General features: G+C 40.7%; 1 protein-coding gene across 1 annotated transcript; it reads left to right on the forward strand.

Annotated features, from left to right (window-relative positions):
• The first annotated feature begins 27092 nt into the window (after positions 1-27092).
• Positions 27093-101083, forward strand: SNX18 (sorting nexin 18). The gene is made up of 2 exons (XM_053701275.1): positions 27093-28801; positions 97083-101083. Exons 1-2 carry the CDS (start codon positions 27232-27234, stop codon positions 97334-97336), a joined length of 1824 nt encoding a protein of 607 aa, XP_053557250.1. The 5' UTR covers positions 27093-27231; the 3' UTR covers positions 97337-101083.
• Positions 101084-144179: the final 43096 nt, after the last annotated feature.

The following is a 144179-nucleotide window of genomic DNA, read 5'->3' on the forward strand; positions in this document are numbered from 1 at the left end:
ACCTGGTTAAAATAAATACAAAGTTACCTGTAAAATAAATATAAATCCTAAAATAGCTATAATATAATTATAATTTATATTGTAGCTATATTAGGGTTTATTTTACAGGTAAGTATTTAGCTTTAAATAGGAATAATTTATTTAATAAGAGTTAATTTATTTCGTTAGATTTAAATTATATTTAACTTAGGGGGGTGTTAGGGTTAGGGTTAGACTTAGCTTTAGGGGTTAATCCATTTATTACAGTAGCGGCGAGATTCGGTCGGCAGATTAGGGGTTAATAATTGAAGTTAGGTGTCGGCGATGTTAGGGAGGGAAGATTAGGGGTTAATACTATTTATTATAGGGTTATTGAGGCGGGAGTGAGGCGGATTAGGGGTTAATAACTTTATTATAGTAGCGGTGCGGTCCGCTCGGCAGATTAGGGGTTAATAAGTGTAGGCAGGAGGAGGCGACGTTGAGGGGGGCAGATTAGGGGTTAATAAATATAATATAGGGGTCGGGGTGTTAGGGGCAGAAGATTAGGGGTACATAAGGATAACGTAGGTAGCGGCAAGATTCGGTCGGCAGATTAGGGGTTAATAATTGAAGTTAGGTGTCGGCGATGTTAGGGAGGGAAGATTAGGGGTTAATACTATTTATTATAGGGTTATTGAGGCGGGAGTGAGGCGGATTAGGAGTTAATAACTTTATTATAGTAGCGGTGCGGTCCGCTCGGCAGATTAGGGGTTAATTATTGTAGGTAGCTGGCGGCGACGTTGTGGGGGGCAGGTTAGGGGTTAATAAATATAATATAGGGGTCGGCGGTGTTAGGGGCAGCAGATTAGGGGTACATAAGTATAACGTAGGTGGCTGTCGGCAGATTAGGGGTTAAAAAATGTAATCGAGTGGTGGCGATGTGGGGGGACCTCGGTTTAGGGGTACATAGGTAGTTTATGGGTGTTAGTGTACTTTAGAGCACAGTAGTTAAGAGCTTTATAAACCGGCGTTAGCCCAGAAAGCTCTTAACTACTGACTTTTTTCTGCGGCTGGAGTTTTGTCGTTAGATTTCTAACTTCACTTCAGCCACGACTCTAAATACCGGAGTTAGAAAGATCCCATTGAAAAGATAGGATACGCAATTGACGTAAGGGGATCTGCGGTATGGAAAAGTCGCAGCTGAAAAGTGAGCGTTGCTGCGTTAGACCCTTTCCTGACTGACTCCAAATACCAGAGGGCGGTAAAAACCAGCGTTAGGAGCCTCTAACGCTCGTTTTGACGGCTACCGCCCAACTCTAAATCTAGGCCTAAGTGATTTTGCGTTGTCTTTGTATTGTACATTTATTGATTATGCTATTCTAATGGGGGAAAAATAGCAATATAGATCCATTATTTAGTTTGCCTCTGAAATGTGCACTCTCTCCAAAGAGACTGGAGTCTCTCCATCTTACTTAAAGGGACACTGAACCCAATTTTTTTCTTTTGTGATTTAGACAGAGCATGACATTTTAAGCAACTTTCTAATTTACTCCTATTATTAAATTTTCTTCATTCTCTTGGTATCTTTATTTGAAATGCAAGAATGTAAGTTTAGATGCCGGCCCATTTTTGGTGAACAACCTGGGTTGTCCTTGCTGATTGGTGGATAAATTCATCCACCAATAAAAAAGTGCTATCCAGAGTGCTGAACCAAAAAAAGCTTAGATGTCTTCTTTTTCAAATAAAGATAGCAAGAGAACAAAGAAAAATTGATAATCAGAGTAAATTAGAAAATTGCTTAAAATTGCATGCTCTGTCTGAATCACGAAAGAAAAAATTTAGGTTCAGTGTCCCTTTAAAGGGACTTGAAACCTAAACATTTTCTTTCATAATTCAGAAAAAACAAAGGTTTTAAACAACTTACCAATTTGCTTCTATTATTTTGATTCATTCATTCATTCATTCATTCATTCATTCATTCATTTGTTATCCTTATTTGAAAAGCATATCTAGGTAGGCTCAAGAGCAGCAATGCATTACTGGGAGCTAGCTGCTGATTAGTTGCTGCAGAAAGTGCCTCTTTTCATTGGTTCATCAGATGTTTTCGGATAGCTCCCAGTAGTAATAGAAGTAGTAATAGCTGATCCTTCAAAAAAGGATAACAAGAAAATGAAGCAAATTGGATAAAAGAAGTAAATTGGAAAGTTGTTTAAAATCACATGTAGTATTTGAATCATGAAAAATAAGAAAAACAAAAAGGTTGGATTTCATGTCCCTTTAAGTATGGTAAAATTGACCTACCATGACGTAAAGTGAATGTAAACGTTCATGAATAAGTGCCCGGTTTTTAAAATATTATTAAAAACAGGGGCACTTTCATTCATGAAAATTTACATTGCAGCGGTTTTTTTTTTAAATACTTACCTTTTTCTTCAGCAAAGCCGGATCAGCAATAACCTGCCCGCGACTCCTCTGTACTTAGCACTTCAATGAAGAAGCCGGTTTCGTCTTTGCTGACGTAAGTACAGAGGAGCCGCGGGCGGGTGATCACCGGTCCGGCTTTGCTGAAGAAAAGGATATATTTTTTAAAATGCTGCAATGTAAACTTTCATGAATGAAAGTGCCCCTGTTTTTAATAGTATTTTTAAAAAACGTGCACTTATTAATGAAAGTTTACATTCACTTTAATGTAATGCACAATTCTGGCCTTGATTATTATCTTTTATTAATTGATAAATGTGGCTAAATGTTCCCTGAAATACTTATATTCTAGTATATGTAATACTTATATTCTAGTATATATAATACTTATATTCTAGTATATGTAATACTTATATTCTAGTATATGTAATACTTATATTCTAGTATATATAATACTTATATTCTAGTATATGTAATACTTATATTCTAGTATATATAATACTTATATTCTAGTATATATAATACTTATATTCTAGTATATGTAATACTTATATTCTAGTATATGTAATACTTATATTCTAGTATATGTAATACTTATATTCTAGTATATGTAATACTTATATTCTAGTATATGTAATACTTATATTCTAGTATATGTAATACTTATATTCTAGTATATGTAATACTTATATTCTAGTATATGTAATACTTATATTCTAGTATATGTAATACTTATATTCTAGTATATATAATACTTATATTCTAGTATATGTAATACTTATATTCTAGTATATATAATACTTATATTCTAGTATATATAATACTTATATTCTAGTATATATAATACTTATATTCTAGTATATGTAATACTTATATTCTAGTATATATAATACTTATATTCTAGTATATATAATACTTATATTCTAGTATATATAATACTTATATGCTAGTATATATAATACTTATATTCTAGTATATGTAATACTTATATTCTAGTATATATAATACTTATATTCTAGTATATGTAATACTTATATTCTAGTATATATAATACTTATATTCTAGTATATGTAATACTTATATTCTAGTATATATAATACTTATATTCTAGTATATATAATACTTATATTCTAGTATATGTAATACTTATATTCTAGTATATATAATACTTATATTCTAGTATATATAATACTTATATTCTAGTATATATAATACTTATATTCTAGTATATATAATACTTATATTCTAGTATATGTAATACTTATATTCTAGTATATGTAATACTTATATTCTAGTATATGTAATACTTATATTCTAGTATATATAATACTTATATTCTAGTATATATAATACTTATATTCTAGTATATGTAATACTTATATTCTAGTATATGTAATACTTATATTCTAGTATATGTAATACTTATATTCTAGTATATATAATACTTATATTCTAGTATATATAATACTTATATTCTAGTATATATAATACTTATATTCAAGTATATATAATACTTATATTCTAGTATATGTAATACTTATATTCTAGTATATATAATACTTATATTCTAGTATATGTAATACTTATATTCTAGTATATATAATACTTATATTCTAGTATATGTAATACTTATATTCTAGTATATGTAATACTTATATTCTAGTATATGTAATACTTATATTCTAGTATATGTAATACTTATATTCTAGTATACATAATACTTATATTCTAGTATACGTAATACTTATATTCTAGTATATGTAATACTTATATTCTAGTATATGTAATACTTATATTCTAGTATATGTAATACTTATATTCTAGTATATGTAATACTTATATTCTAGTATATGTAATACTTATATTCTAGTATATGTAATACTTATATTCTAGTATATGTAATACTTATATTCTAGTATATATAATACTTATATTCTAGTATATATAATACTTATATTCTAGTATGTGTAATACTTATATTCTAGTATATGTAATACTTATATTCTAGTATATGTAATACTTATATTCTAGTATATGTAATACTTATATTCTAGTATATATAATACTTATATTCTAGTATATGTAATACTTATATTCTAGTATATGTAATACTTATATTCTAGTATATGTAATACTTATATTCTAGTATATGTAATACTTATATTCTAGTATATGTAATACTTATATTCTAGTATATGTAATACTTATATTCTAGTATATGTAATACTTATATTCTAGTATATGTAATACTTATATTCTAGTATATGTAATACTTATATTCTAGTATATGTAATACTTATATTCTAGTATATATAATACTTTGAGATTGTAAAGTACTATAAAATGTTTAACTATACCTAGTGAAAACAACTTTGCAATGTATTCTGAAAGTTTTTCAATTCTGATAATTGAAAGTGCATATTGCAGATTAAAAACAACAACATATCTGCCCTTAAAGGGACACTAAACCCAATTTTTTTTCTTTCGTCATTCAGATAGAGCATGCTATTTTAATCAACTTTCTAATTTACTCCTATTATCAAATTTTCTTCATTCTCTTGGTATCTTTATTTGAAATGCAAGAATGTAAGTTTCGATGCCGGCCCATTTTTGGTGAAGAACCTGGGTTGTTCTTGCTGATTGGTGGATACATTCACCCACCAATAAACAAGTGCTGTCCAGTGTTCTGAGCAAAAAAAAATAGCTTAGATGCCTTCTTTTTCAAATAAAGATATCAAGAGAACAAAGAAAAATTGCTAAAAGGAGTAAATTGAAAAGTTGCTTAAAATTGCATGCTCTATCTGAATCACACAAGAAAAAATATGGGTTCAGTGTCCCTTTAATTGTCATCAGGGGCAAGATTAGGGGCGACTCCGGTTTATACGCGGTTTTGGTTACACATATAAATGCGGCACATATATTTCACCCGTCGCTGTCAGGGTGTCAGGAATCAGACTGAGACGAGAAGTGCAAAAATAACCACACCTTTATTAATAGCAAAAAATAAAAAAAAGTCCACAAAACAAATAACAAGCCAGGAATCAAAACCAGAGCTGGTAGTCAGACGAGCCGAGTAAGGAGCCAAAGCAAATAGTCAGACGAGCCGAGTCAGGAGCCAAAGCGAGTAGTCAGACGTGCCGGAATCAGGAACAAGGAGAACAACAGAGTCAGGAACAAGCCAGGGATCAGGAACCAGGAGGGACGTCAGACAGCCAGGTAATACACAGGAGCTCTCAAAAACAGGTCTGAGACAACGCAAGGGCAAAGCATACTGAACAGAGGCCCTTTAAATAATAAGTGATGACATCACAATTCTGAGACTGCATCCTGTCTCACACGGATGATGAACACCAGTCTGGCCATAAAAGGAAGTGCAGGAAATGAGCAGCATCACACAGTATGCAACAGAGTCAGCAAGAGAGGTGAGTAAAATGGCTGCCAGCACATGGCAAATAAAGGAGGGAAAAAACCCTGACAGTACCCTCCCCTCAACGACCCCTCCCCCGCGGGAGGACAAAAGGCTTATTGGGGAAATGGGCATGGAAGGCACAGAGGAGGGTGGGAGCATGAAGATTAGAGGAGGGAACCCATGAACGCTCCTCCGGACCATAGCCCCTCCAGTGAACCAAATACTGTACGCGGCCCCTGGACATACGAGAGTCAATCATGCTGCTGACCTCATACTCCTCATGGTTATCAACAAAGATAGGACGGGGATGAAGCAACACAGTGGTAAACCGATTACAAACCAATGGTTTCAAGAGGGAGACATGAAAAACATTGGAGATGCGCATTGCAGGAGGAAGGTCAAGAGCGTAGGCCACGGGATTGACCCGTCGGAGTATTCAAAAAGGACCAACATAATGGGGAGCCAATTTATTGGAAGGCACACAAAGCTTCAAGTTGCAGGAGGACAGCCAAACTCTCTCACCAACCTGGTAGGAAGGTGCGGGCAGACGCCTACGATCGGCCTGGAACTTTTGGCGCTGCATAGAACGATGAAGGCAATCCTGAATCTGCACCCACGTGGAACGGAGTTGCCGGAGATGCTCCTCCAAAGCCAGAATACCCTGAGACATGAATGAATCGGGCAACAAGGATGGTTGAAACCCATAATTCGCCATGAACGGGGATAACTTGGAGGAATCATTAATAGCACTATTATGAGCAAACTCTGCCCAAGGTAACAGTTCAGACAAATTATTGCGGTGATCTGAGACATAGCAACGGAGGAACTGTTCCAGAGCTTGATTAGACCGTTCCGCAGCCCCATTGGATTGAGGGTGATATGCCGAGGAGAAGGAAAGCTGGATCCCCATTTGAGCACAAAAGGAACACCAAAATCTGGAGACAAACTGGCTACCCCGGTCCGACACTATCTCCTTGGGTAACCCATATAAACGGAAGACCTCCCGGGCAAAAATTTAAGCAAGCTCCTGAGCGGTAGGCAACTTCTTCAAGGGAATGCAATGTGACATTTTAGAAAAAACGGTCAACCACCATAAGGATAACAGTATTGCCATTGGAAACAGGGAGCTCGACAATGAAGTCCATGGAAAGATGTGTCCAAGGACGCTCACCATTAGCAATAGGTTGAAGAAGACCCACAGGAAGACGTCGAGGAGTCTTATTCTGTGCACAAATCATTTGGTTCTTGCCTGGGTGACCTGCGGCTTTAGGATAGTGGTAAGTGTACAAAAGTTTAGTTCAAAGATTCTCATGAACAAAACACTTACCACTAGGTTTCTCAGGAGGTGCATTGGTTTGTGCAGCCAGGATCTCCTCCCCCAAGGGAGAAGTCAAATTAGTATGTATGGTAGCCAAAATATGGTCAGGAGGTATAACTGGAGTAGGTACAGACTCCTCCTTGGACAGAGGCGAAAATTGTCGAGAGAGGGCATCAGCCCTAACATTCTTACTACCAGGCAGGTAGGAGACCACATAATTAAACCGAGACAAAAATAGCGCCCATCTGGCCTGTCAGGGTGACAAGCGTTTTGCTTCAGATAGATAAGTTAAATTCTTGTGGTCAGTAAGAATGAGCACTGGCATGCTAGTACCCTCGAGAAGATGCCAATTTTATAATTGCACTCCGCTGGAGACAATTTCTTAGAGAAGAAACCAGACGGATGCAAGGAACCGTCAGGCGTAGGACGTTGAGACAAGAGGGCACCTACTCCAGTCTCAGGCGCATCGACCTCAAGAACGAAAGGCAGGACAGCGTTAGGATGAGCCAGAACTGGAGCAGCAGCAAAGGCAGTTTTAAGACTATCAAAGGCCTTAATGGCAGTAGGTGACCAATGGAGTGGATCATTCTCTTTACGGGTCATGTCTGTGATAGGTTTGACCAAGGAAGAAAAGTTTTTAATAAACTTTCTATAGTAATTGGTGAACCCCAAAAAACATTGAATAGACCGAAGACAAACTGGGCGAGGCCACTGCAGAATTGCAGATAACTTGTCAGTATCCAGGAGAACCCTGCAACAGAGATAACATAACCTAGGAAGGTTACTTGAGTCTGATGGAACTCACATTTCTCGAGTTTACAAAACAGGCCATTCTCACGTAGTCTCTGAAGAACCCGTGTAACATCAGAACGATGAGCCTCAAGTGTGGGTGAATGTATGAGGATGTCGTCTCAGTACACCACAACACACTGTTGCAACATATTTTGTAGGACATCATTAATAAATTCCTGGAAAACAGCAGGAGCATTACATAGGCCAAAGGGCATTACAAGATACTCATAATCCCCGCTCCTGGTGTTAAATGATGTTTTCCATTTGTGGCCCTCCTTGATCCTAACGAGATTGTACGCTCCTCTCAAATCAAGTTTAGTAAAGACCGTAGCTCCCTTGAGGCGGTCAAAGAGTTCCGTAATGAGCGGAATAGGGTAAGCATTCTTAATGGTAAGATGATTAAGACCCCTATAATCGATGCATGGTCTTAACTTGCCACCCTTTTTCTTCACAAAGAAGAAGCCAGCCCCTGCAGGAGAGCAGGATTTGCAGATGATCCCCCGCGACATCAGCAACATACTCCTCCATAGCACAATTCTCTGCAACAGACAGAGGGTAAACCCGGCCCCGAGGAGGAATGGCTCCGGGTTGCAGGTCTATGGCACAATTGTAAGACCGGTGAGGAGGCAACGTACCGGCACGCACCTTATTAAAAACGTCTAGGAACTCTCGGTACTCCTCTGGCAATTGAGATACCAAAGAAGTGCACAAGACTTTAACTGGTTTCCGAACACAAGTGGAAATACATTGCAGAGACCACAACAAAATTTCGGACCTGCGCCAGTCGAGACTGGGATTGTGTTTTTGGAGCCAGGGATAACCCAGAACAACCAGAAAATGCAGAGAGTTTATCACCTGGAACTGGAGGGTTTAAAAATGGAGAGCCCCAACAGCCATGGATAACGGAGCAGTTTCGTGAGTAACGAGTGCAGGCTGAAGGGGCCTGCCATCAATGGCCTCAATAGCAAGCGGAATGGACCGAGGCAAAACAGGAATGGAGTGCTTTGATACAAAAGCACTGTCAATGAAATAGCCCGCAGCACCGGAGTCAACAAGAGCCAGGCTGACTATGGAGGAGACCACCCAGAAAAGGACAACCATGACCAAAGGTTTCTCCTTTAGCGGTTCCGGGGACGAGGATAAACCACCCAAGGTCTGCCCCCGACAGGACCTTAGGTGTGAGCGTTTCCTGGCCGTGTAGGACAAGACTTCAAAAGGTGGTCCTGTAACCCACAATATAGGCAGAGCCCCTCCCTCCTCCAAAAGACCCTCTCCGCCGCGGAAAGACGTGTGAATCCCAACTGCATCGGCTCAGCAGTACCTGGTGACTCAGGACCAGGAGGCATGGGAGGAGAGGGAGGCATGGCATCGCTCCTTGAAAGAGGGCCTCTCTCTGAGTCTGATGTTAATTAGGATAAAAAAAGACAAAAATGCCTCGAGATCCTCTGGTAAATCTCTGGCAACAACTTCGTCTTTAATCACATCAGAGAGCCCATGAAAGAAGGCAGCAACAAGGGCATCATTGTTCCAACCTACCTCTGCGGCAAGCGTACAGAACTCAATGGCATACTGAGCAACAGATCAGCAATGGACATGAGTCGTTTAGCAGCAGAGGAGGAGCGAGCCGGAACATCAAATACCCTTCGAAAGGAGGCCACAAATTCAGGGTAATTTGAAATCACAGGTTTATTAGTCTCCCACAAGGGATTAGCCCAGGCAAGAGCTGTGTCAGAGAGTAACAAGATGAGAAATCCCACCTTAGCACTGTCAGAGGGAAACGCCTGAGGTAACATCTCAAAGTAAATGCCCACTTGGTTCAAAAACCCTCTGCACTGATTAGGATCGCCTCCATATCGCTGAGGTAGAGGTGCAGAACTGGACATGCTCCTGGTAGGACTAGGTGCAGCAGCGGAAACAGGAGCAGCCATAACTTGCGGGACACTTTGGTCCAAATGTGCAGTGCGAGTCAGCAGGGTTTGCAGGGCTAGTGCAAATTGATCCAAGCGGTGATCCTGTTCATCCATCCTGGAAATTATGGCAGGTAAAGGTGGATTATTAGCACCATCAGGATTCATGGCCCTTGCGTAATGTCAGGGTGCCAGGAATCATAATCACACCTTTATTAATAGCAAAAAATAATAAAAAGTCCACAAAACAAATAACAAGCCAGGAATCAAAACCAGAGCTGGTAGTCAGACGAGCCGAGTCAGGAGCCAAAGCGAATAGTCAGACGAGCCGAGTCAGGAGTCAAAGCGAGTAGTCAGACGAGCCGGAATCAGGAACAAGGAGAACAGCAGTCCGGAATTTTTACTCCCATATGCTAATTTAGAACGGCGTCGCAAATCAGTATCACATATTCAGCGCAAGGATTTACGCAGCGAAAATGGAGAAATTTTACTCCATTTTCACCTCGCCACACATAGGCAGGCGCAGCAAGACTTGTGCTGAGTACCTGAGCACCGTAACTCCCTGAAAATAGTAACTAACACCTAATGCATGAGCAATATCTATCTACCTGTCAACCGCCAACCCCCACCGCAATAGCTAATAAACTATATTAACCCCTAATCCGCCAACCCCCATATCACAAAACATCTAATTAAACTATTAACCCCTAATCCGCCAACCCCACACAATGCTATATACCTAATAAAGTGATTAACCCCTAAACCGCCATCACCCCACAACACAATATACCTTAATAAACTATTAACCCCTAATCCGCCATTCACCCATATCGCAAAGTACCTATTAAAACTATTAACCCCTAAACCACTATCCCCCACCAACGCAATAAACTTAACCTATTAACCTTTAATCCGCCATTAACCCACATTAGTAGGGTAGTTTAGGATTTTTTAGTGTTAGGTTTTTTATTTTGGGGGGTTTGGTGGATTTTACTCTTAGAGGGGGGACTTAGTATTTTTTTAAGGAAAAGAGCCGTTTAACTTAGGGCAATGCCCTACAAAAGGTCCTTTTAAGGGTTATTGGCAGTTTAGCATTAGATTAGGGGGTGTTTTTATTTTGGGGGGGCTTTTTTATTTTCATAGGGATTAGGTTTATTTTTTTTAATTTAGGTAATTGGGGTTAATTTAGGGAGTATTAGGTTAGGGGTCTTAGTAATTTAATTAGTTATTTGCATTGTGTGGGTTTGGTGGATTAAGGGTTAATGGTTTTATTAGGATTATTGCGTTGTGTGGGTTTATCGGATTAGGGGTTAAAAGATTTATAAGGTTTGTTGCGATGTGGGTTAATGGCGGATTAGGGGTTAATAGTTTTAACAGGGACTTTGCGATGTGGGTGAATGGTGGATTAGGGGTTAATACATTTATTAGCTAGTTTGTGATGTTGGCATATTGAGTTGTGGGGGGTTGTCAGTTTAGGGGTTAATACTTTTATTATTAGTTCCGATGTGGGTTTGATGGCGGATATAGGGGTTTTATGTGTCGGGTTTATTTTTGGGAGGCGTGTTAGACTTTTACGGGAGATTTTACTTTTTTTTTTATTTTCTTAGGTGCCAGCAGTTTCTAAATTGCCGTAAGTCACTGGCGACTCCAGAAATTTTTATTTACAATCATTTCTGGACATCGCTAGTTTATACGACTTACGGCACTTTATGAACTGCCGGCGCGGTATATGTGATACCCTGATGTGCGAGGTGAAATTAGGGGCGGCGCGGGTTTCAGCAGTAGCGCTGAAGCTTGCGCCGCATATGTAATCTCACCCCAGGTGTTGTCAGATAAGAAACTGCAAAAAAAAAATCGAAGCTTTTAACAAAACCCCAGTGCCAGTAACAAGTTCAGATTGGCTACTTATTATAAAGCAAATGCGGGCTCTTGAAAACAACTGCATCAAACAAGGTGTTAATGCAATGAAAAAATTTATATTTATCTTGCAAGACTGTGAATAATATTATTACCAGGTGTTATGTTCCTTATGTCTGTTACCACTTAAATAATATCCTGTGCCACAGTGTCTTAAAGGGAAATAGAAGTGTTCGTTACAGCTAATATTAAATCTACATTATAACAAACATATTTGTTTTTTGTGTATATATATATATATATATATATATATATTATATTATAGCAATATGTAATTAGATCAACAACAGCTTGCTAGTTCTCTCGAACCTCTCCTCTCATCCATCTCCTCCTTTTCCTACCCTGACCAATCTATCTGACACTATAATTCCACCCTTACATCGGTCTTTGACAATCTGGGCCCTCCTACCATAGCTCGGAAATCACATACTCACCCTCAGCCCTGGCATACTCCTCTGGCACGGTACCTACGCAGATGTTCCCATACTGCTGAGCGGCACTGGAGAAAATCTCAGTGTTCAGCTGACTTTATTCACTACAAGTTCATCTTGAACTCCTAATACTCTGCCCCAATGTTCCCTCTAATGAGAGCGGCAGCGCATTGATTTCTATTGTCCCGCGCACTTCTAACTTACTGACGCACATCAAAAGGGCCGTTCATCATCTTGGAGCCCTCAGCGTGCCAAAAATCTCAGTGGGCATTTGAGTAAGCACCGGCAGCAATCTGTGTGGAGTCCTAAACCGAGGTGGAAGGAGCTTCTGCATAGTAAGTTTGCCTGGCACATTGCATTACAGTACTGACTACTGAAGAGTAATTACTCATCATTAGGCTCAATATTCTATAAGTTCTCTGCTCTGGCGATACTATCAAACATGTCTCATGATGAGAAATGTTTGATAGTATCGCCAGAGCAGAGAACTTATAGAATATTGAGCCCACTGACGAGTAATCGGTAACAGACCGCAGCAGGCTAAAGGTTTTCTGATAAACTGTAAAACTGCCTTTTCCTCCAGCCTCCCGCAGCTCCCTGTGCTAAACCCACCTCTCCCTGTCACTAAGGTTTACGTGAGATCCCGGGATGTGTTTGTGTATGCCCAGTCTGCCCCCTCCCTATCCTCCGGAGCTTGGCCTCAGGTGCATCGAAGAACTAATGTGTTGCTGTCAGATGCCATCAGTCGGGCTTTTCCTTTCATGGCTGTCCAGCACCCCTGGGGAGTAGCGCCCTGTGAGGCTTCCGCCCAGCCCAACGGCATTTGACAGTGACACAGAGTGCGCCTGAGGATGTCTTGTGAACCTGTCCTGCTCCCCTGGTGTCACTCACTGGCCAAGCTCTGGAGGATAGGGAGGGGGCGGACCCGGCATACACAAACACAATCCCCGGGATCTCACTCACTAAGTAAACCTAACTGACAGGGAGAGGCGGGTTTAGTACAGGGAGCTGCAAGATGGTTTTGGAGACTGGCGCTGGAAAGTGACAGGACTGGAGATTAGAAAATGTGTGAAGAAGACACTCAGAGTAGTAAAAATAATGGTTATGATGGGAGACTTTTGTCAGTAATAAAATATGTTTTTTACGTGGCTGTGTGTGTGTGTGTGGCTGTGTGTGTGTGTGTGTGGCTGTATGTGTGTGTGTCTGTGTGTGTGTGTGGCTGTGTGTGTGTGTGAATGTCTGTGTGTGTGGGGGGGCTGTGTGTTTGTGTGAGTGGCTATGTGTGTGAGTGGCTTGCTGTGTGTGTGAGTGGCAGTGGCTGTGTGTGGGGGGGGTGGGGGTGGCTGTGTGTATGTGTGTGTGTGTGTGAGTGGCTGTTTGTGTGAGTGGCTGTGTGTGTGAGTGGCTGTGTGTGTGTGAATGTCTGTGTGTGTGGGGGGGCTGTGTGTTTGTGTGAGTGGCTGTGTGTGGGAGTGGCTGGCTGTGTGTGTGAGTGGCAGTGTCTGTGTGTGGGGGGGGTGGGGGTGGCTGTGTGTGTGTGTGAGTGAGTGAGTGAGTGAGTGAGTGAGTGGCTGTGTGTGTGTGTGTGAGTGGCTGTGTGTGTGTGAGTGGCAGTGTGTATGTGGCTGGCTGTGTGTGTGTGGGGGGGGCTGTGTGTGTGTGTGGCTGGCTGTGTGTGTGGGGGGGCTGTGTGTTTGTGTGAGTGGCTGTGTGTGTGAGTTACTGGCTGTGTGTGTGAGTGGCAGTGTCTGTGTGTGGGGGGGTGGGGGTGGCTGTGTGTGTGTGTGTGTGTGTGTGTGTGAGTGGCTGTGTGTGTGTGTGTGTGAGTGGCTGTGTGTGTGTGTGTGTGAGTGGCAGTGTGTATGTGGCTGGCTGTGTGTGTGTGTGGGGGGCTGTGTGTGTGGGGGGGCTGTGTGTGTGTGTGGCTGGCTGTGTGTGTGTGTGTGGGGGGGGGCTGTGTGTGTGTGTGGGGGGGCTGTGTTTTTGTGTGAGTGGCTGTGTGTGTGAGTGGCTGGCTGTGTGTGTGAGTGGCAGTGGCTGTGTGTGGGGGGGTGGCTGTGTGTGAGGGAGAGTGTGTGAGGCAGAGCTTGTGTGTGTGTGCGGCAGAGTGTGTGAGTGTGTGTTTGAGAATGTGAGGGATAGTGTGTGTGTTTGAGAATGTGAGGGAGAGTGTGTGTGTTTGAGAATGTGAGGGAGAGTGTGTATGTGTGTGTGAATATGTGCGAGTGTGTGTAATTATGTTTTCAAGTGCAGTAGTGCAAACACATTTGTTTTGGTCACACTCACTTGACACTAGCCCAAAATTTGCACAGGTAAATTTTTTTGCGCCCAGTGCTCAAAAAAATTAGAGGGAACATTGCTCTGCCCTTAATCTTTATAAGCAACACTACTTCTCTACTCTTATCTCCACTCTTCCTTCAAACCCAAAACGTCTGTTCTCCACTTTCAACACTCTTCTTCCGCCCACCCCACCTCCTAACGCAACTTCTCTGTCAGCTCAAGATTTTGCCAGCCACTGCATAACAAAATCGATTCTATCAGAAACTAAATCAGCTCTCAGCATGCTTCCCAGCCTCTCATCCCTTCAAAAGCTTGCAATTAACCAAAACCCGCATAGCCATATATTTAGCTCTTTCGCACGTTACTGAGGAAGAAGTTTCTGCACTTATACTGCGCTCTCACCTCACTACCTGTCCCCTTGACCCCATCCCCTCCCTCTCTTCTACCCTTATCCCTATACTCACACACATTTTCAACCTCTCCCTCAGCACTGGTATATTTCCCTCATCTCTAAAACATGCACTGGTCACACCTATCCTCAAAAAACCTTCTCTCGATTCACCCTCCCAGTACAACTACCGCCCTGTTTCCCTACATCCTCTTGCCTCAAAGCTTCTTGAAAAGCTAGTACATGCACGCCTATCCCATTTCCTTACATTACACTCCCTCCTTGACCCACTGCAATCTGGATTTTGTCCCCATCACTCCACAGAGACAGCAATCGTTAAGGTTACCAACGACCTACTCACAGCAAAATCAAAAGGTCACTTCTCTCTGCTTATCCTCCTTGATCTGTCTGCAGCCTTTGATACTGTTGACCACCCTTTTTTGCTCCAAACCCTCCAATCCTTCTGCATTTATGACACAGCCCTCTCGTGGTTCTCTTCCTAACTGTACCTTTAGTGTAGCCTTCCCTGGGGCTTCATCTGCCCCATTACCACTTTCTGTTGGGGTACCGCAAGGCTCTGTTCTTGGTCCTCTTCTCAATCTACATGTCATCATTAGGTTCCCTAATAAAATCCTGTGGGTTTCAATATCATTTGTATGCCAATGACACTCAAATCTACATCTATGCTCCAGTCCAGACCTATCTCCTTCCTTGCTAACCCGTGTCACTAACTATCTTTCTCACATCTCTTCCTGGATGTTCTCTCACTACCTTAAAGGGACACTGAACCCAATTTTTTTCTTTCATGATTCAGATAGAGCATGCAATTTTAAGCAACTTTCTAATTTACTCCTATTATCAATTTTTCTTCATTCTCTTGCTAACTTTATTTGAAAAGAAGACCTCTAAGCTTTTTTTTTTTGGTTCAGACCTCTGGAAAGCTTTATTGGTGGATGAATTTATCCACTAATCAGCATGGACAACCCAGGTTGTTCACCAAAAATGGGCCGGCATCTAAACTTATATTCTTGCATTTCAAATAAAGATATCAAGAGAATGAAGACAATTTGATAATAGGAGTAAATTAGAAAGTTGCTTAAAATGTCATGCTCTATCTGAATCACAAAAGAAAACATTTAGGTTCAGTGTCCCTTTAAGCTAAATCTCTCCAAAACTGAACTCCATATTTTCCCCCTTCTTCTAAAATCTCCACCCCTATCTCTCTATAACTGTCGACAACATTGACTTTGCACATATTAAAATGTATCACGTTGATTATTTATTTTGTAGCACTATACACTACTGAATGAAAACTATGTTTATTTTGTTTGCCTGTCACTATAGCAACCATTTTTTTGAGTTTTGAAATATTTGTGGATGGGACTACTGGCTAGTTAAGCTTCAGTGTTTTTCACTGTATTTGCTTATTCTGAGGAAGGTGTTTGTAGACCCTGAAGCATCACCATATGTAAATAAACTTTTTTCGTTTTGATAAATCCAGTGACTGGAATTCTGTTTTGATAGATATATATATATATATATATATATATATATATATATATATATATATATATATATATATATATATATATATATGTATATACAAACACACACATATACACACACTGTAAAAACAAACCTACCAAGTTATATATAACTAGTCCTAAAGCCCGTGTACACGGGCCATTTTTGTAGTACAGCGGTCCCACCCCTTGCTCTCTCTCCTCCCCTCTCTTATGCACTCAGTCTCCCCCCTCTCTTATGCACTTTGTCTCCCCCCTCTCTTATGCGCTCTCTCTCCCCCCCTCTCTTATGCGCTCTCTCTCCCCCCTCTCATATGCGCTCTCTCTCCCCCCTCTCTTATGTGCTCTCTATCCCCCTCTCTTATGCGCTCTCTATCCCCCTCTCTTATGCGCTCTCTATCCCCCTCTCTTATGCGCTCTCTTTCCCCCCACTCTTTTGCGCTCTCTCTCCCCCTCTCTTTTGCTCTCTCTCACCCCCTCTCTTTTGCGCTCTCTCCCCCTCTCTTTTGCTCTCTCTCTCCCCCTCTCTCTTTCTCTCTCCCTTTCTTTTAAGCTCTCTCTCTCCCCCTCTCTTTTGCTCTCTCTCTCCCCCTCTCTTTTGCTCTCTCTCTCCCCTTCTATTTTGCTCTCTCTCCCCCTCTTTTGCTCTCTCTGCCCCCTCTCTTTGCTCTCTCTCTCCCCCCTCTTTTGCTCTCTCTGCCCCCTCTCTTTTGCTCTCTCTCTCTCCCCCCTTTTGCTCTCTCTCTCTCTCCCCCCTCTTTTGGTCTATCTCTCCCCCCTCTTTTGCTCTCTCTCCCCTCTCTTTTGCTCTCTCCCCCCTCTCTTTTGCTCTCTCCCCCCTCTCTTTTGCTCTCTCTCCCCCTCTCTTTTGCTCTCTCCCCCCTCTCTTTTGCTCTCTCCCCCCTCTCTTTTGCTCTCTCCCCCCCCTTTTGCTCTCTCTCTCCCCCCTCTTTTGCTCTCTTTCTCTCCCCCTCTCTTTTGCTCTCTTTCTCTCCCCCTCTCTTTTGCTCTCTTTCTTTCCTGCTCTCATTCTTTCCCCACTCTCTCTCCCTCTCCCCCTGTATTTTGATCTCTCTCTTTCCCCCACTCTTTTGCTCTCTTTCTCTCTCCCCTTCTCCCCCTTTCTCTCCCTCCCCCCTCTCTTTCGTATTCTCTCTCCCCCTCTCTCTCCCTCTCTTTGCTCTCTCTCCCCCCTCTCCTTTGCTCTCTCTCTCCCCCCTCTCTTTTGCTCTCTCTCTATCTCTCTCTCCCCCCTCTCTTTTGCTCTCTCTCCCCTCTCTTTTGCTCTCTCCCCCCTCTCTTTTGCTCTCTCGCCCCTCTCTTTTGCTCTCTCTCTCCCCCCTCTCTTTTGCTCTCTCTCTCCCCCTCTCTTTTGCTCTCTCTTCCCCCCTCTCTTTTGTGCTCTCTCTCTCCCCCCTCTCTTTTGCTCTCTCCCCCCTCTATCTTTTGCTCTCTCTCTCCCCCTCTCTTTTGCTCTCTCTCTCCCCTCTCTTTTGCTCTCTCTCCCCTCTCTTTTGCTCTCTCTCCCCTCTCTTTTGCTCTCTCTCTCTCCCCTCTCTTTTGCTCTCTCTCTCTCCCCTCTCTTTTGCTCTCTCTCCCCCCTCTCTTTTGCTCTCTCTCCCCCTCTCTTTTACTCTCTCTCCCCCTCTCTTTTGCTCTCTTTCTCTCCCCCTCTCTTTTGCTCTCTTTCTCTCCCCCCTCTTTTGCTCTCTCTCTCCCCCTCTCTTTTGCTCTCTCTCCCCCCCTCTATTTTGCTCTCTCTCCCCCCTCTCTTTTGCTCTCTTTCTCTCCCCCTCTCTTTTGCTTTCTTTCTCTCTCCCCTCTCATTCTTCCCCCCTCTCTTTTAATCTCTTTCCCCCCACTCTTTTGCTCTCTTTCTCTCTCCCCTTCTCTTTTGCATTCCCTCTCTCCCCCTCTCTTTTGCTCTCTCTCCCTCCCCCTCTCTTTTGCTCTGTCTCTCCCCCTCTCTTTGCTCTCTCCCCCCCTCAATTTTGCTCTCTCTCTCCCCCCTCTCTTTTGCTCTCTCCCCATCTCTTTTGCTCGCGCTCTCTCTCTCCCCCCCTCTTTTGCTCTCTCTCTCCCCTTCTCTTTTGCTCTCTCTCCCCCTCTCTTTTGCTCTCTCTCTCCCCCCCTCTCTTTTGCTCTCCCCCCCTTTCTTTTGCTCTCTCTCTCCCCCCTCTCTTTTGCTCTCTCTCTCTCTCTCCTCCCTCTCTTTTGCTCTCTCTCGCTCCCCCCTCTCTTTTGCTCTCTCTCTCCCCCCTCTCTTTTGCTCTCTCTCTCCCCCCCTCTTTTGCTCTTTCTCGTCTCTCTCTTTTGCTCTCTCTCTCGCCCCCCTCTTTTGCTCTCTCTCTCCCCTCTCTTTTGCTCTCTCTCTCCCCTCTCTTTTGCTCTCTCTCTCCCCCTCTCTTTTGCTCTCTCTCGCCCACCTCTTTTGCTCTCTCTCCCCCCTCTCTTTTGCTCTCCTTCTCTCCCCTCTCTTTTGTTCTCTTTCTCTCCCCCTCTCTTTCTCACTTATACTGCGCTCTCACTTCATTAACTGTCCCCTTGACCCCATCCCCTCCCTCTCTTCTACCCTTATCCCTATACTCACACACATTTTCAAACTCTCCCTCAGCACTGGTATATTTCCCTCTCCCCTCTCTCTTTTGCTCTCTCTCCCCTCTCTTTTGCTCTCTTTCTCTCCCCTCTCTTTTGCTCTCTTTCTCTCCCCTCTCTTTTGCTCTCTCTCTCTCCCCTCTCTTTTGCTCTCCCCCCCCTCTCTTTTGCTCTCTTTCTCTCCCCCCTCTCTTTTGCTCTCTCTCTCCCCCTCTCTTTTGCTCTCTTTCTCTCCCCCCTCTCTTTTGCTTTCTTTCTCTCCCCCCTTCTCTTTTGCTTTCTTTCTCTCCCCCCTCTCTTTTGCTTTCTTTCTCCCCCCCCTCTCTTTTGCTCTATCTCCCCCCTCTCTTTTGCTCCCTTTCTCTCCCCCTCTTTTGCTCTCTCTCTCCCCCCTCTCTTTTGCTCTCTCTCCCCCCTCTCTTTTGCTCTCTTTCTCTCCCCCCTCTTTTGCTCTCTCTCTCCCCCCTCTCTTTTGCTCTCTCTCCCCCCTCTCTTTTGCTCTCTTTCTCTCCTGCTCTCATTCTTTCCCCCCCTCTCTCCCTCTCCCCCTCTCTTTTGATCTCTTCCCCCCCCCACTCTTTTGCTCTCTTTCTCTCTCCCCTTCTCCCCCCCACTCTTTTGCTCTCTTTCTCTCTCCCCTTCTCCCCCTCTCTTTTGCATTCCCTCTCTCCCGCTCTCTCTCCCCCCTCTCTTTTGCTCTCTCTCCCCATCTCTTTTGCTCTCGCTCTCTCCCCCTCTCTTTTGCTCTCTCTCTCCCTCTCTTTTGCTCTCTCTCCCCCCTCTCTTTTGCTCTCTCTCTCTCCCCCCTCTCTTTTGCTCTCACTTTCTCCCCCCTTTCTTTTGCTCTCTCTCTCTCCCCCCTCTCTTTTGCTCTCTCCTCCCCCTCTCTTTTGCTCTCTCTCTCCTCCCTCTCTTTTGCTCTCTCTCTCCCCCCTCTCTTTTGCTCTCTCTCCCCCCCTCTCTTTTGCTCTCTCTCTCCCCCTCTCTTTTGCTCTCTCTCTCCCTCTCTCTTTTTTGCTCTCTCTCTCCCCTCTCTTTTGCTCTCTCTCTCCCCCTCTCTTTTGCTCTCTCTCTCGCCCCTCTCTTTTGCTCTCTCTCTCGCCCCTCTCTTTTGCTCTCTCTCTCGCCCCTCTCTTTTGCTCTCTCTCTCGCCCCTCTCTTTTGCTCTCTCTCTCGCCCCTCTTTTGCTCTCTCTCTTGCCCCTCTCTTTTGCTCTCTCCCCCTCTCTTTTGCTCTCTCTCTCCCCCCTCTCTTTTGCTCTCTCTCGCCCCCCTCTTTTGCTCTCTCTCTCCCTCCTCTCTTTTGCTCTCTCTCTCGCCCCCTCTTTTGCTCTCTCTCTCCCCCCTCTCTTTTGCACTCTCTATCCCCCTCTCTTTTGCTCTCTCTCTCCCCCCTCTCTTTTGCTCTCTCTCCCCCCTCTTTTGCTCTCTCTCTCTCCCCCCTCTTTTGCTCTCTCTCTCTCCCCCTCTCTTTCTCTCCCCTCTCTATTGCTCTCTTTCTCTCCCCTCTCTATTGCTCTCTTTCTCTCCCCTCTCTATTGCTCTTTCTCTCCCCTCTCTATTGCTCTCTACCACTCCCCTCTCTTTTGCTCTCTCTCTCGCCCCTCTCTTTTGCTCTCTCTCTCGCCCCTCTCTTTTGCTCTCTCTCTCGCCCCTCTTTTGCTCTCTCTCTTGCCCCTCTCTTTTGCTCTCTCCCCCTCTCTTTTGCTCTCTCTCTCCCCCCTCTCTTTTGCTCTCTCTCGCCCCCCTCTTTTGCTCTCTCTCTCCCTCCTCTCTTTTGCTCTCTCTCTCGCCCCCTCTTTTGCTCTCTCTCTCCCCCCTCTCTTTTGCACTCTCTCTCCCCCTCTCTTTTGCTCTCTCTCTCCCCCCTCTCTTTTGCTCTCTCTCTCCCCCCTCTTTTGCTCTCTCTCTCTCCCCCCTCTTTTGCTCTCTCTCTCTCCCCCTCTCTTTTGCTCTCTTTCTCTCCCCTCTCTATTGCTCTCTTTCTCTCCCCTCTCTATTGCTCTTTCTCTCCCCTCTCTATTGCTCTCTACCACTCCCCCTGTCTTTCCCTTTCCCCCCTCTCTTTTGCTCTCTCTCTCCCCCTCTTTTTTGCTCTCTCTCCCCTGTCTCTTTCTCTTCCCCCTCTTTTGCGTGCTCTCCCCTCTCTTTTGCTCTCTCTCTCCCCCCTCTTTTGCTCTCTCTCCCCCCTCTTTTTTGCTCTCTCTCCCCTGTCTCTTTCTCTTCCCCCTCTTTTGCGTGCTCTCCCCTCTTTTGCTCTCTCTCTCTCCCCCCTCTTTTTTGCTCTCTCCCCTCTCTTTTGCTCTCTCCCCTCTCTTTTGCTCGCTCGCACCCCCCTTTTGCTAGCTCCCTCCCCCTTCTATTGTGCTCTCTCCCCTCTTTTGCTCTCTCTCTCCCCCCTCTTGTGTGCTCTCTACCCTCTCTTTTACTCTCTGTCTCCCCCCCTCTTTTGTGCTCTCTAACCTCTCTTTTGCTCTCTGTCTCCCCCCTCTTTTGTGCTCTCTCCCCTCTCTTTTGCCCTTTCTCTCTCCCCCTCTCTGTTGCTCTCTGTCTCCCCCTCTTTTGCTTGCTCTCTCTCCCCCCTCTCTTTTGTTTGCTCTCTCTCCCCCTCTCTTTTGTTCTCTCTCCCTCTCCCCCCTCTCTTTTGCTCTCTTTCTCTCCCCCTGTCTCTCCCTCTCCCCCCTCTCTTTCTCTACCCGTCTCTCTCTCTCTCTCCCCCCTCTCTTTCTCTCCCTCTCCCCCGTCTCTCCCTCTCCCCTCTCTTTTGCCCTTTCTCTCTCCCCCTCTCTGTTGCTCTCTGTCTCCCCCCTCTTTTGCTTGCTCTCTCTCCCCCCTCTCTTTTGTTTGCTCTTTCTCCCCCTCTCTTTTGTTCTCTCTCCCTCTCCCCCCTCTCTTTTGCTTTCTTTCTCTCCCCCTGTCTCTCCCTCTCCCCCCTCTCTTTCTCTCCCCGTCTCTCTCTCTCTCCCCCCTCTCTTTCTCTCCCCTGTCTCTCCCTCTCCCCCCTCTTTCTCTCCCCCATCTCTCCCTCTCCCCCTCTCTTTCTCTCCCCCATCTCTCCCTCTCCCTTTCTCTCCCCCATCTCTCCCTCTCCCCCCTCTCTTTCTCTCTCCCATCTCTCCCTCTCCCTTTCTCTCCCCCATCTCTCCCTCTCCCCCCTCTCTTTCTCTCTCCCATCTCTCCCTCTCCCCCCTCTCTTTCCCTCTCCCCCCTCTCTTTCCCTCTCCCTCTCTCTTTTGCTCTCTTTCTCTCCCCCCTCTCTTTTGCTCACTCTCTCCCCCTCTCTTTCTCTCTCCCCCTCTCTTTTGCTCCCTTTCTCTCCCTCTCTTTTTCTCTCCCCCGTCTCTCCCTCTCCCCCTCTCTTTTGCTCTCTCTCCCCCTCTCTTTCTCACCCCCTCTCTTTCTCTCAACCTCTCTCTCCCCCTCTCTTTTGCTCTCTTTCTCTCCCCCCTGTCTCTCCCTCTCTTTCTCTTCCCGTCTCTCCCTCTCCCCCCTCTCATCATGTCGTCATGGAGGAGTGGAAGAGGACTCCAGTGGCAACCTGTGAAGCTCTGGTGAACTCCATGCCCAAGAGGGTTAAGGCAGTGCTGGAAAATAATGGTGGCCACACAAAATATTGACACTTTGGTCCCAATTTGGACATTTCCACTTATGGGTGTACTCACTTTTGTTTCCAACGGTTTAGACATTAATGGCTGGTTAATTTTCTGAGCGCTAACTGCTACCTCAAGCTCACGGTAGCTTTTCTGAGTGCTAATTGCCACCTCAAGCTCACGGTAGCAATAACCAGTCACTTGTAATGGCTGGTTATTTATCACGCACCCACAAACAGGCAAATTTGTGGGCTTGCAATAAATTAGCGCTCCACTTGTAAGCTAGTCCATGATCTCCACATATTTAAAAATCAACCGCAGCTAGTCTCAACTTTGTATAAAAAAAAAACAACATATCGAAATGAAATTCTATGCACCACCAGCAGACATCCACTAGCGCTAATCAGAGACATCCCCAAAACCCAACATGATGGCACCCACTACTGTATAGAGATTAAATGTGTTATTCTTACTTCTCCAATATTTCAGTAAATAATGAAATTATTAATGTACATCTGTAATGTATTATCAGGCTAATCTTTGCTTTTGAATACATTATTAGATCTACAATTTATAATTATAAAGGGTATATAGTCACAATATACTGTAAATCGTAAATTCCAGTTGAAATAGCTGCTTTTGCTAATCAAAACCACCACCCATGCTTGTGTGCTCTTCCTATAGACTTTTTTTTTTTTTAAAGCATATTCATGAGAAGAATTGGTGGCTTTCAATGAGCAAACCCAACTTTTTCAAATACAAAAATAAACCAAAAAGAGCAATTTCCCATACATTTAATACTCTGCAGCTGATATACCAAGTCAGTGGAAACTGGAAACATCCCTGTAGGGATGGAGCACAATGCTCATGATGGAATAGTAGTTAGCACATAATAGATGTAGTTTTCAGTACTAAACACTAGAGGTCAATATACTTTAAAATTTAGTCTTGCAGTACAAAGTTTTGCCAAAAGTGAGATTATTTGATTTACTTAAAGGGACACTGAACCCAAATTTTTCTTTCGTGATTCAGATAGAGCATGCAATTTTAAACAATTTTCTAATTTACTCCTATTATCAATTTTTCTTCGTTCTCTTGCTATCTTTATTTGAAAAAGAAGGCATCTAAGCTTTTTTCTTGGTTCAGTAATCTGGACAGCACTTTTTTATTGGCGGATAAATGTATCCACCAATCAGCAAGGACAACCCAGGTTGTTCACCAAAAATGGGCCAGCATCTAAACTTACATTCTTGCATTTCAAATAAAGATACCAAGAGAATAAAGTAAAATTTGATAATAGGAGTAAATTAGAAAGTTGCTTATAATTTCATGCTCTATCTGAATCACGAAAGAAAAAGTTTGGGTTCAGTGTCCCTTTAAAGATATTGATTTAAGGGTGTTCAACCAATCAAAATTATTTTATTCAACCTTATAAATAGGGCAGAATTCTAAAGAAGTCACAAACTGCATTAAGAGACCAAAAGCCTTTTGTTGACAGCAATGTAATTTGCATTTCTTTCTGCTTGGAATGTTTATTTTAATAACCAACTGGGGTGAAGGCTTAAAGGGACATTAAAACACTTTTTCTTTCATGATTCAGATACAGAATACAATTTTAAACAACTAACAACATTCTAATTTACTGTTATTATCAAATCTGCTTCATTCTTTAGATATCCTTTGCTAAAGAAATATCAATTAACATGGATGAGCCAATCAAAGGAGGCATCTATTTGCAGCCACCAATCAGCAACAACTGAGCTTATTTAGATATGCTTTCCAACAAAGAATATCAATAGAGTGAAGCAAATTAGATAAAAGAAGTAAATTTGAAAGTTGTTTACCCCTTAAGGACCAAGGACGTACACGGTACGTCCTACAAAAAAATGTCAGTTAGTGACCAAGGACGTACCCTGTACGTCCTCAGGGGTTTCAAGCGGTGGAAGCGATCCTGATCGCTTCCAATCGCTTTTAAGGTGTTTCAGTGATGCCTCGGTATTGAGGCATCACTGTAATACCTTCTCTTAGACACAGAAGCAGAGAGAGCCACTCTGTGGCCCTCTCTGCATCGGGCATTGATGGTGACGATCATTGGTGGGTTGGAGCAGCAGCAGGGAAGCGGGTGGGCGGCCCATCAATGTTACCGGTTCCTGTTCCGGTATGAGACATTACTGCATCAGTCCACGGATCCTATGACTAAGTGTCGCACAGCACGAAACGCGTAAGGACAGGCCCCCTTTCTTCTCCTCATGTTGGTGTGTTTGTTCTATGACTCTCAATGTTGGAATAAAGTTCCGTATTTTTTTAAAGACCAAGCGTACTGCCTTTTTTTGTTCTTCAACTCAGAGACAACTCCCGTTGTCAAAAAATGGGCTACAGCCCAGGACATGAATTTTTGAATAAATACATGTTCCTTATCAACAAGGCCAGAAATAACAACATAATTACAGCTAAAGAATTTCAATTCTTAAAAGTACTTTTTATTTAATTCCTAAAATCCATAAAAATAAGGCATGTGCAAAAGTACACAGTACATACATTTTGTGATTACCTGATTGCAGTCACATGATACTGAGGGAGATGCTAACAATAAATTCTTGAATAAAATTCCCCTCTGGATACGCTATATCGATGAGGTGCTCTTCCTGTGGGAAGGCACCAAGACTGAACTAGATCCATTTCTAAGTAGACTACATTCTAACAAGTTAAACATCAAATGAACGCATGAAGGAAGCCAAAAATCAATCAACTTCCTGGACCTCCAAATCAGTAAATCTCTGGAGGGCACATTAACCATGGATGTCCATAGAAAAAAAAGACAGCTGCCAACAGAATTTTCACAGCTCAAGTGCACATGTCCCTAACACTTTCAAGTCCCTACCTACAAGTGAATTTCTGTGTATGAAACGTAACTGCTCTACTATTCAGAATTATAATCTGAGAGCAAAAGAACCCACAGAAAGAGTCCTATCAAGAGGATACAGTAAAAGAGCGATAAAAAGGGTGGAATTCCGAGCAAGATCTACCTCCAGAAATTAATCACTCAAGAAGAAACACAAATCTAAACAAGAACAAATAAGATTCATTTCAACCTACAATCCAGGAAGCAAACAAATAATAAACATCTTGGAAGATAACTGGCATATACTTAGATCGGATCCAATCCTGTCGCAACTTCTGGGTGAAAAAGTGCACACTGGATTCAGAAGAACAAACCTTAAAGACTTAGTGAGTCCAAGCCATCTGGAAGGTCCAAAAACAACTGGGGCAACAAAACATGACTCTTTCAAATGCGGAACCTGCAGCACGTGCAGTTTCCTGATAAAATCACATGAAGTATGTGATCGCTTTAACAAACGCCACACAATTCAGTCATACATAAATTGCCATATAGAGGGAGTCGTCTATGCCCTTCAATGCAAATGCGAGAAAATCTACGTTGGCATGACGACGAGAAAAATAAGAACGAGATTACAAGAGCATCTGAGGAACATTAAAAATACTGCAAAAGATCTTCAAGCAGGAAAACAACTTACGTCGGTAGCCCGACATTTTCTCAATAAACACAATTCAAAACAATCAGATCTGAACAACTTTGGCATTCAGCAAGTAAAAATGGGAATAGGAAGAGTTTCTTCAGCCTCCTCTCTTTGTATTTGTCTGTCCAACCTATGTATCTATCTCTTCATCCATAATCCACTTTGTGTCTCTGGGCCTCTACATCCAACCTCAGCTTGTTATTATTTTCATAAAAGACATAATAGCTTAGTTGTTTTCCTTCTCCATCTAGAGTAAGAAAGAAGTTTGAAGAGGAGCACAAAATATATGTATATAATAAAACTGAAATTTATTAATATAAGTTTAAAATTAGAATCCCTCTCTCTGTCTTTCTCTGGCTCACTTTTCCTTACACAATTATTTTCTGATGGCTCACTTTTCCTTACACAATTATTTTCTGATGCTCTGTCACAATCTGACTATACTTTGACTTTTCCATTGCTCTATTTGTCTTTTCTCCACAATATTTTACAATCTGTCACACATTCTCTTTTTTATTACATTTCCTTTCTCTCTCCTTTACTTCCTCTCTCCCCAGTCCCTCCCTTTACTGTGTTCTATTCTGCCTTCTCTCTCTCTCTCTTGACCACACTCTCTCAGTCACTCTAATCTCTTGCTCACCTATCTCATGAATACAATGGAACAGAATAAAACAAGTACATATCTGGGTGTGTTTTTGGTGGCATAATTTTAAAGGTCTAGATTAGGACTACCCCTGGGCAAAGTATTCTAATTTCTGTGGCCCTTGGCTATAATGGCTGAAATGGTTAAACTATAAATATAATCAAATGGTTTTAAACTCATAAAGGATAACTAAATCTAGAAGGCTAAATCTGCCTGTATTGTGAGTCTGTGACTAAGGTAGTCGAGAGGGAGAAACTGCTAAAGTAAGCACAAGGCTGAGAGTAAGAAAGTAACATAATGAAGCACAGGATGGGGCTCGAGTTGTCTGAGTGGTTAGAGGGAATGAGGTGTGGGAGAGGAGGCCGGATTGACCGGGGAGGAGCTAGAGAGTCGCAGGCACCAGCGGATGATTAGTTTCTTGGGCAGATATAGCGGCTCCTCTCGGGCATAGTAACCGTATTAAACAGCCATCTCAGGGGTATCCCCAGTCGCCCGGGCTGCCCCTTTTCCTCCTGGGCACAATGTCTCTGCGGGCACGAGCAATCTATGACTTCCGAGCCGAGAATCCTGGTGAGGTGTCCCTACGGGAATCGGAGGTGCTCAGTCTCTGCAGTGATCAGGACATCGAAGGATGGCTGGAGGGGGTGAACAGTAGAGGTGAGCGGGGTCTGTTCCCGGCCTCCTATGTAGAGATAATCCGAGATGAGCCTGCTGTCCCACCACCGTTACCCCCGCCTGTCTCCTCCGCGGGTGACTCTCGTTATGCAAACGTACCCACTGGAGGGTATGAGACGGCTCAGCAGACGGCGTACCGTGCCCAGGAAACCTTCCAGCCTGTAACTGCACCCCAGTTCGGTTATCCTTACACCGGGTCAGCCGTGCAGCAGCAGCAGCCGAGACCGACCTCCGTCAATTACCAGCCCAGTCAGGCCAGCGATGACGACTGGGACGACGAATGGGATGACAGCAGCTCCACAGCGGCGGACGAGCCTAGCGGAGCCCCCGCCCAGGGTTACTACGGGGGTTTCCATGACTACGATGGCGCCGGCTCCAGGTACCGTATGTCTACCCGTTCCGAGATGCCTCCTGGTTCTTACGCCACCACAGCCTCCTCCGCCTCTTCACAGGCCGCCAAGGGTTCTGCCACCGTGAGCCGCAATCTGAACCGCTTCTCCGCATTCGTGAAGACTGGCGGTGAGGCCTTTGTGCTGGGGGAGGCTGCAGGCTTCGTGCGTGATGGGGACAAGTTATGTGTGGTACAAGGATCCCACGGTCCTGAGTGGCAAGAAAACCCCTACCCGTTTGACTGCTCCATAGACGAACCCACCAAGCAGACCAAGTTCAAGGGTATGAAAAGTTACATTTCATACCGCCTGCTTCCCAGCCACACCGGCCTGCAGGTGCACCGCCGTTACAAACACTTCGACTGGCTCTATGCTCGGCTATTGGAGAAGTTTCCAGTGATCTCGGTGCCCCGTATTCCGGAGAAGCAGGCCACTGGGCGCTTCGAGGAGGACTTTATCTCCAAGCGCAGAAAGGGGCTGATATGGTGGATGGATCACATGTGTAGTCACCCTATACTATCCCGCTGTGACGCCTTCCATCACTTCTTGACCTGCTCTGATGAGAAGGCCTGGAAACAGGGTAAGAGGAAATGTGAGAAGGATGAGATGGTGGGAGCTAACTTCTTCCTTACCCTTAGTGTCTCCCCTGGGGCACCAGTGCTGGAGCCTCTTGATGTTGAGGGCAAGCTGGACGCTTTTAAGTCTTTTGCCAAAAGGATGGATGAAGGTGTAATACAGCTGAACCAAACAGCTGGGGAGTTTGCCCGCAAGCAGGCATCAGGTTTCAAGAAGGAGTACCAAAAGGTGGGCTTAGCTATCAAGGGCTTGGGACAGGCTTTTGAGATAGACCAGCAGGCATTTTCTGGTGGACTTAACCGGGCAATGGCCTTCACAGGAGATGCATATGATGCTATTGGGGAGATGTTTGCAGAGCAGCCTCGCCAAGATCTGGACCCCATCATGGACCTGTTGGCAGTGTACCAGGGACACTTGGCAAACTTTCCTGACATCATCCATGTCCCAAGAGGTAAATTTAGGACTTTGAAATAGTGTAAACCTTAGGTCTGACAATGTTTTGCAACATGTATTGTGGTCTGTGGTGGAAACCCTGATGTTGGAATGTGTTTGATTAGGAATTGCACAATAGAAATTGTCCCACAAGTTGTTTTATTTTGTTTCTCATTCTTTATCAATGTATGAGCAGGGAAGTAAAATATAGCAGTATTAGCCATTTGCTAAAGGTTTTGTGTTCCTTTGATGCACTGCATACCGTTTTGAGTATGAAATTATCATTTTATGGTTGTTTGTTGTTATAAAGGCTGTGATGGTGGAGTATGTTAGAATGTATTTTTCTCACTAGTGACTCTGCAGTTGTGTGTGCTTAACCTGCAAATGGTGTAAACTCATAGCTAAATTACTGTTCAGGAGCCTCAGAGAACTGCTGGTTCAGAGAAGAAGCTTTTGGTGAGCCAATCAGCATTGTTAGTTGCAGAGTTTGGTTGTGTGACTTCTGCTGATTGGGTCACCAGCCGGTTCTGCTTAGGACAAGCAGTTCTGTGGCCCCTGTGTTTTACCCATTTGCATATAGTTTCAGGTTTGCTAGTGCTTAGCGTATATCATTTTCCACTATAATGGCCCTATTATTATTAATTTATTATTATTATTACTCTTTATTTAGAAAGCGGCAACAGATTCCGCAGCACTGCCCATGGGTACAAGGATAAAAGTAAAACGGAGAAACAATACAATAAAAGACAACATTTTACAGCCAAATACAGGGGGAATTGAGGGCCCTATGGGAACTTACAATCTAGATATCTTTTATAGGATGTATTGGGGAAAGTTTGAGACCCTCTATTAACTTTTCAATCATACTAATGTAAATGAGCATTATTAATTACGTCTTGGTGCTTTTTTAGCATCAAAAGCCTCTGGTGAAATGGATGTTGATGTTAATCATACAAAAAATAACAAAGAACTATAGCACAAACTATTTTTAAGGTTTTACTGGCATTAGTGGGATATGAATGATGGTTACACTGATCCATACTTCCTATAGGGAGAAGCTTCAACAAGCCTAGAAACAACCCCCTTTTTTCTTTCAGTAATTCATTTTGAAATCTCCCTTTGCAGTTTGCAGATGCAACAAAGAAAATGCTTTCCATATGTCTTTTGTAATGTTATCCTGTGTCAAAGCCACTTCCTTAAAATTTTACAAAACTGCAAACTAAGAAAACCTCTTACTAACAGGATAACTGTCAATGACTTGCCTATGTGATTGTCCCTCACACAGACATGTGGCTGAAAGGAGAAGTTTAATCTCTCCCCCCCCCCCCAATTGCCATCAAACTGCTTTTCTTTTGACGTATTCTTTCTTATTTTGTATTTAAAATTATTCACAAAACCAAAGTGCTGTACAGCCTCAGCAGACTACTTTTGTGCAGTTTGCCCAAAGCAGAATTAAAAAAATAAAATAAATAATGGGCAGAGTGGAATGATTTAAATCACTAGTCAGTAAGACTCAGTCAATTTAAATTGTTTTTCTATGTAAAGGTTTCATTTTTAGAATAATACCTTTTCAGATAAAAAAATAAAAAATTCCCCAGTTACCGTATATCAGAAAATTACTGATTTAGTTATATACCGTTAGAAACATGAAGATACTGTAGTTCTTCTCCCAATAATTTCATAATAATCCATTTGAAGTTTAATAGCTTTAATCATTCATATTTGATCGACTTTTCAGCTGTACTTTATTGAAATAAATCATTATCTTAATAATAATTTTAAATAGTTTTAAGTAAAGTAATAACATTCTAGGTTTTCACTTCATTGTGCAGATCTATTCCACTCTAAACAATCTTCTATTTATTTAGCTTATTGTAATTTAGGGTTGATTCTGTGTATATAGAACTGCAGGGGAACAATAAGATTAAAGGGACACTCATGTCAAAATTAAAGGGACACTGAAAACAATTTTTTTTCTTTCGTGATTCAGATAGAGCATGACATTTTAAGCAACTTTCTAATTTACACCTATTATCAAATTTTCTAAATTCTCTTGGTATCTTTATTTGAAATGCAAGAATGTAAGTTTAGATGCCGGCCCATTTTTGGTGAACAACCTGAGTTTTTTGTTGCTGATTGGTGGATAAATTCATCCACCAATGAAAATAGTGTTGTCCAGAGTTCTGAACCAAAAAAAAAGCTTAGAGGCCTTCTTTTTCAAATAAAGATAGCAAGACAATGAAGAATTGTTAATAGGAAAATAAATTGATAATAGGAGTAAATTTGAAAGTTGCTTAACCCCTTAACGACCGAGGACGTGCAGGGTACGTCCTCAAAAAAAAAAAGGCAGTTAACGCCTGAGGACGTACCCTGCACGTCCTCGGTGTGGAAAGCAGCTGGAAGCGATCCTGCTCGCTTCCAGCTGCTTTCCGGTTATTGCAGTGATGCCTCGATATGGAGGCATCCTGCAATAACCTTTTACGGCCATCCGATGCAGAGAGAGCCACTCTGTGGCCCTCTCTGCACCGGACATCGATGGCCGGTATCGTTGGTGGGTGGGAGCCGGTGTGGGAGGTGGGTGGCGGCCATCGATGGCCCTGGTCATGTGGAGGGGGGCGGGATCGTGGGCGGGTAAGTCCGGGGACGAGGGGGCGGGCGCGTGCACGGGGAGGGAGCGGGTGGGAACCGCTACACTACGGAAAAAATATGGGACAAAATTTAAATATATATAAAAACCCTTAGGTGTCATTTAGGTGGTGGGGGTTGGTCCGTGGGGGGGGGGGGGTTGGGGGATTGAGCTACACTACAGAAAAAAAATAAAAAAATAAATACAAATAAACACTTGATTGTTCAAACTGGCAGACAGCTGCCAGTACCCAAGATGGTGGCAAATAGGTAGGTGGGGAGGGTTAGAGAGGTGTTTGGGGGGGATCAGGGAGGTTGGGGGTTAAGGCAGGGGTCCATCACAGCTGAATAATTTAAAAAAACAAACAAACAAAAAAAAAACACCTTTTATTTTAGTACTGGCAGACTTTCTGCCAGTACTTAAGATGGCGGGGACAATTGTGGGGTGGGAGAGGGAAGAGAGCTGTCTGGGAGGGATCAGGGGATGGGATGTGTCAGGTGGGAGGCTAATCTCTACACTAAAGCTAAAATTAACCCTGCAAGCTCTCTACAAGCTACCTAATTAACCCCTTCACTGCTGGGCATAATACAAGTGTGGTGCGCAGCAGCATTTAGCGGCCTCCTAATTGCCAAAAAGCAACGCCAAAGCCATATATGTCTGCTATTTCTGAACAAAGGAGATCCCAGAGAAGCATTTACAACCATTTGTGCCATAATTGCACAAGCTGTTTGTAAATAATTTAAGTGAGAAACCTAAAATTGTGAAAAATGTCACTTTTTTTTTTTTTTTTTATTTGCTCGCATTTGGCGGTGAAATGGTGGCATGAAATATACCAAAATGGGCCTAGATCAATACTTTGGGTTGTCTACTACACTAAAGCTAAAATTAACCCTTCAAGGTCCCTACAAGATCCCTAATTAACCCCTTCACTGCTGGGCATAATACATGTGTGGTGCGCAGCAGCATTTAGCGGCCTCCTAATTGCCAAAAAGCAACGCCAAAGCCATATATGTCTGCTATTTCTGAACAAAGGAGATCCCAGAGAAGCATTTACAACCATTTGTGCCATAATTGCACAAGCTGTTTGTAAATAATTTAAGCGAGAAACCTAAAATTGTGAAAAATGTCACTTTTTTTTTTTATTTGCTCGCATTTGGCGGTGAAATGGTGGCATGAAATATACCAAAATGGGCCTAGATCAATATTTTGGGTTGTCTACTACACTACACTAAAGCTAAAATTAACCCTTCAAGGTTAAGATCCCTAATTAACCCCTTCACTGCTGGGCATAATACATGTGTGGTGCACAGCAGCATTTAGTGGCCTTCTAATTACCAAAAAACAATGCCAAAGCCATATGTCTGCTATTTCTGAACAAAGGGGATCCCAGAGAAGCATTTACAACCATTTGTGCCATAATTGCACAAACTGTTTGTAAATAATTTCAGTGAGAAACCTAAAGTTTGTGACAAAATTTGTGAAAAAGTGAACGATTTTTTTTATTTGCTCGCATTTGGCAGTGAAATGGTGGCATGAAATATACCAAAATGGGCCTAGATCAATACTTTGGGATGTCTTCTAAAAAAAAATATATATATACATGTCAAGGGATATTCAGAGATTCCGGACAGATATCAGTGTTCCAATGCAACTAGCGCTAATTTTGAAAAAAAGTGGTTTGGAAATAGCAAAGTTCTACTTGTACTTATTGCCCTATAACTTGCAAAAAAAGCAAACAACATGTAACCATTGGGTATTTCTAAACTCAGGACAAAATTTAGAAACTATTTAGCATGGGTGTTTTTTGGTGATTGTAGATGTGTAACAGATTTTGGAGGTCAAAGTTAGAAAAAGTGTGTTTTTTTTTTCCATTTTTTCCTCATATTTTATATATTTTTTTATATTAAATTATAAGATATGATGAAAAAAATGGTATCTTTAGAAAGTCCATTTAATGGCGAGAAAAACGGTATATAATATGTGTGGGTACAGTAAATGAGTAAGAGGAAATTACAGCTAAACACTAACACTGCAGAAATGTAAAAATAGCCATTGTCATTAAGGGTAAGAAAACTGAAAAATGGTCCGGTCATTAAGGGGTTAAACTTTCATTATTCAGATAGCGCATTACAATATTTAAACAACTTTCCAATTTACTTCCATTAACAAAATGTGCAATCTTTTTTTTTTTTTTTTTTTTTTTTTTTTTTTTTTTTTTTAAATAATTTTTTATTGAAGTTAAAATATAGATTAACAAACAAGATTCGCCCTGAGGCCAAATTTTACATCAGAGTAAGTAATACATTGTCTATAAACTGACATTATTAGAGAAAGAAAGACAAAATACACATGTAGCAAAATAATTACATATCAAATCTTCTTAACATGAAAATAGACAAGAGTTTAGGCGAGGTGGAATATAACTTCATTTTGTGTTATATTATTATTCTTAAATGATCTCCACAATACTATACAAAACAATCAATAGGTTATCTGAGTCAAAGATATCAGACTGTGGAGACTTAGCTTATGTGTCAGCCACTCTTGGGCTGAGATATATAGGGGGGAGGGGATATTCAGCGGATAAGCACCGCTATACATATAGGGGGTGCAGTGGGAAGGTGGATGGCGGAGCCTTATATGAGTATGAGTAGTTTAATATACGTGATAGGAATTTAGCAGTGTTTAAGTGGGGAGACCCCAGGGTTGTCTAGACATAAAGCGGATTAGGTTATTCTCTAACCTTGTTTCCCCATTAATAACCATAGCTACAGCCTTTACCTCAGGGATTTCTAGTGTAATAGGGGTAATTACAAGATCAATAGCAAGAAGGGTCACATGACTATGGGGTGTCTAGAATTTGTAATCTCCACCTATGTAAAATCTTAACACAAACAGTTTAGTTTTAACCTATGTAAAGTGTCATCCAACTGTGGAGGACCATTTATTGACACTGGTGTTACATAAACTAGTATAATCACTCTAGCTCAGTTATGAGAGTATCTAGAATTTTCCCATAATATTTAATAAACCTAGATGCAACATGTCTTGCTTAAAAAGTAGTCTTTTAGAAAATTCTTATACTTAAACTATATACAATTTCTAGTACTGGCTTAGAGGATACCGGTATAAAGCAAAGAGCCATGTATGAAGAAAGATGGAGATCCTATTGTAATAGGGGCAAATATAAGACCAATATCAGTAAGGGTCACATGACTTTGGGATGCTTGAAACTTATATGCCAGTTCATCAAAATAATAAATCTTCTAAAGGAATCTTACTGTAACATAAACACCTCTGAAAGCAACATATCTCAAACCATGTAAAATATTAACACAAAAAGTTTAGTTTTAACATAGGTATAGTTTCACCCAATTGTGGAGGACCATGCATTGCCACTGATGTTACTCAAGCTAGGATTATATATCCAGCCTAAGTATGGATGAATTTTGCCATAATAGTAAATAAACCTAGTTGCAACAAGGCTTGCCTAATAAAGTAATTTTTATAAGGTTCTCATATTTCAACTATATACAGTTTCTAGTACTGGCTTATAGGATACCGGTATATAATAAAGAGTCATGTATGTAAAAAGATGGAGCCACTATCATATATACTTATTCCAGCTGCAGACTGATATAGAGAATAGATTTATAAATGTCTCATAATATCTATATGAGACAGAGCTTCATGAAGAGCAAAGTTTAAGCTAGACTAAAAAGAAGCGATAATAACCTACACATTGTTTAACTATCTGATATCTAAGTTAGTAGTATATAATAATAAGTTCACCTGCAAAGTATTGTGAAAGCAGAGCCCAGATACAATTAAAGCTGGCTCTGCACTATATGCAGTACCTACCCCAATGTAACACTGCCCTGACTTTTCCCATGTAAAGGGTATTACTGTCTGCCCCCTTCAGTGGTTATGGGATAGATTGCGCTCATTCAGGGACATTATCAATCATTATCTACTTTCTTTTGTAAATAGAATAATACCAAAATTAACATTGGGAATATATAATAAAAGTTGGAGACGCGTCTATAGTTAAAATAGTTGCAACACTTAGTCTGCTATGAATTTAAAGTTCAGTGATACCTATTGGCTTGTTAATGACAAGATCATAAAGCACACATTTAATAATATACCACTATAATAATAGCAACATAAGAAGTAAACCAAAGGAAATGTGTGAATATCCAGTAGTGGGTAAATGTTTTGTATAGCAACTGGATTAAAGATATGGCACCATCTTATAAGCTAGCAAGTTATTTAAGACAAACCAAAAAAAAAAACAAACAAAAAAAAAAAACATATGTGATTAGTTAGCACATTTTAGGGAAGACCATCAGGAGATAAAGTCAAAGCAAAGGTGCGAAATATATATGTCAGATAAACCTGAAATCAGATAGAGACCAAAATGGACAGGTCTGGTTGTAAGGGGTTAGAGTAAGTATCCAACAGTCCATCTGTTATGGCGCACACTCAAAGGTAGACACCCATTTGGTATATATTGAAATGTAGGTATCTATACAGGTTTGTCCCTCTAACATTCATACATAGTCTCATCCCTATATTTATGATTTTTTTTTTTTTTTTTTTTTTTTTCTTTTAACTAGGCTATGATATAACTGGGGTGGTGATTGAATACTTATGAATAACCACTTAAGGAACTTATGACAAACTAAGTGAAAGCTATGTATAAACGTGAGCTCTCAGTGATATATAGATTAAAACATTGGGTTAGCAACCCTCTGCAGGAGACTGAGGCTGCAATAGGTTACAGATGTGATCCCTGGAGGGTTCAGAGGGATAACTAAGTTGCATCAGTGCTAAGTGTTGCTTTTATTACCCATAATGCTTTAAATGGTATGTGTCTCCTTTAATAACAACCAGAATGAGCTTAATATTTGCAACTGTACATATGAAGATAGGCATCTAACCGGTATAGATAATATAGTCATCTACTCCTAGCCTACTATATAGAGTCTATCTAATCTTAATTTTGAAAGGCAATACAAGGAGTTAAACAGTACAACATGAAAATAGGATTTACCAATAAACAATATTTAAGACTATCACAGTCATATAGCCAAATTATTCCTTAAGTTGCAAGAACAAGATTTTACACTGTAAAGGTTATGAAAAAAAATTTGCTCTGAAGGCTTGCCACTTTAGGCAACTAGAGTTACAGTCAGAAGCCTCAGGAATTTTTAGTGTTAAGGGCCTAAGATGAACGGCATACTCCTTTTTGATACAGACTCATCTAACCTATGCCAATTTTCTTCAACCGAAGATCTATCATGTTCATGCGAGTGGGAAAGTTTTTGCGTAAGCATCCGGCATGTGAGGTTGAATGCCGGGGTTCAGATTGTCCACAGTCGGAGAGCCGCTTGTAGAATGAACCTGCATGCAGTAGGTCCGGGTGCTGCACAACATTCTTCTCGCCCATCTCATCTGCGTGCAAGTATGTCTGAGGGTCCATGTTTAGATATGGGGATTTCCTAACTAGATGAGTTTGTGAATTATTGTGCGCATCCGCTGTGCTGTCGAGGTACAGTGGTATCAGGGATCCAGCCATCGGCATCTGACTCTGTGGAATCGGCATTAGCGTAAGTGTAGGAGCTCCGCAATACCAATCAGACCCCTCTCTACTATCTAAGATCCAGAGATGTGCCGTCGCTCCGGGAAGGCATAATTGCATCCCAGATGGCTGACGCAACAGTGCACTCTGTGGGGGCCGCTCCGAAGCTGCTGGGACACTCAATGCAGCTGCTGTGCAATCAATCAGGTATGGGCTATATCGGCTTAGATGCAGATCCGCAAAGTCTTCATTACTTATGCGTGGTATCAGGGGCTGCTTAGGTGTCTTTGACAAGCGTTCACGAGGTAAAATCTTCTGTGCGACTCCGGAGTCCTGTTTAGGTAGTGCGTCACATGTAGTTACTCTCATTGTTGACTCCAATGTGTTCGATAGATCTGAGTAACAGATTGCCATCTGACGATCAAAGTCTTTTAATAGATCATACAATAGATCATAGTCCTCCTCTAATAGGGGCATATCTTCTGTAATTGTTCCGTAAGCGTATGGGCTGGTAGCCGTGAGGTAGGGCCCACATGTTTTGCTACTCACAGTATGGCGAGTCTCTCCTGAAAGGGCTGCCAAGTCTCGGATAAAAGGCATATTTCTTTCCTGCGTAGTAGATCCCTCGCATACAGAGTGGTCAGCAACAGTTCCCATGCAGAATTAGCTGAGTTTTAGGATAAATAGAACTATTTTATTTAATCAAGGCCTAGGAGCTCTTGAGTTATGCTTCTGACTGCTCCGGTTGTTGGCTCCGCCCCCCCCAAAATGTGCAATCTTTTGAGTCACCTAATACTACTGAGCATGTGCAAGAATTCACAGAATATATGTATATGCCATTGTGATTGACTGATGGCTATCATCTGATTCAAGAGTGGGAATAGACCACTGGTTTTCAAACCTGTCCTCAGACCTCCCTAACAGGCCACATTTTGAGGATATCTGAACTGGCGCTCAGATGAATTAATCAGCTGATTAGTAAATGTGGTTATTTTACTGCATTGTCTTTTATCATTTGATTATGTGTTTACTGATCCTTTTAAACTTTCATGGTTCAGATAGAACATGCAGTTTAAACAACATTTCAATGTACTTCTATTATGTAATTTGGTTCATTCTCTTGATATCCTTTGTTGAAAAGCATAACTAGGTAGATTCAGAAGCAGCAATACACTACTGGGAACTAGCTGCTGATTGGTGGCTGCACTTATATCCCTCTTGTCATTGGTTTACCCAATGTGTTCAGCTAGCTCCCAGTAGTGCATTGCAGCTCCTTTAACAAAGGCTACTAAGAGAATGAAGCAAATTTGATCAAGCAAATCTGGAAGTTGTTTACAATTTTTAGTATGTATTTCTCAACTTGTGTGTTTATTTTATAACATATTTTCGCTGTGAAGAAGAGGAATGCTATTTCTACAGACACAAATTCACAGTTTTGAGAACTATAAAACCAAGAAAGGGATATCTTTTGAAAAAATGCCCAAGTTAATCTTACAGAGCATGACGTTGTGAATGGATTAATGGAATTCAATTACCAAACAAATTAAACATTACAGCCATGAATATACAGCCCCATGCTACATAATTAAAAAGTAATTCTTATTTCAGGATAAATACAATCTGGCTTATAATGTATCTTAAATAGAAAACTATCTTTAGTGCAACAAAAACCTATTTAAAAAAAATTGATTGATTTATTTTAAATAATTAATACATTTATATCCTCCCTCTGATGCCGTTCTGTGACTCCTCTTGGCGCGAATCTGCACCTATGTAAGTACCTGTGCTACTTACCTTCAGTGCCCAAGTATGGGTTAGTCTTGTGCTTCCTGGGTGCTGTTACTTTGATTGCCTTATTGTTACTGAACTCTGCTTGTCTGACCACTCTGCTGCTTAACCCTTGAATTGCTGGATTACCATATTGTTACTGAATTCTGCTTGTCTGACCACTCTGCTGCTTAACTCTTGAATTTCTGGATTGACTTTTGTTGCTGACCTCTGCCAGTTCCTGACCATTCTATTGTTTACCCCTGAGCTGCTAAACTGCTGGATTACCTTTTGTTGCTGACCTCTGCCTGTTCCTGACCATTCTATTAGTTTACCCCTGAACTGCTGGATTGCCTTTCTGTTGCCGAACTCTTCCTGTCGCTGACCATTTTCTGCCTTAATCTTATTGCCATGAAGGACTACCGTGAGTACTGCTTACCTCATTTCTTACACTCACTTTGTTCTGGGATATTTCCTTATCCTTCCACTTGACGCCGGGATAAGAAGACTACTGGCCAAGTTTGGTCTGATAGGGAAATATCCCACAAGCATTCCAAGTTCCACGAAGTGTGCGGAGAATGCCAATAGCCCATCCGGGCTACTATAGTGGGGCGCTTCACTCGGTTGAGTTACGGGATTAGTTGGATCCGGTCATGTGACCTTTCAGAAGACCCGGTTTAGAGGATCCATGATGGCTTAGGATCGGAAAAAGGAGCATCTTAACCTCCTCAAATTGGAATATGTAAAAAAGCCAAATAAAGATCCTTGAACCTGCTAGTGGAAACATCCATTCAAGATCGTAAGTCGTTTGATGAAATGGGCTAAACCTTTTTTAAGTGAGCTAAAGGCTAGCAGAATAAATGTTACAATTGAAATGTAACAGATCTAGTATATTAGGATTAATTGAGCAATGTTACCCCTTACAGCAGTGTTTTTCAACCAGTGGCAGACTGACAACAGTGCCGGGTGTCCCTCTTTCAAATTTTGAAATATTGGGAGGTATGTGACAGGCTCATCAGGCATCATTTACAACCATGACATTGACATTCATTCACAGACAATGATTATGATTGTTTGTGAATGAATGTCAATATGTCATGTATAGTTTGTAGGAGGCATGGCATGACAGCACAGTACAGTGTATATATATATATACTGTATATATATCCTGTATTAGGCTACAATGTGTGATTTTGTAAAATTTTGGGATGGTGGTGTGCCACAGGATTTTTTAATGTAAAAAAGTGTGCCACGGCAAAAAAAAAGGTTGCAAACCACTGCCTTACAGTATCGCAATAAGCTGATACACTAGAGGCATAATAAATGTGCACTTTTATAAAGTTAGATCAGGTAAGTAAAATAACCTCTTACGGTCAAGCTTAAACGATTGACTCCTTGTGGATATAGTAGGTTAGTAAACTGAGTAGCAGTGGTTACCGCTTAAAGGGACATGAAACCCAAAAAAATTATTTCATGATTCAGATAGAGAATACAATTTGAAACAACTTTCTAATTTACTTCTATTATCTAATTTGTTTCATTTTTAGTATCATTTGTTGAAGGAGCAGAAATGCACTACTGGTTTCTTACTGAACACATGGGTGAGCCAATGACAATCGGTATTTATATGCATCCACCAATCGGCAGCTAGAACCATTTCATCAAATGACTTACGCTCTTGTATTTATATATTTGATACCCTAGAGGCAGAACTTTTTTTCACTTTCTGCAATGAGATTTTTTAGTAAAAAAATTTCTGCAAGTCATTTTAAATTGGGCAGTTACACCAAAGCAGCAACTAAATTACAATGTGTTGGTTAACAGGAGCATAAAGCATTTTTTAAAGGTGTTTATATATATATATATATATATATATATCTATATATATATATATATATCTTGAATAATTGTGTTTCCTTTGCTCTTGGTCTAACATCACATAATTATAAGGTAAAAATATAGCCATGAAAAGGTGCATTGCTCACAAGAATATCGTGCATTCAGTAGTCACAGCTTGGGGTTGAAAAATCCCAATCAATACTATGCCCTGTATTTGGCTGTTCTCTTCAAACTGCATGTCACTCTGGCAGCACTTTTAAGTAGTTTTATTTAATTAAAGGAAAATAACAATTAGCTTTTTATAATAACAGTTTAAATAGTTTTATTTAACTAAAACAATAACATTCTATTTCATTTTTACTGCGTGCCCCTCCCGCCTCACACTTCAGTCCTTGTGCAGATTTATTCAACTCCAAACAATCTTCTTCTATTCAGTGAACTTCTTGAAACTTAGTATGGGTGTTCTGTCAGACTAGCGAATTCATCAGACTAACGAACGGAAGTGACATTTCGTCAGCTGTCTGATAAAAATATCCATACCGCGCATGCACTGCTCTTCTCATAGCATTCCAAATGCAACTACGTCACAGCCCATCAGAATAGTGAACGGTGCGGCCGCGCGCACTAGCAATATTTTTATTTGTAACTACAACTTTTTGTAAATATAATAGTACACACGCTGCATGTTAACAGCTGTCACATGTGCAATTGGCATTGTGCGGTACAGATTAGTGCACATGCTGTCCTGCATTGTTTTGTACCTATATAAAAAAATCTGTCTGATACCTTTTGTAGAAGTCTACGGTTTCTTGTCCCTCTTTGAACACAACTGTCTGGTCTCCACAAGCATTGGACATACCTATCTTGAAATGTTACCAGGACAGTGTGTGTACTAATCTGTACCGCACAGTGACAGCTGTTAACAAGCAGCTTGTGTACTATTATACAATAGTTGTATTTACAAATAGAAATGTTGCTAGTGCACGCACGGCCGTTCTGTTCACTAGCTGTGACGCAGTTGCATGCACGGTATGGATATTTTATCAGACAGCTGACGGAGCTTCACTTCCATTCGCCAGTATGATGAATTCGCTAGTCTGACAGAACATGGGTTAATTTTGTAAACCTAGATCTGCAGGGGAGCAATGACTGTAAAGTAAAAAATAAACTGTCATGATTCAGAAAGAACATTCATTTTTTATTAATTTTTCAATTTACTTATATAATTTGCTTTGTATTGATTGTTTAAAAGCATACCTAGGTAGGCTCAGAAGCGATGCACTACTGTGAGCTAGCTGCTTTTCCCTGTCTCACCCACCATATTGAGCTAGTAGAACATTGAAAATATAGATTTATTTTCTTACATGAGTTTGTTGAAGAGGGACGTTAACAGAGCTACTAGGAAGGCTGTATAAATATTTCTATTGGCTTATAAATGACTTACATGGAGAATAGTTGCTTATTTTCAGTGATAAATAAAGCGCAGATACTAAACCGACTAGAGAAATTTATCATTAGTTCTTCTCAGCTTTCCTATGGAGAAGCGCAAAGAAAAAACAACTTTTTTTTTATTATAAATATGAGCGCACAGGTGCGCCTCTCCAAAGGAGAGAGAGAACAGAAATGATTGATAAATCAAACCCTTAGAATCCTTTGCTCTTAAAGGTACAGTATACTGTAAAATTAGTTTTACTTTTTAAAGTACTGTATTACCAATTAATTGTTATACCAGCTGCAGAATATTGAATGTATGAGAAATTTCATTTTCAGGTTTATTTGTGTATATGAAATTGCTGGGTTTTGTGCTTTGCATTCAAAGCCTATTGAAATGGATTCAGCTTGCTGGTAAAATGAGATCTCATAAAAGGGACAGTCTACACCAGAATTTTTATTGTTTAAAAAGATAAATCATTTTATTACCCATTCCCCATAACCAACACAGCTATAGTAATATACTTTTTACCTCTGTGATTACCTTGTATCTAAGCCTCTGCAGACTGCACCCTTATTTCAGCTCTTCTGACAGACTTGCATTTTAGCCAATCATTGCTTACTCTCAGGTTAACTCCACGTGCGTGAGCACAATGTTATCTATATGGCACACATGAACTAACACCATCTAGTTGTGCAAAACTGTCAAAATGCATTCAGATAAGAGGCAGCCTTCAAGGGCTAAGAAATTGGCATATGAGCCTCCTAGGTTTAGCTTTCAACCAAGAATACCAAGAGAACAAGGCAAAATTGATGATAAAAGTACATTGGAAATCATGAAAGTTTTTTTGACTAGACTGTTCCATTAAGTGATCACTTTGTGTAAACACACTTGCTTCCTTATCTTATATCTGTTTGTAAACCAAAGCCCAATACTTAAAGGGACACTGAACCCAATTTTTTTTTTCTTTTGTGATTCCGATACAGCATGCAATTTTAAGCAACTTTCTAATTTACTCCTATTATCAAATTTTCTTCATTCTCTTGCTATCTTTATTTAAAAAAGAAGGCATCTAAGCTAAGGAGCCAGCCAATTTTTGGTTCAGAACTCTGGTGGATAAATTCACCAACTAATAAACAAGTGCTGTCCAATCAGCAAGAACAACCCAGGTTGGTTGCCAAAAATGGGCCTGCATCTTAACTTACATCCTTGAATTTCAAATAATGATACCAAGAGAATGAAGAAAATTTGATAATAGGAGTAAATTAGAAAGTTGCTTAAAATTGCATGCTCTATCTGAATCACAAAAGAAAAAAAATTGTGTTCAGTGTCCTTTTAAGGAGAACAATAGAAAATGATCATTTCGTTACTTAACTATCCTGCACCCCACTGGTAGTGTAATTTCTTTTGCTGCCTGTGTTTACATAGGCTTGTCAATAGCATAGACTTCAGGATAGACACTTTCAGTATAGGTGGGTAATACCACAGGCTAAATCAGCTAATTAAATTGCCTAAATAAGGGTAAAGGAGATACATGTAAACAATGTAATACACTACTACAGGTAAAGCGAATAATTGTAAACAAATTAAAGGGGAGAAAATTTGGGGGTAAACTTTCCCTTTCAGGGGACCCAAGCACCCATTCTTAGCACTAACTTGGAGCAAAAAGCTCTACTTTAAAGGATCACAGGTGGCTATAACATGATCGTCATTGCAACAACTATTAACTGAGATAACCATATGGAATAAAGAAATGGTGATGAGGTGACCCTTAACCTCCCTAAGAATACATAAATCCACCTTAAAGTGTGTGATCCTGTGTCTGCCCAGCTGCTGGGTCACCAGTGATTGGCATAACAGTGAAACACCTTATTGCATTTGCTCCTATTTTTGGGAGCTCTCCTGATTCTATTTAATTGTTTACCATCTCTCATATTCAAATTAGGATGTTTATGACCTTATAGCTGTCCACGTGATTGTTATTGCAATGTAATCTTAAGAACGTTGGTAACTGTAGACTTTCCCTAAGCATGTGTATAAGAAAATGTCTCTGTGCCATATTTTGGACACCAGTAATCATTAGCTGGCAGCAATCCCTGGCTTTGTTTTGTTGTTTCTGTCTGGACTTAGGGAGCTACGTGTTTCAGAGTATTGTAATGAAGTGGAATAACTGAGTGCAGAAAAGGGGATATTTTGTAAAAATCTAGCTATACTAAGCATACACGTGTGATTTGCCAAGTAGATTGTACGCTTGTAATAAGTAAATGCTCAGTGGCTTGTCAAATTTGCTCACTCATTTTGTATGGATATAAAATTGTGCTCCTTTAAAATATGCTTTATCAAATTAAACATAAAAATAAACAGACTGTAAAAAACTATATATATTCAAACTGAGTGCTTAGAAAAGTTTACTGTAGCCCCTGCCCTCAAGAAGATGAGAGATCTGACATGTAGTTAAGTTTCATTCTGTCCTCCTCTGAGACTCGGCAAAACGGAATGCCTGTTTCTTTTGCATTCACAAAACCCTAAGCCAGCTCATGTTACTCTAGAAGGTTTATGAAATCACGCTAGCTATGTCTTCCTGTAGAGACCCCAGCCCCCTTGTAGGTCTGGGACAGGATTTGGGAAGTAACGAATTTCCCAAATAAAGTTTAAAAAAAAATAAATCTGTTTTAAATTGTTGAATAATACATATTGCTAGTATTTCTGTTAATAAGCCACTGCTTAGTGGTTTGTTTGTGTTGTCCAACAAAGAAACAGACTGCTATATCCCTTTAAGAATTGTCTAAGCCTTTAAAAGAAATAGTGCACTGCAGCTATAATTTCATTGTGTAGAATATAATTTTTGTCAATAAATAGGGTGGAAGTTATCCATCAAGTTCCAAACCTCCAGATATGCCAGAACTTTTTCAGCTGCTGTGTGGGCAGGCATGATTTATTATTTATATAAAATGTAAATAAAATATCAGTTTGTTTTTTTTACTTAGCAGCAGACAAAACACTAAATTAAACCATTGTGTACCTGACTTATGGGGATGTAAAGAGTTAAATCTATATATAACTATTTCAGGAATATTTGATCCCATTGATTGCCCCAACATGATTTTAATTTACTAACTTTTAGGTTTTTGTGGTAGCTTCCTTGAATGTTGATCATACTTTTCTTTGCGTGCAGCATAATGGAAATTCTATCTTCTATGCCCAATAAAATGTTCATACTACCATTAGCTGTTAAAGGTACATATTACTCAAACATTTTTTAATATATATTAAAGAGCAGCACTTTAACAAATGGAAAATTATCTTTATATCTGAAAAATGTTAAGTAAAAACAAATTCAATTTAAGTTGAAGCAAGAATTGCATGATTATGGAAATATAATTTTTTAGTACTGCTATATGTTTTGAAACATTCTGTTTTAGATGGAACAGGGATGATTTTTGAGCATTGTGCCCTTTTGATGTCCTAAGGTGGAAGTGTGTCCGGAAAAAAGACAGAATGGCAGTAATGGAGCAAAGTGGGATTTTTGAGGTCTAGTTTTAAAATGCCATAGGTTTCCGTTGATCTGTCGTATAAAAACTGATGTGAATCTACATTGACTACATTAAGAAAGGGACATGAAACCCACATTTTTATTTCATGATTCAGAGCACTTTAACCCCTTAGTGACCTGACCATTTTTCAATTTTCTTACCGTTAGGGTCCAGGGCTATTTTTACATTTCTGCTGTGTTTGTGTTTAGCTGTAGTTTTCTTACTCATTTACTGTTCCCACACATTATGTACCATTTTTCTCGCCATTAAATGAACTTTCTAAAGATACCATTATTTTTATCATCCTATATTATAAAAGACAAGAGTTTGTCTGAAGCCGTCATGCGCAGTTCAGACAAACTCTTGCAGCTGATCGCACGCGCACCCACCCGACAGCAGTGCGAGGACCGGGCAGCACAGCTGATCGCGAGCGCAGGGGAGAACCGGGCAGCACAGCTGATCGCGCGCGCAGGGGAGAACCGGGCAGCACAGCTGATCGCGCGCGCAGGGGAGAACCGGGCAGCACAGCTGATCGCGCGCGCAGGGGAGAACCGGGCAGCACAGCTGATCGCGCGCGCAGGAGAGAGAGAGAGAGAATGAATATTAAATATAACACAACACGGCCCGTGTGAACGGGCTTTAGGACTAGTATCTTATAATTTACCATAAATTTTTTTTTATAAAATATGATGGAAAAATTGAAAAAAAACAACAACACTTTTTCAAACTTTGACCCCCAAAATCTGTAACATATCTACAACCACCAAAAAACACCCATGCTAAATAGTTTCTAAATTTTGTCCTGAGTTTAGAAATTACAAATGTTTGCAAGTTATAGGGCAATAAGTACAAGTAGCACTTTGCTATTGCCAAAAAAATGTTTTCTTCAAAATTACTGATGGTTACATTGTAACGCTGATATCTGTCAGGAATCCCTGAATAACCCTTCACATGTGTTTTCTTTTTTTGTTTTTTAGTAGACAACCCAAAGTATTGGTCTAGGCCCATTTTGGTATATTGCATGCCACCATTTCACCGCCAAATGCGATAAAAAAAACAAAACAAAAAAACATAGTTAACTTTTTCACAAATTGTAGGTTTCTCACTGAATTTATTTACAAACAGCTTGTGCAGTTATGGCACAAATGGTTGTAAATGCTTCTCTGGGATCCCCTTTGTTCAGAAATAGCAGACATATATGGCATTGCTTTTTGGTAATTAGAAGGCCGCTAAATGCCGGCTGTGCACCACACTTGTATTATGCCCAGCAGTTGGGTAGAGTGTAGGGTTAATTTTAACTTTAGTAGAGAGATCAGTCTCCCACCTGACACATCCCACCCCCTGATCCTTCCCTGACCCTTCTCAAACAGCTATCTTCCCTCCCCACCTCACAATTGTCACCGCCATCTTAAGTACTGGCAGAAAGAAAATCCATATATATATATATATATATATATATATATATATATATATATATATATATATATATATATATATATATATATATATATATCTCATGCAGTGTTGGATTTCCCCTCTACCTATTTGCCACTATCTTGGGTACTGGCAGCTGTCTGCAAGTACCCAGTTTGGTCAAAATGTGGCTTTTTTTTTTTAAATAAATATAAATACCCAATTTTTCTGTAGTATAGTTGCCCCCCTCAATACCCTACCCCCCCTCCCAGATCTCTTTCCCAATTCTTATTTCCCCCTCTAGCTCCCTCTCCATCCTTCCCTAACACTTTGTATGTGTATAGTCCACCCCTTCGCATGCACTCCCGGAACTTGATCCCCGCTCACCGGAACTGCTCCAGCGATGGGCCGCCCACCCGCTTCCCTCGTATCCCTCCCACCCCCCCAACGACCGGCACCATCGCTGGCCGATGCAGAGAGGAACACAGATTGGCAATCAGCAGCTAGCTCCCAGAAATGTATTGCTGCTCATGAGCCTACCTAGGTGTGGCATTTATAGTTAACCAACCCTGATACAGTCACCAGTTTGTCACAGAAAGGGTTAAAGGGGCATTATACACCAACATTATTATAGGCAATTTAAATAAAGCATTAGGTGTAGATAAAATTTGCTATTGACCTGCATTATCTATTTTGTAGCTAATTCTCCTAAAAATGGGATAAAACATGCAGGGTGGTTCACTGAATATGTCTACCTAAGTACTATACTCTAATCACTGAGCTATTGTTTTCTCCTCACTGCCTACAGCCAGGAAGTCACTAACTGACAAGCCTGGCGCACTAAAGCTGCACTAAGTTATGAGGTCTGCTGAGATACTGCTGTTTTATTTGTAAAGGATCATATTTCACTGAGAAAGCTGCCTGTCACTTCCTGGTCCCACCCCTCTGTGATATCACCACACACATTTGTGATGTCATCCCATGTAGTCCACTTGACCACCAACGACATGCTTAGAAATGGCAGTTCTCTTACATTATTATGATGATCTATACACAGAAACCTTGCAGGAATATTTACTTTACGCACATAGAGGACATTTTTGACACTAAAAAATTACTTCAAAAGTCAATACGTGATATGTATACTGGTCTTTTAAAAACGCAGACATGGAGGTTCAAATAAGTGACCACATGTTTTAAACTAATCTGACAATAGCACCAGGAACAGGGTTAAAGCAAATTATGAGTTAGAATGTGTATGGTAAGTGCAGAATATTACACTGAAATGTAGGGAGCAATGTAGCTGTAGAAGGAGGTTATGTGGCAGAATGTGCAACTGCAGTTAAAGGGATAGAATGGTCAAAATTGAAGTGTGCTTGGGTGTATTTCAGTTTGGAATGTATTTACGTTGGCAAAAAATGCTTCTAGTAAAGTTTATTACTGCTTTTCAGAGGCATATGCACATATGCTGTGAGGCAGGCCATGCACTAAAATTCTAGCACCATGCCTACTCAGAGAGCTAGCAGTGGTGTTTATTGTTTCTGTGAATATGTAATTGTGTCATTCACGCCACTGCTCACTCTCTGAGAAGGTGTTGTTTGAATACTGGAGCATAGGCTCTCACAGGATATGTGCGTATGCCACATTTTACTAGAAGCATTTTTGCTAATCCAACCCACTGCTTAGTATTTTTTGTAATGTAAAAATCCTTCTATTTGAAACTGAAATGCACATTTCAATTTTGACCTTTCTATCCCTTTAATCCTTCATTGCAATCAGATCAACTGTGATAGTTCCACCTGAGTGGCTGTATAATGAGAGTAAAAATCAGGGTGGGGTGCAAAGTGCTTTGTGTAAAATAGATGGTTTGTTTGCAGGCTTTAGGTGAGCTGGGTGTCTGAGTGAAGTGATTCTATGGGATAGAGTGTGCGTGTTCAGCTTGAGGGTCTCAGGAATGAAGGGGGTGGTTTTAGCTCTGTAAATAAGCTGAGGGGGTAAGAGGGAAATAGAGTACAAACTGAATAGGATGAAAAAGAACATAGTAAAATACACAGGTTCCATCTTCAGTGTAGACGAATGAAAGGTTTAATGAATTTACACTCAGATGATGTTTTTTTTATTGCAAGACTACACTGTTATATATAACATTGAAGTTGTAGGGTATGTTGATTTTTTTTTTTTTTTTACCTCAGGCATGTTTAATTTCAGTTCCTTTTTATCTCTAATGCTTTCCTGCTAAGAAAGTATGCACAGAATAATAACTGTATATAACAATCTCTAACTGGCACAAGAAACGGGCTGTGTGAGGTTTTGTTCCATGTAGCGGCTATATACATTTTTATACTGTGTGCATGACTGCAATCTAGTGATAAACATTCACTAGTCTGTTGGTTTTACTGTGCTTTGAGCGTTTATAGCTATTGTTTTGGCTACTGAACAATAAGGCATTACGGTATTCTGTATTTTTCAGTGAAGGTCAAGGTTCATGGCACCGCTGTCTAGTGCAGGCATTTTAACGTCAACAGCTCTTTAATGTAATTCTGCCATTTAACTTTTTGGATTCATGTTTTAAAAGGACATTCTAATGACAATAATAAAAAAAAATACAATTATGATTTAATTTCTGTATTACTGCAATTTTTTTTTACCAAACAACTTAGAGGCCTAGAAAACTCTTTCATTGCTATTTTTGTGTTTTGCTAGTAATTGGGGATACTTTTTTTTTTTTTAAGGGACCAAATCACAGATCTATTTTAAAGCCCTCCATAATTTAACCTCTATATAGAGATAGATAGTGAGGGGGTCTGAATCCTTTTTGTTTTCTATTGGGTGAAACTATTAGTGTTTTTCTTGTTTTCAGTACTCCACAAGCATAGGTTTAGGATCATGCACGTATCTTAAGCACAATATGTATAATATTAGTCCAATTATTGTTGCAAACATAATTGTCATACAGTACTGAAAAAGGTGCACTCTTGAGCCTACCTCAGTATGCTGTCATATTTTTTTTCTTGTACCCTTTATCTGAATCGTGAACGTTTGTCCCTTTTTAATTTCTGTGACTATCACTGTGGGATACTTAAAGATGTCTGACTTTATACATTTTTTTTTTATACAGAAAAAAGTTTCATATGAATCTAATATTTTACACTAACTCAAAATTTAGATAGGAATAGGGCTCAGCATCAATACTGTGGTGACAGCTGATTGTCATCATTGATTATTTTATTTTAAATAGAAAAGTTGCTAACCAAAAAAGAAATTACTTTCAACTGGCCCACTTCCAAAACTTAAAAAAAAAAAATAACCTCTTGATAAAGGAATTCAAATCGGACTACTCAGCTGAATCAAGTAACGGCCTTTTCAGCACAGCCAACACATAATTAATACTTCTTGGAATTCATATCGTGCGCAGGTCAGAGAGTGACTTTGGCATATTTTCCACAGTAAGCAGCACGAGAAGCTGTGAATTGCCTAAGTCTTTGTCTTCAAACTTGACTAAACTTGAAGTTCTGTACCCTAGTATGCCCCTAATTTACTTCTGACTCCTGACTTTTTGGATTATTCTGCATACCTCTATAATCCCTCTTTAGGAGCCAAATAAGGGGTTTGTATAACTAGGGTTAACAAAACTTGGCAGCCTTTGGGGACAACTTCCTTAAACTTTTGGATTGTTCTTTATATATTTGTTGACAAAACAACCTTATCTGAATTCTAAAGTTTTGTACTGGATCTTTTATAGGAATTTGTCAGCCCCTACTGTATAGATATTTTTACAAAAGTGTTAGCCAGAAATACAAATTTTGTTTTTCCCCGGACTCTGCTATAAACAACTGTCTCCTAAAAATAGGCAAATGTATACATTTTACTCAAGATACTGTTTTGTCCTGCAAAGTTTTCATAGAAGTATACATCAAGAACCTTTGTGATGGAAGGAAATGCTAACAGAAATTAAAATAACCTGATTTTGGCATTGAGACACATTCATATATAATGTTCCTTAAAGAGATGGTAAAGTTTAGGATTGTGCTGCACAGTATACAAAAAGTTAATCAAAAAAGTTTGAACTTTCATTCATGAAATTTGGAAATGACGCTTCTTTGATCAAATATTTACATTTTTGTGATAGTAAACATACCGCTGTTCCTCCGTCCGCATCTCTGACTTCGTTTTGCAGACCGAAGACGAATCCGTGGCATGCAACGGTTGGAGGAAGCTGGATTCATCATGGGTCTGCAAAACTAAGTCGGAGATGCGGGCGGAAAAACGGCAGTATGTTTACTATTACAAAGTTTTTTTTTAACTTTTTGATCAAAGAATTGTCATTTCCAAATTTCATGAATGACAGTTCCTCTTTTTTGAATCACTTTTAAATATAATGTGCAGCACAATCCTAAACTTTACCATCACTTTAATTTTATATCCAAAACAGACAATGTATGTGTCTCTCCACACCCAAAACCCTGCATAGCGAGAAACTGTTCTCCAGCTACAATTTGCCTTTCTAATATTCTTTGAGGGACCTCACAGTATTGATGAGATTTCTTAGAAATTCTCACCAGAGCAGAGAGCTTTAGATTATCAGGCCCTAAGTGTAATTTCTCTTTTTTTATTTGTTGATTATGTAATTCTACTGTATTTACGGTAATTGTCCTCTTTTAAGGGACAGTCAAGTCCAAAAAAAACTTTCATTTTTTAAATAGGGCATGTAATTTTAAACAACTTTCCAATATACTTTTATCAACAATTTTGCTTTGTTCTCTTGGTATTCTAGTTGAAAGCAAACCTAGGAAGGCTCATATGATAATTTCTAAGCCCTTGAAGGCCGCCTCTATTTTATTTACTTTTCACAGCAGGGGAGAGCAAGCTCATGTAGGCCATATAGATAGCATTGTGATCACGCCTGTGGCTAGTGGCAGACACTGCACTAATTGGCTAAAATGCAAGTCAATAGATAATAACTAAAAGTCATGTGATTAGGGGCGGTCGGAAGATGCTTAGATACCAGTTAGTCACAGAAGTAAAAAGTGTATTAATATAACAGTGTTGGTTTTTCAAAACTGGGGAATGGGTAATAAAGGGATTATCTAACTTTTTAAACAACACAAATTCTGGTGTTGACTGTCCCTTTAAGTCTATTCCCCTGCTGAGGCCAGTTAGTAATATTTATAGCAAGTAACTTTCACCCCTTTAACATTGTTTTCACACAGCCATTGTTTGCACACTTTAGCAGAAGAGATTAGATAAAATAAAAATAGGTTTTAAAGGGAAAGTGTACAGTAAAATTTTCTTCACTTTTTAATTTACTTCAAGTGATGGACTTTACCTGCTGTGGATCATTAAAGGGACAGTCTAGTCAAAATTTAAACTTTCGTGATTAAGATCGGGCATGCAATTTTAAACAACTTTCCAATTTATTTTTATCATCAAATTTAGTTTTAGTCTCTTAGTATTCTTTGTTGAAAGCTAAACCTAGGTAGGCTCTTGCTAATTTCTAAGCCTTTGTAAGCGGCCTCTTATCTCCGTGTATTTTGACAGTTTTTCACAGTTGGCAGTGCTTGTTAATAGCGCAGTCTCAACGCTCTTTCTGGTGGCCAGCAGGAAGGAGGGAGGGTTTAATAGCTATTATAACCAAGAAAACCCTTATCGGTAATGGGATACGTTATTTTACTATAAGCTTCTTTTACCTTTAATTTGGCATTTGCAGTAGCTGTTTTTCTTGTTGAAACCTTCACATATACTAAGAGCTCAATTTATCAAGCCCTTCTCTCCTCTTCGACTGCAGGTTCGCACATGCGAAAGGAGAAAGGGTTGCTGTTACTTTTTTTTTTTTTTTAGATATAGAATGCCAGAACTAAAAGAACATGTTACTAAGGGGAAATTTTCATCCAGTTTGGAAAGGGTAAAGCCCATCTTTTCATAAGGGTGGTCACATTTCCAGATAGCTGTCATTATGATCACCTAGCACATCCATGGGCATATGAAGCTTTATCAAAGGGGTTGGGAATCCTCTGTGTTGCACCCCCCACATTATAGATAAACTTGAGAACCCTTATTTGAAAGCAGCAATTCTTCTCTTTGAAAGCATTGCTCCTGTATCCAACCAGCTGCCTGGAGATTGTCATAAAAATGATAAATATGTTACAGTGTTGGTTGTTAGAGTGATTCCTCTTCTTTTTTTTTTTTTTTTTTAATTTAAGTGGCCTTTATTACCACATGGCCACAAGTATGTGAACACCCCTACTAATTATTGACTTTGGGCTCACCCATTGCTAACAGGTACATACAACTGAAGAGCACAGTGACTTTAAACAAGGCACTCTAATAGGATGCCACATGTCAGTTTTTGAAAGTGCAGTTGTTGCTCCTAAATGCTCACTAAAACAGCCCCGTCACAAAGAGGTATGCCATGAAAAATCACAGAGCGGGGCTACTGAGAGCTCACGTGCATAGCATCACTCACTACAGAGTTCCAAACTCCCTCTGGAAGCACAAGAACAATATGCAGTAACCAGTAGCCTCTTTTTATTGTCTGCATGGTGAAAATAAACAAAACGGCCAATCAGCATCATCAGTCACTTTGCTTTACTGTGATCTCATGGGATTTCTCGTAAGATTTCAAAGTAACCTTCCTTAACTGACACAACTTCAACAGAATAGTTACTAATCACCAAAAAGATGACATTTAGAATATGTCATTCCCAAGGTGGTGGCTTCCAGTTTAAAAATACAGAGCTTCAATAACCAGCACTTGTAAGGGGTTAAAATGAGACATTCTTAAGTGACATAAAAACCACGGCACATCAATCTCCTTCAATGAGGTGACGATTGCACCTCTGAACCAATAGCCGTGCGTGTCAACTGACAGGTTTTTGTATACACACACAGCTATTGGTTTAGAGGTGCAAGCGGCACTTCATTGGTAGAAGATCGATGTGCCGGTGCGCTGATCAACGTCACAGGGTGAGTTTAGCTCCCTTTTTTTACATGTTTGATCACTTGAAACTCCACTTGATTTTTAGTGATGGTAAATCCTAGCATTTGTTATACGCTTGGATTTACCATCACTTTAAAGTCAGAAGACTATAAATGATTCTTCATAATAAGTTTATTCACTAAAACGGTATAAGGCAATGTTATATTGGCTGCAAACCAAAACTCATCAATAGAGGGAAGGAAAAGTGGAAAATAATTGGTCAAAGGGATTGAGGAAGGGAGGGGAGGACCTATAAATGTATGAGGCAAAAAAAGTGTAGCTCTGTCATTAAATAGAATTTAGGAGATTGTTACACGATTTTAGGTGTCCGTTTTTAAAGCGGTTTGTAAATACTTTTTAAAAGTGATCTTCAACTAACTGCCATGAGTGTTTTTAATGTAATATTTATGTTTTACTGTCATTATTATTATTATTTATTTGTATAGCGCTGCCAAATTCCGTAGCACTGGTTGTCATTGCCCCTCCCCATGGGAGCGTGCACACAGGGAGCTGTACAGAACCTACGTTTGATTCTTACTAACTGGGACTTTGCTGGGGAAGTTTAAATAGCGTAAAAGTAGTAAAAAAAAAAAAAAAAAGTTTTATATATATATATACACATATACACACACACACACACACACACTCTTGCTTACAAAATTATCTAAACAGACAATGATAGTTAGCCCTGTAGGATGTATTTAAATAAGCATCATTTTAGTGTACAATGTCCTTTTAATTTAAATGAAACTCTAGAAAATGAGTCAACAGATTTACTGCCTTCATGCAACAAAATAACATTACAAGATTGTTGACTAAGAGCACTGGTACTGGACCAGATTTTTGTTATTGTACACAATCCATTTACATAAAATTACCATGAAGCTAATTATTTTATGTAGGTTGTTACTTAAAGGGACATGAGTTTCCAATTTACTTTTATTATCAAATTTGCTTCATTCTCCTCTTATTCTTTGTTGAATAGATATCTAGATAGGTAGCGCGCACATGTCTGGAGCACTAAATGTTAGAAAATAGTGTTAGTCTAGTGCTCTTGCTAATGTATAACATGGTTTCCATATTATTATGCTGCATACACCCAAGCTTACCTTCCTGCTTTTCAACAAGGTATAACAAGAAAACAAAAAAAAACTGATAATAGAAATAAATTAGAAAGTTATTTAAAATTGTACGTTCTATCTGAATCATGAAATAAAATGTTTGGGTTTTATGTCCCTTTAAAGCGACACATCTTGAGATTTGTATATGAAATGTTATGCATAATGGCACAAATTTGCTGTATATTTTAATTATTTACTTTGCTCCCTTTTCATGTAATTTAGCTCTGAAAATTAAGCAGTTTCTAATTCTCAGAACTTGAAATGCACTGCTGACTTCTGAAGGCTAAACCTGCTACTTATATGTCCCTAATTGACTTTATCAGCCACTGAAAAACAATGCATATTATACTAACTATATGACAGTGGCTAGTCTTGTTGTCTTTGGACTAGAGCCCAGATTGGCCCCTCAAAATAAGCCTATAGTTTGGCTATTGAAAAATAACTGCAGCAAAAATATTTATTTGGCTCGTGTGTCATTCTATAGCAGCACAACATTTTACTGTCCATTAATTACCTACCACAGTTAAATGGACAATCTAGTAAAGCTGGGGGATTTGCAAATTCCTTAGCATATGGTGCTACACACACACACACGCATTTAAGTTTTTTATTCTGTGTCCTACAAGGGTTCTCAATCTGCCCCCATGCCTGCTGAGGTTTTTTTATGCTAATATGCTGGGGAGTGCAGCAAACCAGGAGGTGACCTATAGCATCATCCATTTGCTATAACACACATTCACTGTGATGCCGCGCATAATCAGCCGACATAGCAACGTGAGCTTGAAGGAAGCTACTGGTTATACTGGTGGTGCTACAAATCGCCTGCTGGTTGGCTGTGCCCCCTCAGCATATTGGTATAAAAAAAACCTCTGCAGACAAGGGAGTGGCCGGTGTCCTGTCAGAAAAAGCTACCCGTGCACTACGCAGCAAGTAAATGGTCAGTTCTTGAATTTCATGTGTTGGAAGCAGGAAAAATGGGCAAGCGAAAAGATCTGAGTGACTTTAACAAGGGCCAAGTTGCCTGGTCTGATGAATCAGATTTTCTTTTAGATCAGGTGGATGGCCGGGTACGTGTGCGTCGTTTTACCTGTGGAAGAGATGGTAGCAGCATGCACTATGGGAAGAAAACAGGCCAGTGGAGGCAGTGTTATGCTCTGGGCAATGTGGATGTTACTTTAACGCATACCACCTACATAGAGATTGTTGCATACCATTTACACCCCTTCATGACAACGGTGTTCCCTGGTGGCAGTGGCCCCTTTCAGCAGGAGAATGCAGCCTACAAAAATTGTTTAGAAATGGTTTGAGGAACATGACAAAGAGTTCAAGGTGTTGTCTTGGCCTCCAAAATCTCCAGATCTCAATCCGATTGAGCATCTGTGGGATGTGCTGGAACAACAAATCTGATCCATGGTGGCCCCACCTCATAACTTGCAGGACTTAATAGAACTGCTGCTAATGTCTTGGTGCCAGATACCATAGGACACGTTCAGAGGTCTTGTGGAGTCCATGCCTTTTTCTGGGAAAGGGGGAAGGTTTAAAAAAAACTTGAGAGCCAGTTAACAATCAATGCGCTGCTTGCAACGCTACTGCATATTAGACTGTTCAATTCAAACGGCACTTTCCTGTGGATGCGCTGTGTTAAGGAAAACTTACACAGTGCAGCCAGAGCAAAGCTCAGTTTGAAGAGGAGAGACTAACAGTTCCTGCATGTGACCTTTCTGCAGACATGCTGCTTTTTCTGTGATGACATCTCAGATCACTGCATCTTCTGCCTTGGGGCAAGTTGCTTTTTATTAACATTTTAGCTTCCAGAGCACTGAGACTGTACAGTTTAAGCACATTTAGACAACAAATATGATGAACGTGCACCTTGTAACAAATGCTTTTTAACCTGGCTGAGACAGGTAAAAGATGTCAGATTTAGCCAATCCAATAGACTGTTTTATCAACATGCATTACATTTTTTTTATTTTATTTTGCAAACTACTCTTCTTTTGTTGAATAAACCTACTTTACTTGTCAGGTTTATAGTAGTTTCTTCTGCCAATCCATTGTGCATTAACATCAGTTTATATTAAAGAGCTTTCACCTTTTTATTCAGAAATTTATTTTTTATTTTTTACATATTCCCCCCCCCCCCCCCTGATCTTTCATTTGTATAATAGAAAAAGTGGCCACATCATGCCTTTAAGAGTACCGTAATCTCTTCTGACAAACTGTTTGGCTGCACCCTGTCAAGCAGAGGCTATAATTCAGCACTCATTACACCACTGCTGCAAGGAGGGAGGGGAGTAGGGACTGAGAGAATCTGAGAACCAAAATACGTCACACGCCTTTGGGCCCTAAAGGCCAAGTTTGTTTCTGGCACACACGAGTGATCTCAATTTACATATTCCTAACTGGGTCATAGAAAAGTACTGTAACTGAAAGTGCATTACATAACCAAAAACAGCTCATTGGTGCCTAGTAATGCCTTGGCCTGCCATATTAATGAAGTATCACAGTTAAGATTGTATTAGACTGTGATGATTTATTGTGTGATATATGTGTTGTGATTGGTTCATCCATTTATAATTATTTCATTGTACTGCTCATTTAGGGGCATTATACATTATGAAAGTACGGCCTTTAAACGTGTTTCCAATATTTTGTGCCTGTAAAATGTTAACTGTACATTAAACGGTTTAAACAACTACTATAACAAACAACATTATTGTCAACAATATATAGTCCATTTTAATTTATGAGGTACATTTTGTTTCTAAAAAATAATTGGTGTGGTCATGTTGAAACCTTGGTTTCCCTTATCTCTTACTTTGAAAACAATTAAAGGGACATGAAACCCAAAATGTTTCTTTCATGATTTGGATAGAGGATAAAGAACTTTCTAGTTTACTTCTATTATCTAATCTGTTTCATTTTCTTGGTATCATTTGTTGAAGGAGCAGCAATGCTCTAATGGTTTCTAACTGAACACATGGGTAAGCCAATCACAATCAATATAAATAACATAATTTATGTAAGAACTTACCTGATAAATTAATTTCTTTCATATTGGCAAGAGTCCATGAGCTAGTGACGTATAGGATATACAATCATACCGGGAGGGGCAAAGTTTCCCAAACCTCAAAATACCTATAAATACACCCCTCACCACACCCACAATTCAGTTTAACGAATAGCCTAGTAGTGGGGTGATAAAGAAAGGAGTAAAAAGCATCAACAAAGAAATTTGGAAATAATTGTTCTTTATACAAAAAAAAAACCATAACCACCATAAAAAGGGCGGGCCTCATGGACACTTGCCAATATGAAAGAAATTAATATATCGGGTAAGTTCTTACATAAATTATGTTTTCTTTCATGTAATTGGCAAGAGTCCATGAGCTAGTGACGTATGGGATAGCAATACCCAAGATGTGGAACTCCACGCAAGAGTCCCTAGAGAGGGAGGGATAAAGTAAAAACAGCCATTTCTCTTGTTAAGTGTATCCAGTCCACGGATCATCCATTACTTGTGGGATATTCTCCTTCCCAACAGGAAGTTGCAATAGGATCACCCACAGCAGAGCTGCTATATAGCTCCTCCCCTAACTGTCATATCCAGTCATTCTCTTGCAAGCCTCAACCAAGATGGAGGTCGCAAGAGGAGTGTGGTGTTTTATACTTGGTTTATTCTTCAATCAAAAGTTTGTTATTTTTAAATGGTGCCGGAGTGTACTGTTTATCTCAGGCAGTATTTAGAAGAAGAATCTGCCTGCGTTTTCTATGATCTTAGCAGAAGTAACTAAGATCCATGGCTGTTCTCACATATTCTGAGGAGTGAGGTAACTTCAGAGAGGGAATGGCGTGCAGGTTTTCCTGCAATAAGGTATGTGCAGTGAATATTTTTCTAGGGATGGAATTTGCTAGAAAATGCTGCTGATACTGAACTAATGTAAGTAAAGCCTTAAATGCAGTTATAGCGACTGGTATCAGGCTTATTAATAGAGATACATACTCTTATAAAAATGTAATATAAAATGTTTGCTGGCATGTTTAATCGTTTTTATATGTATTTGGTGATAAAACTTATTGGGGCCTAGTTTTTTTCCACATGGCTGGCTTGAATTTTGCCTAGTAGCAGTTTCCTTAGGCTTTCCACTGTTGTAACATGAGTGGGAGGGGCCTTTTTTAGTGCTTTTCTGTGCAGATAAAAATACTGACAGAGACATTCAGCTTCCCTCTGCATGATCCAGGACATCTCTGGAGGGCTCAAAAGGCTTCAAAGTCGTTTTTGAGGGAGGTAAAAAGCCACAGTAGAGCTGTGGCAGTTGTTGTGACTGTTTGAAAAAACAAAACAAAAAAAAACCTTTTTGTCTTTTATTATTCAGTTTTGGGTATTAAGGGGTTAATCATCCATTTGCAAGTGGGTGCAATGCTCTGCTAACTTGTTACATACACTGTAAAAATTTTGTTAGTGTAACTGTCTTTTTTCACTGTTATTTCAAATTTTGACAAAATTTGTGTTTCTTAAAGGTGCAGTAACGGTTTTTATATTGCTTGTAAACTTGTTTAAAGTGTTTTCCAAGCTTGTTAGTCTCATTGCTAGTCTGTTTAAACATGTCTGACACAGAGGAAACTACTTGTTCATTATGTTTGAAAGCCATGGTGGAGCCCCATAGGAGAATGTGTACTAAATGTATTGATTTCACCTTAAACAGTAAAGATCAGTCTTTATCTATAAAAGAATTATCACCAGAGGGTTCTGTCGAGGGGGAAGTTATGCCGACTAACTCTCCCCACGTGTCAGACCCTTCGCCTCCCGCTCAGGGGATGCATGCTAATATGGCGCCAATTACATCAGGGACGCCCATAGCGATTACCTTGCAGGACATGGCTGCAATCATGAATAATACCCTGTCAGAGGTATTATCCAGGTTGCCTGAATTAAGAGGCAAGCGCGATTGCTCTGGGGTTAGGAGAAATACAGAGCGCGCAGATGCTGTAAGGGCCATGTCTGATACTGCGTCACAATATGCAGATCATGAGGACGGAGAGCTTCAGTCTGTGGGTGACATCTCTGATTCGGGGAAACCTGATTCAGAGATTTCTAATTTTAAATTTAAGCTTGAGAACCTCCGTGTGTTGCTTGGGGAGGTATTAGCTGCTCTGAATGACTGTAACACAGTTGCAGTACCAGAGAAATTGTGTAGGCTGGATAAATACTATGCGGTACCGGTGTGTACTGATGTTTTTCCTATACCTAAAAGGTTTACAGAAATTATTAGCAAGGAGTGGGATAGACCGGGGGTGCCTTTTTCCCCACCTCCTATATTTAGAAAAATGTTTCCAATAGACGCCACTACACAGGACTTATCGCAGACGGTCCCTAAGGTGGAGGGAGCAGTTTCTACTTTAGCAAAGCGTACTACTATCCCGGTTGAGGACAGTAGTGCTTTTTCAGATCCAATGGATAAAAAATTGGAGGGTTACCTTAAGAAAATGTTTATTCAACAAGGTTTTATTTTACAGCCCCTTGCATGCATTGCGCCTGTCACGGCCGCGGCGGCATTCTGGTTTGAGGCCCTGGAAGAGGCCATCCATACAGCTCCATTGACTGAAATTATTGACAAGCTTAGAACACTTAAGCTAGCTAACTCATTTGTTTCTGATGCCATTGTTCATTTGACTAAACTAACAGCTAAGAATTCCGGATTCGCCATCCAAGCGCGTAGGGCGCTATGGCTTAAATCCTGGTCAGCTGACGTGACTTCGAAGTCTAAATTACTCAACATTCCTTTCAAGGGGCAGACCTTATTCGGGCCTGGTTTGAAGGAAATTATTGCTGACATTACTGGAGGTAAGGGTCACACCCTTCCTCAGGACAGGGCCAAAGCAAAGGCCAAACAGTCTAATTTTCGTGCCTTTCGAAATTTCAAGGCAGGTGCAGCATCAACTTCCTCCGCTTCTAAACAAGAGGGAACTTTTGCTCAATCTAAGCAGGCCTGGAAACCTAACCAGTCCTGGAACAAAGGCAAGCAGGCCAGAAAGCCTGCTGCTGCCTCTAAGACAGCATGAAGGAACGGCCCCCTATCCGGCGACGGATCTAGTAGGGGGCAGACTTTCTCTCTTCGCCCAGGCGTGGGCAAGAGATGTTCAGGATCCCTGGGCGTTGGAGATCATATCTCGGGGATATCTTCTGGACTTCAAAGCTTCCCCTCCACAAGGGAGATTTCATCTTTCAAGGCTATCTGCAAATCAGATAAAGAAAGAGGCATTCCTACGCTGTGTGCAAGACCTCCTAGTTATGGGAGTGTTCCATCCAGTTCCGCGGACGGAACAAGGACAGGGTTTTTATTCAAATCTGTTTATGGTTCCCAAAAAAAAGGGAACCTTCAGACCAATTTTGGATCTAAAGATCTTAAACAAATTCCTCAGAGTTCCATCTTTCAAAATGGAAACTTTTCGGACCATCCTACCCATGATCCAAGAAGGTCAGTACATGACCACAGTGGACTTAAAGGATGCCTACCTTCACATACCGATTCACAAAGATCATCATCGGTTTCTAAGGTTTGCCTTTCTAGACAGGCATTACAAATTTGTAGCTCTTCCCTTCGGGTTGGCTACAGCCCCGAGAATCTTTACAAAGGTTCTGGGCTCACTTCTGGCGGTTCTAAGACCGCAAGGCATAGCGGTGGCTCCGTATCTAGACGACATCCTGATACAGGCGTCAAGCTTTCAAGTTCATACAGAGATAGTTCTGGCATTTCTGAGGTTGCACGGGTGGAAAGTGAACGAGGAAAAGAGTTCTCTATCCCCACTCACAAGAGTCTCCTTCTTAGGGACTCTTATAGATTCTGTAGAAATGAAAATTTACCTGACGGAGTCCAGGTTATCAAAACTTCTAAATGCTTGCCGTGTTCTTCACTCCATTCCGCGCCCTTCGGTAGCTCAGTGTATGGAGGTAATCGGCTTAATGGTAGCGGCAATGGACATAGTGCCATTTGCGCGCCTTCATCTCAGACTGCTGCAATTATGCATGCTGAGTCAGTGGAATGGGGATTACACAGATTTGTCCCCTCTGCTAAATCTGGATCAAGAGACCAGAGATTCTCTTCTCTGGTGGTTGTCTCGGGTACACCTGTCCGAGGGTATGACCTTTCGCAGGCCAGATTGGACAGTTGTAACAACAGATGCCAGCCTTCTAGGTTGGGGTGCAGTCTGGAATTCCCTGAAGGCACAGGGATCGTGGACTCAGGAGGAGAAACTCCTTCCAATAAATATTCTGGAGTTAAGAGCGATATTCAATGCTCTTCTGGCTTGGCCTCAGTTAGCAACACTGAGGTTCATCAGATTTCAGTCGGACAACATCACGACTGTGGCTTACATCAACCATCAAGGGGGAACTAGGAGTTCCCTAGCGATGTTAGAAGTCTCAAAAATAATTCGCCTGGCAGAGTACCACTCTTGCCACCTGTCAGCAATCCATATCCCAGGCGTGGAGAACTGGGAGGCGTATTTTCTAAGTCGTCAGACTTTCCATCCGGGGGAGTGGGAACTCCATCCGGAGGTGTTTGCTCAGTTGATTCATCGTTGGGGCAAACCAGAGTTGGATCTCATGGTGTCTCGCCAGAACGCCAAGCTTCCTTGTTATGGATCCAGGTCCAGGGACCCAGAAGCGACTCTGATAGATGCGCTAGCAGCGCCTTGGTTCTTCAACCTGGCTTATGTGTTTCCACCGTTTCCTCTGCTCCCTCGACTGATTGCCAAAATCAAACAGGAGAGAGCATTGGTGATTCTGATAGCACCTGCGTGGCCATGCAGGACTTGGTATGCAGACTTAGTGGACATGTCATCCTTTCCACCATGGACTCTGCCTCTAAGACAGGACCTTCTGATACAAGGTCCTTTCAATCATCCAAATCTAATTTCTCTGAGACTGACTGCATGGAGATTGAACGCTTGATTCTATCAAAGCGTGGCTTCTCCGAGTCAGTCATTGATACTTTAATACAGGCACGAAAGCCTGTTACCAGGAAAATCTACCACATGATATGGAGTAAATATCTTTATTGGTGTGAATCCAAGACTTACTCATGGAGTAAAGTTAGGATTCCTAGAATATTGTCTTTTCTCCAAGAGGGCTTGGACAAAGGATTATCAGCTAGTTCCTTAAAGGGACAGATTTCTGCTCTGTCTATTCTTTTGCACAAGCGTCTGGCAGAGGTTCCAGACGTCCAGGCATTTTGCCAGGCTTTGGTTAGATTTAAGCCTGTGTTTAAACCTGTTGCTCCCCCGTGGAGCTTAAACTTGGTTCTTAAGGTTCTTCAAGGAGTTCCGTTTGAACCCCTTCATTCCATTGATATTAAACTTTTATCTTGGAAAGTTCTGTTTTTGATGGCCATTTCCTCGGCTCGGAGAGTCTCTGAGCTATCTGCCTTACAATGTAATTCTCCCTATCTGATTTTTCATGCAGATAAGGTAGTTCTGCGTACCAAACCTGGGTTTTTACCTAAGGTCGTTTCTAACAAGAATATCAATCAAGAGATTGTTGTTCCATCGTTGTGCCCTAATCCTTCTTCAAAGAAGGAACGTCTTTTACATAATCTGGACGTAGTCCGTGCCTTGAAGTTTTACTTACAAGCTACTAAGGATTTTCGTCAAACATCTTTCCTGTTTGTCGTTTACTCTGGACAGAGGAGAGGTCAAAAAGCTTCGGCAACTTCTCTTTCCTTTTGGCTTCGGAGGGTAATAAGCCTAGCCTATGAGACTGCTGGACAGCAGCCCCCTGAAAGGATTACAGCTCATTCTACTAGAGCTGTGGCTTCCACCTGGGCCTTCAAAAATGAGGCCTCTGTTGAACAGATTTGCAAGGCTGCGACTTGGTCTTTGCTTCACACTTTTTCAAAATTTTAAAATTTTTATACTTTTGCTTCTTCGGAGGCTGTGTTTGGGGGAGAGGTTCTTCAGGCAGTGGTTCCTTCCGCTTAATCCTGCCTTGTCCCTCCCATCATCCGTGTACTTAAGCTTTGGTATTGGTATCCCACAAGTAATGGATGATCCGTGGACTGGATACACTTAACAAGAGAAAACATAATTTATGCTTACCTGATAAATGTATTTCTCTTGTAGTGTATCCAGTCCACGGCCCGCCCTGTCCTTTTAAGGCAGGTCTAAATTTTAATTAAACTACAGTCACCACTGCACCCTATGGTTTCTCCTTTCTCTGTTTTTGGTCGAATGACTGGATATGACAGTTAGGGGAGGAGCTATATAGCAGCTCTGCTGTGGGTGATCCTCTTGCAACTTCCTGTTGGGAAGGAGAATATCCCACAAGTAATGGATGATCCGTGGACTGGATACACTACAAGAGAAATAAATTTATCAGGTAAGCATAAATTATGTTTTTTCACTGAAGAAAATTAATCCACAACCCAAAATATAAGTTTATTCTCATAAATGAAAGGAAAAAACTTAAAACATAAGCAGAAGAATCAAACTGAAACTGTTGCCTGAAGAACTTTTCTACCAAAAACTGCTTCTGAAGAAGGAAATACATAAAAACGGTAGAATTTAGTAAATGTATGCAAAGAAGACCAAGTTGCTGCTTTGCAAATCTGATCAACTGAAGCTTCATTCCTAAAAGCCCACACAGTGGAAACTGATCTAGTAGAATGAGCTGAAATTCTCTGAGGCGGGGCTTGACCCGACTCCAAATGAGCTTGATGAATCAAAAGCTTAACCCACGATGTCAAGGAAACGGCAGAAGCCTTCTGACCTTTCCTAGGACCAGAAACTATAACAAATAGACTAGAAGTCTTCCTGAGATCTTTAGTAGCTTCAACATAATATTTCAGAGCTCTCACCACATCCAAAGAATGTAAAGATCTCTCCAAAGAATTCTTAGGATTAGGACACAAGGAAGGGACAACAATTTCTCTTGTAAGGTGTATCCAGTCCACGGATCATCCATTACTTGTGGGATATTCTCCTTCCCAACAGGAAGCTGCAAGAGGATCACCCACAGCAGAGCTGTCTATATAGCTCCTCCCCTTCCTGCCACCTCCAGTCATTCTCTTGCAGCTCTCGACAAGCATGGAAGCAGATGTGGTATAATTTAGTTGTTTTTTCTTCAATTCAAAAAAGTTTGTTATTTTTAAATGGTACCGGAGTTGTACTATTTTGGTCTCAGGCAGAAAATAGAAGAAGAGTCTGCCTGTGGTCTCTAATGATCTTAGCAGGTTGTAACTAAGATCCATTGCTGTTCTCACACATAACTGAAGAGAGAGGTAACTTCAGCTTGGGGAATGGCGTGCAGGGTATCCTGCTATGAGGTATGTGCAGTCTAAATTTTTCTAGAGAAATGTATATGCTAGAAAATGCTGTTGATACCAGATTTATTTAAGGTAAGCCTGATTACAGTGATTTAATAACGACTAGTATCATGCTTACTATTAGAGGTAACACTCTTATTATTTTTTCAAATTACTGAAATATAAAACGTTTGCTGGGAGTGCTTAAACGTTTTTTATATGCTTTCTGGTGATAAACTTTATTGGGGCCCAGTTTTTTTCCACATGGCTGGCTAAAATTTGCCTAGGATAATTTTGTTAGGCCTCTCACTGTGTAGAAAGGAAGTGGGAAGGGCCTAATTTCTCCAACATAGGTGTGTCCGGTCCACGGCGTCATCCTTACTTGTGGGATATTCTCTTCCCCAACAGGAAATGGCAAAGAGCCCAGCAAAGCTGGTCACATGATCCCTCCTAGGCTCCGCCTACCCCAGTCATTCTCTTTGCCGTTGTACAGGCAACATCTCCACGGAGATGGCTTAGAGTTTTTTAGTGTTTAACTGTAGTTTTTTATTTATTCAATCAAGAGTTTGTTATTTTGAAATAGTGCTGGTATGTACTATTTACTCAGAAACAGAAAAGAGATGAAGATTTCTGTTTGTATGAGGAAAATGATTTTAGCAACCGTAACTAAAATCCATGGCTGTTCCACACAGGACTGTTGAGAGCAATTAACTTCAGTTGGGGGAACAGTGTGCAGTCTCTTGCTGCTTGAGGTATGACACATTCTAACAAGACGATGTAATGCTGGAAGCTGTCATTTTCCCTATGGGATCCGGTAAGCCATATTTATTACGATCGTAAATAAGGGCTTTACAAGGGCTTATTTAGACTGTAGACTTTTCTGGGCTAAATCGATTCATTATTAGCACATATTGAGCCTTGAGGAATCATTTTATCTGGGTATTTTGATATAATAATATCGGCAGGCACTGTATTAGACACCTTATTTCTTAGGGGCTTTCCCAAAGCATAAGCAGAGTCTCATTTTCGCGCCGGTGTGGCGCACTTGTTTTTGAGAGGCATGGCATGCAGTCGCATGTGAGAGGAGCTCTGATACTTAGAAAAGACTTTCTGAAGGCGTCATTTGGTATCGTATTCCCCTTTGGGCTTGGTTGGGTCTCAGCAAAGCAGATACCAGGGACTGTAAAGGGGTTAAAGCTTATAACGGCTCCGGTTCCGTTATTTTAAGGGTTAAAGCTTCCAAATTTGGTGTGCAATATTTTTAAGGCTTTAAGACACTGTGGTGAAAATTTTGTGATTTTTGAACAATTCCTTCATGTTTTTTCGCAATTGCAGTAACAAAGTGTGTTCAGTTTAAAATTTAAAGTGACAGTAACGGTTTTATTTTAAAACGTTTTTTGTACTTTCTTATCAAGTTTATGCCTGTTTAACATGTCTGAACTACCAGATAGACTGTGTTCTGAATGTGGGGAAGCCAGAATTCCTATTCATTTAAATAAATGTGATTTATGTGATAATGACAATGATGCCCAAGATGATTCCTCAAGTGAGGGGAGTAAGCATGGTACTGCATCATTCCCTCCTTCGTCTACACGAGTCTTGCCCACTCAGGAGGCCCCTAGTACATCTAGCGCGCCAATACTCCTTACTATGCAACAATTAACGGCTGTAATGGATAATTCTGTCAAAAACATTTTAGCCAAAATGAAACCTTGTCAGCGTAAGCGTGGCTGCTCTGTTTTAGTTACTGAAGAGCATGACGACGCTGATATTACTATCTCTGAAGGGCCCCTAATCCAGTTTGAGGGGGCCAGGGAGGTTTTGTCTGAGGGAGAAATTACTGATTCAGGGAACATTTCTCATCAGGCTGAATCTGATGTGATTACATTTAAATTTAAGTTGGAACATCTCCGCATTTTGCTTAAGGAGGTATTATCCACTCTGGATGATTGTGAAAAGTTGGTCATTCCAGAGAAACTATGTAAAATGGACAAGTTCCTAGAGGTGCCGGGGCTCCCAGAAGCTTTTCCTATACCCAAGCGGGTGGCGGACATTGTTAATAAAGAATGGGAAAGGCCCGGTATTCCTTTCGTCCCTCCCCCCATATTTAAAAAATTGTTTCCTATGGTCGACCCCAGAAAGGACTTATGGCAGTCAGTCCCCAAGGTCGAGGGAGCGGTTTCTACTTTAAACAAACGCACCACTATACCCATAGAGGATAGTTGTGCTTTTAAAGATCCTATGGATAAAAAATTAGAAGGTTTGCTTAAAAAGATGTTTGTTCAGCAGGGTTACCTTCTACAACCCATTTCATGCATTGTCCCTGTCACTACAGCTGCATATTTCTGGTTTGATGAACTGATTAAGGTGCTCGATAGTGATTCTCCTCCTTATGAGGAGATTATGGACAGAATCAATGCTCTCAAATTGGCTAATTCTTTCACTCTAGACGCCACTTTGCAAGTGGCTAGGTTAGCGGCTAAGAATTCTGGGTTTGCTATTGTGGCGCGCAGAGCGCTTTGGTTGAAATCTTGGTCGGCTGATGCGTCTTCCAAGAACAAGTTACTAAACATTCCTTTCAAGGGGAAAACGCTGTTTGGCCCTGACTTGAAAGAGATTATCTCTGATATCACTGGGGGTAAGGGCCACGCCCTTCCTCAGGATAGGCCTTTCAAGGCAAAAAATAGACCTAATTTTCGTCCCTTTCGTAAAAACGGACCAGCCCAAAGTGCTACGTCCTCTAAGCAAGAGGGTAATACTTCTCAAGCCAAGCCAGCTTGGAGACCAATGCAAGGCTGGAACAAGGGAAAGCAGGCCAAGAAACCTGTCACTGCTACCAAGACAGCATGAAATATTGGCCCCCGATCCGGGACCGGATCTGGTGGGGGGCAGACTCTCTCTCTTCGCTCAGGCTTGGGCAAGAGATGTTCTGGATCCTTGGGCGCTAGAAATAGTCTCCCAGGGTTATCTTCTGGAATTCAAGGGACTTCCCCCAAGGGGGAGGTTCCACAGGTCTCAGTTGTCTTTAGACCACATAAAAAGACAGGCGTTCTTACATTGTGTAGAAGACCTGTTAAAAATGGGAGTGATTCTTCCTGTTCCATTAAGAGAACAAGGGACGGGGTTCTACTCCAATCTGTTCATAGTTCCCAAAAAAGAGGGAACGTTCAGACCAATCTTAGATCTCAAGATCTTAAACAAATTTCTCAAGGTCCCATCTTTCAAGATGGAAACCATTCGAACTATCCTTCCTTCCATCCAGGAAGGTCAATTCATGACCACGGTGGATTTAAAGGATGCGTATCTACATATTCCTATCCACAAGGAACATCATCGGTTCCTAAGGTTTGCATTCCTGGACAAACATTACCAGTTTGTGGCGCTTCCTTTCGGATTAGCCACTGCTCCAAGGATTTTCACAAAGGTACTAGGGTCCCTTCTAGCGGTGCTAAGACCAAGGGGCATTGCAGTAGTACCTTACCTGGACGACATTCTGATTCAAGCGTCGTCCCTCCCTCAAGCAAAGGCTCACACGGACATCGTCCTGGCCTTTCTCAGATCTCACGGCTGGAAAGTGAACGTGGAAAAGAGTTCTCTATCCCCGTCAACAAGGGTTCCCTTCTTGGGAACAATTATAGACTCCTCAGAAATGAGGATTTTTCTAACAGAGGCCAGAAAAACAAAACTTCTGGACTCTTGTCGGATACTTCATTCCGTTCCTCTTCCTTCCGTAGCTCAGTGCATGGAAGTGATCGGGTTGATGGTAGCGGCAATGGACATAGTTCCTTTTGCGCGCATTCATCTAAGACCATTACAACTGTGCATGCTCAGTCAGTGGAATGGGGACTATACAGACTTGTCTCCAAAGATACAAGTAAATCAGAGGACCAGAGACTCACTCCGTTGGTGGCTGTCCCTGGACAACCTGTCACAAGGGATGACATTCCGCAGACCAGAGTGGGTCATTGTCACGACCGACGCCAGTCTGATGGGCTGGGGCGCGGTCTGGGGATCCCTGAAAGCTCAGGGTCTTTGGTCTCGGGAAGAATCTCTTCTACCGATAAATATTCTGGAACTGAGAGCGATATTCAATGCTCTCAAGGCTTGGCCTCAGCTAGCGAGGACCAAGTTCATACGGTTTCAATCAGACAACATGACGACTGTTGCGTACATCAACCATCAGGGGGGAACAAGGAGTTCCCTAGCGATGGAAGAAGTGACCAAGATTATTCTATGGGCGGAGTCTCACTCCTGCCACCTGTCTGCTATCCACATCCCGGGAGTGGAAAATTGGGAAGCGGATTTTCTGAGTCGTCAGACATTGCATCCGGGGGAGTGGGAACTCCATCCGGAAATCTTTGCCCAAGTCACTCAGCTGTGGGGCATTCCAGACATGGATCTAATGGCCTCTCGTCAGAACTTCAAAGTTCCCTGCTACGGGTCCAGATCCAGGGATCCCAAGGCGGCTCTAGTGGATGCACTAGTAGCACCTTGGACCTTCAAACTAGCTTATGTGTTCCCGCCGTTTCCTCTCATCCCCAGGCTGGTAGCCAGGATCAATCAGGAGAGGGCGTCGGTGATCTTGATAGCTCCTGCGTGGCCACGCAGGACTTGGTATGCAGATCTGGTGAATATGTCATCGGCTCCACCTTGGAAGCTACCTTTGAGACGAGACCTTCTTGTTCAGGGTCCGTTCGAACATCCGAATCTGGTTTCACTCCAGCTGACTGCTTGGAGATTGAACGCTTGATTTTATCGAAGCGAGGATTCTCAGATTCTGTTATCGATACTCTTGTTCAGGCCAGAAAGCCTGTAACTAGAAAGATTTACCACAAAATTTGGAAAAAATATATCTGTTGGTGTGAATCTAAAGGATTCCCTTGGGACAAGGTTAGGATTCCTAGGATTCTATCCTTCCTTCAAGAAGGATTGGAAAAAGGATTATCTGCAAGTTCCCTGAAGGGACAGATTTCTGCCTTGTCGGTGTTACTTCACAAAAAGTTGGCAGCTGTGCCAGATGTTCAAGCCTTTGTTCAGGCTCTGGTTAGAATCAAGCCTGTTTACAAACCTTTGACTCCTCCTTGGAGTCTCAATTTAGTTCTTTCAGTTCTTCAGGGGGTTCCGTTTGAACCCTTACATTCCGTTGATATTAAGTTATTATCTTGGAAAGTTTTGTTTTTAGTTGCAATTTCTTCTGCTAGAAGAGTTTCAGAATTATCTGCTCTGCAGTGTTCTCCTCCTTATCTGGTGTTCCATGCAGATAAGGTGGTTTTACGTACTAAACCTGGTTTTCTTCCAAAAGTTGTTTCTAACAAAAACATTAACCAGGAGATTATCGTACCTTCTCTGTGTCCGAAACCAGTTTCAAAGAAGGAACGTTTGTTGCACAATTTGGATGTTGTTCGCGCTCTAAAATTCTATTTAGATGCTACAAAGGATTTTAGACAAACATCTTCCTTGTTTGTTGTTTATTCCGGTAAAAGGAGAGGTCAAAAAGCAACTTCTACCTCTCTCTCTTTTTGGATTAAAAGCATCATCAGATTGGCTTACGAGACTGCCGGACGGCAGCCTCCCGAAAGAATCACAGCTCATTCCACTAGGGCTGTGGCTTCCACATGGGCCTTCAAGAACGAGGCTTCTGTTGATCAGATATGTAGGGCAGCGACTTGGTCTTCACTGCACACTTTTACCAAATTTTACAAGTTTGATACTTTTGCTTCTTCTGAGGCTATTTTTGGGAGAAAGGTTTTGCAAGCCGTGGTGCCTTCCATTTAGGTGACCTGATTTGCTCCCTCCCTTCATCCGTGTCCTAAAGCTTTGGTATTGGTTCCCACAAGTAAGGATGACGCCGTGGACCGGACACACCTATGTTGGAGAAAACAGAATTTATGTTTACCTGATAAATTTCTTTCTCCAACGGTGTGTCCGGTCCACGGCCCGCCCTGGTTTTTTAATCAGGTCTGATATTTTATTTTCTTTAACTACAGTCACCACGGTACCATATGGTTTCTCCTATGCAAATATTCCTCCTTAACGTCGGTCGAATGACTGGGGTAGGCGGAGCCTAGGAGGGATCATGTGACCAGCTTTGCTGGGCTCTTTGCCATTTCCTGTTGGGGAAGAGAATATCCCACAAGTAAGGATGACGCCGTGGACCGGACACACCGTTGGAGAAAGAAATTTATCAGGTAAACATAAATTCTGTTTTCGCGCCTAGATTCGCATTAACTTTTGCAGACTGAGACATACAGTTTTCCTGAAGGAGTTCCCTGAATGCTTAGGACCTCTCTGAAGGGTTTTGGTGCTTTCCAAAGTCGTTTGTATGGCAAGGTAGGGCCACGGTTTTTTTGATCCATTTTTGAAACTAAGGGGTTAATCATCCATTTGCAAGTGGGTGCAATGCTCTGTTAATCATCAATTTGCAAGTGGGTGCAATGCTCTGTTAGCCTATTATACACACTGTAAAAATTTCGTTTGATTTACTGCTTTTTTTCCACTGTTTTTCAAATTCTGATCTTTTTTATTTTTCTTAAAGGCACAGTACCGTTTTTATTTTTTGCTTGTTAACTTTCTGTAAAGTGTTTTTTCCAAGCTTGCTGGTCTCATTGCTAGTCTGTTTCTCATTGCTAGTCTGTCTGACATAGAGGAAACTCCTTGTTCATTATGTTTAGAAGCCATGGTGGAACCCCCTCTTAGAATGTGTACCAAATGTACTGATTTCACTTTTAAGTCTAAGCTTCTTAATATTCCCTTCAAGGGGCAGACCCTATTCGGGCCTGGTTTGAAGGAAATCATTTCTGATATCACGGGAGGGAAAGGACATGCCCTCCCTCAGGACAGGTCTAATAAATCTAGGACCAAACAGACTAATTTTCGTGCCTTTCGAAACTTTAAAACGAGCGCTGCATCAACTTCCTCTAATACAAAACAAGAGGGAACTTTTGCCCAGTCCAAGTCGGTCTGGAGACCTAACCAGGCTTGGAACAAAGCTAAGCAGGCCAAGAAGCCTGCTGCTGCCTCTAAGACAGCATGAAGGATTGGCCCCCGATCCGGTAACGGATCTAGTAGGGGGCAGACTTTCTCTCTTCGCCCAGGCTTGGGCAAGAGATGTCCAGGATCCCTGGGCGTTGGAAATTGTATCCCAGGGATATCTTCTGGACTTCAAAGCTTCCCCTCCAAAAGGGAGATTTCACCTTTCACAATTATCTGCAAACCAGATAAAGAGAGAGGCATTCTTACATTGTGTTCAAGACCTCCAAGTTATGGGAGTGATCCACCCAGTTCCAAAGGAGGAACAGGGGCAAGGCTTCTATTCAAATCTGTTTGTGGTTCCCAAGAAGGAGGGAACCTTCAGACCAATCTTAGATCTCAAGATCCTAAACAAATTTCTCAGGGTCCCATCATTCAAGATGGAGACTATTCGTACCATCCTACCTATGATCCAGGAGAGTCAATACATGACTACAGTGGATTTAAAGGATGCTTATCTTCACATTCCGATACACAAAGATCATCATCGGTTTCTCAGGTTTGCCTTCCTGGACAGGCATTACCAGTTTGTAGCTCTTCCCTTTTGGGTTAGCTACAGCTCCAAGAATCTTTGCGAAGGTTCTGGGGTCACTTCTGGCGGTCCTAAGGCCGCGGGGCATAGCAGTGGCCCCTTATTTAGACAACATTCTGATACAGGCGTCAAATTTCAAAATTGCCAAGTCTCATACGGACATAGTTCTGGCATTTCTGGAAAGTGAACGAAGAGAAGAGTTCTCTATCCCCTCTCACAAGAGTTTCCTTTCTGGGAACTCTGATAGATTCTGTAGAAATGAGGATTTACCTGACAGAGACCAGGTTATCAAAACTTCTAAATTCTTGCCGTGTTCTTTATTCTACTTCTCGCCCTTCGGTGGCTCAGTGTATGGAAGTAATCGGCTTAATGGTAGCGGCAATGGACATAGTGCCGTTTGCCCGCCTACATCTCAGACCGCTGCAACTCTGCATGCTCAGTCAGTGGAATGGGGATTACACAGATTTGTCCCCTCTACTAAATCTGGATCAAGAGACCAGGTATTCTCTTCTCTGGTGGCTATCTCGGGTCCATCTGTCCAAAGGTATGACCTTTCGCAGGCCAGATTGGACAATAGTAACGACAGATGCCAGCCTTCTAGGCTGGGGGGCAGTCTGGAACTCCCTGAAGGCTCAGGGATCGTGGACTCAGGAGGAGACCCTCCTTCCAATAAACATTCTGGAACCAAGAGCGATATTCAATGCTCTTCAGGCTTGGCCTCAGCTAGCGACAATGATGTTCATCAGATTTCAGTCGGACAACATCACGACTGTGGCTTACATCAACCATCAAGGGGGAACAAGGAGTTCCCTAGCGATGTTGGAAGTTTCAAAGATAATTCGTTGGGCAGAGATTCACTCTTGCCACCTATCAGCTATCTATATCCCAGGTGTAGAGAACTGGGAGGCGGATTTTCTAAGTCGACAGACTATTCATCCGGGGGAGTGGGAACTCCATCCGGAGGTGTTTGCACAATTGGTTCAACGTTGGGGCAAACCAGAACTGGATCTTATGGCGTCTCGCCAGAACGCCAAACTTCCTTGTTACGGATCCAGGTCCAGGGATCCCAAGGCAATGCTGATAGATGCTCTAGCAGCGCCTTGGTCCTTCAACCTGGCTTATGTGTTTCCACCATTTCCTCTGCTTCCTAGTCTGATTGCCAAGATCAAGCAGGAGAGAGCATCAGTGATTTTGATAGCACCTGCGTGGCCACGCAGGACTGGTATGCAGATCTGGTTTACATGTCATCCCTTCCTCCATGGACTCTGCCTCTGAGACAGGACCTTCTACTTCAGGGTCCTTTCAACCATCCAAATCTAATTTCTCTGAGACTGACTGCCTGGAGATTGAACGCTTGATTTTATCAAAGCGTGGCTTCTCCGAGTCAGTTATCGATACCTTAATTCAGGCACGAAAGCCTGTTACCAGGAAAATCTATCATAAGATATGGCGTAAATATCATTATTGATGTGAATCCAAGGGTTACTCATGGAGTAAGGTCAGGATTCCCAGGATATTATCTTTTCTCCAAGAAGGATTGGAAAAGGGATTCTCAGCTAGTTCCTTAAAGGGACAGATTTCTGCTCTGTCTATTCTTTTGCACAAGCGTCTGGCGGATGTTCCAGACGTTCAGGCGTTTTGTGAGGCTTTAGTTAGAATCAAGCCTGTGTTTAAACCAGTTGCTCCGCCATGGAGTTTCAATTTGGTTGTTAAAGTTCTCCAAGGGGTTCCGTTTGAACCTCTTCATTCCATAGATATCAAGCTTTTATCTTGGAAAGTTCTGTTTTTGGTAGCTATTTCCTCGGCTCATAGAGTTTCCGAGTTATATGCCTTACAGTGTGATTCCCCTTATCTGATCTTCCATGCAGATAAGGTAGTTTTGCGTACCAAACCTGGGTTTTTACCTAAGGTGGTATCTAATAAGAATATCAATCAGGAGATTGTTGTTCCGTCATTGTGTCCTAATCCTCCTTCAAAGAAGGAACGTCTATTACACAATCTTGACGTGGTTCGTGCTTTAAAGTTTTATTTACAAGCTACTAAAGATTTTCGTCAAACATCTGCTTTGTTTGTTGTCTACTCTGGACAGAGGAGAGGCCAAAAGGCTTCGGCAACTTCTCTTTCGTTTTGGCTAAGAAGTATAATACGCTTAGCTTATGAGACTGCTGACCAGCAGCCTCCTGAAAGGATTACAGCTCATTCTACTAGAGCTGTGGCTTCCACATGGGCTTTTAAAAATGAGGCTTCTGTTGAACAGATTTGCAAGGCGGCGACTTGGTCTTCGCTTCATACTTTTTCAAAGTTTTATAAATTTGATACTTTTGCTTCTTCGGAGGCTATTTTTGGGAGAGAGGTTTTTACAGGCAGTGGTACCTGCCTTGTCCCTCCCTTCATCCGTGTACTTTAGCTTTGGTATTGGTATCCCACAAGTAATGGATGATCCGTTGACTGGATACACCTTACAAGAGAAAACATAATTTATGCTTACCTGATAAATTTATTTCTCTTGTGGTGTATCCAGTCCACGGCCCGCCCTGTCATTTTAAGGCAGGTATATTTTATTTGTTAAACTACAGTCACCACTGCACCCTATAGTTTCTCCTTTCTCTTGCTTGTCTTCGGTCGAATGACGAGGTGGCAGGAAGGGGAGGAGCTATATAGACAGCTCTGCTGTGGGTGATCCTCTTGCAGCTTCCTGTTGGGAAGAAGAATATCCCACAAGTAATGGATGATCTTGGACTGGATACACCACAAGAGAAATAAATTTATCAGGTAAGTATAAATTATGTTTTCTCTATTAATGTTTTAATTCACAATCTTAGGTAAGAATTTAAATGAAGTCCGCAAAACTGCCTTATCCTGATGAAAAATCAGAAAAGGAGATTCACAAGAGAGAGCAGATAATTCAGAAACTCTTCTAGCAGAAGAGATGGCCAAAAGAAACAACACTTTCCAAGAAAGTAGTTTAATGTCCAAAGAATGCATAGGCTCAAATGGAGGAGCCTGTAAAGTCTTCAAAACCAAATTAGGACTCCAAGGAGGAGAGATTGATTTAATGACAGGCTTGATACGAACCAAAGCCTGAACAAAACAGTGAATGTCAGGAAGCTTAGCAATCTTTCTGTGAAATTAAACAGAGCAGAGATTTGTCCCTTCAAGGAACTTGCAGACAACCCCTTATTCAAACCATCCTGAAGAAACTGTAAAATTCTAGGAATTCTAAAAGAATGCCAAGAGAATTTATGAGAGGAACACCATGAAATGTACTCTTCCAAACTCGATAATAAATCTTTCTAGAAACAGATTTACGAGCCTGCAACATAGTATTAATCACAGAATCAGAGAAACCTCTCTAAGCACTAAGCATTCAATCTCCATACCTTCAAATTTAATGATTTGAGATCCTGATGGAAAAACGGACCTTGAGACAGAAGGTTCGGCCTTAATGGAAGTGGCCCAGGTTGGCAACTGGACATCCGAACAAGTTCCGCCTGAGGATCCCTGGACCTGGACAGGTACCTGGGAAGTTTCTTGTTTAGATGAGAAGCCATCAGATCTATTTCTGGAAGACCCCACATCTGAACAACCTGAGAAAACACATCTGGATGGAGGGACCACTCCCCCGGATGTAAAGTCTGACGGCTGAGAATAATCCGTTTCCCAATTGTCTATACCTGGTATATGAAAAAATTAGACTGAAGTTGAAATTAGACAGAAGCTGGATTCTGCCCAAGCAAGTATCCAGGATACTTCTTTCATAGCTTGGGGACTGTGAGTCCCACCCTGATGATTGACATATGCCACAGTTGTGATATTGTCTGTCTGAAAACAAATGAACGGTTCTCTCTTCAACAGAGGCCAAATCTGAAGAGCCCTGAAAATCGCACGGAGTTCCAAAATATTGATTGGTAATCTCGCCTCTTGAGATTTCCAAACCCCTTGTGCTGTCAGATATCCCCAAACAGCTCCCCAACCTGAAAGACACGCATCTGTTGTGATCACAGTCCAGGTTGGATGAACAAAAGAGGCCCCTAGAACTATATGACGGTGATCTAACCACCAAGTCAGAGATAGTCGAACATTGGGATTTAAGGATATTAATTGTGATATCCTTGTATAATCCCTGCACCATTGGTTCAGCATACAAAGCTGGAGAGGTCTCATATGAAAAAGAGCAAAGGGGATCGCGTCCGATGCTGCAGTCATGAGACCTAAAACTTCCATGCACATAGCTACTGAAGGGAATGACTGAGACTAAAGGCTCCGACAGGCTGCAACCAATTTTAAAAATCTCTTGTCTGTTAGAGACAGAGTCATGGACACTGAATCTATCTGGAAACCTAAAAAGGTGACCCTTGTCTGAGGAATCAAAGACCTTTTTGGTAAATTGATCCTCCAACCATGTTTTCGAAGAAACAACACTAGTTGATTCATGTGAGATTCTGCAGAACGTAAAGACTGAGCTAGTACCAAGATATCGTCCAAATAAGAAAACACTGCAATACCCCGCTCTCTGATTACACAGAGTAGGGCACCAAGAACCTTTGAAAAGATTCTTGGAGCCGTCGCTAGGCCAAAAGGAAGAGCGACAAATTGTTAATGCTTGTCTAGAAAAGAGAATCTCAGGGGGGCGGAGCCGGCCGCTGCTAAGATGGCAGCATAACTCCATAGCTCTGTGACCGACTAAATTATTTCAAAGAGATTTTTACATATAGCAGTAACACTGTTCAGCCCTGAGCAGGTGGACTAACTGCGGAACGCAGAGGAACAAGATTGGAGACAATCGTCAGCAGCAAGGGCTATAAGTAAGCCGAATACCACTTAAAAAAGAAAAGACCGGGACGCCATTAAGAGGCGCATGTGAGATAAAACGCTCTGCCCTACGATAAACTGCGGCGAACTGACTGAAAGAGATACCGTAACCTAGATTTCGGTGAGTGCACGCACATCAGCCAAGTTTTGTTGGTTGTGGAGTCACAGAGAGGCTCAACAACTCCCGGTTAGATCCCTGAGAATAAGTGACGCAGCAGACATTTTGATAAAAGGCTGAGACAGGCCACGCTAAAAAGGTGTATGAATGCACGCTGCTGTACACGGCCCAAATGTCCTAACTAAGCCCACTATCTTAGCGGACAGGAACAAAATATTGTGGGATACTTGATGAACAGATTATTATAGCAGAGAACGGAACAGTTTTGTTAAAGGGAAGAGGACATTAAGTTCCTTTGGGATAGAACTGGAGCTGAAAAACTGCTTATTATACGTGTAGATCATTCATTAAGGATAACACTGAAGCAGGTTGGACTGTATTCTCACATAAACAACACATCAGAATACTATACTGGCCAGTAGAAACAAATCAAGTCACATTAAGCTCACAGTTATAGGCCTCAGTATGGCTACTAAAAAAACGCTGAAGCCAATGAAATCTGCCAAAACGTCCTTTTTGAAAGACACCTCAGCAGAATCTCCAACCTCTCACTCCCCTATCAGATCCCACAGAGAGTCTGGTACACTAACCCAGATCCCTGCATCTGTTCTGTCCTCGTTTGCTTCTAAGCAGGACATAGCAGAGATAGTGCGAACATGCATGAGGGAAGAGATGGCAGACTTAAAACAAGAAATGCACACTATAGGAACTCGAGTAGAGACCCTGGAGGAATATACAGATAATATACAAGAGGAAGTGTCTCAAATACAGAAAACATCATCAGCACAGGCAGACCTGATAGATACCCTACATGACAAAATAGAAGACCTTAAAAATAGAGGTCGAAGGAAAAATCTATGCATAAGGGGCATACCGGAGTCTGTCCTACCAAAGGATTTGCCTACCTATTTGCCAGCACTATTTGCCCACCTAAAAGGAGAAACATCTTCCATGGAGATCATATGGGACAGGGCACATAGGGCTTTAAGACCAAGGCCTCCAGATGATGCACTGCCCAGGGACATAATAATAAAATTCAAACAATTTCGGGAAAAAGAAGAGCTTCTGAACTTGTCTCGCAGAAACCAGCCAGTCAAGTTTAGGGGCAATGTCCTCCAATTTTACGCAGACTTATCCAAAAGGACACTCCAAAGAAGGAGAGAATTAGCTCCATTGACATCACTTTTAAGAAGCAAAAAAATACTATACAGATGGGGATTTCCTTTCCACCTATATGTTCTTCATGGGAACAGGAAACTTGTCTGCACCAAGATATCGGAGATTCAAAAATTTTGTACAGCTTTGGACATAGACCCTCCACTACCAACAACAATAGAAGATCCCAGGCCTCTACCACAGCGGAAAAAACGACAAAATGAAAATGGAAGGGGACAGAGTGACCCATCTACTGGTGGAAAAAGTCCTTTCAAGAAAACTTTGTCGCCACAAGCAAAGAAACTGGCCCAACCATTTCGACACTCTGTAACAGACAAAGGAAGAGACGCATGATTTGAAGGTCGAGAAGGGTAAGGATATGCTTCAATTCAAGTGACTATTATAAGACATTTGGTGCAAGAGCTCTCTCCAAAAATGAAGCCTTCACCATGGGTTGACCATGTTTACCTGTCCCAAGTTCCTATACACTCTTTATTTAGCATATGGGCGTTAAAGCTATATGTCCTACAAGTTATAAGTTAAAAGTTGGTTCACACCCTGAGATTTAATAACAGTTAAATAGAAGATCTAATATTGTATATTCATATAATATTCATTGTATCTTGTATAATATTCTAATAGAACTTACTAGTTTGGATCAAGAAATTTATTGTTATTATTGATTTGTTTTTATTGTTGGTTCAAAATCCTGACTTCTTTTGCTCTGTATTACAATCACATTGCGTTTTAATATTACCACACAGTAATATTTGTAAGGTATATAAATATTTTCTTCTAAACAAGGTTACATTATAGGGGAATTAAGAATGAGTACATCTGTGAATATAATATCTCAAAATGCAAAGGGTTTAAACTCTCAGTATAAAAGGTCAATGGCCCTAGCTGATCTGTATAAACGAAAAGGAGATATAATTCTCCTGCAGGAAACCCACTTCCGGAGGGGAAGTGAACCCAAATACTTTGGAACACACTATACCCAACACTTTCACATCTCATCAAAGTCAAAGAAATGTGGGGTTAGCATATTAATCCATAAAAATGTTCCGTTTAAACTCCTTCAATCCACTTCAGATTTAGAAGGTAGATTCTTGGGTATATTTGGTCTTTTGTACGGCAGCCCTGTGACCTTGATTAACATTTATGCACCCAATATTAAACAACTTCCCTTTTTTAAAACAACCTTTAACAAGATTTTAGATTTCTCAAAAGGAGTCATCTACATAGGTGGAGACTTAAATGTCACATTAGATCCCTCTTTAGACAGCTCCAGCAATGCGAGGGGACCTTCAAAACAAGTAACTAAATACTTTGGGAAATTAATGAGAGACTGTAACTTGTATGATATCTGGAGGTTCGTGTACCCATCCAGAAGAGACTACACTTTTTTTTCTGCACCACATCGTTCTTACAGTCGAATAGATTATACACTGACAAATCAGAGTGGTCTGACAACCATACAGTCTACCAAGATCACACATACCACATGGTCAGACCACTCTGCAATAATAACAAAAATTAAGTGGCCTAACACACCTATTCGCCCATTTACATGGAAATTAGATGATTCAATATTAAATAATACCATTATGGCAGAAAAAATAGATAAATCCCTGAAGGAATACTTTACAATTAATGCACAAGATGATAGTGATCCATTTATAATATGGGAAGCCCATAAATGTTACATACGAGGGGAGCTTATAAAGCTTAAAGCACTCATGAAGAAAAAAGCTAGGCAACAATATGAAACTCTCACGAACACACTATCCCAAATAGAATATGCCCATAAAAAGGACCCACGTAATGATACACTATATTCAGAATTACAAAAAACTAGAGAATCTTTAAGAGATCTTTTAAATAAAGAACACAACCTAATGGCGGTAAAACTTAAACAGCGTTTTTATTTTGAAAGTAATAGGAGTGGGAAACTTTTAGCGAGGGCTCTAAAACTCAAACGGTATAAAACATACATACATGAACTCTCCACCCCTACAAAACATAAGGTAAAGACCACTCCAGATATATTAGCCCAATTTGAAAATTATTACACAAAGCTCTATAACTTAGCAGGTACAGATAAAAATACAGTTGCTATGGCAGATATGACGTACCTAGAAGACTGCCATTTACCCCAATTATCTGAGGAACAAGCCAAAGACTTAGAGATACCAATAACACCCAAAGAAATAGCCGCAGCAATTAACAATTTAAACTCAGGAAAATGTCCTGGCCCTGATGGGTACTCGGTACAATATTATAAAAAATATTCAGCTACTCTGGTCCCACACCGTTTGTCGATCTTTAATAAGATAACAGACGACACCTCATTCCCACCTAGCATGCTAGAGGCACACATTTCAGTACTCCCAAAACCTGGGAAGCCTGCAGACCAACCTTCGAATTTTAGGCCTATTTCGCTACTAAACGTAGATATTAAAATTTATGGCAAGATTTTAGCAACCAGGATCAATAAATACCTCCCTGAACTGATTCACCTTAATCAAGCTGGCTTTGTGCCATGCAGAGAAACAAGAGATAACACAGTGAAAGCCCTGAATCTCATGGAACATGTCCAGACAAACCATATACCCACAATATTCTTAAGAATTGACGCTGAAAAGGCCTTTGATAGGCTAAGCTGGCCCTTCCTCCGTCAGACCCTCTCTATATTTGGCTTTAAAAATCAAATAATGAATAAGATTTTTGCCCTATATACATGCCCCACAGCCAGAGTCAGGTTAAATGATGCCTTATCACAGCCTATCTATATAAAAAATGGGACTAGGCAGGGATGCCCCCTTTCCCCACTCTTATTTGTTCTGGCTATGGAGGTACTGGCCTCCAAGATACGCCATAATCACAATATCAAAGGTATTAAAATACACGAAACACAATACAAATTATCACTCTACGCTGACGACATCCTGATGACACTTACACAGCCCCTTACATCCATTAAAGCATTACAGGCAGAATTAGACCTATACAGCTCCCACTCTTATTTTAAGGTAAACACTACTAAATCAGAAATTATGGGAGTTGAGGTGACTGATGAACAGTTACAGCTAATTAACCACCGCTATAAATTTTCCATACAGAACACCTCCTTAAAATACCTAGGAATACAAATAGCAAAAACACAAGAGGAACTTTTCACACTAAATTACATGAAGCTGCTTAAAGAATTACAATCAGAAATACACGGGTGGAGACATAAATTCCTTTCATGGCTAGGCCGCATTCACGCTTTCAAAATGTCATTGTTACCACGTATTTTATACTTTTTCCAAACGATACCTATCTCACTCCCAAAGGCTTATTTAAACAAACTTCAGGATACTATAGTCTCATTCGTATGGCAGAACAAATTTCCAAGGGTCTCGAAGAACATTTTATATAGAGAGAGACATAATGGAGGTTTAAGTGTAGCTAATATGCTATATTACAAACAAGCATCTCTGTTGAATAGAATTATAGATTGGTGTAAACATACCAAGGATAAGGAATGGGTGAGGCTGGAGCATGATTTAACAGATACTAAAAACTTAGGTAATCAATGCTGGCTAGATAAAAAACATAGAACACTAAATAACTCACACCTAAGCTTAGTAAAGGAAACACTAGAAACATGGGATCTCCTCCTAAAAAGCAAAAAGGGTATCTCTACAATCCCTTCCCCCCTGACTCCCCTGTTGACAAACATTGACTCCCCAATAGGACATAACATGATCAGAACAGAGGACATGGATATACATAGTGGAATACCTATATGTTCGGTATTAGAAAATGGAAAACTTCTGACAAAAACGGAATTAGCAGATAGACATATATACATATGCCAAAACTGGTATGAACATTACCAGCTGGCACATTATGTGAATTATAATAAGTATAAGTCTGAGGTTGTCAGACCACTTACCCCCTTTGAGACTATGTGTTACTCATCAGGGATTACAAAAAAAGGACTATCACACTCATATAAGCTAATCTTATCAATACACTCCCAACAATTACCATCTTATACCAAAACATGGGAAAATGAATTACAAATAGCCTTAACACCAAAAGACTGGCAGTTAATTTTTTATCAAATGGGGAGAGCACCGTCCTCCATGAATATTACAGAGACTAATCTGAAAATACTGACTAGATGGTACATGTCCCCAAAACGACTATCAAACGTCTTCCCAAACACTAGTAAATTGTGCTGGAAGGGATGCAATCAAGTAGGCACACTCTCACATATCTGGTGGAGTTGCCCTTTACTGGGAAATTATTGGGAAAGCATAAGAACAGAAATAAACAAATTGCTGGGAATCCACTTAGAAAATAGCCCATCTGTATTTCTTTTTAATAGAACCCCCAAACTAAAATGTAAACTTAGATCAACACTGTTATATATTCTTCTGAGTGGCGCTAAACAATTACTCCCAAAGCTATGGAAAAGTTCTAGAATTCCTAGCATTCAGGAGTGGAAAGAGCAGATATCAAGAATGCTATCTTTAGAAAAATATCACTACCAACAAACTAACCGTCTTGAGGAATATTACGCTATTAAATTTATATGGGAGGAATATATAGAAATGATAGTGATATGACATAAATAAGTTTATTGTAATTTGACTGTGTAACATGTTTGATGTAAAGGTCTAAACAATATCCCAGATAGTGGAATGAAGAAAAACGTGCCGGGACTAATTAAATATCCCAATAAGGTGGATGAAGACTGTGATGTGATAATCTTGATACATTGTTGTCAAATAGAAAGTCAGGAAATGTTATACCATTAATGTACAATTATTTGATGTTTATTGCTTTGATTTATGTTTTTCTTTTGAAAATTCAATAAAAAAAAAAGAAAAAAAAAAGAGAATCTCAGAAACTGATAATGATCTGGATAAATCAGAATATAAAGATATGCATCCTGTAAGTCTATTGTGGACATATAATGCCCTTGCTGAACAAAAGGCAGAATAGTCACCATTTTGAAAGTTAGTACTCTTACATAACGATTCAAAATTTTCAGATCCAGAACTGGTCTGAATGAATTTTCTTTCTTTGGGACAATGAATAGATTTGAATAAAATACCAGACCCTGTTCCTGAAACGGAACTGGCATGATTACCCCTGAAAACTCCAGGCCTGAAACACACTTCAGGAAAGCCTGAGCCTTTACTGGATTTGCTGGGATGCGTGAGAGAAAATATCTTCTCACAGGAGGTCTTACTCTGAATCCTATTCGGTACCCCTGAGAGACAATACTCAGAATCCATTGATTTTTGGACAGAATTTGTCCAAATATCATTGAAAAATCTTAATCTGCCCCCTACCAACTGAGCTGCAATGAGGGTCGCACCTTCATGCAGACTTGAGGGCTGGCTTTGGTTTCTTAAATGGCTTGGATTTATTCCAATTTGAAGAAGGTTTCCAATTGGAAACAGATTCCTTGGGGGAAGGATTAGGTTTCTGTTCCTTATTTTGTCGAAAGGAACAAAAGGTCTTTAATCCTGAGGCAAAAAAACTCCCCCCCCCCCCCAGTAACAGTTGAAATAATAAAATCCAACTGAGAACCAAATAACTTATTACCTTGGAAAGAAAGAGATAGCAATCTTGACTTAGATGTCATGTCAGCATTCAAAGATTTAAGCCACAAAGCTCTTCTAGCTAAAATAGCTAAAGACATAGATTTAGCATCAATTTTGATGATATCAAAAATGGCATCACAAATAAAATGATTAGCATGTTAAAGCAAGCGAACAATGCTAGACAAATCAGAATCCAATTCTTGTTGCGCTAAATTTTCCAACCAAAAAGTTGATGCAGCTGCAACATGAGCCAAAGAAATTGTAGGCCTGAGAAGATGACCTGAATATAAATAGGCTTTCCTTAGATAAGATTCAAGTTTCCTATCTAAAGGATCTTTAAAAGAAGTACTATCTTCCGTAGGAATAGTAGTACGTTTAGCAAGAGTAGAGAGAGCCCCATCAACTTTGGGGATCTTTTCCCAAAACTCCAATTTAACTGCTGGCAAAGGATACAATTTTTTTAAACCTTGAAGAAGGAATAAAAGAAGTACCACGCCTATTCCATTCCTTAGAAATCATATCAGAAATAGCATCAGGAACTGGAAAAACCTCTGGAGTAACCACAGGAGGTTTATAAACAGAATTTAAACGATTACTAGTTTTAATATCAAGAGGACTAGTTTCCTCAATATCCAATGTAATCAACACTTCTTTTAACAAAGAACGAATATACTCCATTTTAAATAAATAAGTAGATTTGTCAGTGTCAATATCTGAGGAAGGATCTTCTGAATCAGATAGATCCTCATCAGAGGAGGATAATTCAGTATGTTGTCGGTCATTTGAAATTTCATCAACTTTATGAGAAGTTTTAAAAGACCTTTTATGTTTATTAGAAGGCGGGAGGGCAGACAAAGCCTTCTTAATAGAATCAGCAATAAATTCTTTTAAATTCACAGGTATATCTTGTACATTAGATGTTGAAGGAACAGCAACAGGCAATGTACTATTACTGATGGACACATTATCTGCATGTAAAAGTTTATCATGACAACTATTACAACCCACAGCTGGAGATATAACCTCCACAAGTTTACAACAAATGCACTTAGCTTTGGTAGAACTGTTATCAGGCAGCAGGGTTCCAACAGTGAATTCTGAGACAGGAACAGATTGAGACATCTTGCAAATGTAAGAGAAAAAAACAAAATATAAAGCAAAATTATCAATGTTCTTATATGGCAGTTTCAGTAATGGGAACAAAATGCAAACAACATAGCCCTCTGATAGAGAAAAAAGGCAAGAGGCATATAGGAATGGGGTTTTAAATAATGAAAATATTTGGCGGCAAGTATGATGCACAACACAAACAAAAAATTTTTTTTGCCGCTAACAACATCCGGAAATGACACACTAGCGTCATTGAAGACGCAACCTTGTGAAAGGACTCGGCGTCAACTAAGACGCTGGAAGTGACGAATTTGCGTCATTGAACGTAACTTCACGACAAAAAATATCGCAACAAAAATGATGCAATATACTTTGGCATTTTGCGCCCTGAGGAGCTTAGTTCTGTCCGCGAATTTAAAATGAGTCAATTGAAAAAACTATACCCAAGGTAAGAAATGCATTTCCCAGCTATGAAACTGACAGTCTGCAAAAGGAAATAAACTGAAAACCTGACTCATGGCAAATATAAGTACAATACATATATTTAGAACTTTATATAAATGCATAAGTGCCAAACCATAGCTGAGAGTGTCTTAAGTAATGAAAACATACTTGCCAAAAGACACCCATCCACATATAGCAGATAGCCAAACCAGTACTGAAACGGTTATCAGTAGAGGTAGTGGAATATGAGACTCAACATACAATATTTATAAGGAATGTAACAATGCATGCAAAAAAGCAATCAAATTAGCCAAAATTGAAAATGAAAAATTAATTGCAAAGTATAACCCTAAAAGGTTCTTTAAGTACATAAATAGCAAAAAATCTGAGGAGGACCATATAGGTACATTAAAATGCATGGAAGGTAGCATGATAAATAATGATAGGGAGAAGGCTGAGGTACTAAACCAGTTTTTTTCTTCAGTATACACGAGAGGAACCATTGGATGATGCTTTGGAACAAAATAGAACATGCCAGTCCATACCATTAACTGGTTTATGTTTAGAGGATGTCAGGAAAAAACTGGATAATATTAAGGTAAATAAAACTCCAGGCTCAGATGGAATAAACCCAAGGGTAACTCCAGGCCCAGATGGAATGCACCCAAGGGTGTTAAGGGAATTTAGCACTGTTATAGACAAACCTCTACTCTTAATTTTTTAAGACTCATTATCCTCAGGCATGGTACCCGGGAAGCAGGGATGATCCAGGAAGCTATAGACCAGTTAGTCTGACATCAATAGTGGGGAAGATATTTGTAGGGATTATGTTGATGAGCATATTCGTGTAAACAATATTATGAGTTCTAATCAGCATGGTTTTAGGTGAAATAGATCATGTCAAACTAATCTAATTAGATTCTACGAGGAAGTAAGTAAAAATATAGATAAAGGGGAATCAGTTGATGTGACATACTTAGATTTTGCAAAGGCATTTGATACAGTGCCACATGAGAGATTAATGCACAAAATTAAGGGACTGGGAATAGCTGAAAATGTTAGCTCATGAATAAATAACTGGATAAAAGATAGGGAGCAACGAGAAGTTGTAAATGGATCATACTCAGATTGGACAAAGGTAATTAGTGGAGTCCCCCAGGGATCAGAACTGGGCCCTGTTCTTTTTAATATTTTTATAAATGACTTGGAGCAAGGATTAAATAGTGACATCTCTTTTTTTTTTTTTTTGCAGATGATACTAAGTTAAGTAAGGTAATTAGGTCAGAACAGGATGAACTTTCATTACAAAGGGATCTGCAAAAATTAGAAGTATGGGCAAGTAAATGGAAAATGAGATTTAATATGGAAAAACGCAAGGTTCTACATTTTGGAAGTAAAAATAAGCAGGCAACATATTTTTTAAATGGGACAAGACTTGGCCAAACAGAGGAGGAAAGGGATTTGGGAGTAGTAATAGATAACAAGCTAAAGATGGGTGCACAATGCAGGGCAGGGCAGTAGCTTCAAAGGCTAATAAGATACTAGCATGTATTAAAAGTGGCATTGATTCAAGGGAGGAAAGCATAATTCTGTCACTATATAAAGCCCTGGTAAGACCTCACCTTGAGTATGGAGTGCAGTTCTGGGGACTGATCGCAAAAAAAGATATTGCAGAACTAGAAAAAGTTCAGAGAAGTGTCATAAAGCTAATAAGGGGATTGGAGAATTTAACCTATGAGGAGAGGCTAGCCAAACTGGGTCTGTTTTCTTTAGAAAAAAGGCGCTTGAGAGGTGACATGATTACTTTCTATAAATATATTCAAGGCCCATATACAGAGATGGCAGAAGCTCTGTTTATTCCAAGAAAATTGTTTGTGACAAGAGGTCATAATTTAAGGTTGGAGGAAAGGAGATTTAATCTCCTGCAACGGAAACGTTTTTTCACTGTAAGAGCAATAAAATTGTGGAACTCATTACCAAAGGAGGTAGTGAATGCCAATACCATAGATACATTTAAAAATAGTCTGGATAAATTTCTGTATATAAACAAAATTCATGGATATGATTGCTAGTATTAAATGGGTCACATTTTAATGGGGTTATTTAAGCTTAACTGGAGCTTTTTGTAAGTATTTTAGATTTGTATAGGTTGAACTCGATGGACTTCAGTCTTTTTTTCAACCTTATCTACTATGTTACTATGAGAGAATATTGTCGATCTGAAAAGGGAGGTAGGAGATGAATCTCTACGACCGATAACAGAGAACCTATGAAATAGATCCCCGTGAGGAAAACCATTGCATTCAATAGGTGATACTCCCTTCACATCCCTCTGACATTTACTGTACTCTGAGAGGAATCGGGCTTCAAAATGCTGAGAAGCGCATATTAACGTAGAAATCTAGCACAAACTTAATTCACCACCTCCATAGGAGTCAAAGTTTGTAAAACTAAATTGTGGGTGTGGTGAGGGGTGTATTTATATGCATTTTGAGGTTTGGGAAACTTTGCCCCTCCTGGTAGGATTGTATATCCCATACGTCATGGACTCTTGCCAATTACATGAAAGAAATAAATAAAAAAAAAAATAAAAAAAAATAATAAAAAAAAAATATATATATATATATATATATATACACACACACACACACACATATATATATATATATATATATATATATATGTGTGTATGTATGTATGTGTATATATAATATATATATATATATATATATATATATATATATATATATATATATATATATATATATATATATATATATACACACATATATATACACATACATACTGACTCATCAGTCCTAACGTCACATGTGCATACGTGTAAACAGCTTTTATAGTGCACGGCACTTAGGGATAGGAAATAGGACCCCCACAATGTGTAAGGCTGCACAATGCTGAAAACAGTTTGCAGTTGCAGCAATTGTCAATAATAACCAGGCTATGGGCAGTATGTTGGTAGACCAGGGCTCATAAACCCAGACATCAGGCCATCTTAAAGGCCTAACAGCCTGCTGTCCCATCTCAATCCGTTTTTGTGTTATTGTTTTTTTTTAATCTGGATATTTTAGTGTTGCATGTTTTCAGTTCCTTGTAATGATTCATTGGTTAACATTTTGTGTCTAGGATTTCCCCCCCCCCCCCTTTTTGCTGAAGTGTGTGAATTTCTTTTTGAGAGATGCAAGATCATCAGGTCATTCATATCCTCTTGGATACTATCCATGCTTATTCATAGAGAATCAGACCCCATCTGGCAGACAGATCTAAGGCAAAGTGAAAGAAATCCCACTGGTGCACTTACATAGGCTTTGGCACTTGTCATGGTGTTTTAACAGTGTGGTTTTATTTGTGTAAAGTTAGTTTACTTCTGGGGGGGGGGGGGGGGGGGGACTTAGGTGAAACAAATGTTGCTTAAAGGGACAGTAAAGTCATAATTAGACATTCACGATTTAGACAGAGCATTCAATTTTAAACAACTTTCCAATTGACATCTATTATTTAATTTGCTTCCTTCTCTTGTTATCCTTTGCTGAAATGTTTATCTAGGTAAGCTGAGGAGCAGCAAATGACTTATGTTCTAGCTGCTGATTGGTGACTGCATATATATACCGATTGTCATTGGCTCACCCCTGTGTTTAGTTAGAAACCAGTAGTGCATTCCTGCTCCTTCAACAAATGATACCAAGAGAATGCCATAAATTAGATAATAGAAGTATACTGGAAACTTGTGTAAAATTGTGTGTTCTACTAAATCATGAAATAATTTTTTATATTATAACAGTATTTGCACTGTTTTACATGAGACCTTTTTATTGAGCTTACTGTCCCAGTGGAACCACAATTCCTTCTCACAGAATTCAACACACACACATTTGTTCATTTAAATCTAATAATGTGTTTGTGCTTTATCTTCTTTATGGTATCATTTAACTTGTGCACTAAACCGAGCAATAGATGTGTAGCATGTTGCAACGGTAGATACATTTGCATTTTGTTTGCTGCAGTTGTTATACAATAGCCACATTCCACCCACCACTTGCCTTTTTTGGAGGAGGCAGCCTGGAATGGTGTCTGCAGCTGACAAGGATAGCCATGGTTATAATGGTAGTATAAAGTGCTACGACTATGAAGCATGGTTAGCCTTGAGAGCTCTGAAGAGTGCATTTCCATCTCAATTCCCTGAGCTAAAATACATGAAAAAGGGGTATAAAAATAATGGAAATATACTGAAAGTTGCTTTATTACACACAAACATTTTATATTAAAATACCAAGGTATTGAGTATCAAACGACTGTAATTATAATGTCTGTACATAGTGACATTTCACTTTTTCTATCTTGCCCACTTTGTAATAGGCTGTATACATGGGAGAAGACCTATGAAGTTGTGTTCAAAATAACATTATTCTGAAAGACTTGCTTCTTTGCCTATAGTTTATCAGAGCCTTTATCAAATCTATAAATCATTAAACTATGACTCTTCATTGTAAATCGGCTACTCTTTGCACAAGTTTTTTTTAAGGGACAGTCTACTTGAAATGTTGTATTATTTAAAAAGAGAGATAATCCCTTTTCTCTTGTTAAGTGTATCCAGTCCACGGATCATCCATTACTTATGGGATATTAACTCCTCCCCAACAGGAAGTGCAAGAGGATTCACCCAGCAGAGCTGCTATATAGCTCCTCCCCTAACTGCCATTACCAGTCATTCTCTTGCACCCAACGAATAGATAGGATGTGTGAGAGGACTGTGGTGATTATACTTAGTTTCATACCTTCAATCAAAAGTTTGTTATTTTATAATAGCACCGGAGTGTGTTATTCCTTCTCTGGTAGAATTTGAAGAAGAATCTACCTGAGTTTTTCTATGATTTTAGCCGGAGTAGTTAAGATCATATTGCTGTTTCTCGGCCATCTGAGGAGAGGTAAACTTCAGATCAGGGGACAGCGGGCAGATTAATCTGCAAAGAGGTATGTAGCAGCTTATTATTTTCTGACAATGGAATTGATGAGAAAATTCTGCCATACCGATATAATGTAAACTCAGCCTTAAATGCAGTAGCAGCAACTGGTATCAGGCTGTCATGTATGTATATTTTACACTTCAGTATTCTGGGGAATGGCACTTCACTGGAATTATACTGTATGCATAAAACTTTAGCCTAATTTGCAGGGACTAGCAACACTCAATTTATTAATGTTAAACGTTTTTTGCTGGCATGTAAAATCGTTTAATTTTCTGAGGTACTGGGTGAAAAAATGTTTTGGGCACTATTTTTTTCCACTTGGCAGTCGTTTTATTTAATTTATGACAGTTTACTGATCTCTCTCACTGTTATGTGTGAGGGGGAGGGGCCTTTTTTGGTGCTTTTGCTACGCATCAAAAAATTCAGTCAGAAGTTTGTCTTCCCTGCATGATCCGGTTCATCTCTACAGAACTCAGGGGTCTTCAAAACTTGTTTTGAGGGAGGTAATCACTCACAGCAGAGCTGTGAGATTGTAGTTGACTGTGATAAAAAAACGTTTATTTCTGTATTTTTTTTTTTATTTTTTTTTTCTGCTATCAGGGTTAGTTATCCTTTGCTAATGGGAGCAATCCTTTGCTAAAATTGTGTTTTTTACAAAGATTTGATGCTATAACTTTTCAGTTTATTAATTTTCAACTGTCATAACTTTTTCTGTGCTTCTTATAGGCACAGTACGTTTTCATATTATAGTAAATTACTTGAAAAGTATTTCCAAGTTGCTAGTTTATTTGCTAGTGTGTTAAACATGTCTGATTCAGAGGAAGATATCTGTGCTATATGTGCTAAAGCCAAAGTGGAGCCCAATAGAAATTTATGTACTAACTGTATTGATGCTACTTTAAATAAAAGTAAATCTGTACAAATTGAACATATTTCACCAAACAACGAGGGGAGAGTTATGCCGACTAACTCGCCTCACGTGTCAGTACCTGCATCTCCCGCTCGGGAGGTGCGTGATATTGTAGCGCCGAGTACATCTGGGCGGCCATTACAAATCACATTACAGGATATGGCTACTGTTATGACTGAAGTTTTGGCTAAATTACCAGAACTAAGAGGTAAGCGTGATCACTCTGGGGTGAGAACAGAGTGCGCTGATAATATTAGGGCCATGTCAGACACTGCGTCACAATTTGCAGAACATGAGGACGGGGAGCTTCATTCTGCGGGTGATGGTTCTGATCCAAACAAACTGGATTCAGATATTTCAAATTTTAAATTTAAGCTGGAAAACCTCCGTGTATTACTAGGGGAGGTGTTAGCGGCTCTGAATGATTGTAACACAGTTGCAATACCAGAGAAAATGTGTAGGTTGGATAAATATTTTGCGGTACCGGCGAGTACTGACGTTTTTCCTATACCTAAGAGACTTACTGAAATTGTTACTAAGGAGTGGGATAGACCCGGTGTGCCGTTCTCACCCCCTCCGATATTTAGAAAGATGTTTCCAATAGACGCCACCACACGGGACTTATGGCAAACGGTCCCTAAGGTGGAGGGAGCAGTTTCTACTTTAGCTAAGCGTACCACTATCCCGGTGGAGGATAGCTGTGCCTTTTCAGATCCAATGGATAAAAAGTTAGAGGGTTACCTTAAGAAAATGTTTGTTCAACAAGGTTTTATATTGCAACCTCTTGCATGCATTGCGCCTGTCACGGCTGCAGCAGCATTTTGGTTTGAGTCTCTGGAAGAGACACTTGAATCAGCTCCATTAGATGAGATTACACACAAGCTTAAAGCCCTTAAGTTAGCTAACTCATTTATTTCAGATGCCGTAGTACATTTAACTAAACTTACGGCTAAGAATTCCGGATTCGCCATTCAGGCACGCAGAGCACTGTGGCTAAAATCCTGGTCAGCTGACGTTACTTCTAAATCTAAATTGCTTAATATACCTTTCAAAGGGCAGACCTTATTCGGGCCCGGGTTGAAAGAAATTATCGCTGACATTACAGGAGGTAAAGGCCATGCCCTGCCTCAAGACAGAGCCAAACCTAAGGCTAGACAGTCTAATTTTCGTTCCTTTCGTAATTTCAAAGCAGGAGCAGCATCAACTTCCTCTGCACCAAAACAGGAAGGAGCTGTTGCTCGCTACAGACAAGGCTGGAGACCTAACCAGTCCTGGAACAAGGGCAAGCAGGCCAGGAAACCTGCTGCTGCCCCTAAGACAGCATGAATCGAGGGCCCCCGATCCGGGAACGGATCTAGTGGGGGGCAGACTTTCTCTCTTCGCCCAGGCTTGGGCAAGAGATGTCCAGGATCCCTGGGCGTTAGAGATCATATCTCAGGGATACCTTCTAGACTTCAAATTCTCTCCCCCAAGAGGGAGATTTCATCTGTCAAGGTTGTCAACAAACCAAATAAAGAAAGAGGCGTTTCTACGCTGCGTACAAGATCTTTTATTAATGGGAGTGATCCATCCGGTTCCGCGGTCGGAACAAGGACAAGGGTTTTACTCAAATCTGTTTGTGGTTCCCAAAAAAGAGGGAACTTTCAGGCCAATCTTGGATTTAAAGATCCTAAACAAATTCCTAAGAGTTCCATCGTTCAAAATGGAAACTATTCGGACAATTTTACCCATGATCCAAAAGGGTCAGTACATGACCACAGTGGATTTAAAGGATGCTTACCTTCACATACCGATTCACAAAGATCATTACCGGTATCTAAGGTTTGCCTTTCTAGACAGGCATTACCAGTTTGTAGCTCTTCCATTCGGATTGGCTACGGCTCCGAGAATCTTCACAAAGGTTCTGGGTGCTCTTCTGGTGGTACTAAGACCGCGAGGAATTGCGGTAGCTCCGTACCTAGACGACATTCTGATACAAGCTTCAAGCTCTCAAACTGCCAAGTCTCATACAGAGTTAGTACTGGCATTTCTAAGGTCGCATGGATGGAAGGTGAACGAAAAGAAGAGTTCTCTCTTTCCACTCACAAGAGTTCCCTTCTTGGGGACTCTTATAGATTCTGTAGAAATGAAGATTTACCTGACAGAAGACAGGTTAACAAAGCTTCAAAATGCATGCCGTGTCCTTCATTCCATTCAACACCCGTCAGTAGCTCAATGCATGGAGGTGATCGGCTTAATGGTAGCAGCAATGGACATAGTACCCTTTGCACGTCTACATCTCAGACCGCTGCAATTGTGCATGCTAAGTCAGTGGAATGGGGATTACTCAGACTTGTCCCCTACTCTGAATCTGGATCAAGAGACCAGAAATTCTCTTCTATGGTGGCTTTCTCGGCCACATCTGTCCAGGGGGATGCCATTCAGCAGGCCGGACTGGACAATTGTAACAACAGACGCCAGCCTACTAGGTTGGGGCGCTGTCTGGAATTCTCTGAAGGCTCAGGGACAATGGAATCAGGAGGAGAATCTCCTACCAATAAACATTCTGGAATTGAGAGCAGTTCTCAATGCCCTTCTGGCTTGGCCCCAGTTGACAACTCGGGGGTTCATCAGGTTTCAGTCGGACAACATCACGACTGTAGCTTACATCAACCATCAGGGAGGGACAAGAAGCTCCCTAGCAATGATGGAAGTATCAAAGATAATTCGCTGGGCAGAGTCTCACTCTTGCCACCTGTCAGCAATCCACATCCCGGGAGTGGAGAACTGGGAGGCGGATTTCTTAAGTCGTCAGACTTTTCATCCGGGGGAGTGGGAACTTCATCCGGAGGTCTTTGCCCAAATACTTCGACGTTGGGGCAAACCAGAGATAGATCTCATGGCGTCTCGACAGAACGCCAAGCTTCCTCGTTACGGGTCCAGATCCAGGGATCCGGGAGCGGTTCTGATAGATGCTTTGACAGCACCTTGGACCTTCGGGATGGCTTATGTGTTTCCACCCTTCCCGATGCTTCCTCGATTGATTGCCAGAATCAAACAGGAGAGAGCATCAGTGATTCTAATAGCGCCTGCATGGCCACGCAGGACTTGGTATGCAGATCTAGTGGACATGTCATCCTGTCCACCTTGGTCGCTACCTCTGAAACAGGACCTTCTGATCCAGGGTCCCTTCAAACATCAAAATCTAATTTCTCTGAAGCTGACTGCTTGGAAATTGAACGCTTGATTTTATCAAAACGTGGTTTTTCTGAGTCAGTTATTGATACCTTAATACAGGCTAGGAAGCCTGTTACCAGAAAGATTTACCATAAGATATGGCGCAAATACTTATATTGGTGCGAATCCAAGAGTTACTCATGGAGTAAGGTTAGGATTCCGAGGATATTGTCTTTTCTACAAGAAGGTTTAGAAAAGGGTTTATCCGCTAGTTCCTTAAAGGGACAGATTTCAGCTCTGTCCATTCTTTTACACAAACGTCTGTCAGAAGTTCCGGACGTTCAAGCTTTTTGTCAGGCTTTAGCTAGGATCAAGCCTGTGTTTAAAACTGTTGCTCCACCATGGAGTTTGAACTTAGTTCTTAATGTTTTACAGGGGGTTCCGTTTGAACCCCTTCATTCCATTGATATCAAGTTGTTATCTTGGAAAGTTCTGTTTTTAATGGCGATTTCCTCGGCTCGAAGAGTCTCTGAGTTATCTGCCTTACATTGTGATTCTCCTTATCTGATTTTTCATTCAGACAAGGTAGTTCTGCGTACTAAACCTGGGTTCCTACCTAAGGTGGTCACTAACAGGAATATCAATCTAGAGATTGTGGTTCCATCTTTGTGTCCTAATCCTTCTTCGAAAAAGGAACGTCTGCTACACAATCTAGATGTAGTCCGTGCCCTGAAATTTTATCTACAGGCAACTAAGGATTTTCGACAAACGTCTTCCCTGTTTGTCGTTTATTCTGGTCAGAGGAGAGGTCAAAAAGCTTCGGCTACCTCTCTCTCCTTTTGGCTTCGTAGCATAATACGGTTAGCCTATGAGACTGCTGGACAGCAGCCTCCTGAAAGAATTACAGCACATTCTACTAGAGCTGTGGCTTCCACTTGGGCCTTTAAGAATGAGGCTTCTGTTGAACAGATTTGCAAGGCTGCAACTTGGTCTTCTCTTCATACTTTTTCCAAATTTTACAAATTTGACACTTTTGCTTCTTCGGAGGCTGTTTTTGGGAGAAAGGTTCTTCAGGCAGTGGTTCCTTCCGTATAAAGAGCCTGCCTGTCCCTCCCGTCATCCGTGTACTTTAGCTTTGGTATTGGTATCCCATAAGTAATGGATGATCCGTGGACTGGATACACTTAACAAGAGAAAACATAATTTATGCTTACCTGATAAATTTATTTCTCTTGTAGTGTATCCAGTCCACGGCCCGCCCTGTCACTTTAAGGCAGGTAATTTTTCCATTAAACTACAGTCACCACTGTACCCTATGGTTTTCCTTTCTCTGCATGTTTTCGGTCGAATGACTGGTAATGGCAGTTAGGGGAGGAGCTATATAGCAGCTCTGCTGGGTGAATCCTCTTGCACTTCCTGTTGGGGAGGAGTTAATATCCCATAAGTAATGGATGATCCGTGGACTGGATACACTACAAGAGAAATAAATTTATCAGGTAAGCATAAATTATGTTTTTATTACACATTCCTCAGTTTTGCTTAACCAACACTGTTCTATATTATTTACCTCTATGATTACCTGTATCTAAGCCTCTGCAGACTGCCCCCTTATCTCAGTGCTTTTTACTACTTGAAGTTCAGCCAATTAGTGCAGACTCATAAATAACTCCATGGGAGCAAGTACAGTGTTATATATGTGGCACACATGAACTAGCATTGGCTGTGAAAAGCTAATACAATGCTCTGAGGTATGAGGAGGCCTGAATAGTAATACAAATATATATTTATACTGTATATAAAATGGAAGATGTGCATATTGTGTTTAACATATTTATTTTTTCTTCATAGGGGCACTTACCAAAGTACGAGAGAGTAAGAAGCATGTAGAAGAAGGAAAGATGGAGCTTCAAAAAGCTAGTGATATCCAAGAACGTTGTAATGTCATCTCATATGCCACACTGGCAGAAATACATCACTTTCACAAAATCCGAGTGCGGGACTTCAAGTCACAAATGCAACACTTCCTACAGCAACAGATAACCTTCTACCAAAAAGTGACGCTAAAACTGGAGGAGGCGTTACAAAAATACGATGCGGCTTAATGATTATGGAGGACCTTGATTAGTATTCTCCTCGTTATGGGGATGTTTAAACCAGGGGGTAAAAGTCACCCCTACAAAAATAGAAATCTGTTGCCAATAATTGGCGTTGGTACACGAATAATCGTACATCTATTTTTTAGTATTCTGTGATGCAGAGAAACGGAAGCTGCATTCACCCAGTGTATAACATTTGTATTTAAATGATGCTATATATGCCTTCATTTCCATTGCACCTGTTTGGAATATCAAGTATGCAGATTGCCTTACAACATCTTGAAGTACACTGTTATGATGCATATTTAAACGGGATTATAATTCACATATGTTAAACTTTAGTTGCCTTTATAATCTTACATCTGGATTTGACATCCTGTTTACAAAACTACTTGAGCAACTATTCAAATCTTGTGCCTTCTTATATATATTTTTTTGTTCCTAGTAATAAATTCCTATTTTATCAAGTGTATCCAGTGACAGCCTTGTGTTCAGAAGTGGTCCCAAAACCGGATTTTCTTTTTCTTTTACACCTCTGCTTACATTTATTTTGATGTAAAAGAAACGAAAAAGTTAAAATTATAGTAAACACCTTGTAATTACATTTTTCTGCAGTCTTGCTATAAATGAAAGCACAAATATAGTCCAAAAATGACATGCTCTAATCCATTATCAGCAGCGCTAGTTGCACATATGAGTCGTGCGACTAGCGCTCCGGATTAAATCAGCGACAGCTCCATTTCAGGACTAGCAGTGCACTGCGGTTCAGAGTGGAACATCTATTGTGTGTTTAACTCCCTTGTGAGGGTTAAATACACAGTAGAGCAGGGTCCATAGTAAAAAAATGACATGCTTTAACGGATTAGAGCATTAAATTTGTGGACTACAACGGCCCTTTCACAAACTTTTGTGAGTACAGGTGGCCCTCGGTTTACGCCGGTTCAATTTGCGCCGTTTCAGAATAACAACCTTTTTTTTCAGTCATGTGACTGCTATTGGAAAGCAGTGCACTAATTAAAATAGCCAGTAGGTGGAGCTGTCCGCTTGTTTTGCAGCAAAAGTAATGCAAGCTTAGCAGACTGAAATTGATCTGTGTACACAGAGCAGACCAGACCTATCGAGCAACAAGATCTAGCAGCCACTTCCCTTTTATCTTCCTGTCCAGCTGCTTGAGGTGAGGGTGCCTAACTGCCTATTAATCACTGCAGATTGAACTGCATAGAATAGGTGCAGACCCAATATTATCTAACATGCTAACAATGCAGAGAACTGTTTGCAGAAAAATCCAAGTAAAAAAACGTTTTTGTTCATTAAACTTAGTTTGATGATGATGATACAATCTATATTATTAGGTTTATAATGCTGTTTAGCATTTTAAGTCTTCATTTCAAAGCTTTAAAAATAATGTATTAGGTGTTACTTATGACAATTTTGAGAGGGGCCTGGAACCTAACTCCCTCACTTCCCATTGACTTACATTATAAACTGGGTTTCAATTTACAACTGTTTCGATTTACAACCATTCCTTCTGGAACCTAACCCTGGCGTAAACTGAGGGCTACCAGTATTTTGTTCATTTAAAGGGATATGAAAATAAAAAAAAAATATTTTGTGATTCAGACAGAGCATTCATTTTTAAAAGTTTCCAATTTATTTACTTTGTCAAATTTGCTTTGTTCCCATGATATTCTGTGTTGAAGTGATACCTTGGTGGGCATCTGGAGCACCACATGGCAGGATATAGAGATACCTTCTAGTTCCTTTTGCAAATGGATAAGATTCTTGCAAAATTGCTGCCATATAGTGTTCCAAAAATTGACGGGATACTAAGCATATGTCCCTGCTATTCAACAAAAGATACCAAGAGTACGAAGAAAATTGTTAATAGAAGTAAATTAGAGCATGCAATTTTAAACAACTTTCTATCTGAATCATGAAAAAAAATTGGGTTTCAAATCACTTTAACATGTTGTTTTTCAGCAGCCAAACTCCATCAATTAAATGGCTTTTGTTTTCTGGAGTAGAGACCGCTAGCCAAGGGTGTTTTGTTAGCAAAAAAGTTTTTTGTTTTGCAGTTTATCTGATAAGCTCTACCGATGCCAGTTAGGGACAGATATGTGGCAGGGCTATGTTTGTGAAGCCTTTCATGTGCACTTACAGTCCTCAGGATTGGGAAAAGTCTCTTATTTTTTAACCTTGAAGGAACATGAAATGAATTTTAGGCACTTCTTTCTAATTATGGGTGCCACTAATTTGTTACGTTGGTTTCACTGCAGGTATCTGAAGGAGAGTTGCAGCGCATGTGCAAACACATCCTGGAACTGGAATGCAGTCAAAGCAAATTTCAACATGGCAGCACTCATGACTGGAGGGAGGTGGGGGGGTAACCTCAATACTATGCTTATAAAATGTATTCAGTGTTTCAATTACAGCAAATTAGCGCAAAATACATAAAGTATATTGCAAAGTATTTTTTTACATAAACATTTTTACATTACAATCTCAAAATGTTTACTGGCCATATATTAACTCAACCACACTTCTTTTAAATCCACAAGGAGCTAAATAACTTGGTTAGTCATGTATTTGTGATAAAAAGGTTTGAGTAAATTTGCAGATTAAGCATAAGGTAGTGAACTATCACAAATGCATGTTAACAGTGATCAGAGTACTGAATTTTATTGTTTTCTAAAAATGTTTACATTTAGGTTGGGAAGTATTATTTACTGGGGGCGGGGACTGGATTTTTTTTATGATTGAAATTACACTTCATCGTTACTCGAAAGAGCAAGGGTGGTTCAAGTGGGACCAGGAAAAATTATGATTAGCTTTTTCCTAATCTATACCTATATTTCTGGTATTAAGTTTTGCAATGGAACTGTCTTACATGCATTACAGTCTACAAGGATCATTTTCTAAGCCACTTTCTGTAATATACTAGCAATTCGTGTTCTACAGTTATGTTTTTTGTTTTATTAAAATATTACACCTTTTGTATTCAGTACCATAGTACACGAAGCACTGGTTGGTCTTTTTAGTACTTTATATGTAACTAAATTATTTATTTACCTTTTACTATAGCCCCTTTTTATATTTCATTGTGTAACTTATTGCCACTGGTTATCAATTTATGACACAGTGTTTTTTGTTTTTTTTAATATCTACTTTTATAGTAACAATTCCTGCTTTACCAAGCAGGAAAGGGAGGGTTGAGGTTACATTTTGATAGTGTCTACTTCTTGTCTTCCACATACTTTTTAAACTACAAACACTTTATGCAATCGCCATCATGCACAAGAATTTCACATTTTTAGAGCAAGAAGAAATTTGAAGGCAATACAGATGCAGTATATGGATAGATTTACGAATAACTTGTATTTACCATTGATACTATGTGATGGCATTTTCATTGATCAACAGCTTACCTGGCACTTTTGAAACTTTAACTTACGAGCACCAGAAGTTTTGAGCTTTATCACCTGTCGTCCTTGCCCACTTTTGTCTCCACATTCCATCTTGTCGTCAAAACAAAAAATGCACAAGATGAGACGGTTAAAATATTTCTTCAAAATACCAGGTTTGCTGATGAATTGGACAAATCACGTATTTAGAGGAGCATCACTAGTTTTAAATTAAGTTTTCCGTGCCTACTACTTATGAGAGGCACCTGACAAGGACTTTCCCCCCTTTTTTTTGTTGATGTAACACTTGTGTACGAATAAAAAAAAAAAAAAAAAAAATTGTTTAAACTGATCTTAATGATTACATTTTATTGCTCTCTGATCCCTTTTTAATCTCGACAATATCTATTAAAAGAATGAATTAAAAATCACATTTTCCAACAATTTAAAAAAAAAAAAAAATCTTTAAAACTGATTTTGTGTTTTGTAAGTTGTTTTTATGATGCTGCTATTTCAGTTCAATTACATGGTTTTTAATGTTATCTAAATAATCATTTTGTAACAATGTTCCCCATAGAGTTTGAAATAAACAAGCACTAGTCTATTTTAAAAGAATATTGCATGCAAACTAAAACATTGCCTTTTTATTTAATTCTATTATCTGTATTCAATTAAAAAAATCCCTTATACTATTAAAAAGAGAAATGAACCTTCATAGTGTCTGAACTTTGCCATGTTTTGGGTTTTGATTAATTTATTGTGTCCAAGATCATTTTACTTTGGGGGAAAAAGGATAAAGAACAGGTGCCCCACCCCCTATTTCTTTTAAATGATGATGAGAGTCCACCAGTCAACACCCTACATTGCAGAGTTGTATTTTGTTCTATCTCCCAGCATTCCCCAGTGATGTTTTGCCTTCAGCACAGAGAAGGTGAAACCCAGAAGTGCTTTGTCTTCACACCAATTGCCAGGGGTTCTCTAAATAATCTGAGACCCATTTTCCGCTTCAGTAGTGCTCCCTGAATAGATGGGTCAACAGTTTAGCCGCTCACTGAGATATCTTCTCCCAGTGTGGAGATGTTACAGACCCCCAGATTTACTGTGCTTACACTATCTTGGATGGGCCTTATACCTAATGCAAACTGCGGCTGCCATGATGCAGGGTAGAAAAAGGTGCTGCAGTTAAAAAACTTAAAAAAAAAATCGCCCTTCATAGCTCATGGCGTAGTGTTCACATGGCCTGATGATGTAACACACTAATTTAGGCACTTTAGCATCATTTTAAGCACATTTTTTTTTAAAAAAGGTACGGTCTGTTTAGCGGTACTGACATTAGCATGCACAGCCTTCTCTCTGTCACTCACACTACAGGCTTCCTCAGTATAGCTTTGTTCTGCGGTTTTATGCCATAAATGCTGAATGAATACCAACATGGTGTTAAGGGGTTAAAAAGGCTCAGGAAGGCATGCAATTTGCACAGGATTATGGGTAATCTACCATTTATCCAGACAAACGAAGAACAAGAGCACCAGATCCATTTATCCTTGAATGGTTCACATCTTAACTTCTTAAAACTGGCTGTTTAGGAGCTGGTAAGAACATTTCTCTTGTAAGATGTATCGAGTCCACGGATTCATCCTTTACTTGTGGGATATTCTCCTTCCCAACAGGAAGTGGCAAAGAGAGCACACAGCAGAGCTGTCCATATAGCTCCCCCTCTAGCTCCACCCCCCAGTCATTCTCTTTGCCGGCTCTAAGCAATCGGAAGGGTAAAGTGAATGTGGTGTTAGATATGTAGTTTTTATTTTTAAATGGTACCAGTGTGTACTATTTACTCTCTAGCAGAAAGGAGATGAAGATTTCTGCAGGGAGGAAGATGATTTTAGCATTTTGTAACTAAAATCCACTGCTGTTCCCACAAAGGACTGAGGAGTGCAAGAAAACTTCAGTTGGGGGGAACGGTTTGCAGGTTAGGCTGCAATAAGGTATGTTCAGTCATTTATTTCTAGACAAGACTGTGATAATGCTAGAAAAGACTGATAATATCCCCATGAGGGAAGGGTAAGCTGTATTCAGAGACTAAGTATGGAATTTCAAGCTTACATAACAGGGCTAGTTTATGCTGGTTGACACTGCTTTCATGACAAACGGTTTTTATTGAAAATTTCGTTTTTTTGAGACACTTTGAAGGTTCCTTTGGGTTTCTTTCAGGGGTTGTTACCCACATGGCTATTATTAAAACACTTGGGGTGGGAGGGGCCTAATTTTGCGCCTCAGATGCGCAGTTATATTTGATTAGAAGTTCAGGCTGTTTCACATGGAGGGTCCAGCTGCAGTTTGAGGGCCTATAAGAAGTTTTTTCCCCACAAATCTGGTTCCTAAGGGCAGGTAGGGCCACAGCAGAGCTGTGGCAAGGTGCTGAACGTGTTTTAACCGGTTTTCTGGCTTACTGTCGATCCGGTTTGGGCATTAAGGGGTTAATCGTTTTTATTGCTAGTGGTGCAATCTTACTAATGCTTTAGGTACATGCTGTAGAAATTTAGAAAAGTTTGCTGCATTTTTCACTGTTTTGCAAAATTGTGTGCCTTTTTTATCTCTTAAAGGCACAGTAACGTTTTTTTTCAAAGTGTGTTTTTATTTGATTAAAGTGATTTCCAAGCCTGTTTCTCTTGTAAGGTGTATCCAGTCCACGGATCATCCATTACTTGTGGGATATTCTCATTCCCAACAGGAAGTTGCAAGAGGACACCCACAGCAGAGCTGTAATATAGCTCCTCCCCTAACTGTCATAGCCAGTCATTCTCTTGCAAGTCTCAACAAGCTAGGATGTTGTAGGAGAGAGTGGTTAAATATAGTTAGTTTATTTTCTTCAATCAAAAGTTTGTTATTTTTAAATAGTACCGGAGTTGTGCTATTTTATCTCAGGCAGTAAATAGAAGAAGAATCTGCCTGAGGTTTCTATGATCTTAGCAGGTTGTAACTAAGATCCATTGCTATTCTCACATATGCCTGAGGGGATTACACAGATGAGGTAACTTCAGCGAGAGAATGGTGTGCAGTTTATTCTGCTATCAGGTATGTGCAGTTATAATTTTTTCTAGAGATGGAAAACACTAGAAAATGCTGCTGATACCGGATTAATGTAAGTTAAGCCTGAATACAGTGATTTAATAACGACTGGTATCATGCTTACTCCCAGGGGTAATACCCTTATGATATTGCAATATAAACGTTTGCTGGCATGTTTAATCATTTTTATATATGCATTGGTGATAAAACTTTATTGGGGCCTAGTTTTTTCCACATGGCTGGCTTAAATTTTGACTAGAAACAGTTTTACTAAGGCTTTCCACTGTTATAGTATAAAAGTTACAGTTGGTGCAGTTAAAATTACAAACTGTGACATCCAGCTTCCCTCAGGAGTCCCCTGTATGCTATAGGACATCTCTAAAGGGCTCAAAGGCTTTCCAAAGTCGTTTATTGGGGAAGGTAGGACCACAGTTTGCTGTGACTGTTAAAAAAAAAAAAAGTTTTTTTGATCCGTTTTTTTGAACTAAGGGGTTAATCATCCATTTGCAAGTGGATGCAATGCTCTGCTAGCCTATTACATACACTGTAAACATTTCGTGATTTACTGCATTTTTTCACTGTTTTTCAAATTCTGACAAAATTTGTTTCTCTTAAAGGCACAGTACCGTTTTTTATATTTGCTTGTTAACTTGATTTAAAGTGTTTTCCAAGCTTGCTAGTCTCATTGCTAGTCTGTATAAACATGTCTGACATAGAAGAAACTCCTTGTTCATTATGTTTAAAAGCCATGGTGGAACCCCCTCTTAGAATGTGTACCAAATGTACTGATTTCATTTTATGCAATAAAGATCATATTCTGTTTTTAAAAAAATTATCACCAGAGGAATCTGAGGGGAAAGTTATGCCGACTAACTCTCCCCACGTGTCAGACCCTTTGACTCCCGCCCAAGGGACTCACGCTCAAATGGAGCCAAGTACATCTAGGGCGCCCATAGCGTTTACTTTACAAGACATGGCGGCAGTCATGGATAATACACTGTCAGCGGTATTAGCCAGACTACCTGAACTTAGAGGTTAGCGAGATAGCTCTGGGGTGAGACAAAATGCAGAGCATACTGACGCTTTAAGAACCATGTCTGATACTGCCTCACAATATGCAGAAGCTGAGGAAGGAGAGCTTCAGTCAGTGGGCGATGTTAATGACTCAGGAAAGATACCTGATTCTAATATTTCTACATTTAAATTTAAGCTTGAACACCTCCGCGTGTTACTTAGGGAGGTTTTAGCTGCTCTGAATGACTGTGATACCATTGCAGTGCCAGAGAAATTTTGTAGACTGGATAAATGCTTTGCAGTGCCGGTGTGTACTGATGTTTTTCCAATACCTAAAAGGTTTACAGACATTATTAATAAGGAATGGGATAGACCAGGTGTGCCGTTCTCTTCCCCTCCTATTTTTAGAAAAATGTTTTCCAATAGACGCCACCACACGGGACTTATGGCAGACAGTCCCTAAGGTGGAGGGAGCAGTTTATACTCTAGCAAAGCGTACTACTATCCCTGTCGAGGACAGTTGTGCTTTTTTAGAGCCAATGGATAAAAAATTAGAAGGTTACCTTAAGAAAATATTTATTCAACAAGGTTTTATCCTACAGCCCATTGCATGCATTGCCCCTGTCACTGCTGCTGCGGCGGCGTACTGGTTTGAGTCTCTGGAAGAGGCTTTACAGGTAGAGACTCCATTGGATGACATACTTTGCAAACTTAGAGCACTTAAGCTAGCCAATTATTTTATTTCTGATGCCATTGTTCATTTGAATAAACTAACGGCTAAGAATTCTGGTTTTGCTATACAGGCGAGCAGAGCGCTATGGCTTAAATCATGGTCAGCTGACGTGACTTTAAAATCTAAGCTACTTAACATTCCCTTCAAGGGGCAGACCCTATTCGGGCCTGGTTTGAAGGAGATTATTGCTGATATCACGGGAGGAAAAGGTTGTGCCCTTCCTCAGGACAGGTCCAAATCTAGGGCCAAACAGTCTAATTTTCGTGCCTTTCGAAACTTCAAGGCAGGTGCGGCATCAACTTCCTCTAATAATAAACAAGAGGGAACTTTTGCTCAATCCAAGACGGTCTGGAGACCAAACCAGACCTGGAAAAAAGGTAAGCAGGTCAAAAAGCCTGCTGCTGCCTCTAAGACAGCATGAAGGAACGACCCCCTATCCGGTAACGGATCTAGTAGGGGGCAGACTTTCACTCTTCGCCCAGGCGTGGGCAAGAGATGTTCAGGATCCCTGGGCATTGGAAATTATATCCCAGGGATATCTTCTGGACTTCAAAGCTTCCCCCCCCCCCAAAAGGGAGATTTCACCTTTCACAATTATCTGCAAACCAGATAAAGAGTGAGGCATTCTTACACTGTGTACGAGACCTCCTAGTTATGGGAGTGATCCATCCAGTTCCAAAGGAGGAACAGGAACAGGGTTTTTACTCAAATCTGTTTGTGGTTCCCAAAAAAGAGGGAACCTTCAGACCGATTTTGGATCTAAAGATCTTAAACAAATTCCTCAAAGTTCCGTCGTTCAAGATGGAAACTATTCGTACCATCCTACCACTGATCCAGGAGGATCAATATATGACTACAGTGGATCTAAAGGATGCTTATCTTCACATTCCGATACACAAAGATCATCATCGGTTTCTCAGGTTTGCCTTTCAAGACAGGCATTACCAGTTGTAGCTCTTCCCTTTGGATTAGCTACAGCCCCAAGAATCTTTACAAAGGTTCTAGGGTCGCTTTTGGCTGTCCTAAGGCCGCGGGGCATAGCAGTAGCCCCTTATTTAGACGACATCCTGATACAGGTGTCAAACTTCCAAATTGCCAAGTCTCATACGGACGTAGTACTGGCATTTCTGAGGTCGCATGGGTGGAAAGTGAATGAGGAAAAGTGTTCTCTATCCCCACTCACAAGAGTTTCCTTTCTAGGGACTCTGATAGATTCTGTAGAAATTAAAATTTACCTTGACGGAGTTCAGGTTATCAAAGCTTCTAAATTCCTGTCGGGTTCTTCATTCCATTCCGCGCCCTTTGGTGGCTCAGTGTATGGAAGTAATCGGCTTAATGGTAGCGGCAATGGACATAGTGCCGTTTGCACGCTTACATCTCAGACTGCTGCAACTATGCAGGCTCAGTCAGTGGAGCGGGGATTACACAGATTTGGCCCCTCAACTGAATCTGGACCAAGAGACCAGGGATCCTGTTCCCTGGTGGCTATCTCGGGTCCATCTGTCCAAAGGTATGACCTACGCAGGCCAGATTGGACTATTGTAACAACAAATGCCAGCCTTCTAGGTTGGGGTGCAGTCTGGAACTACCTGAAGGCTCAGGGATCGTGGACTCAGGAGGAGTCTCTCCTTCCAATAAATATTCTGGAACTAAGAGCGATATTCAAGGCTCTTCAGGTTTGGCCTCAGTTAGCAACTCTGAGGTACATCAGATTTCAGTCGGTCAACATCACGACTGTAGCTTACATCAACCATCGAGGGGGAACAAGAAGTTCCCTAGAGATGTTAGAAGTTTCAAAAATAATTCACTGGGCAGAGATTCACTCTTGCCACCTATCAGCTATCCATATCCCAGGTGTAGAGCACTGGGAGGCGGATTTTCTAAGTCGTCAGACTTTTCATCCGGGAGAGTGGGATCTCCATCCGGAGGTATTTGCACAACTGATTCTCCGTTGGGGCAAACCAGAACTGGATCTCATGGCGTCTCGCTAGAACGCCAAGCTTCCGTGTTACGGATCCAGGTCCAGGGATCCCAAGGCGACACTGATAGATACTCTAGCAGCGCCCTGGTCTTTCAACCTGGCTTATGTGTTTCCACCGTTTCCTCTGCTCCCTCGACTGATTGCCAAGATCAAGCAGGAGAGAGCATCGGTAATTCTGATAGCACCTGCATGGCCACGCAGGACCTGGTATGCAGATCTAGTGGACATGTCATCCTTTCCACCATGGTCTCTGCCTCTGAGACAGGACCTTCTACTTCAGGGTCCTTTCAACCATCCAAATCTAATTTCTCTGAGGCTGACTGCCTGGAGATTGAATGCTTGATTTTATCAAAGCGTGGCTTCTCCGAGTCAGTTATTGATACCTTAATACAGGCACGAAAGCCTGTCACCAGGAAAATTTACCATAAGGCATGGCGTAGATATCTTTATTGGTGTGAATCCAAGGGTTACTCATGGAGTAAGGTCAGGATTCCTAGGATTTTATCTTTTCTCCAAGAAGGTTTGGAAAAAGGATTGTCAGCTAGTTTCTTAAAGGGACAGATTTTTGCTCTGTCTATTCTTTTGCACTAGCGTCTGGCAGATGTTCCAGACGTTCAGGCATTTTGTCAGGCTTTAGTTTGAATCAAGCCTGTGTTTAAACCTGTTGCTCCACCATGGAGCTTAAACTTGGTTCTTAAGGTTCTTCAAGGAGTTCCGTTTGAACCTCTTCATTCCATAGATATCAAACTTTTATCTTGGAAAGTTCTTTTTTTTTTTTTGGTAGCTATTTCCTCGGCTCGTAGAATCTCTGAGCTATCTGCCTTACAATGTGATTCTCCTTATCTGATTTTTCATACGGATAAGGTAGTCCTGCGTACCAAACCTGGGTTCTTACCTAAGGTGGTATCTAACAAGAATATCAATCAAGAGATTGTGGTTCCATCCTTGTGTTACACAATCTGGACGTGGTCTGTGCTACTAAAGATTTTCGTCAAACATCTGCTTTGTTTGTTGTCTACTCTGGACAGAGGAGAGGTCAAAAGGCTTTGGCAACCACTTTTTCTTTTTGGCTAAGAAGCTTAATCCGCTTAGCCTATGAGACTGCTGGACAGCAGCCTCCTGAAAGGATTACAGCTCATTCCACTAGAGCTGTGGCTTCCACTTGGGCCTTTAAAAATGAGGCTTCTGTTGAACAGATTTGCAAGGCGGCGACTTGGTCTTCGCTTCATACTTTTTCAAAATTTTACAAATTTGATACTTTTGCTTCTTCGGAGGCTATATTTGGGAGAAAGGTTTTACAGGCAGTGGTTCCTTCCATTTAAGTTCCTGCCTTGTCCCTCCCTTCATCCGTGTACTTTAGCTTTGGTATTGGTATCCCACAAGTAATGGATGATCCGTGGACTGGATACACCTTACAAGAGAAAACACAATTTATGCTTACCTGATAAATTTATTTCTCTTGTGGTGTATCCAGTCCACGGCCTGCCCTGTCATTTTAAGGCAGGTAATTTTTAAATTTAAACTACAGTAACCACTACACCCTATGGTTCCTCCTTTCTCGGCTTGTTTTCGGTCGAATGACTGGCTATGACAGTTAGGGGAGGAGCTATATTACAGCTCTGCTGTGGGTGTCCTCTTGCAACTTCCTGTTGGGAATGAGAATATCCCACAAGTAATGGATGATCCGTGGACTGGATACACCACAAGAGAAATAAATTTATCAGGTAAGCATAAATTGTGTTTTTGTCTTACTACTAGTCTGTTAAATATGTCTGACACCAAGGAAAATCCTTGTTCAATGTGTTTAGAAGCCATGGTGGAACCCCCTCTCAGAATGTGTCCCACTTGTACTGATATGTCTATACACTTTAAAGAACATATTGTTGCACTTAAAAATGTGGCTCAAGATGATTCTCAGACAGAAGGTAATGAGGTTAGCCCGTCAACCTCTCCCCAAGTGTCACAACCAGTTACGCCCGCTCAAGCGACGCCTAGCACCTCTAGTGCGTTTAACTCTTTTACCTTGCAAGACTTGGCGGCAGTTATGAATAATACTCTCTCAGTGTTTTTATCTAAACTGCCTGTGTTACCTGCAAAGCATGATAGCTCTGTTTTAAGAACAGATTCTGAGCATTCTGACGCTTTAGTAGCCGTATCCGATATACTCTCACAACGCTCTGAAGTGGGGGCGAGGGATGTGCTTGCTGAGGGAGTAATTTCCGATTCGGGAAAGGTTGCTCCTCAGACAGATTCAGATACGTTGGCTTTTAAATTTAAACTAGAACACCTCCGCTTATTGCTCAGGGATGTATTAGTTACTCTGGATGACTGCAACCCTATGGTGGTTCCAGAGAAATTGTGTAAAATGGACAAGTACCTAGAAGTTCCTGTTTACACTGATGTGTTCCGGTCCCTAAGAGGATTGCGGATATTGTTACTAGGGAGTGGGATAGACCAGGTATTCCCTTTGTTCCCCCTCCTGTTTTTAAGAAAATGTTCCCAATATCTGACCCCATGCGGGACTCGTGGCAGACGGTCCCTAAGGTGGAGGGGGCTATTTCTTCACTTGCTAAACGCACCACCATACCAATTGAAGACAGTTGTGCTTTTAAAGACCCTATGGATAAAAAAATTAGAGGGTTTATTTAAGAAAATTTTTGTTCAACAAGGTTTTCTTCTCCAACCTATCGCGTGCATTGTTCCTGTAACTACTGCAGCTGCTTTCTAGTTCAAGGCACTGGAAGATGCACTCCAGACGGAGACCTCATATGAGGACATTATGGACAGAATTAAGGCTCTTAAGCTGGCTAATTCTTTTATCACAGATGCCGCTTTCCAACTAGCTAAGTTAGCGGCAAAGAATTCAGGTTTCGCCATTTTAGCGCGCAGGGCGCTATGGCTAAAGTCCTGGTCGGCCGATGTGTCGTCAAAATCCAAACTCTTGAATATCCCTTTCAAAGGAAAGACCCTCTTCGGGCCTGAATTGAAAGAGATTATTTCAGAAATCACTGGGGGAAAAGGCCATGCTCTCCCTCAGGACAAGTCCTTTAAGATAAAGAACAAACAAAATAATTTTCTTTCCTTTCGGAATTTCAGGAGCGGTCTCGCTTCATCCTCCCCTGCTACAAAGCAAGAGGGTAACTCTTCGCAACCCAGGTCAGCCTGGAAACCTTACCAGGGCTGGAACAAGGGTAAACAGGCCAAGAAGCCTGCAGCTGCCTCCAAGACATGATGGGGTAGCCCCAGATCCTGGACCGGATCTAGAAGGGTGCAGACTCTCTCTCTTCGCTCAGGCCTGGGCAAGAGACGTACACAATCCCTGGGCCTTAGAGATTGTATCCCAGGGATATCTTCTAGAATTCAAGGACTCCCCTCCAAGGGGAAGGTTCCACATTTCTCGTCTGTCTACAGACCAGACAAAGAAAGAGGCGTTCTTACGCTGTGTAGAAGACCTACATACAATGGTAGTGATCCACCCAGTTCCAATTGCGGAACAAGGGCTGGGTTTTTACTCAAACCTGTTTGTGGTTCCCAAGAAAGAAGGAACTTTCAGACCAATCCTGGATCTCAAAATTCTAAACAAATTCCTCAGAGTCCCATCATTCAAGATGGAGACCATTCGGACAATCTTACCAAATGATCCAGGAGGGTCAATATATGACTATCGTGGATCTAAAGGATGCGTATCTGCACATTCCTATCCACAAAGATTATCACCAGTTTCTCAGGTTCGCCTTTCTGGACAAGCATTATCAGTTTGTGGCTCTTCCTTTCGGGTTGGCCACTGCTCCCAGAATTTTCACAATGGTGCTAGGGTCCCTTCTGGCGGTTTTAACACCGTGGGGCATAGCAGTGGCGCCTTATCTAGACAACATCTTAATTCAGGCGTCGACTTTCCAAAGAGCCAAGTCTCACACGGAAATTGTATTGGCCTTTCTGAGGTCTCACGGGTGGAAGGTGAACATCAAAAAGAGTTCTCTCTCCCCCCTCACAAGAGTTTCCTTCCTAGGAACCATAATAGACTCGGTAGAAATGAAAATATTTCTGACGGAGGTCAGAAAGTTAAAACTCTTAACTACTTGCCGAGCTCTTCATTCCATTCCTCTGCCATTTGTAGCTCAGTGCATGGAGACAATCGGACTAATGGTAGCGGCAATGGACATAGTCCCTTGTGCACGGATACACCTCGGACCACTGCAACTATGCATGCTCAAACAGTGGAATGGGGATTATGCAGATTTGTCTCCTCAAATACAGTTGGACCAGGGGACCAGAGATTCTCTTCTCTGGTGGTTGTCTCAGGATCACCTGTCTCAGGGAATGTGTTTCCGCAGATCAGAGTGAATCATCGTAACGACCGACGCCAGTCTGTTGGGCTGGGGTGCAGTCTGGGACTCCCTGAAAGCTCAGGGCTTATGGTCTCGGGAAGAAGCTCTTCTCCCGATAAACATTCTGGAACTGAGGGCGATATTCAACGCGCTTCAGGCATGGCCTCAGCTAGCTGCGGCCAAATTCATCAGATTTCAGTCGGACAACATCACGACTGTAGCTTACGTCAATCATCAAGGGGGAACAAGGAGTTCCCTAGCAATGATGGAAGTAACCAAAATAATCAGGTGGGCGGAGGATCACTCTTGCCATCTCTCAGCAATTCACATCCCAGGAGTAGACAACTGGGAGGCGGATTTTCTAAGTCGTCAGACTTTTCACCCGGGGGAGTGGGAACTCCACCCGGAGGTATTTGCCCAGCTGACTCAGCTATGGGGCACTCCAGAATTGGATCTGATGGCGTCCCGTCAGAACACCAAGCTTCCTCTTTACGGGTACAGGTCCCGGGATCCCCAGGCGGTGTTGATAGATGCTCTAGCAGCGCCTTGGTCCTTCAATCTGGCCTATGTTTTTCCACAGTTTCCTCTCCTCCCTCGTCTGGTTGCCAGAATCAAGCAGGAGAGGGCTTCGGTGATTCTAATAGCGCCTGCGTGGCCACGCAGGACCTGGTATGCAGACCTAGTGGACATGTCATCTGTTCCACCATGGACACTACCAATGAGGCAGGACCTTCTAATACAAGGTCCTTTCAAACATCCAAACCTAATTTCTCTGCGTCTGACTGCTTGGAGATTGAACGTCTAATTCTATCAAAGCGTGGTTTCTCTGAGTCGGTTATTGATACCCTGATTCAGGCTAGAAAGCCTGTCACCAGGAAAATCTACCATAAGATTTGGCGAAAATATCTTTTTTGGTGCGAATCCAAGGGTTACTCATGGAGTAAGGTTAGGATTCCCAAGATTTTGTTCTTTCTCCAAGAAGGATTGGAGAAAGGATTATCAGCTAGTTCCTTAAAAGGACAGATATCTGCTTTGTCTATTCTTTTACACAAAAGCCTGGCAGAGGTACCAGACGTTCAAGCGTTTAGTCAGGCTTTAGTCAGAATCAAGCCTGTTTATAGACCTGTGGCTCCGCCATGGAGTTTGAATTTAGTTCTTTCAGTTCTGCAAGGGGTTCCGTTTGAACCTTTACATTCCATAGATATTAAGCTTTTATCTTGGAAAGTTTTGTTTTTGGTAGCTATCTCTTCTGCTCGAAGAGTTTCAGAGTTATCTGCTTTACAGTGTGATTCACCTTACCTGGTGTTCCATGCAGATAAGGTAAGTTTTGCGTACCAAACACGGTTTTCTTCCTAAGGTTGTGTCTAATAAGAATATTAACCAGGAAATTGTTGTTCCTTCTCTGTGTCCTAATCCTTCTTCGAAGAAGGAACGTCTGTTACACAAACTTGATGTGGTTCGTGCTTTAAAGTTCTATTTACAAGCAACTAAGGATTTCAGACAAACGTCTTCCTTGTTTGTTATCTATTCTGGTAAGAGGAGAGGTCAGAAAGCGACTGCTACCGCTCTTTCCTTTTGGCTGATAAGCATCATCCGTTTGGCCTATGAGACTGCTGGCCAGCAGCCTCCCGAAACAATTACTGCTCATTCTACCAGAGCAGTGGCTTCCACATGGGCTTTTAAAAATGAGGCTTCTGTTGAACAGATTTGTAAGGCAGCGACTTGGTCTTCGCTGCATACTTTTTCCAAATTTGACAAATTCGATACTTTTGCTTCTTCGGAGGCTATTTTTGGGAGAAAGGTTTTACAAGCAGTGGTGTCTTCCATTTAGGGTACCTGTCTTGTTCCCTCCCTTCATCCGTATCCCACAAGTAAAGGATGAATCCGTGGACTTGATACATCTTACAAGAGAAAACAGAATTTATGCTTACCTGATAAATTACTTTCTCTTGTGATGTATCGAGTCCACGGCCTGCCCTGGCTTTTAAGTCAGGTAGTTTTTTTGTTTAAACTACAGTCACCACTGCACCCTATGCTTTCTCCTTTTTCTTCCTAACCTTCGGTCGAATGACTGGGGGGTGGAGCTAGAGGGGGAGCTATATGGACAGCTCTGCTGTGTGCTCTCTTTGCCACTTCCTGTTGGGAAGGAGAATATCCCACAAGTAAAGGATAAATCCGTGGACTCGATACATCACAAGAGAAAGTAATTTATCAGGTAAGCATAAATTCTGGGTTTTTTTTCAGAGCATTTACTAGCAGTTTTCTATTACAATTGCTATATATATATATATATATATATAGTTGTGCTGTGTTTAATTTGCAACCTAATAAAAATTGTTTCTTAAAGGGACAGTAAAGGGGTTGTTATTTCATAAGCTTTCAAGACCTCACTAGACATTTCTGTTGTGTTACTATTGGATAACTTATTAAAGTTTTTATTTAAACAAATTAACATCGTTTTTTTCCCCTGTAATTATTTTTCAGTAGCCAAACTCCACCCACCATTTGCTTTTAATTGTAAGAGCAAATCTGGGCTTTAGTCAACAGCCAACCAGGTGAGCCACGGTCTTAAAGTTAGTATAAAATACATTTATTTGCAGTTGTTATCAATTAATGACACTTAGGGACAGATATCTAGCAGAGTTAGCCTTGAAAAGTCAGCAAATTACATGAAAGGCGGGCAAAATAGTAAAAGTATATTGTTTCATTATGCATAAATTAATATTTTGTTATATATTGTTTAATGTCCTTTTAAATTTGAGTGCTAGTGATTTGGTCATCCTTTTTTGTTTGTTTTCTTCTCACCCCCACACTTAGTTGTGCATGTATGCCATACTTACGATAGCACCTCGTTCAAAGTACCAATGGGACAAAAGCCTCTATATCAGGAATTTAGGCACTCATGCATTTGGTCCAGCTCTGACCCAGGTCAAACCATCATTAGACTTGTAACTCCACTTTGGAGTAATTTGGTCTTGAGCATGATTCAGGCCTCTCCCTTTTGAATTTATGCATTGTCCAGACCTTCAGTTTTTGACTAGAAATGCTCTTTCTGATAGCCATTTCCTCAGCTTGCCATATGCCTGAGCTTTCAGGTGTCTCTGTAAACATCTTTTGATGTTTTTTCATCAGGATAAGACTTTTCTCAAACCTAACTATTCCTTCCAAACGTGTATCACAGACAAAACTAATCTGCAAATTGTACCTTCTTTGTGTCCAGCTCCTAGGAATGCTAAGAAAGGCTCATAATATTGATGTGGAAGCAAAGACTTTCTTCTGCCCACTTTGTTCAATTTTCTAAACTCTGCAAGAGTCGCAAGGCTATGGCTACAACTCATGGACTTCACTGCTTGGGCATTGGATCCAACATGTGATGATTGATAGATTCTCACCATCATGTGAAAGAAAACATAATTTATACTTGCCTGATAAATGTCACTCAGGCCCGCAATGACATTTCCCTCTAAGATGATATATAGTTTCATTCTTACTGCACACAGAAGTGATCCCACTCACAATTTCATGAAACTTTACTATTGAACTTTTTTTAAGCCACTATGAAGTTTCTCTATTTCTTTCATAAGATGGTGATAGTTCATGAGCTTCTAATCCCTCCCACTTTTCCATGATCCCTCAGTCAACTTTTTTACTCCAGCATGTAGTGATGGTGAAGCTTGAAGTGCTGATCTTCACATTGTTTGACAGTGTTTCTCAACTCCAGTTCTCAGGACCCTTAACAGGCCAGATATTCATTATATCTTAACTAGAGCACATGTGAAATAATCAGCTGAAGGTTGAGAGCAGGTTAGTAACCATGGTTATTGATCAGCTGATTATTTCACATGTGCACTAGTTAAGATATAATGAATATCTGGCCTGTTAAGGTTTCTGAGGAATGGAGTTAAGAAACACTGCCCTAAATGATTTGAGACCCATTTCCTCCTCAGTGGTCTAACAAACAGGCCTGAAGGGAAGACAGGAATTAGCCAGGTAGTGAGAAGCCACCAGCATGCCCGTTAATCCCTTGGTCCACAGGGTCCTGCTCCTTGTTTTAATCTTAAAGATCATTGGCACTGTGCTTGCACTGTCTCAGATGGGTCTGTCTACTGTAAGCAGTCTTCTGCAGCTATGGTGAACATGAAGGTGCTAACACGTAAATAGCATGCACTTTCATAGCCCACAGGCTATTAGCATTATCATGTACACACGTTTTACATAGCCTGTTTACATAGTCTAAGGCTAATACAAAATTTAAACTATATACAGGGCACTTTAAAAAAAAAAAAAAAGTAACTATTTAAGGACAGAGGTTTTTCCCAGATATTAGACAGTGCTCCTTTGATAAAAGCAAATATGTTAAGTAAAAGTAAACAAAAAAAGATTGTGGTAGACAAACAAAACAGCAAACAACTTGTTTTCTCTTGTAAGATGTATCGAGTCCACGGATTCATCTATACTTGTGGGATATTCTCCTTCCCTACAGGAAGTGGCAGAGAGAGCACCCACAGCAGAGCTGTCTATATAGCTCCTCCCTTAGCTCCACCCCCCAGTCATTCTCTGCCTGCTTAACTGCTAGGAAGGGCAAAGTGAGTGTGGTGACAAAAATGTTAGTTTTTATTTTCTCAAGCAAAAGTTTGTTATTTTAAATGGTACCGGTGTGTACTATTTACTCTCTGGCAGAAAAGGGATGAAGATTTCTGCAAGGAGGATGATGATCTTAGCATTTTGTAACTAAGATCCACTGCTGTTCTCACAAGGGCTGAAGAGTACAGGAAAACTTCAGTTGGGGGAACAGTTTGCAGGCTAAACTGCATTAAGGTATGTTCAGTCTATTTTTTTCTAGTCAGACTGTGTTATTTCTAGAAAAGGCTGGCAATATCCCCATGAGGGAAAGGTAAGCTGTATTCAGTAAAAGAGGAATCCAAGCTTGCATAAAGGGCTCATTTGTTACTGGTGACACTAATAGGAAAAAACGTTTTGGTTTAGTAACAAAACGTTTTTTGAGGGACTTTAAGGGGTCTTTGTGGCTTGTTTAAGGGTTATTAACCCACATGGCTAGTTTAAGAAACACTCTGGTGTTTTTTAGGCCCCATAACATTGAGTGAGGTGGGAGGGGCCTATTTTCAGTTGCACAGTTTATTTACCTCAGAAGCATCCAGCTACTTCTCCAGAGATTCCTGCTGTATTTGAGGGCTGTAAAGAGGTTTTTTTTCCCCACAAATCGTTCCTAAAGGGCAGGTAGGCGCCACAGCAGAGCTGTGGCAAGGTGCGGAACGTTATTTTACCGGTTTTGAAGTTTTTTTCAATCCGGTTTTTACATTAAGGGGTTAATTGTTTATTTGCATAGTTGTGCAAAGTTACTAAGAGTTTATGATACTACTGTAAAAATTTCGTTGTGTTTACTGCTTTTTTACACTGTTTTGCAGAGTTTGTACAGCTTTTTTTTCTAATAAAGGCACAGTACCGTTTTTGTTTAAAGTGTCATTTACTTTGATTAAAGTGTTTTCCAAGCTTGCTTGTTACATTACTAGCCTGTCTGACACCAAGGAGAATCCTTGTTCTATGTGTTTAGAAGCCATTGTGGAACCCCTTCTTAGAATGTATCCCACTTGCACTGATATGTCTATAAATTATAAAGAGCATATTTTAGCACTTAAAAATATAGCAATAGATGATTCTCAGTTAGAAGGAAATGAGGGTTTAGCATCTAGCTCTCCCCAAGTGTCACAACCAGTAACACCCGCACAAGTGACGCCAAGTACCTCTAGTACGTCTAATTCATTTACTTTACAAGACATGGCCACAGTTATGAATAAAACCCTCACAGAGGTTTTCTCTAAACTGCCTGGTTTACAAGGAAAGCGTGACAGCTCTGGGTTAAGAACAAATACTGAGCCGTCTGATGCTTTAGTAGCCGTATCCGATATACCCTCACAATGTTCTGAAGTAGGGGTAAGGGATTTGTTATCTGAGGGAGAGATTTCTGATTCAGGAAAGACGCTCCCTCAGACAGATTCTGATATGACGGCCTTTAAATTTAAGCTTGAACACCTCCACTTATTGCTCAAGGAGGTATTAGCTACTCTAGACGATTGTGACCCTATAGTGGTCCCAGAGAAATTGTGTAAAATGGACAGATACTTAGAGGTTCCTGTTTACACTGATGTTTTTCCAGTCCCTAAGAGGATTGTGACTATTGTTACTAAGGAGTGGGATAGACCAGGTATTCCGTTCGCTCCCCCTCCTGTTTTTAAGAAAATGTTTCCCATATCTGACCCCATACAGGACTCGTGGCAGACTGTTCCTAAGGTGGAGGGAGCTATTTCTACTATTGCTAAGCGTACAACTATACCTATCAAAGACAGTTGTGCTTTCAAAGATCCTATGGATAAAAAATTAGAGGGTCTCCTAAAGAAAATTTTTGTTCATCAAGGTTTTCTTCTCTAACCTATTGCATGCATTGTTCCTGTAACTACTGCAGCTGCTTTCTGGTTTGAGGCTCTAGAAGAGGCTCTCCAGGTGGAGACTCCATTAGAGGATATTATGGATAGAATTAAGGCCCTTAAGTTGGCTAATTCTTTCATTACAGATGCCCCTTTCCAAATGGCTAAATTAGCGGCAAATAATTCAGGTTTTTCCATTTTAGCACGCAGGGCGTTATGGCTTAAGTCCTGGTCTGCTGATGTGTCATCAAAATCTAAATTGTTGAACATCCCTTTCAAAGGAAAGACCCTATTCGGGCCTGCATTGAAAGAAATTATTTCAGACATCACTGGAGGGAAAGGCCATGCCCTCCCTCAGGATAAAACAAATAAGATGAGGACCAAACAAAATAATTTTCGTTCCTTTCAGAACTTCAAGGGTGGTCCCGCTTCAGCTTCCCCTGCAGCAAAGCAAGAGGGGACTTCTGTCCAATCCAAGTCAGTCTGGAGACCTAACCAGGCTTGGAACAAAGGTAAACAGGCCAAGAAGCCTGCTGCTGCCTCTAAGACAGCATGAAGGGGTAGCCCCCGATCCAGGACCGGATCTAGTAGGGGGCAGACTCTCTCTCTTTGCTCAGGCTTGGGCAAGAGATGTTGTTCTCGATTCCTGGGCTTTAGAAATTATGTCCCAAGGATATCTTCTGGACTTCAAATACTACCCCCCCCCCCCAAGAGGGAAATTTCACATTTATCAATTGTCTGCAAACCAGACAAAGAGAGAGGCATTCTTACGCTGTGTAGAAGACCTACATACCATGGGAGTGATTCGCCCAGTTCCAAGAGAGGAACAAGGGCTAGGTTTTTACTCCAACCTGTTTGTGGTTCCCAAAAAAGAGGGAACTTTCAGACCAATCTTGGATCTCAAAATTCTAAACAAATTCCTCAGAGTACCATCTTTCAAGATGGAGACTATTCTTACTATTCTTCCTCTGATCCAGGAGGGTCAATATATTACTACCGTGGACTTAAAGGATGCATATCTACACATCCCTATTCACAGAGATCATCATCAATTCCTCAGATTCGCCTTTCTGGACAGGCATTACCAGTTTGTGGCCCTTCCCCTGGCCACGGCTCCCAGAATTTTCACAAAGATGCTAGGGTCCCTTTTGGCGGTTCTAAGACCGTGGGGTATAGCAGTGGCGCCTTATCTAGACGACATCTTAATTCAGGCGTCGACTTTCCAGCTAGCCAAGTCTCACACGGACATCATGTTGGCTTTTCTGAGAGCTCACGGGTGGTAGGTGAACATAAAAGTTCTCTTGTCCCTCTCACAAGAGTTTCCTTCCTAGGGACTCTGATAGACTCGGTAGAAATGAAAATATTTCTGACGGAGGTCAGAAAATCAAAACTTTTAATCACTTGCCGAGCTCTTCATTCCATTCCTCGGCCATCAGTGGCTCAGTGTATGGAGGTAATCGGACTTATGGTAGCAGCAATGGACATAGTTCCTTATGCCCGCCTACACCTCAGACCACTGCAACTATGCATGCTCAAACAGTGGAATGGGGATTATGCAGATTTATCTCCTCAACTGCATCTAGACCAAGAGACCAGAGATTCTCTTTTCTGGTGGTTGTCTCAGGACCACCTGTCTCAGGGAATATGTTTCTGCAGGCCAGAGTGGCTCATGGTAACGACAGATGCCAGCCTGCTAGGCTGGGGTGCAGTCTGGAAATCCCTGAAAGCACAGGGCTTATGGTCTCGGGAGGAATCTCTCCTCCTGATAAACATTATAGTACTGAGAGCGATATTCAATGCGCTTCAGGCGTGGCCTCAGCTAGCTGCAGCCAAATTCATCAGATTTCAGTCGGATAACATCACGACTGTAGCCTATATCAATCATCAGGGAGGAACAGAGTTCTCTAGCGATGATGGAGATAACCAAAATTATCCGTTGGGCAGAGGATCACTCTTGCCATCTCTCAGGAATCCATATCCCAGGGGTAGAGAACTGGGAGGCGGATTTCCTAAGTCGTCAGACTTTTCATCCGGGGGAGTGGGAGCTCCATCTGGAGGTATTTGCCCAGCTGACTCATCTATGGGGCACACCAGAATTGGATCTGATGGCGTCCCGACAGAACGCCAAACTTCCGCGTTACGGGTCCAGATCCCGGGATCCCTAGGCGGTACTGATAGATGCTCTAGCAGTGCCCTGGTCCTTCATCTGGCTTATGTATTTCCACCGTTTCCTCTCCTCCCACGTCTGGTTGCCAGAATCAAGCAAGAGAGAGCTTCGGTGATTCTGATAGCGCCTGCGTGGCCACGCAGGACTTTGTATGCAGACCTGGTGGACATGTCATCTGTTCCACCGTGGACTCTGCCAATGAGGCAGTACCTTCTAATCCAAGGTCCGTTCAAGCATCCAAATCTAATTTCTCTGCGTCTGACTGCTTGGAGATTGAACGCCTGATTCTATCAAAGCGTGGTTTCTCTGAGTCGGTCATTGATACACTGATTCAGGCTCGAAAGCCTGTCACCAGGAAAATCTATCATAAGATTTGGCGCAAATATCTTTGTTGGTGTGAATCCATGGGTTACTCATGGAGTAAGATTAGAATTCCTAGAATTTTGTATTTTCTCCATGAAGGATTGGAGAAGGGATTATCAGCTAGTTCCTTAAAGAGACAAATATCTGCTTTGTCTATTCTTTTACACAAACGTCTGGCAGATGTCCCAGATGTTCAAGCGTTTAGTCAGGCCTTGGTCTGGATCAAGCCTGTATTTAAACCTGTTGCTCGGCCATGGAGCTAAACTTGGTTCTTAAAGTTCTTCAAGGTGTTCCGTTTGAACCTATGCATTCCATAGATATTAAGCTTCTATCTTGGAAAGTTTTGTTTTTAGTAGCTATCTCTTCGGCTCAAAGAGTTTCTGAGTTATCTGCTTTACAGTGTGACTCACCTTATCTTATTTTCCATGCAGATAAGGTGGTTTTACGTACCAAACATGGATTCCTTCCTAAGGTTGTTTCTAATAGGAATATCAATCAGGAAACTGTTGTTCCTTCGCTGTGTCCTAATCCTTCTTCAAAGAAGGAACGTCTGTTGCACAATCTTGATGTGGTTCGTGCTTTAAAGTTCTACTTACAAGCAACCAAAGATTTCCGTCAAACATCTTCATTGTTTGTTGTCTATTCTGGTAAGCGGAGAGGTCAAAAGGCTACGGCTACCTCTCTTTCTTTTTGGCTGCAAAGCATCATCCGTATGGCTTATGAGACTGCTGGCCAGCAGCCTCCTGAAAGAATTACTGCTCATTCTACTAGAGCACTGGCTTCCACATGGGCTTTTAAAAATGAGGCTTCTGTTGAACAGATTTGTAGGGCGGCGACTTGGTCTTCGCTTCATACTTTCTCCAACATTGGTGTGTCCGGTCCACGGCGTCATCCTTACTTGTGGGAATATCTCTTCCCCAACAGGAAATGGGAAAGAGTCCCAGCAAAGCTGGCCATATAGTCCCTCCTAGGCTCCGCCCACCCCAGTCATTCTCTTTGCCGTTGCACAGGCAACATCTCCACGGAGATGGTTAAGAGTTTTTTGGTGTTTAAATGTAGTTTTTATTCTTGAATCAAGTGTTTGTTATTTTAAAATAGTGCTGGTATGTACTATTTACTCTGAAACAGAAAAGGATGAAGATTTCTGTTTGTGAGAGGAAGATGATTTTAGCAGACAGTAACTAAAATCGATTGCTGTTTCCACATAGGACTGTTGAGATGAAGTAACTTCAGTTGGGGGAAGCAGTTAGCAGACTTTTCTGCTTAAGGTATGACTAGCCATATTTCTAACAAGACGATGTAATGCTGGAAGGCTGTCATTTCCCCTCATGGGGACCGGTAAGCCATTTTCTTAGTGAAACAAACAGAATAAAGGGCTTATTATGGGCTAAAAAACTGGTAGACATTTTTATGGGCTAAATCGATTGCTTTATTTGGGCATTTTATTCATATTTATGCTGACAATTTGCATTTATAAACTTGGGGAACGTTTATTAAACGGCAGGCACTGTGTTAGTCACCTTTTCCAGTCAGGGGGCCTTCCTAGTTATAGACTGAGCCTCATTTTCGCGCCATTACTGCGCAGTTGTTTTTTGGAAGCAGGGCATGCAGATGCATGTGTGAGGATCTAAAAATTGCTGGAAAAGCTTCTAGAAGGCGTCAATTGGTATCGTATTCCCCTCTGGGCTTGGTTGGGTCTCCGCAAAGACTATAGCTGGGACTGTATAGGGGTTAAATTTATAAACGGCTCCGGTTCCGTTATTTTAAGGGTTAATGCTCTGGTGTGCAATACCTTTAATGCTTTAAGACACTGTGGTGAAATTTTGGTAATTTTTGAACAATTCCTTCATACTTTTTCACATATTCAGTAATAAAGTGTTTTCTGTTTAAACACTTTTTTGTTTTAAAACGTTTTTTGTGCTTTGTTGACAAGTTTAAGCCTGTTTAACATGTCTTCAGATAAGCTATGTTCTATATGCATGAAAGCCAATGTGTCTCCCCATTTAAATTTATGTGATAATTGTGCCATAGCGTCCAAACAAAGTAAGGACAGTACTGCCACAGATAATGAAATTGCCCAAGATGATTCCTCAGATGAGGGGAGTAAACATGATACTACATCATCTCCTACTGTGTCTACACCAGTTTTGCCCACGCAGGAGGCCCCTAGTACATCTAGTGCGCCAATGCTTATTACCATGCAACAATTAACGGCTGTAATGGATAACTCCATAGCAAATATTTTATCCAAAATGCCTACTTATCAGAGAAAGCGCGATTGCTCTGTTTTAAACACTGAAGAGCAGGAGGGCGCTGATGATAATTGTTCTGTCATACCCTCACACCAATCTGAAGGGGCCATGAGGGAGGTTTTGTCAGATGGAGAAATTTCAGATTCAGGAAAAATTTCTCAACAAGCTGAACCTGATGTTGTGACATTTAAATTTAAATTAGAACATCTCCGCGCACTGCTTAAGGAGGTGTTATCTACTCTGGATGATTGTGACAGCTTGGTCATTCCAGAGAAATTATGCAAGATGGACAAGTTCCTAGAGGTTCCGGTGCACCCCGACGCTTTTCCTATACCCAAGCGGGTGGCGGACATAGTAAATAAGGAGTGGGAAAAGCCCGGCATACCTTTTGTTCCCCCCCCTATATTTAAGAAATTATTTCCTATGGTCGACCCCAGAAAGGACTTATGGCAGACAGTCCCTAAGGTCGAGGGGGCAGTTTCTACTCTAAACAAACGCACTACTATTCCTATCGAAGATAGTTGTGCTTTCAAAGATCCTATGGATAAAAAATTGGAAGGTTTGCTTAAAAAGATTTTTGTACAGCAAGGTTACCTTCTACAACCAATCTCGTGCATTGTTCCTGTCACTACAGCAGCGTGGTTCTGGTTCGAGGAACTAGAAAAGTCGCTCAGTAGAGAGACTCCATATGAGGAGGTTATGGACAGAGTTCACGCACTTAAATTGGCTAACTCTTTTATTTTAGATGCCGCTTTGCAATTAGCTAGATTAGCGGCGAAAAATTCAGGGTTTGCTATCGTGGCGCGCATAGCGCTTTGGCTAAAGTCTTGGTCAGCAGATGTGTCATCCAAGACAAAATTGCTTAACATCCCTTTCAAAGGTAAAACTCTATTTGGACCAGAATTGAAAGAGATTATTTCAGACATCACTGGGGGAAAGGGCCACGCCCTTCCACAAGATAGGTCTTTCAAGGCTTAAAATAAGTCTAATTTTCGTTCCTTTCGCAATTTCAGGAACGGACCGGCCTCTAATTCTGCATCCTCTAAGCAAGAGGGTAATGCCTCACAACCCAAACCAGCCTGGAAACCGATGCAAGGCTGGAACAAGGGTAAGCAGGCCAAAAAGCCTGCAGCTGCTAACAAAACAGCATGAAGGAGTAGCCCCCGATCCGGGACCGGATCTAGTGGGGGGCAGACTCTCTCTCTTTGCTCAGGCTTGGGCAAGAGATGTTCAGGATCCCTGGGCACTAGAAATAGTTTCTCAAGGTTATCTCCTGGAATTCAAGGAACTACCCCCAAGGGGAAGGTTCCACATGTCTCACTTATCCTCAAACCAAATAAAGAGACAGGCATTCTTACATTGTGTAGAAGACCTGTTAAAGATGGGAGTGATACACCCAGTTCCAATAAAGGAACAAGGAATGGGATTTTATTCCAATCTGTTCGTAGTTCCCAAAAAAGAGGGAACTTTCAGACCAATTTTGGATTTGAAGATCCTAAACAAATTTCTCAGGGTACCATCGTTCAAGATGGAAACCATTCGACCGATTCTACCCACTATCCAGGAAAGTCAATTTATGACTACCGTGGATCTAAAGGATGCGTACCTACATATTCCTATCCACAAAGAACATCATCAGTTCCTAAGGTTCGCTTTTCTGGACAAGCATTACCAGTTTGTGGCCCTCCCATTCGGGTTAGCCACTGCTCCAAGGATTTTCACAAAGGTGCTAGGGTCCCTTCTAGCGGTTCTAAGACCAAGGGGCATTGCAGTAGTACCTTACTTTGGACGACATTCTAATACAAGCGTCGTCCCTGTCAAAAGCAAAGGCTCATACAGACATCGTTCTGGCCTTTCTCAGATCACACGGTTGGAAGGTGAACATAGAAAAAAGTTCTCTGTCTCCGTCGACAAGAGTTCCCTTCTTGGGAACAATAATGATTCCTTAGAAATTAGGATTTTTCTGACAGAGGTCAGAAAATCAAAACTTCTAAGCTCTTGTCAAGCTCTTCATTCTGTTCCTCGTCCTTCCATAGCGCAGTGCATGGAAGTAGTAGGGTTGATGGTTGCAGCAATGGACATAGTTCCTTTTGCACAAATTCATCTAAGACCATTACAACTGTGCATGCTCAAACAGTGGAATGGGGATTATACAGACTTGTCTCCAATGATTCAAGTAGATCAGAAGACCAGAGATTCACTCCGTTGGTGGCTGACCCTGGACCATCTGTCCCAGGGAATGAGCTTCCGCAGACCAGAGTGGGTCATTGTCACGACCGACGCCAGTCTAGTGGGCTGGGGCGCGGTCTGGGAATCCCTGAAAGCTCAGGGTCTATGGTCTCGGGAAGAGTCTCTTCTCCCGATAAACATTCTGGAACTGAGAGCGATATTCAATGCTCTCAGGGCTTGGCCTCAACTAGCAAAGGCCAGATTCATAAGGTTCCAATCAGACAACATGACGACCGTTGCGTATATCAATCATCAGGGGGGAACAAGGAGTTCCTTAGCGATGAAAGAAGTGACCAAAATAATTCAATGGGCGGAGGATCACTCCTGCCACCTGTCTGCGATCCACATCCCAGGTGTGGAAAACTGGGAGGCGGATTTTCTGAGTCGTCAGACATTCCATCCGGGGGAGTGGGAACTCCACCCGGAGATCTTTGCCCAAATAACCCAATTATGGGGCATTCCAGACATGGATCTGATGGCGTCTCGTCAGAACTTCAAGGTTCCTTGCTACGGGTCCAGATCCAGGGATCCCAAGGCGACTCTAGTAGATGCACTAGTAGCACCTTGGACCTTCAACCTAGCTTATGTATTTCCACCGTTTCCTCTCATTCCCAGGCTGGTAGCCAGGATCAATCAGGAGAGGGCCTCGGTGATCTTGATAGCTCCTGCGTGGCCACGCAGGACTTGGTATGCAGACCTGGTGAATATGTCATCGGCTCCACCGTGGAAGCTACCTTTGAGACAGGACCTTCTTGTTCAGGGTCCATTCGAACATCCAAATCTGGTCTCCCTCCAGCTGACGGCTTGGAGATTGAACGCTTGATTCTATCGAAGCGTGGGTTTTCAGATTCTGTGATAGATACTCTGGTTCAGGCCAGAAAACCGGTAACTAGAAAGATTTACCATAAAATATGGAAAACATATATCTGTTGGTGTGAATCCAAAGGATTCCCATGGAATAAGATAAAAATTCCTAAGATTCTCTCCTTTCTACAAGAAGGTCTGGAGAAAGGATTATCTGCAAGTTCTCTAAAGGGACAGATCTCTGCTTTATCTGTCTTACTACACAAAAGACTGGCAGCTGTGCCAGATGTTCAAGCATTTGTTCAGGCTCTGGTTAGGATCAAGCCTGTTTACAGACCTTTGACTCCTCCCTGGAGTCTAAATCTAGTTCTTTCAGTTCTTCAAGGGGTTCCGTTTGAACCTTTACATTCCATAGATATTAAGTTACTATCTTGGAAAGTTTTGTTTTTGGTTGCAATTTCTTCTGCTAGAAGAGTTTCAGAGTTATCTGCTCTGCAGTGTTCTCCGCCCTATCTGGTGTTCCATGCAGATAAGGTGGTTTTGCGTACTAAGCCTGGTTTTCTTCCTAAGGTTGTTTCTAACAAAAATATTAACCAGGAGATAGTTGTACCTTCTTTATGTCCGAATCCAGTTTCAAAGAAGGAACGTTTGTTACACAATTTGGACGTAGTCCGTGCTCTAAAATTCTATTTAGAGGCTACAAAGGATTTCAGACAAACATCTTCCTTGTTTGTTGTTTACTCTGGTAAAAGGAGAGGTCAAAAAGCGACTTCTACCTCTCTTTCCTTTTGGCTTAAAAGCATCATCCGATTGGCTTATGAGACTGCCGGACAGCAGCCTCCTGAAAGAATCACAGCTCACTCCACTAGGGCTGTGGCTTCCACATGGGCCTTCAAGAACGAGGCTTCTGTTGACCAGATATGTAAGGCAGCGACTTGGTCTTCACTGCACACTTTTGCCAAATTTTACAAATTTGATACTTTTGCTTCTTCGGAGGCTATTTTTGGGAGAAAGGTTTTGCAAGCTGTGGTGCCTTCCGTTTAGGTAACCTGATTTGCTCCCTCCCTTCATCCGTGTCCTAAAGCTTTGGTATTGGTTCCCACAAGTAAGGATGACGCCGTGGACCGGACACACCAATGTTGGAGAAAACAGAATTTATGCTTACCTGATAAATTACTTTCTCCAACGGTGTGTCCGGTCCACGGCCCGCCCTGGTTTTTTAATCAGGTCTGATGAATTATTTTCTCTAACTACAGTCACCACGGTACCATATGGTTTCTCCTATATATATTTCCTCCTGCCCGTCGTTCAAATGACTGGGGTGGGCGGAGCCTAGGAGGGACTATATGGCCAGCTTTGCTGGGACTCTTTGCCATTTCCTGTTGGGGAAGAGATATTCCCACAAGTAAGGATGACGCCGTGGACCGGACACACCGTTGGAGAAAGTAATTTATCAGGTAAGCATAAATTCTGTTTTTTCCAAATTTTCCAAATTCGATTCTTTTGCTTCTTCGGAGGCTTATTTTGGGAGAAAGGTTCTACAAGCAGTGGTGCTTTCCGTTTAAGGAACCTGTCTTGTCCCTCCTTTCATCCGTGTCCTAAAGCTTTGGTATTGGTATCCCACAAGTATGGATGAATGCGTGGACTCTATACATCTTACAAGAGAAAACAGAATTTATGCTTACCTGATAAATTTCTTTCTCTTGTGATGTATCGAGTCCACGGCCCGCCCTGTCTATTTAAGACAGGTAGTATATTTTTATTTAAAAAACTTCAGTCACCACTGCACCCTATAGTTTCTCCTTTTTCTTCCTAGCCTTCGGTCGAATGACTGGGGGGTGGAGCTAAGGGAGGAGCTATATAGACAGCTCTGCTGTGGGTGCTCTCTCTGCCACTTCCTGTAGGGAAGGAGAATATCCCACAAGTATGGATGAATCCGTGGACTCGATACATCACAAGAGAAATAAATTTATCAGGTAAGCATAAATTCTGTTTTCTTGCAAAACGAGCACTTTGAAATTCTTAGTGTAGCCACTACCCTCTGGTTGATTGAGAGCTGACATGTTGCCAACTTAGGTTGCATTCTGCCTGTTCTGAGCATGGGCAAATCTGACTCTAAACTAGTCTGTTCACTTAATTGTAAACCAGCTCATGTTCCTCTAGAAGTTTTATGACATTGTTAGATAAACCTTTCTGTATAGACCACAGCCTCCTTGTAGGACTATGACAGAAAGTCATGGACACTGCACAAATTAAGTTTTAAAAAAATAAATACAAGGTAAACTAAAATCTATTTAAAATGGTGAATAATATATATCACAATATAATATTAACCCCTTAACGACCGAGGACGTGCAGGGTACGTCCTCAAAAAAAAGGCAGTTAATGCCTGAGGACGTACCCTGCACGTCCTCGGTGTGGAAAGCAGCTGGAAGCGATCCTGTTTGCTTCCAGCTGCTTTCCGGTTATTGCAGTGATGCCTCGATATGGAGGCATCCTGCAATAACCTTTTGAAGCCATCCGGTGCAGAGAGAGCCACTCTGTGGCCCTCTCTGCACCGGAGATCGGTGGCTTCCTTCGTTGGTGGGTGGGAGCATTACCGGGAGGCGGGTGGCGGCCATCGATGGCCCTGGAGATGTGGAGGGGGGCGGGATCGTGGGCGGGGATGCCCGGGGGCGCGCACGGACGCGCGCGCGCGTGCACGGGAGGGCGGGGGGCGGGCGCGTGCACGGGGAGGGAGCGGGTGGGAACCGCTACACTACAGAAAAAGGTGCAATCAGTTTAAAAAAACTGTAGAAAAAAAACAATCAATGAGGTGGTTGGGGTTTGTGGTGGTGGTGGGGGGGGGTTTGGGGAAGCTACACTACAGAAAAAAAAAAACTTAAGAAAAAAAAGCACTTTTTTGTATAAGCTGGGTACTGGCAGACAGCTGCCAGTACCCAAGATGGCCCCAATAAGGCAGATAGGGAAGGTTACAAAGCTGTTTTGGGGGGGATCAGGGAGGTTGGAGGCTAAGGGGGGTCCTATACAGCAGAATAATTATTATTTAAAAAAAAAAAAAAAACCTATACCCCCCAAAAAGCTTTTATTTTAGTACTGGCAGACTTTCTGCCAGTACTTAAGATGGCGGGGACAATTGTGGGGTGGGGGAGGGAAGGGAGCTGTTTGGGAGGGATCAGGGGGTCTGATGTGTCAGGTGGGAGGCTGATCTCTACACTAAAGCTAAAATTAACCCTGCAAGCTCCCTACAAACTTCCTAATTAACCCCTTCACTGCTAGCCATAATACACGTGTGATGCGCAGCAGCATTTTGCGGCCTTCTAATTACCAGAAAGCAACACCAAAGTCATATATATCTGCTATTTCTGAACAAAGGGGATCCCAGAGAAGCATTTACAACCATTTGTGCCATAATTGCACAAGCTGTTTGTAAATGATTTCAGTGAGAATCCTAAAATTGTGAAAAATTTAACGTTTTTTTTTTATTTGATCGCATTTGGCGGTGAAATGGTGGCATGAAATATACCAAAATGGGCCTAGATCATTACTTTGGGTTGTCTACTACACTACACTAAAGCTAAAATTAACCATACAAGCTCCCTACAAGCTCCCTAATTAACCCCTGCACTGCTGGGCATAATACACGTGTGGTGCGCAGCGGCATTTAGCGGCCTTCTAATTACCAAAAAGCAATGCCAAAGCCATATATGTCTGCTATTTCTGAACAAAGGGGATCCCAGAGAAGCATTTACAACCATTTGTGCCATAATTGCACAATCTGTTTGTAAATAATTTCAGTGAGAAACCGAAAGTTTGTGAAAAAATTTGTGAAAAAGTGAACGATATTTTGTATTTGATCGCATTTGGCGGTGAAATGGTGGCATGAAATATACCAAAATTGGCCTAGATTAATACTTTGGGATGTCTTCTAAAAAAAAATATATACATGTCAATAGATATTCAGGGATTCCTGAAAGATATTAGTGTTCCAATGTAACTAGCGCTAATTTTGAAAAAAAGTAGTTTGGAAATAGCAAAATGCTACTTGTATTTATGGCCCTATAGCTTTCAAAAAAAGCAAAGAACATGTAAATATTAGGTATTTCTAAACTCAGGACAAAATTTAGAAACTATTTAGCATGTTTTTTTTTTGGTGGTTGTAGATGTGTAACAGATTTTGGGGGTCAAAGTTAAAAAAAGTGTGTTTTTTTCCATTTTTTCCTCATATTTTATAATTTTTTTTATAGTAAATTATAAGATATGATGAAAATAATGGTATTTTTAGAAAGTTAATTTAATGGCGAGAAAAACGGTATATAATATGTGTGGGTACAGTAAATGAGTAAGAGGGAAATTACAGCTAAACACAAACACCGCAAAAATGTAAAAATAGCCTTGGTCCCAAACGGACAGAAAATGGAAAAGTGCTGTGGTCATTAAGGGGTTAAGTATAAGCCACTGCTTGATGGTTTTTTATAACAGCATTTCCATTTAAATGACAAGGGCAATTTTTTAATTTTTACTAACTATTGGTTTCACTTTAATTATCCACTTAAGTGCACCCATACATATTATAAACTGGTTTTTAACAGACAATCTAGCCTTATTTGGGTACATAAAATAACTAAATATGAACCTAATATTGAAAAATTAGGCATTAATAAAAAAAAAACACTTTTTTTGCAGTTTTTATTACAACCATTCCTACATCATTAGTGAAGCTAAAGAAAAATACCTCAAAATTATTTTTTGTGTTCTGATTTTAGCATATATAGGTCAAATACTACAAATATGGAATTATTGGTTTATGCTAAAATTTGCTATGTTTGGACCATAAGCTAAATAGTGGTTGCCCACTTCAAAACTACTACACATAAGTATATATTTGTAGAATTTAAAAACACCAGGGTATTTACCTAGAGCTATTTTGACACTTTATATGTAATCCTTTTATCGTCAAGGGCAGAACAAATAATTTAAGGGCAAAAAAATTTCAAAAAACACTTTTTATTAAAATAAAATTAAATATTATATAAAATATATACTTTTTCAAAATAAAATAAACTTTTTTATTGTTTGTGTTCACTGGACAGAAGGGGAGGGGCTAAGACAATCCATTATTAACATGCTCACTGTGACTGGCCGTCAGTCTCCTGAGGCATCCAGTGATTGTCCATTTAGCCTGATACCAGCATGCACTGCATCATGTTGGTATTTAGGCTGCATTTAATGTATACAATCACTGTGATTGGCTGTCACAGTTACTACACTGTTGCTGGGAGCCTCACATGTTCTAAAAGGCATGAGATCACAGGGATGCTCCATACTGCTATTTCTACACTGTCTTGAGGCATGCAGAAATGTTGAGACTGCTGCTGACAGGGCACAAGACACAGACGCTGTACAGGGTACGGCATGTGTCCTTAGGTGCTAAACTATACACAACGTACCCTGTATGAGCATGTCATTAACACAGTGTTTCCCAACTGCGGTCCTCAAGTACCCCCAACAGTCCTGGTTTTCATTATAGCTAAACTAGAGTACAGGTGAAATAATCAGCTGATGGATGAGAGCAGGTTGGTTACTGATCAGCTGATTACTTCACCGGTTCAGCTATAATGAAAACCAGGCTTGTTGGGGGTACTTGAGGACCACGGTTGGGAAACACTGCTGAACTGGTTAAAATTTTAGATACTGCCTCTTTAAATGTACTTCTGTTGGCTTTTGTGCACACTGGAGCTCCGGTCCTGATATGTACAGCCCCAACACACCAGAGCCTCAAATCCCACCACTTCCCATGATTCTCAGTCATTTTCTTTTGCCTCCTTTTATGAGGAGTGAGTTAAAAGTGAAGTGCAAGATCTACTAATTGTTGAAAGGGGATCCACCACCCCTATCAGTGTTTAGCATCAAAAACACAGGCGTTGTATTTCAACTGAGTTCACATCAGCTTATTTGCTTCTAGGCATACCCGAGCAGATAATGAGCGTTAAAGTCTGCATTCTACCAAATCAAAGGCTTTGGTTTAGCATGCTTTTTAGCAGGCCTTTTCTGTGTTTTAATCTTTTTGTGTTGCTGTAACATTCTCAGCATGTAGGAAGGCTGTCAGGACTGGTGGAAGTGGTAAGGCACTCTGGTCATCAGACCTTGGCTTCAAATTGGGGTACAAATTTTATTTAACCATTATGTGAAAAGTGATGCTAAGACAATTACGGAAGAGTTTTATGGCTCAAGTCGTCTGCTAATGTGGTATCAAAAATCAGACTACTTTCCACTTCTATTTGTTTGGACTTGGACTGGATGCTATTATTACAACAGTCTCTAGAGGTAAAGCAGGTTTCCTGCCACAGGACAAAAGTGATGAAAGAGGTAGCCCACATTCTGACTTGGGCAGAACACCATCATTTCATGTTTTCTGCAATGCACATTCCTGTTGGGGACAACTGGGAAGCAGACTTTCTCAGTCATCAATACCTTCACTCCAGCAAATAGTTGCTGAATCAGGAGACACTTCACCATATTGTGAGTCGCTGGGGCAGACCAGGAATGGACCTCATAGCCTCCTGCTTAAATAATAAGCTACCCCAGTATTGTGCGAGTTCTTGGGTTCTGCAGGTGATGCTTATAGATACTCTTGTGATTGGTTATTTATTTGTGATTGGTTATTTATTTGTTACTATTCAGGGTAATAGCCAGGATAAAACAAAAAAGGGCCTCACAGGACTTCTATGCAGCTGTAATACAAATGTCCTTAAAGCCAGCCTTGACTTCTTCCTTTCAGAAAGGACCTTCTCTCTCAAAGTCTTTCATCAATACCTCAAATCTCTAAATTTGACGTCATGGCATTTTTAAACGTCTAATGTCTCAAAGAGGTTTCTCTGATCAAGTGAAAGGCACTTTAATTCAAGCCTGTTGCCAGTCACATTTTTCTGTAAGCTCTTCGGAGCAGTGCCCTCCTCCTGTACTAGTTTTGTTTAGTTTATGTTTTTATCACAAATCTTTGTCATTGTATACCCCTATCAAGTAGCCAGCGCTAAAGAATTTTGCGATGCTATACAAATAAATGATAATAATAATAATCACAAGGCGTAGAAAACATTCCTTACCTGGTGTGAGACTAATCATTATCATTGTCTTCAAATGGTAGAGGTTTTTATTGTATATTTCAATTTTTATAGGATGGTTTGAGAAAAGGTTTATCAGACAGTTCCCTTAGAAGCCAAATTACGTTTTTTTTGGTCTTTTATTCAAGCATGTGTGCAGGCTTTGGTCAGGATATGAGCACTTATCAGACCAGCTTCTCCTTCTTGGATCTATAACCTGGTTTTAAGAGTTTTTCAGGCTCAGCCTTTTGAGCCTATGCATGGTCTGGATTCAACTGTTATCTTGGAGGTTTTTTGTTTCTCTTGGCTATTTCATCAGCCAGACGGGTGGCAGAACTTCCTTCTCTATCCTTTCGTTCACTTACCTGATTTTTCATCCGGACAAGGTTTTTTAAGAACCAGCTATTCTTTCCTTCCTAAAGTAAAGTATTCAGATAACATTAAAGGGACATGAAATCCAAATTTTTTCTTTGATAATTCAGATAAAGTTTTACAATTTTAAACAACTTTCCAATTCATTACTATTATTAAATGTACTAAGTTCTCTTGGTATCCTTTGTTTAAAAGCATACCTAGGTAGACTCAGGAGATGGGAGCTAGCTGCTGATTGGTGTTTGCACGTCTATGACTCTTGTCATTGGCTTACCAATGTTTTTAGCTAGCTCCCAGTAGTGCATTGGTGCTTCTTCAAAAAAGGATACCAAGAGAATAAAGCAAAATTCATAATAGAAGTAAATTGGACAGCTATTTAAAAATGTTTGCTCTATCTGACTTATAAAATGTAAATCTTAGGATATAGATATAGCGCCTCAGACCCTGGTACCTATAGCTCTGAACAAAGGCTACCTAGCCAGCCTGTGGATTTGTGAATTTTTATGCTTTGTGTTCAAAGCGCCTTAGGTGGGCAAGGTGTTGATGTGTTGGTCACTATTATGTGGCTAAATGACCCTTGGTTATGTCAGTCAAATTAGAGGAGTTAAGTTAAAAACAATATTTATTACATATATTAAATAATACAATAGAATATAAAAATGTGGATCTACACTGAACAAAGGTATCTATAAACATGGGTATAGAGATGTATATTTGATTGTTAATGGGTATACAGATGTATGTTTGATTGTTAATGGGTATACAGACGTATGTTTGATTGTTAATGGGTATAAAGATATATGTTTGATTTGCTACCTCCCACTCTGGTAAGAAATACTCTGAGCCGTGTCTAGGACCTGCACAGCAGATGAAACTAGCTTGTGTTTGAATAATTATGATCACGGTTGCCACATCTGATAATGCCAAATATGGACTGCTCCAAATTTATAAACACCTTGTTACAGATGTCATGGGATGTATAAAAAAATGTGTTAAAAAATGCACGTGCTAAAAAAATAAATAAAAAATACCATAAAAAGAAAAGAAAAAATTGAACACTTCTTGAGTGTGATTCTGTAAATTCAAAAATAAATTGCAACAATAAATGTGGGAAAAAAATAAATAATTAAAGACAAGAAAAATGAATGCGTCAATCCAGAGTCAGTAAAAAAAAGTCATTTAATCCCAATACACCCACCTGAGGCGCTTCGAACACACCACGTACTATCTGAATTATAAAATAATAGTTTGGGGTTTTATGTCCCTTTAATCAGGAAATTGTGGTACCATCTCTGTCCAGCTACTAAGGATGCTAAAGACAGACTACTTCCCAACGTATATGTGGTCAGGGCATTGACATTTATTATCTTCAGGCCACAAAAGAAGTTAGAAATTATTTTTTTCATAATTTATTAATTTCCCTGGACCCACAAAAAGCTTTAGCAATAAACTTAAGAGCTTGGCTTAAAGTTTTGACTCACAAAGCATACTTGGTAGAGGGAAAGTCTTCCCCAGATCAAATTACTGCTCATTCTACTAGTGCAACTACTACCTCTTGGGCTTTCAGGAATTAAGTTATCATTGAACAAATTTGTAAGACAGCTACATGGCCCTTGTTGCATTCTTTTACCAAATTTGACCATTTTGGCACTTTGGTATGAAAGTTCAGAAGGTCGATGTGCCTGTTTAGCACCTTTACCTACCTTAGCCATTATCCCTCCCTAATTCATGGTGGTCTCATGGACTTCACAGCTTTGGTATAGATATTCAAATGTGATGGATAAAAAATCTATACTTACCAGATCAATTCATTTCTTACATGAGTCCATGAGATGAGGGGGCAGTACCAGTTTGCAGATCTCTTACCTTGCTTTATCTTTCCTACTTTTCTAAAATTCTCTAAAGTTTGAAAGAAATTAATTTATCAGGTAAGCATACATTTTGTTTTCTCTATTTTCTTTTTAACCCCTTGGTGACCAGGCCACTTTTCAATTTGTTGACCATCTGGGACCAAGGCTATTTTTGCATTTCTGCGATGTTTGTGTTTAACTGTTATTTTCCTCTTACTCATTTACTGTACCCACACATATTATATACCGTTTTTCTCGCCATTAAATGGACTTTCTAATGATACCATTATTTTCATCATATCTTATAATTTACTATAAAAAAAATTATAAAATATTAGGAAAAAATGAAAAAAAACACACTTTTTCTAACTTTGAGCCCCAAAATCTCTAACACATCTACAACCACCATAAAATACCAATGCTAAACAGTTTCTAAATTTTGTCTTGAGTTTAGAAATACCCAATGTTTACATGTTCTTTGCTTTTTTTGCAAGTTATAGGGCAATAAGTACAAGTAGCACTTTGCTATTTCAAAACCATGTTTTTTCAAAATTGGCGATAGTTACATTGTAACACCAATATCTGTCAGGAATCCCTGAATAACCCTTCAAATGTATATATTTTTTAAAAGAAGACAACCTAAGGTATTAAACTTGGGGTATTTTGACTTTTTTCATGCAACCATTTTACCACCAATCTATGCCAAAGTTTGGGGGGGAAAAAAAATAATTTGATTTTTTGACAAATAGCAATTTAGGAATACATTTACTGATAAAATGGTAAGGGTTACTGCCGAATAACACCCTAATATGTCTTCAGTAGCATCTCCTGGGTACAGTGATACCACCCATGTATAGGTGTGTCGGGTTCTCTGTGGGCTAAAAGCCCTTATTTTTAGAGAGCGCATTCCAGTTTTTCAACTTGGAATTTTCACATCGGTCATCATGCACCCATGTCCTATTTGGGACATTTCTGAAGCTGGCCAATGGAATTTACCCCCATCAAACCATATATTTTTGAAAAGTAGACACCCTAGGGTATTTCAAATGCTGGTATTTTAACACTTTCCATGCACTAATTCAACCACTAGTCTTTGTCAAACTTTTGGGTAGTCATTTTTTTGTGTTATTTTTCACACACATTGTACTTTAGGCATGGATTTTCAGTTCCTGTTATGTGTTACTGCCAAAAACCACCTCAATATGTGTTCAACAATATCTCCTGAGTACAGTGATACCACCTATGTATAGGTGTGTCGGGTTCTCTGGGGGCTAAATGGCCTTATTTTTAGGTAGCGCATTCCAGTTTTTCAACTTGGAATTTTCACATTGGTCATCATGCACCCATGTCCTATTTGGGACATTTCTGAAGCTGGCCAATGGAATTTACCCCCATCAAACCATATATTTTTGAAAAGTAGACACCCTAGGGTATTTCAAATGCTGGTATTTTAACACTTTCCATGCACTAATTCAACCACTAGTCTTTGTCAAACTTTTGGGTAGTCATTTTTTTGTGTTATTTTTCACACACATTGTACTTTAGGCATGGATTTTCAGTTCCTGTTATGTGTTACTGCCAAAAACCACCTCAATATGTGTTCAACAATATCTCCTGAGTACAGTGATACCACCTATGTATAGGTGTGTCGGGTTCTCTGGGGGCTAAATGGCCTTATTTTTAGGTAGCACATTCCAGTTTTTCAACTTGGAATTTTCACATCGGTCATCATGCACCCATGTCCTATTTGGGACATTTCTGAAGCTGGCCAATGGAATTTACCCCCATCAAACCATATATTTTTGAAAAGTAGACACCCTAGGGTATTTCAAATGCTGGTATTTTAACACTTTCCATGCACTAATTCAACCACTAGTCTTTGTCAAACCTTTGGGTAGTCATTTTTTTGTGTTATTTTTCACAAACATTGTACTTTAGGCATGTATTTTCAGTTCCTGTTATGTGTTACTGCCAAAAACCACCTCAATATGTGTTCAACAACATCTCCCAAGTACAGTGATACTACCTATGTATGGGTGTGTCGGGTTCTCTGGGGGCTAAATGGCCTTATTTTTAGGTAGGGCATTCCAGTTTTTCAACTTGGAATTTTCACATCGGTCATCATGCACCCATGTCCTATTTGGGACATTTCTGAAGCTGGCCAATGGAATTTACCCCCATCAAACCATATATTTTTGAAAAGTAGACACCCTAGGGTATTTCAAATGCTGGTGTTTTAACACTTTCCATGCACTAATTCAACCACTAGTCTTTGTCAAACTTTTGTGTAGTCATTTTTTTGTGTTATTTTTTCACACACATTGTACTTTAGGCATGGATTTTCAGTTCCTGTTATGTGTTACTGCCAAAAAACACCTCAATATGTGTTCAACAACATCTCCTGAGTACAGTGATACCATCTATGTATAGGTGTGTCGGGTTCTCTGGGGGCTAAATGGCCTTATTTTTAGGTAGCGCATTCCAGTTTTTCAACTTGGAATTTTTACATCGGTCATCATGCACCCATGTCCTATTTGGGACATTTCTGAAGCTGGCCAATGGAATTTACCCCCATCAAACCATATATTTTTGAAAAGTAGACACCCTAGGGTTTTTCAAATGCTGATATTTTAACACTTTCCATGCACTAATTCAACCACCAGTCTTTGTCAAACTTTTGGGTAGTCATTTTTTTGTGTTATTTTTCACACACATTGTACTTTAGGCATGGATTTTCAGTTCCTGTTATGTGTTACTGCCAAAAACCACCTCAATATGTGTTCAACAACATCTCCTGAGTACAGTGATACCACCTATGTATAGGTGTGTCGGGTTCTCTGGGGGCTAAATGGCCTTATTTTTAGGTAGCGCATTCCAGTTTTTCAACTTGGAATTTTCACATCGGTCATCATGCACCCATGTCCTATTTGGGACATTTCTGAAGCTGGCCAATGGAATTTACCCCCATCAAACCATATATTTTTGAAAAGTAGACACCCTAGGGTTTTTCAAATGCTGATATTTTAACACTTTCCATGCACTAATTCAACCACCAGTCTTTGTCAAACTTTTGGGTAGTCATTTTTTTGTGTTATTTTTCACACACATTGTACTTTAGGCATGGATTTTCAGTTCCTGTTATGTGTTACTGCCAAAAACCACCTCAATATGTGTTCAACAACATCTCCTGAGTACAGTGATACCACCTATGTATAGGTGTGTCGGGTTCTCTGGGGGCTAAATGGCCTTATTTTTAGGTAGCGCATTCCAGTTTTTCAACTTGGAATTTTCACATCGGTCATCATGCACCCATGTCCTATTTGGGACATTTCTAAAGCTGGCCAATGGAATTTACCCCCATCAAACCATATATTTTTGAAAAGTAGACACCCTAGGGTTTTTCAAATGCTGATATTTTAACACTTTCCATGCACTAATTCAACCACCAGTCTTTGTCAAACTTTTGGGTAGTCATTTTTTTGTGTTATTTTTCACACACATTGTACTTTAGGCATGGATTTTCAGTTCCTGTTATGTGTTACTGCCAAAAACCACCTCAATATGTGTTCAACAACATCTCCTGAGTACAGTGATACCACCTATGTATAGGTGTGTCGGGTTCTCTGGGGGCTAAATGGCCTTATTTTTAGGTAGCACATTCCAGTTTTTCAACTTGGAATTTTCACATTGGTCATCATGCACCCATGTCCTATTTGGGACATTTCTGAAGCTGGCCAATGGAGTTTACCCCCATCAAACCATATATTTTTGAAAAGTAGACACCCTAGGGTATTTCAAATGCTGGTATTTTAACACTTTCCATGCACTAATTCAACCACTAGTCTTTGTCAAACTTTTGGGTAGTCATTTTTTTGTGTTATTTTTCACACACATTGTAATTTAGGCATGGATTTTCAGTTCCTGTTATGTGTTACTGCCAAAAAACACCTCAATATGTGTTCAACAACATCTCCTGAGTACAGTGATACCATCTATGTATAGGTGTGTCGGGTTCTCTGGGGGCTAAATGGCCTTATTTTTAGGTAGCGCATTCCAGTTTTTCAACTTGGAATTTTCACATCGGTCATCATGCACCCATGTCCTATTTGGGACATTTCTGAAGCTGGCCAATGGAATTTACCCCCATCAAACCATATATTTTTGAAAAGTAGACACCCTAGGGTTTTTCAAATGCTGATATTTTAACACTTTCCATGCACTAATTCAACCACCAGTCTTTGTCAAACTTTTGGGTAGTCATTTTTTTGTGTTATTTTTCACACATTGTACTTTAGGCATGGATTTTCAGTTCCTGTTATGTGTTACTGCCAAAAAAACACCTCAATATGTGTTCAACAACCTCTCCTGAGTACAGTGATACCACCCATGTATAGGTGTGTTGGGTTCTCTGGGGGCTAAAAGGCCTTATTTTTAGGAAGCCCAATCCTATTTTTTACTTTGAATTTTCACATCCCATGCACCCATGTCCTATTTAAGACATTTCTGAAGCCGGCCAATGTAATTTACCTCAATCAAACCATATATTTTTCAAAAGTAGACTTCCTAGGGTATTTCAAATGCAGGTATTTTAACACTTTCCATGCACTAATTTAACCACTAGTCTTTGTCAAACTATTGGGCATTCATATTTTTGTGTTATTGTTCACATACATTGTACTTTAGACATGGATTCACAGCTCCTGTTATGTGTTACTACCAAAGAAGACACCAATATGTGGTCACCAACATCTCCTAAGTTCAGTGATACCACCTATGCATAGGTTTGGTGGCTTGTTTGGGGGGTGCAATGCCAAATGTCTGACATGCGTTTGTGATTTTTTTTCACATTTAACATATTTTCTTTGCCTATCGTCTTTTTGGGGGGTCTTTTAACATACCCCAATTTATTTGTTTTCCATGAATGTGCATATATTTGAAAAGTTGACACCCCAAGGTATTGTATATGGTGTGCTTTGATGCCTTTGAAGCAACCGTTTTAGCCCAAAAAATTGGAGAAAGTGTATGGTGGTTATTTTTAAATTTTCATTTTTACAGACACATTGCTTTTTGACTATGATTTAGGAGAGACTGTTGTAAGTTATTGCAAAAGAATACTTCAGGTTGTTTTCTGCAAGGCACCCTGAGTACACCTATGCCCCCCATGCATAGGTTTGCCAGGATTTTGGGAAGGTTATGTTACAATTTTATGACTTGTGATTTTAGTTATTAACAAAGAGAGTATTTCTTCTGATAGGCCTATCTTTAGTTTGTGGCCTATTGCATACCCCACTTTTATTTATTGCCATGAAAGTGTATATTTTTTAAATGTTGACACCCCAAGGTATTGTATATGGTGTGCTTTGATGCCTTTGAAGCAACCGTTTTAGCCCAAAAAATTGGAGAAAGTGTATGGTGGTTATTTTTCAATTTTCATTTTTACAGACACATTGCTTTTTGACTATGATTTAGGAGAGACTGTTGTAAGTTATTGCAAAAGAATACTTCAGGTTGTTTTCTGCAAGGCACCCTGAGTACACCTATGCCCCCCATGCATAGGTTTGCCAGGATTTTGGGAAGGTTATGTTACAATTTTATGACTTGTGATTTTAGTTATTAACAAAGAGAGTATTTCTTCTGATAGGCCTATCTTTAGTTTGTGGCCTATCGCATACCCCACTTTTATTTATTGCCATGAAAGTGTATATTTTTTAAATGTTGACACCCCAAGGTATTGTATATGGTGTGCTTTGATGCCTTTGAAGCAACCGTTTTAGCCCAAAAAATTGGAGAAAGTGTATGGTGGTTATTTTTCAATTTTCATTTTTACAGACACATTGCTTTTTGACTATGATTTAGGAGAGACTGTTGTAAGTTATTGCAAAAGAATACTTCAGGTTGTTTTCTGCAAGGCACCCTGAGTACACCTATGCCCCCCATGCATAGGTTTGCCAGGATTTTGGGAAGGTTATGTTACAAATTTATGACTTGTGATTTTAGTTATTAACAATGAGAGTATTTCTTCTGATAGGCCTATCTTTAGTTTGTGGCCTATCGCATACCCCACTTTTATTTATTGCCATGAAAGTGTATATTTTTTTTTTTTTTTTTTTTTTTTATTGAAGTCATGAACAAAAGTAACAATAATAACATATCCAAAAACAATGACAGATAAAAAGAATACCGTGTTAATACATTGACATTGCCAAATCAACAGTACAAATTATGCCAATCTAACATGCGTTTATGAACTTAAAGAGTGATACTTGATGAAGATTATTAATAGAGTGAAAAAAGCTATAATTGGCCAGAAATATCAAAAAGCAAGAAGGTTGACTGGGCAGTAGGGCTAAATAGAAGGGATATATAAATCCCGGTCATTAAAGGTATTAGGAAAGAGTTTGGGCTGTCTAAATGACGACTTCAGTTTTATATTTTGTATAATATGTAGATTAGAAATGACCACGCCTTGTAGTACATAAGCATACAATAAAATATTTATTTAAGAAATATAGAAGCAAGGGGTGGTTGGTATCATGTGAGTAGGGGGAGGGGAATGCAGCGGGCGAGAGCCGCTCAAAATAAATTGTGGAGGGGGGAAGGGGGGGGGGAGGAGGGCGGAGCTAGGTGGGGTGCCTGTCTGATGAATGCTTTTGGGCTTCTAGACTTTTGAGCTGGGTAATATTAGTCAAACATGTGTACTTAAGAGCATACATGGAACCCATAGGTTGTAGTAGTGATATAGTAGTTACCCTAATATAACTTCCACACGTCGGCCAAAAAGGATAATTTTAACACCTTGCATTAATAATGGAGAATTCAGATAAATACCATTTAACAGAATGAGGCATGGCAAGTACTGTAAGCCTGTATGTATAACAAATACATCGTAGCCTTATTGAACACTAGAGAGAACGGGTGGATAAAGCTACTATTCTTATAATATATAGGAGTATAATGCTGCGTCCCTTGGAGTCTAACATACACCAAATAAAAGGGCTTAGCTTCTGGTAGGAGATGACTGTGCAGAGGTACTACTCCATAAGGGCAAGCTAAGGCTGGTACAGAACAATGAGGATTCAATTAACATTCACCTATAACATATTACAACAAGTATTATATAGACGGATAACTAAATAACTAAGTAGAGGGGAGCTGGTAAGAGACAGGAAAGCCTAGTCATCCCATTTATCAGCACATAAATCTTAAGGGAAATATGATATCTGGTGTTATCAGATAGATTAAATAACAGAAGAACACAAACATAAAAATAACAGTGATGAAACATACACTGAGCTTAGTGACATTGAGAAAATATACTGAAGATGCTAGTTGGGAGGTCTGGACTCCAGGTCATTATAGGTTTAAGCCAAGTAATGTTAAAGATGCAGTAGTGACTAGAAAAACTGGTTACTATTAAACTAAGAACTTGCATGCCTAAAACACAAGAATGCAGCCTGTACCATGTAAAATAGTAAAAAGAGTGAGGACCATCCACAGCAGATTTACAATAACAGTGATAGATATAGCAGTATTGTGCAGTTATGAGAAAATTTTGGGAACAGCAAACCTCAATTATTAGTGGGGTAATAACATAGTAAGCTTCAGCTGGGGGGGAGAGTGTAGAAAAGTCATCTAAAGGGATTTCACAGTTCTATCTACTCTGACAAGTATGGGTTACAAATTGAATAGAATTAACAGGAGATAAGCCATAGGGCAGGATTCTATACATCCTATCCCAGGTCTGGTAACCTGAGGACTAAATGTAAATTACAGGACTCTCTAGGAAACATAATAATAAAGAGCAAGGATATTTCTCTGAGGCTGCAGCTCAGTTAATAGCCCATGCATACATATGATCGTGTATCAAACCTCAAGGTCTTCATCAACATATGTATGAGGGTTCTATATATATGCAGACATTTCCTATATGAGCCGTTCTAATATTAAGTGGTCAAGTCTGAAGAACTGCTCTCTTTACATAAAAATCCATTTATATGTATATGGGAGTTTGCACAGCTTCGTTATCGATCCGAGGAGGCTGTCATGCAGGGAGCACTAATCGCTACCTAGTTGTACTCACAAAGTGGTCGCTAGCCTACGCCAGCTTTATTTATCCTGAGTCCCCGTTGTGGGCTTATGTATACTTGCTTAGGTAATGAGAGAAGTCCCCAACCAGACGTCTGTCTTCTGGCGTCCCTCCAGGGGATGGATCCAGGACGGAATGTGAATGGCGTCAGGGCTGGCACAACCAAAGGCTTCCGTTCGCCAGAACCTGGTGACTGCCTATCGATCAGCAGGAGCAGAGTGACCCTCTGTGCGGCAGTTAATGAAGCTGTCCGTCTGCTCATCTCAGAGACACATAGAGCCGATGCTGGGGTAGTATGTGCGGCTGTGAGAGACCGCAGTGAAGTAGGAAGGATGAAGATTTCCGGTTCTGTTATGTCCTTTGGCCAAATTATGGGATGTATTCTCCCCCAATGATCCATATGAGGCGTATTGATTTTTAGTATCGGAGATAGACCCCCTCCTTCTTCTATGAACTCCAACCTAGGAGCCGCCATCTTGACGATGTCTGTGGCCTTAGAGGAGTCTATATTAAACTCGATTCCCTCTGTTAAAGTGGTTTCCTTAGCAGACTCAGCTCTGCAGGCGAATGTTAGATCATCAAAGCAGTGCTGCATCTTCTCGCCAAAGTTGTAAAGGAGTATTTGTGCTTGTAAATAGAAGTCCTCCATACTTA

This window comes from Bombina bombina, chromosome 2 (assembly GCF_027579735.1).
Source record: "Bombina bombina isolate aBomBom1 chromosome 2, aBomBom1.pri, whole genome shotgun sequence".
In the NCBI taxonomy this organism is placed as follows: Eukaryota; Metazoa; Chordata; class Amphibia; order Anura; family Bombinatoridae; genus Bombina; species Bombina bombina.

What these genes read in the sequence shown, in the direction of transcription:
- SNX18 (XM_053701275.1), top strand. Translation starts at nt 27,232, where the DNA reads ATGTCTCTGCGGGCACGAGCAATCTATGACTTCCGAGCCGAGAATCCT. An exon ending in CATCATCCATGTCCCAAGAG is followed by an intron (nt 28,802 to 97,082) that starts GTAAATTTAGGA and finishes TTTTCTTCATAG; the next exon opens with GGGCACTTACCAAAGTACGA.